Genomic DNA, 144,179 nt, shown 5'->3' on the forward strand with positions numbered 1-144,179 from the left:
GATTGGCTAGTCACTTTTGTAGACACATATGACATTTTTGGTTTTTTGTACTTATCATTTTTGCCGATCATAAGGTGTTTTTCAACCTATGATCGAAGACGATGTATATTTTTGACACACTCCTATCTATCTATATATATATATATATATATACATTATTACCGGCTCATCTTGTTTAACATATGTGATGAAATGTTTTTAAATTTACTTGCATGATTATCGTAAATGTCTGTCCAACATTTGAGAAGCAATTGCATCTGCTAATGTATTTAAAGACCTTGGAATATGCTGATATTCAATGTAATCAAATTCACGTTCCAAGAGGCGCACTCTCAAAAACAACCTTAATAACACAGGATTTCTAATGGCATATACTCTATTAAGCTGTAATACAACGAGTTCAGAATCTAACCTCACTATCAAACGTCGAATTCCAAATGAAATAGATTCAGACAATAATTCAACCACTGCACTGTATTCTGCAATGTTGTTCGTCGTTTGACTGAGGCTCACCCCATGCATAGAAACTAACTCGTCAGAGGGCGAATAGATAACCCAAGCTGCGGAAGAGATATTCCGTGTACTACGACAAGCACCATCGGCAAATCCAATGTACGTTTGGAGAGGCGTCGACATCTGCAATATCAAGAGTAAAACCAAGATAAGCCAGAATAACGACGAAAAACACACTTTCTAAGCTAAGCACACTATCTAAACTAACAAACATACTAGCTAGAAAGAAAACCTAACCTAACTAAAATTCTCCATACCCACCATTTAAGCATAATACCTCTTTAGGTAAAGACCATTTCTGGGTTTACCCAAAGAGTCCCCATCAAAATCTACCAGCTCATAGGCCCCTTTTGCTAGCTTTCACTTTACAATGTAGGGTCCATGCCACATAGGAACAAATTTTCCAGCACCTAGCTTATCGTTAGCTTGATCATATAATAGCACTAGGTCTCCCTCCGAAAAACTCCGAGGGGTCACATTTCTATCATACTGAGCTTTCATTCGCTTCGCGTGAGTCTCGATTGCCAATGCAGCGTCACGTCGAGTCTCATCTAATTGAGCTAAGTATAATAAATGTTTCTCCTCTTCAGAAGTAGCTGGGAGTAATTCGACAGCCATTTGAAGTGATGGGATTTCGCATTCAATGGGTAACACAGCTTCCAAGCCATAAACTAGCTGGAAAGGAGTGAACCCTGTTGAAGTTTTCACTGAAGTTCGGTATGCCCATAGCGCTGAAAATAACATGTTGTGCCAATTCGACCGATGAATACCAATGATTCGTCAGATCATGATAACCAGAACTTTGTTGATAGACTCAACCAAACCGTTAGCTTGCGGATAATAAGGAGTAGAGCTATCGTGGCGCAAACCAAGCTGGCTTGTAAGCTCAGTCATCATGATGTTTCGAAAATGGCTCCCATGGTCAGTGATGATTGCTTGCGGGACACCAAACCTAGTTATAGTGTGATTGAATACGAAAACTGCAGCTGTTTTGCCGCTTGCGTCGAATGTAGGCATCGCCTCGGCCCATTTAGTAAAATAATCAACCGCGAGGATGATATACGCATGCCCCCCGACCGAGTGAGGGTTACAAGTAATAAAATCGATACCCCATTTGGCGAAAGGACCAACGGCGATTATAGGATGGAGAGGATCAGGTGGTGCGCGCATCTTGCGATCAAACACTTGACAGTTGTGGCACTTTCGGACCGCAACGATACAATCTTTAAACATGGACGGCTAGAAATAGCCAGCGCGCAACACCTTCTAAGCTGTGGCATACCCAGACATATGACCGCCACATGCTCCAGAGTGACAATCATTCAAAACCCTCTCAGCCTCTTTGTGAGTTAAACAACGTCGAAAAACTAAGTCTGCCCCCCGGCGATAAAGTGTATCTCCAATAATTCTGTATTGCTGGGATTGAAACCGAATTTTTCGACGTTCCGACTTTGAAGCTTCAGGCCGAAAGGTTTGGGTTTGGAGATAGATGATTATATCCCCGTACCACGGATCTAAAGTACTGATAAGAAACAAAGATTCGTCCGCAATGGACTCCTCTGCCACAGTTTTTGTGTCAGCATGCGGGAAATCACACATCAATTCCGCAAAAACTAAGGATTTTTTAGACTTGGACTTCTCGAAGTCCAAGTCGAACTCTTGCAGGATAACGATCCATTTAGAGTACTTGCCCCCTAGCAGTTGTTTTGTCAAAATATAAATCATAGGGTTGCAATCCAAAATAATTGTAGTTTTACGGAGAAGAATGTAGTGACGAAAACGCTGGACAGCTTGAACGGCTGCCAGGGCCAATTTCTCCACATGCGAATATTTTAGCTCAGTGGGGTTTAATGTCCTACTAAGATAATATATCACATGTTCCGCTCTGAATTCATCTTCTTGGACTAGCACCATTCCAATAGTGGAATGCGAAGCTGCGAGGTATAAGAAGTAGTCCTGGTTGTAGTTGGGAGGATGCAACAACTGTGCATGAGTCAACGCGTGCTTAAGTGCATCAAAAGATTGTTGGGCAATCTCGTCCCAAAAGAATTGAGCGTTCTGTTTCAACAACCGTGTAAAACCTTTAGTGACCTCGACGTAGTTTGGAATGAATCGGCGTAAAAAGTTTGCTTTCCCTTGCAAACTTTGGAGTTGGCGCAAACTCGAAGGAGGAGGCAATTTGATGATAGCTTCGACCTTCGAGGGATCGACGCGAATGCCGACCTTTGAAACAACAAATCCCAGCAATCGACCCGTTTCTATACAGAAGACACACTTGTGGGGATTCAACCGAATACGATAATGCCTACACCTCATAAAGATTGCTCGTAAGTGGACAAGGTGATCAGCTCGATGTAAAGAATGAGCAGGCAAATCATCGAGGTACGGTTGCACAATGTGCTTGATGTCATGAAATGCGTAAGACATCGCCCGTTGAAAAGTGGCTCTGGCATTCTTAAGCCCAAAAGGTAATTTGCAGTAAGCAAATGTCCCCCATGGACAAATGAATGCCGTTTTTGGTTGATCGGCAGGTAGAATATTGATTTGATTATAGCCCGAAAAACCATCCATAAAGGAAAACATTTCACTTCCGGCACAATCATCAATGATTTGATCGATATAAGGCGTTGGATAGTTGTCTTTTGGACAAGCTCGATTTATATCCCTATAGTCGATACAGATTCTTATTGTTCCTTGTTTCTTGTTAACCGGAACAATATTCGATACCCAATCTGTTAACGGGATTGGATAAATGAAACCTGCTTTCAACAGCTTCTCGACTTCTGCTTTAATCGCAGCCGCTTTTCTAGGGTGAATCTGACGCAACCGTTGCCGGACGGGTTTAGCGTCCGGGTAGGTCTTTATTTCATGAACAACAATGGCAGGATCGATTCCTGGCATTTCCTCGTAAGACCAGGCAAACACATCGCGGAATTCTTGGAATAGGGCCTTGTAAGTTTGAATTTCATCTTTTGTACATGAGGCACCTATATGAATGTTTTCCTCAATTCCGGGCTTCACTGAAATGTCAATGGGAATAGTGCGAGAAATATTCCCTAAATTCAACTCTGAATCAGAATGTTTCGTTGGATTCTGAGCGTCTTTGACATATTCAGCGGTAAAAATAGATGAAAAATCGTTTTCAAAAGCATCATCCTTAGGTAAAAACGAAGATCTATGATGGAGATCTTCCCATGGTAGATCGTCTACACTTAGGATTTCGCGAAGTTTCTCGTCAGATGACACGACTTCGGGAAACGCTATCCGTTCTGAGGTTGATGTGAAAAGTGATTCCTCACTGACCACATTCATTTGGTCGATTTGGGTTGAACGCGAGTCGGTAAAAGACATGACGGCTTCATAAGCAATTTCATATGGACTCAAAGGCATAGCATCACCGAATGAGTCTATCTCAGATTCAGATGGGACAATCCAAGGATCGTCATAAATAATGGTGTCTGATGTAATCATATGAATTGACGCAAATGAAGGGTCTGCGTTGATTGGAGGGAAAGGAAAAGTTCCCAATAAACCAGAATCTTTAACTAAACCTACGCCAACGTCCCTGTAAGGGATTGTCGTCTTACCGACATGCTGGATACTCTCTGAAGAGGCTGGGTCGGATGAAAAGTATGTCAGCTGATCAATTGTCACGATCTTGCCGTTATGTGGAAACTTTATTACTCTGAAGACCGATGAAACGACCGCTGTCATAGCATATGACCAACTTCGACCCAAAAGAAGGTTGTAGTCTAGAGGGGCGTCAACCACCTCCACATCCAGACTAACGGTTTTCCCTTCTACCCCTATAGGCAATTCCTGTAGAATACCAAACGGACGGAATCCACGACCATCAAAGGCCTTAAGGATGGTCGGGGATTGGTTCAGCGAAGGAGAACCAAGCGATCTCCAACACTGAATCGACATAATACACGTGGAAGCTCCCTCATCAATTACATTCCGATGAATAGGCCTGTTTTTTACTATCACTGGAATCTGGAAAGCCATTCGATGGGGAAGGCGCGGTGTACTATTTTCTAGATCGAAGATTATCAGATTCGGGTCCTGAACATCAACAGCTCCGATAGCCGACAAAAGTAATTTTCGTTGTGCTGGGCATGATTGCAACACTTCTAAAGCCGACATTGCTGAGGGTGAAACAGCTAAGTCCTCAACAATGTTGTAATTCTGGGCCGCTCTCGCATGTGGATTAAAAGCAGACCTTCGAAGTACACCCTTAGCGGGCGGTTTGATTACTAAGTCCGGGTTAGATTTTTCGATCTGTAGTGGATCGGAACCAGGAGCTGAGGTTGATGGATTAGAATGAGAAGATTCTGCTTCCTTACCATCAACAGGATTCTTACTACCATAATCTTGCGATCGAGTCGCAATCCTCACATGAGACATCATCAAAATGGGTTCTTCACTGGCAGTCGAGGAAGAACCTATCATCTTACTCTCCTGCTTTGGAAATGGATCTTTCAACACAGCAGGAGTGGGAGAACCTTTGACGATTTTCACAACCTCGGCCCGATGAGGGCAATCTCTTGTAAAATGATCCTCTTCACAAATAAGACAAGGATATCGAGGTTTGCGCTTTTCGTCATTGGTTTCCGACTTTTCTGTTTTCTCCTTCGGAGCCTTGTCTGCTTTAGCCTTCTTCTTTCCTTTCTTCTTTCCACCGTTTTTTGATTTGGCTGTAGATGACTCTACAGCGTGAATATCGGCGGAAAGTTCAGGAGAAGACTCTCCTGTCGGGGAATCAGGCAAGGTGATTATAGGAGTAGTAGAATTCTTGGAAGACTTCTTCTTGCTCTTTGTGTTCACCGTACCAATCATACCATCAGCGGCATGAGATCCCGAAGGAGCAGCAGCGATTTGTTTCGATTTTGGAAGATCTGGGATCTTCTCGTGTAACGTACCTGACTGAGTATAAACTAAGTCAAGGTATTGCGCCTGAGCAATGACTTGCTCCTCAGTAACTACTCCGGCCTTAGCTACATCTTCAGTAATCTTCGGTAATAATGATTTAACAAACCATTCAGCTAAGATTTGGTCCGGAATAAAAACTTTCACTAACCTTCTTCGACGTCTCCACTCATGAATGTGATCAGAAATATACGTGGACGTCGATTGTTTTAGTGAAGTTAATAACTCCGTGCCGTTATCGTATCTGACCGGCAACTGAAAGTGAGTTAAGAATGAGGTAGCTAACTGGCTAAAATTGTAAAAAGAGGCCCGTGGTAACTCAATGTACCACTTGGCCGCGAGACCAATGAGTGTCCGCTGGAAAAGACGTAAGCGGATCGAATCATCCGAGATAGAATTTGAAGCACACCAGAGGTGGTAAGTCATCACATGATTGGACGGATCCTCTCCAGACTTACCTTCGAACTTGGGTATATCACTGGGCAACTTATTTGGCATTGGCGGCCAGAACGGAAGATGTTGAATTGGATCATTCGTTAGGCACGTCAAGTCTGGTAAATCCAAAGTTGCGATAAACGGTAATTGCCGGTTAGGATCTCTAAAACTCTGGGTCACAAGACCAGTCCCAGGAGGAGGATATCCAGGATAACTAGGAACATGAATCGCATTAGGGATATTATATCCTCCTGGAAAACCAGGATTAACCGGACCGTACTGGGGTTGTTGAGGTTGTTGATAAGTGTACCCAGGATACGGTTGATACTGGTAAACTGGCTGCTGGACAGCTTGCCCATATTGGTACTGTCCCTGGTACGGTTGATGAACAAATTGAGGTTGAGTAGTGACAACCGTACTTATACCAGGATGACCTATAGGCATCTGGACCGTGGTTTGAATCGTAGATCCAGACAACGGTAAAGATGTCTGAGGAGTGGTTGCAGAGACAGTAGAAACTGGAGCTGTCGATACTCCAGAAGTAAATGTGGCAGATGTTGCGGTAGTTGCAGCAGCCGTTTGAGATGGAGTACTAGGAGCAATTGGCGGCTGAGTAACTACCGAAGTTACAGAAGTTTGAACATTTGACTGGACAAGTTGCGGTTGCTGGGGTGGACCAGAAACTATGGGTTGTCAAGTTTGAGGTACTAACTGTATACTTGGTTGCAACACCTGTTGACCCTGTGACGGATCCCACACTATCATTCCAGGGTATTGACCCGTAACAGGTTGAGGATACTGGGATCCATAACCGGATTGAGGATAGGATTGATAACTGAAAGGCACAGTTCCCATACCTTGAACATATGACTGACCTTGAGGTGGTTGATAACCTTGACTCGAGTATTGACCTTGAGGTTGATAACCTTGGGGTAAATACGGATACTGGGGTTGACCTTGACCTTGGGGTTGATACCCTTGAGGTTGATACCCTTGAGGTAAATATTGATACTGAGGTTGACCCTGGGGTATATATTGAGGCTGGGGTTGACCTTGAGGCATGTATTGCACCATAGGTACATACTGACTTTGAGGCTGCCCCCCAGACACAATTTGTGTACCTTGAGGTCGCCCCCCAGGCGTTAACTGAGGCTGCCCCCCAGGCGGTAATTGACCACCTTGAGGTTGAGAAACGGGAACTGAACCTGACATCATGTAAATGTCCCCTACACCCAACGGTTTATTACCATTGTTTCCAGCTAATAACCCATGATCGACGGGTTGAGAAGATGCCCCCGCAAAGATACCAGAAAGTGACTGATACCCGGTGGGAACAGAAGGACCGCCGTGTAAGAAAGATTCAGGAGATTGAGTGAACACGGACAACTGACCAGACATATTTACAGGAGTATAAATACCTCCAGGTGGAAAAGGAGTACGAGGTGTAGAAAAACCTATCCCTTAGTTGTCTAAATAATTGGTTAACGAAAGGTACCAAGTAGTACTTCTAGGAGGACTGTAAAAGATAGATTCACGCTCCCTGAGCTCAATAGTTAGTTGATCTTCAAGGTTAGAGACGCCTATTTCTTCCTCTGGAGCAAGTTCTTCAATAGCAATCAAACCAGTAGGAAGATTTTCGGTGATAACTCGTTCTACTCTTGGTGAATCTGGAACACTAGAAGTTGGAGTAACAGGTTCAGATATTTCAGGTTCTTCGCCTATATCACTAGTAGATGAAAAACTACCAGCAAGCTCGGAAACTGTAATAGCTTCGGGATTATAACCTGTCTCTAGACTTTGGTAATCTGGATGGACTACCAAGGAAGATTCTCCTTCTTCAGGTGAACCTAATCTACTGCCACTAGGAGGAGTTACAAGGACCTTCAATCCTTCGTACTGACCCGGGACGTCTTCAGGAGATCCACCCCGCGATCTACGGAGTTTCCTCAACAAATCTGTTCCGGTAACAATCTCAGGTGACTTGCCCCGAAGTCTACGGGACTGTCTCGGTAATTCCGCCACAGCTAAAAACTTTTAACTACTACACACGAAAACAAAGTAAAATCTCAAATCAAACCACCTAAAGTCACTAAAGAACCAAACAAATTTGAATCACACGCCTAAAGAATCTAGGGCGTCAAACCAAGCACAAACAGTAGCCTTCCAGACCAAAAACGCTAGTTGGAGATGAAACCCAACATCGCCGGATTCAGTACAGAAGTGGCGGGTGGAACAATTACCCCGGCAACCTGCTTAATGAATAGACCGGCACAAGTTCCTCCACTTTAACCGTCTCGAGTGAAGTGAACCCCCCGGAAAATCCAAGTGAGTCTAGCCGACGTCTGCTCCAGGTACAGTGGGATCTTCCCTCCACCGTCACCTCGGTAGAATCCTAAAGATACTGGTCACTAAGGTTACCAACCGTAACAAATGCATCTGGGGGAACAGTCTACACTCCGACAGCACGCAAGGGCAGAGTATCAAGCTCAATCCCCTTGCCGGTTCCTTGACAATAATCCAAGGTTTACCGACAAGTGACCCCTGGCTCCTCGACAATGGTTAATCCGAGGTTTACCGTTTGTAATACGTGCGTGTCTGGCGTCGTTCCCAACGAGGGAGGATTGATCCCCTCACTGGTTCGGACACGAGCTCGTGCTTCTCCTTTAAGAGGAGCTTTCCCAGAGTACAAATGAGACAATTGGATTTATTCTATCACAAGATAAGCTACTTGTTTGGTTTTGTTGTCTTGGAGAGTTAATTACTCTCCTACTCCAAGACACTAGCCTGATCTAAATTGGTGTTTCAGAGCCCTAGTAAATAAAAGTTACTACGTTGATTTTACTTTAAGCGTTAATTTTATGGTTTTTCTTAAAGACAAAAGGTAGCGGAAATGAAACCAATGGTGTGTAGAATCGACTCAAACCACTACAAAGATGCACCTAAGATGATTTATGCTACTTTTCTCTTTCAATGAAACTCCTAACTAAGAGAGTTGGAAAATGCAAATTTTATAGAAAACAACTTTCTTAGTAAAGACAATCAAAGAAACAATTCTCTTTATCTTTCCAAGCATACAAACATGACCACCCCTTACGTGCACGAAAAATTCTTTTTCTTTCAAAATACCCCAAAGCTACTCGAAACAAAACTTTTCAAAGGAGATGTTTTTGTATTTTTCTTATTTAATAAAGCATAAAAATCTATTTTAACGAAAATCAATCTCGAAATCTATAAAAGCTATGAAAAAATTGACTCACAAGCAAATCAAAAAGAAATTTACTCTAAAGCAAACCTAACGAGGCAAAAGCCTACAAGGATGATTCTAGGTTGTTTTACTTGACTGCAATCAAACCAAGGACCAGCTAATGCAGAATCAAAAGACCAGTCAAAACAAAACTCAAATCTTTTTGTTCTTTTTGTAAAATGGAATTCAATACTCAATCAACAAGCACTTCGAAATTCGCCAAAGAGACAACTCAAAGGTAAGTTGCTCTCACAGGTAGACTTTATGACAGGTCCGACTCCTAAGAAGGCTGACAAAACCAGAGAGATCTAAGGCTTGACAACTTCTACCGCCAAAGTCACTACAGGACCTACTCAAAAATCAAACCCTAGGGCTTAAACTTCTATGAAATCCACTAAAACACTCAATGCTATCGAAACAAGTTCAGGTGAAGATCTTTGACAAGAGACTACTGGATCTGGGCAGTAAAAAACTAAGAAAAAGCAAAATCTAAGAGGAAAAATGTAAAAAATGGAAATTTCTTAATTTTTAGCAAGGTACGCAGGCAACCTGTTAAGACAGGTGCGGGCCCGCTCTGTGCACACAGCAAAAGTGCGTACAGGTACGCACTGTGCAATACTCAGAGGGTGCGTACTACTGAAAAAACCAAGAAAAACTAAATTCAATCTAACCCTAAGCTAACCCACCCAAATACAAAGTCACAGAGCCAAAAACCAGAAAATAAATGACTTTTCTCAGATCAAAGTTGCATACAAAGGAAAAAACTTTCTCATCAATGGAATCCCCAGTGGAGTCGCCATTTTGTCAGGCGGAAAGAGTCGATAGTGCGGACACAACCAACCTCCCTAGGAGCCTAAGACTCTCTAGTGACAAACAAGACAAACAAGAGCAATCCTTCTCTAAACATGCATTTACTGTACGAGAAATCAAGTGTTTAGATCCTACCTGTAGTCCAACGCTGTTGTAGCAATCCAGCCTCACTGATCCGGATGAGCTCCTCCTTCACTTCGAAACCTGCATTCACTAACAATCAAACGATTAAATAGCACTTGATAATCTCATAAAATAAAACATATTTAACACATAGACCAAGGAGTACATGAAACAACTCATAAATAACAAGTTATTGAGAAGAATGGACTCATTTGCATTAATAGGAAACAAAAGGAACAATTACAACCTGAGCCTTGGTGTTGTGCAAGTCCCTCCCAGGGTCCATCAAGAGTTCTCCTTTACTTTGACAAAGCTCACCCACTTCCAAATAGAACAAGCAAAGATGGCAATCTCTCCTCACAAGCTTCTAAATGGGAGTCCTAATTCCAGCAGCATCTACCCTTAGAAATGTTTAGCTTTCAACCTCTTCTCCTTCTGGCCCAATGCCTGTATTTATAGTGCTCAAGAGGAAGTTAATCAGGTCCACCATTAATGGGATAATCCCCTCTTTGGATGGGATAGCTCCCTTATTGATGGGATAAGTTCCTCTTTGGTAGGGATACATGAACCATCTGGAGGCGCTTCATACATGTCAAACATACTTCTAGAAGCCTCTAGAAATGACCACAAGTAACTTTTTTGGAGTGAAACTTGCGCTTTTTGACCTTTACAGGGGTACGCACCTGCCCCTTTACATACAGAGCGTACAAGTACACAATTTTTGTGAACAACAGGTGCGTATACGCAGGTAAGGCCGAGAGAATCTGCGTACCCAGAGATAAACACATTTACAAAGACTTTCTCTCTTTTTGGAGTTTGACATGGAGAGCAGAGGCATAAGACTTGCCCAGGAGGATAGCATGACCATTGATAGAGCCATACTAACTGTAAATAGCCATGGTGACATTTTTTAGTGTAACACTCTCCATTGATCTTCTTTATTAGAAATAACTTGGGATTAATGAATATTTTAAATGTAGTCCTTCACAAAATGTCTATATTCATGATAGGTATTGCATTTGAATGACAATCATTCATAATCCAATTTTTGGACATGTTTCTATTGATCTAAGGTAGGGAGAATCACTTCTAGTAGTTCTTTATCTAGATCTACCTCAACACGGATCTTAATGCAACCAAACATACCATCCCAAGGTTTATATTTGTTTATGTATCTGCCAGAGCATTGCTATTACTCCTGAGTCATTGTTCCAACACTAAAAATGCAAGTGAGGTAGATGAACCTAAATCATAACAACAAAAGGGGCATCTAGCTTTGGATTTAAATTGAGAGCCCATATATTCATGTACATTCCTATGATACCAAAGAAATATGGGCCATTTCTAAAGATTAGATCCCCATCCTCCTCAAATTCAAACAAAAGAACATAAAACCCTCTACCAAAGAAGTGATGGATGAGCTTGCCTTTGATTAGGGCTTACAATTCTTATGAGCTTGATGGCCATAAATACGAGTGAGGGCCAAATCCTAATGAATTGACCAATTGAGCCTCTTTCATCTAATGCAAGAGCCATATGCCAAGAGGAAGACATAGGAACAGGAATCTCTGAGACTGTATCTATTTCCTCGACGAAGCACACTGATTGACACTTCATGGTTTTGCTAAGAGCGAAATGAGGGTAAGGTCAAGGCCATTGTATCTATAGGGGAAGGGAAACCCCCTCCAGGGTTTGGATCCATTGCTTGTGTCGACTACATAAAGCGAACAAGAAATCACATAAATCCTAGTAACTCTTTTGAGTCTAGTGAGAGCAACAATTTAGTAAATTCTAATCATAGCTATAGGTATTGATATGCAAAGACATCCAACATATTATTGGTGTTTGCAAATACTCTCAACCTCAAATGTTAAGAGAGACCACTCTTTTAATAATTTTCAAAAAGCCTTTGAATAAGTTTAATCTTGTATGTTTATATATGCTATCTCCTTGTGTCCTTATAACTTTGTCTTGAGCAAAGACTTAATGTATTCTCTTCCCTATTTTTTGGTCTCTTTATTCACCCCTTTTGCTTTTTTTATGCCTTCTTCTACTAGCTTCATTAATTGAGTTTAGTTATATGTTGATATTAGTATAGAATTTACTAAAGTAATAAAATGTTCCATTCATAAAGGCCTTTTCGACCTCGCAAAAACACATTTAATTATTTAGATTAAACCATACAACATTGTTTTTAAGACATTTTGTTTTTAAATATAATAATATATAATTAAGAGTTAATATCCTCTACTATGTTTATTATCAATTTTGTTTTTAAATATAATAATATATAATTAAGAGTTAATATTCTCTACTCAGATTATTATCAATTTTAGTGTGAGTCCATTACCAAAAATGATTCACTAATTATTATTGTTATTATAATCCATATTAGTTTAGTCTAAACCATTTAAATTAAAAATATAGTTATGATACATCTAAAGATTTTATAAACATTAACACTATCCTCATAAGTTTGAAACTTTGTTAATTTTGTAAAACATTCTAAAATCTTTATAATATTTGTGATTTGATGATGTTTTATTATATTGAAAATTTTAATAGTTTTATAAATAATATTTTATTTATAGATTTTATATATTTTATTTATTCATAATTAGGTTAAAGAATGATGGATAAATTCTAATTAAATGAATTTGAAAATATTTATATTTAATATTAAATTATTATAAACTGAATGAATTTAAAAACATTTATAAAACTAGTACAACTACATTAAAAATAATATCGCTAAAGGTTTTATTTGTATTTACCATTAATAAATATATAACAAAAAAATATTGTAACACAATTATTATTATTAACTATTGCAACACAAATATTATTATTAATTTTGATTTTACTTAACCTTTAAGAATTTCGGGTCTTGATAAAAAACAAAGTGTTAAAGAGTTTCTATCCTTTACAACTAAGATACAAGATATTTTTAAAAAAATTAGATATGCTTTGAAAATCCCTAAAAAATTGGTGGGCATTCGACCAGCATATACTGAGCATATTCCCTTGAAAATTAATTAGGCCATTAAAAAAAAATTTCAATAGATCCTCATCTACCTTAAATTGGAATAAAAAACCTTCACCTAAACATTTAATTACTTAAATAATATATTATAAAATAAAAATAAATAAATCTAACATTAATTTACTACCAAGAAATCGAAATGGAAGTTGAAAGTCTATATCGCATTAATTTAATATACTATAAATTTGAAAGGTCAAGCTCATTGTAGATAAAATAAAATTTTATTGCATTGTATATTTTATATATGTTTATACCTGTAATATTTCCCAAGACCAGACCAACTCTTATGCATGAAAATAATCAGAATTTCCTTTCACATGGGAAAATAAAAAACACCTTAATTTAATTGAAGGTTTAGATAGCTAAACGCTATTTATGATTGTTGGGAACCTAAACACTATTTATGATTGTTTGGAACCTAAACACATGCTTACAAAAAAGGAGAATCTTTTTAGGAGAGTATAACGACAAAATGGAGAATCATCACCACAAAATTCAAAAAGAGGGAGAAGCCATTGCCAAATTGAAAATGCCTGTGATTATAGTCGAAGGTTGGATGGTGGTAGTTGACATCATACTTACTACAATTGTGTATACATACCATCATACAAAACAAATATGTATTTTAATACAATTGAAATACGAGAATATAATCCAAACCAATATGATTGTCATACAATTCAACCAATCCGATAAAATGTGCTCAACCATATGTTGATTATATATATATATATCCAACTACAATTACATATATTCAGTGTATATATAAATAGAACTTATAAGGGCCAAATACTTGCTCAAAGGTTTCACAGTTGGTCTCCGGGGATGGAAATGCTAAAGGACATTTGATTCCTGCAAGTGGAGCACATCTCTTGGTAAGCATGGCGTCACGGATAGACACCCACACAAAAATCATGAAAGAGAGAAGACTTAAATAACTAAGTATACACGTATATGAGAGGAAAGCCCAATTTTAGTTGAGGGAAAAACCTGACTCCTCCATCTGTATTTGCACTATCCTTGCCTTTGAGGAATCGAAAGGCCAAAGCCCCAGCCAAGTAACCTCTTGACTTTAACCAAATCAACAATCCCACGCCAACACCTATATTGCAGGCTTTCGTGTCATCTATATAGTTAATAAATATCACATGGAAGACAGGACTTTGAGATTTAAAGAGCGATATTTACAATGGTGTGATAGCCCTTTTTCCCCACGCCATATATAAAGTGCTCATTCGTTCTTTCCTACCTGCTCTTCTTTTCTGTGCTTGTCTGTCTCCGGAGTTGAATTTTTGTTGTGGGCTCATGGAGACAACCATAGCGAGATGCTGGGCAAATCCTCCATGCCCACAAACATCACTATACAGCTATTCCCATGCCCATGGATTGACATATAGCAATAACAGAGGTGTGTCCAAATATTTTTCTACCAGATTTCTGAGGTCCTTGGATGCAAATAAGCTCAGCTGTGCAAATTCCGCCTCAAATGGGTGGCGCCTCAGAGCTGTGTTGACGCAGCAGGATGGTAATTTCTATTGTTTGAACTTCAATAATGCCCCTTCTGTTTGGGCCTCTGCTCTTTTTTCCAGGATGTCACACATACGACCACGCCATAGGTTGTTTGAATGATTTAGAGACTGTGATATGGTGCAGGTGTGGTTTCTGCTGCAGCCCCCCAAACGACAGAGAAAGCGAAGGAATCTGGGTTTCCCCTTAGACTTACAGAGGGTGTTGTTGACGGGTCTGCCACCTCCCCCAGGGAAGGGATAGAGTCCACTGTTAGCATCACGGTTGTTGGAGCCTCGGGTGACCTTGCCAAAAAGAAAATCTTCCCTGCACTCTTTGCTCTCTATTATGAAGACTGCCTGCCCAAGGTATGGAAACTTGTCATGATTTTAATTAATTCATTTATCGTTTTTTTGGGTTGGGATGTGCGTCCTTTAGACTCAAGTGCAGCATTGCAACTGCCCCGAAGAGGTCAACCACCACAACTAACCATACTTGCACCTGGGGCTAACTGCTTCTTCGTGTCTCCTGGGGAATTGAACCTTGGTGGGTTGCCTGACATGCCACCATCTTCATGAAAAAACCATGATCTCATTGGCTGTTTTATACATTTAATAAAAGCACTTCGAATATTGCACACTGTTGTAAAATAGATTCATCTTCTGTGAAATTTCAGTAGTCTAGTCAACACCACTTCAATAATAAGGATAATGCTTTTGATTACCAGAAAAGTTAGGACGAGAACCATTGGATTAGGAAGAGTAGCCTTCTCCTTCAATAGTTGCTTGCACTTGCTAATCACATGCCCTGTATTTGTGCTGTGGCAGCATTTTACCATATTTGGTTATGCCCGGAGTAAGATGACTGATGCAGAATTACGCAAGATGATCAGTGGTAAACTGACTTGCAGGATTGATAAGAGGTAAATAGATAAAGATAACACAGAATTTCTAGAATTCTTCATTTAATTCTGAGCTTATGGTGGTTTCCTCCTCGAGTAGAAGTAAAATCCAATTGTGCAGGTTTGAACTAGACATTTATTTTACAGGCAATTAACTGTTGAGGAAATTACTGGTTTATTGAATTGTAAATGCTAGTGACATGTTGCCCTGCTGACCAGGGCAAATTGTGAAGACAAAATGGATCAGTTTTTACAGCGCTGCTTTTACCATTCAGGTCAATACAACTCGGAGGACAACTTCAAAGAGCTAGACAAAAAATTGAAGGAACATGAGGTAGCAAATCATGCCAAATATGTTTTGAGAAGTTCTTAATCTTAATTTCCTAATTGTCTCCTTACTTTGACTTGCTTTTCTCTTTGGAGAGCAATATCCCAAATTACATGTTTTGCTTTCTGAGGTCAGAGTCTCGGGCTCTTTGATGTGATTGTTAATCTTGATAGACTCATTAATATATCATATATTCTTTATTCTTCACCTTTTCTCTCCCATGAATATGTGAGTTTAGGTTGCAAGTTGGTTGCTTTCTTCAGGGAAAACATAACTTGGATACAAGTGTGGATACAACTTGGATATAAATCAGTAAAAAAAGAACTCTGCCCATTGGAAAATAATTGCGCATAAATATTCATAAACACCGCTAGATCAAAAAGTGATTATTGAAATGAGAACCCTGTGTCAAGGCTGTCAAAAGGGGATGAAAGAGAACCAATAGCTTCAATAGACAGAACTATGACTATAGGGTAAGATCTATTGTTGGGATAGTTTTGCTCAAACACAATGGAAGACATATCCAAATGTGGAGGCAGATCCATATAGTCAGGCCCAGGAAGGAGGCTTACAGGAAACAACATGAATGAATTGTAGAGACTAAAGAGAGATTTGGGACTCTGAAGGAAACAAGTAAAACAGAAACATGAGCAATTTGATATGCTTTTCTTCTATAAAACAACTAGAGCTGGATTGATGTACATTGTGCACAAGAATTTTTCTATCTGTGCTTAAGAAGGGGGATTGGAAAGTGTTTACAAGGAGCAGGAACCTAATAGGAACACACTGGGAGATTAGTTAATGAGAACAATCAATTGTTAAGGGTGCAGACCAACAGTGGGGGGGAACATGTTGATGTATCATATATGTGGCACATGGATGGGAAGAGAGATCAAGCACCACTTCCATATAATTAATAGAGGAGAAATCAATTTAATGTTCAAAAACCTGGGATAATAATGCACACAGAATTGCATTGGTCAGTCTACAGTCAACACAAGGAGGTGTAGACCTTGTAGAAATAGAAAACATCAAAGAATTAATAGTATCCGGCTTCTTACTTCGCAGATAAAAAGGAGGCAATCAGTATTCCAGGGTTGCAACACCCAAAGGAGTTGATTGGCACTCTAATGCACCAAAGGTAGTCAGGTTACTTGAAGGGCATAAATTTAGTCGCTCAATATGACATTCTTGATTATGTTTACTTAAGCTAGCAGAGGACAGCGTGGTTACTTATTTTGCTAACAATAACGGATGGTTAACTGTTCAAATTTTGTCATCTATTGGATGACAGTATGGAGGGGATTTTTGTGGATTGATTGGATTGCTTGCAAACAATTAGTTTCTTCCAAGGATTATTGTCTAAGAATTGAATTCTTAATGATTAAAACATAGAAAGCTATTGGATTGCTTGCAAACAGTTAGTTTCTTCCATGGATTCTTCTCCAAGAATTGAATTCTTAATGATTAAAACTTAGAAAGTTGATTTGCTTGCATACATAGCTACATCATATTGTCAAATTTCAGTGAAGAGGGAAGTTCACGTATCTATACCTTAACCCTAAGATAACCAAATTATCTTAGCAATCAGCTGAACTTCAGCAAACATGTTCAGCAAAATTGTTAGCTTACGGAATGATCTTGACAAGTGTTTTTTAGTTTTTAAGTAACTATGCTGAGCCTAGGCTGGGGCCAGCCCATCTATTGGATGGAAGAATGATCTACCCACAATGGGATGCTATCACCAGAATTGTGCAAAGCTCGGTTGAGCTTGGACGCCCCTTAGCATTGTTTAATTCCCTTGAAAGTGGCTTTCATCCTCAACCCCTCCCCATGAAGTTTGAACCTGAGAGCTGGTGGGGACTAAACCCCACTCAAACCAACTGGTCTACACCTCATGGGTATGACTTTGACAAGTGTTAACTCTCTATTTAGGGCGATGGAGGGAATCATCAGTGAACACAACAATTTAGCCAAGGGTTATGGAACTTGGTATGGAAGCACAGGGAGGCTTGTGTTATGATTCAAATTTGAATTGTGCTCTTAGAATTGAAATCTGAAATCTCGAGCTATATCAGAAAATTGAAATCTTAACAAATGGAAAATCTGGAACTACTAGGGAACTAACAGCAGTGAAATCCTCGTCTGATTAAGAGTCTAATGACACAGAGTTGAACAATAGGAACAACAGTACCACAAATTTCTGACAAAATGCTTTGAACTGAACAAGATTGAAGAACAGAAGTAAATTCTAGCAGAAAAACGTTTCTATCTGAATATCATATAAACCAGAAAATAAGTATAGTGGATAAATTTTTTCCTGAGAAAGTATGGATGCCAACTCAGGCCAAATCCAAGGTGGTATTGATGCTAGTCTTAGCCCCAAATAGTCCCTTCCAGACTACTGCCAATAACACATTTCATTAAAAGACCCATAATCTAATGCGCCAAAACCATTTTATATCTAGTGATTCCACTAAAACTTCTTTGCCTTTTTGTGTGGGATAACTAGATTTTACATAAAGCTCTGTTGTTAAATTTGGACAACTAGGTCCAAACTCCATGTTCTGATGCTCAGATTAAGAGGCTAATATTTTTGTTGGATTCCTCTTTCTGAGAGGTGTAAAATCCATATAAAAATAATCTTAATCCGATGAGCAGAACTTATATTTTGAATTTATTATTCTTAATAAATTATATGTGCAAAGGTCAGCCAGTTTTGTAATGTAGGCTCACATGCCCAACAAATGTGTCACACACCCTCATTGATGGATATATATATACAGGAAAAGTTGGAGAGAATTTGAACACAAAAACAACTCACATCTTCCTCTCTCATCCTAAAAGTACGAGCTACCTGGAGGACGAATTTCAGCCACACGTGGGAAGGACGAAGAGGATTTTTCTGCTGCTAGGGTTTCGCAGAAGTTTGACCAGCGTTGACTTTGGTCAACGCTTGGTCCAAACAAGCTGAAAACTTGTGGGAGGTTCGATTTTTTAAGGCCATACTACCTGGCACAAAAATCGAGGTCAAAGGGTTGACCGTTTTGCTGCTGCGTTGACTTTTAGCTTGCTGCCCCTGCGTTGACTTTTCAGGACAGCGTTGACTTTTGTAGAACTGACTTGGGTTGACTCATCTACTGGTTGGAGGGTTGTTGTGACACATGCTGGGCTGGCTGACCAAAGGAGACTTTGCTGGTTGAAGCATCCTGTTGACCGCCGAAACAAACACATACATTTTTCTTGTTTCTGATTTGTCTTCTGTAAGATCTGCTTATATGTTCTATCTGCATTTTGCTTATCTACTTGTATGATTGCTGTGAGAAAAGTGAAATTGCTCTTAGCATAGAACATCTACAAAACTTTACATGGTATCAGAGCTGAGGTGAAGACAAACTCTATCTATAGCAATCATCATCGAAGGAAATGGATTCCTCTAAGCTTGAATTCAGGGAGAATGACAAGCTGACTGGAAGTGATGACTTCCATGCCTGGAAGATGTTATTAGATCTCAAATTAGAAGATCATGATCTCCTAGATCATGTGACAGGGAAGATTCAAGAACCTCCATCAAATGCCTCTGCTGTTGTTAAACACAAGTATAAGAAGGGAGAAATCAGAGCAAAACTGCTGATCAGGGAATCCATAAATAAGAGTCTGGTTGCCTACATATCTGAACTAGGCACATCCAAGGAGATGTATGACAAACTGATACTTATGTTCCGAGTAAACAATGTGAACCAAGTGCTATTCCTCAAGAACAAGTTGAAGAATATGAAGAAGGGCCGAGACGAGTCTATTCAAACTTTCTTTATGAAGTTGACCGAAACTAGGAACAATCTGCTAGCTATTGGGGAGACAATAACTGATCGTGAGATGGTTCTCACCGCACTTGGAGGACTTCCATATGAATGGCAAGTATTCACAACTACCATTCTCAACAATAATACCATCCCTAACTTTGATGAGCTTCTGTCTAGATGTATGCAAGAAGAAACAAGGATGAAGGAATTTGATAATGAAAGAAATGCTGCCTATGTTGCTCATTCCCGAAAGAAGAACTCTGGTGGTTCCAAGGACAAAGGAAGGACTTAGACTCAAAAGAAGAAGGGTAAATGTTTCACCTGCCATAGGACTGGACACTATGCTAGAGAATGCCCCTTCCAGAAGAATTCTCCCGATAGTGACGACAACAACAATAACCGAAGGAATGGGAATCAAAGAAATGACAAATCCAAAGGAAAGAGGAAGGCTCACTTTGAAGGAAACCATCCACCTTCTAAAAGGACCAGAAATACCAGGTATGAGGAGTCTAATGTTGTTGATAAAAGAAATGAGTATATTCTAATATCTGCTCTCTCAGCTGCATCTCCGCCCGACACTATGGATGTCTGGCTAATCGATAGTGGTGCCTCAAGACACATCACCGGATTCAAGGAAGCACTTTCTGACATGGTTGAAAGGGATACTAATCTAGAAATTACCCTTGGGGATAATGCCACTTATCCTGTGAAAGGAACCGGGACTGTGACCCTCCACTTGTCTCAAGGACAAGTCCTCCATCTACAAGATGTACTCTATGTACCCAAATTGAAGAAGAACCTTGTGTCTGTATCTGCCATGGAAGACAAAGGATTCAATGTAACTTTCTCTGATGGAAAGGTACTCATGTGGAAGAAGAGCTTCAAGGAAGCTATCTCAATTGGTTTTAGAGTTGGTACACTCTACCAGGTTGGAGGGAGTCCGTTGGGAGCTATGACTTGTGATACTATCCGTCAAACCGAACTATGGCACCGAAGATTTGGACACCTTCATTACAAGGCTCTTCCCGAAGCAAGGAAGGTGGTGACAGGGATGCCTGATTTTGGAAATAATCATAAAGGTGTATGTAAGGGCTGTGCTGAAGGAAAACATACAAGGGGACCTTTCCCCTCAAGTGTCACAAAGACATCTGAGATATTGCAACTGGTCCATTCTGATCTTTCCGGTATGTTGCCTGTAACATCCCTGGGGGGATGTTCTTACTATATGACATTTACTGATGACTTCTCTCGCAAAACTTGGATATACTTCTTGAAGAAGAAGGATGAGGCTTTCATGTGGTTCCGTACCTTCAAAGCCTTGGTGGAAAATATGACCGGAAAGAAGATCAAGATTTTGAGGACTGACAATGGCACTGAATATGAGTCAAATGAGTTCAAAGACTTTTGCAGAGAAGCTGGCATTAAGAGGGAGACTACCACTGCATATACTCCTGAGCAGAATGGTGTTGCTGAACGCAAGAATAGGACTATTGTGGAAGCTGCCCGTGCCATGCTATGTGACCAGGGTCTTCCAAAGTTTCTGTGGGGAGAAGCTGCAAATACTGCTGTGTACATTCAAAATCGATGCCCTCATTCCGCTTTGGACTCCAAAACTCCTGAAGAGGTTTTCTCTGGTAAGAAACCTGATGTCTCACATTTTAGAATTTTTGGATGTCCTGTCTATTTTCATGTGCCGAAAGAAAAGAGAAGTAAGCTGGACGCTACTGGGAAGAAAGGAATGTTTGTGGGCTACAGTGAGACTTCTAAGGCATATAGAGTCTATGTACCTGGTCAAAGGGAAGTAGAGATAAGCCATGATGTCACTTTTGACGAAGATGCTTCCCTGAAGAAAGTAGTAGATCTTCCTAGATCTAAAGAAAACCATGAAGAAAGACCTGGAAATCTGGAAGAACCCCAGGATGAGACTATGCCTGATGTTGAAGAACCAATGGACCCTATTGATCCTTCCCCTTCTCTAGGAAAGAGGCCATCATGGCTCAGGGTCACCCTCGAAGACGCTGAGGGTCATGCTGCCCCAAGGGGAACATTCCGAGAAAGCAAGAAGCCGTGTAGATACCAAGGGTATCTAGCTGCCATGAGTACTATTATACAATCTGAACCTAGATCTTTTGAAGAAGCCATCAAGCATCAAGTCTGGAAGGATGCTATGCATGAAGAATATGAGGCTATTATGAAGAATGATGTCTGGGATGTGGTCCCGAGACCGAAGGACAAATCTGTTGTCACCGCTAAATGGCTCTACAAGATTAAACATGGATCTGATGGGAGTGCTGAAAAGTTTAAGGCAAGATTTGTTGCCCGTGGCTTCTCTCAAAAGGAAGGAATTGACTATGACGATATATTTGCACCTGTGGCTCGATATACCACCATCCGATCCATCATAGCCCTTGCTGCTACGCAAGGATGGAGTCTTCATCAGATGGATGTCAAGACTGCTTTTCTGCATGGTGCAATAAAGGAAGAGGTGTATGTAGAACAACCTCTGGGATTTGAAGTTCAAGATCGAGACACTTATGTTTGCAGGTTGAAGAAAGCCCTCTATGGGTTAAAGCAAGCACCCAGAGCTTGGTATGAGAGGATGGATAGTTACTTGATGAAGCTGGGCTTCACTCGAAGCAATGCTGATCCAAACCTTTACTTTAATTTTGAGGAAGGAAAGCCTCTCATTCTAGTGCTGTATGTGGACGACCTCTTCCTGACAGGTGATGACCCTCTCATTCATCAATGTAAGAGGGAGCTTGCTGCTGAGTTCGAGATGAAAGACCTAGGACTGATGCACTATTTCCTAGGCCTGGAGGTCTGGCAGAGACCTGGAGAGATTTTCCTTTCTCAAGGAAAGTATATTGTGAAGCTTCTGGAAAGATTTGGGATGGTGGACTGTAAGTCCGTGTCGACACCAATGGAACTCAACTTTAAGAAGTTGAGTGGCAGCGCTGCAGGGCCTATCTTGGCCAATCCTACTGAGTATCGTCAACTCATAGGAGCTTTGATGTTCTTAGTGAACACCCGTCCGGACATATGTTTTGCAGTGAATACTTTGAGTCAACAGATGGTTGAGCCTCATCATTTTCACTGGGTTGGTGCCAAGAATCTTTTGAGATATCTTCGGGGCACGATAAACCATGGGCTGAGATACACTGCCGGGAGTGTGATACTCCGGGGATATACTGATGCCGATTGGGCTGGCAGTGTGGTGGATCGTAAGAGCACATCTGGATGCTGTTACAATCTTGGCTCTGCTTCGATCTCATGGATGAGCAGGAAGCAGAAGTCGGTGGCTTTGAGCACCGCGGAGGCCGAATACATTGCTGCTAGTATGGCCTGTTGTGAAGCAGTTTGGTTGAGGAAGCTCTTTAGTGAGCTGTTCCAACATGTGCTAGATACCACTGTAATACTCTGTGATAATCAGAGTGGGATTCGTATGACTGAGAATCTTGTGTTCCACGACCGATCCAAGCATATTGATATCAGGTACCACTTTATCCGGGATATGGTACAGCGAGGCGCCGTAAGGCTCAATCATATAGGAACTGATGAGTAGGTCGCGGATATTCTCACTAAGCCCCTGGGGAAGGTCAAGTTCCTAACCTTCCGTGAGTCTTGGTGTCGTGGAAAGACCCTATGATGTGGGTCCTGTTGGACAATGAGCTCTGGGAGCTCTGGGGGGCTTTGGGGATAGCTTCTCGGAGCTATAAGCACTCATAATGCTTCTGCCCCACCCTTGTGATTATTGAGCTGGTTCGCCACTCATTTAATCTGTGCCCCGTATGCATCCTACCCATTGAGTTCAGGGCTCATGGGAAGTACCTCTCATTTGGCCAATGAGGTGTGGAAAAGCTAGAGACTATTAGCAAAGACTGATGGACGCATCAGAGATTGCCGTACTCTCTATCTAGGATGGCATGGTCCAACCACTTGATCTGGGATCAAGATTTGTGAGGTCTGGGACCTCTGGACTGATTATGTTAGTCGGGGAATGATGTCTTTGTGACTGACCCACTTCTGTTCTGAAATAAAGAAGTCAGCAAAGCAAGTTTCGACGGGATGACTCACGATGTTAATTGCACTAATAGATGGAGTTCTCCCTAGTTGAGAGGGAGTGTTAAATTTGGACAACTAGGTCCAAACTCCATGTTCTGATGCTCAGATTAAGAGGCTAATATTTTTGTTGGATTCCTCTTTCTGAGAGGTGTAAAATCCATATAAAAATAGTCTTAATCCGATGAGCAGAACTTATATTTTGAATTTATTATTCTTAATAAATTATATGTGCAAAGGTCAGCCAGTTTTGTAATGTAGGCTCACATGCCCAACAGATGTGTCACACACCCTCATTGATGGATATATATATACAGGAAAAGTTGGAGAGAATTTGAACACAAAAACAACTCACATCTTCCTCTTTCATCCTAAAAGTACGAGCTCCCTGGAGGACGAATTTCAGCCACACGTGGGAAGGACGAAGAGGATTTTTCTGCTGCTAGGGTTTCGCAGAGAAGTTTGACCAGCGTTGACTTTGGTCAACGCTTGGTCCAAACAAGCTGAAAACTTGTGGGAGGTTCGATTTTTTAAGGCCATACTACCTGGCACAAAAATCGAGGTCAAAGGGTTGACCGTTTTGCTGCTGCGTTGACTTTTAGCTTGCTGCCCCTGCGTTGACTTTTCAGGACAGCGTTGACTTTTGTAGAACTGACTTGGGTTGACTCATCTACTGGTTGGAGGGTTGTTGTGACACATGCTGGGCTGGCTGACCAAAGGAGACTTTGCTGGTTGAAGCATCCTGTTGACCGCCGAAACAAACACATACATTTTTCTTGTTTCTGATTTGTCTTCTGTAAGATCTGCTTATATGTTCTATCTGCATTTTGCTTATCTACTTGTATGATTGCTGTGAGAAAAGTGAAATTGCTCTTAGCATAGAACATCTACAAAACTTTACATCTGTTAACTAACAGAAAAGTACAATTAACTGACATAAATTTTATCTTTAATATGAAGTGTGTTAACTAACAAAAATAAATAAATGAACCCCATAAAATTCAAATGACCTACACAAAGTAACAATTGCTAATGACTTAAGCAGTCATCTCTAAACATTGTAGCAACACCCTGCCACACATTTGAATTGCTTTTCCCCAAAGCAATTATGGTGTTGGACATTGCAATATTTCAGGTCCTTCCCATATAACATTCTTGTTGAGAAGTATAGCTTGGATAGGGACTTCCGTATAGGTTTAAACTTTAGTGTGAATGTATTGGGAGTAGTATGAGATATTTTGAAAAGTAACTCTATTTTGTAATTTACTCTAGGAAAAGTGAAAAGTCTTATATTTAGCTGTTCGGTTTAATCAAGTGTACATCTCATCAAGAGATTAGGGTTTTGGTGGAGTAGGGTTTCAGCTAAAAGTATAAATACATATCAATATAGAGAGTTCAGACACAGTTTTTTCAGGATAGGGATAGCAATTAGTTGAGCAGAGCTGAAGAACAGGAGAGGAGCCAGAGCGGCCATCTGTACAGCTGTATGTAGCCGTAGAGCAAAAATGTACATACAGAGCTGCATAACAGGCTGTACAGTCATCTACTTGTAGGCTGTTCTGTTTGAGTCTTCGTGCAGATCTGTTTTTGAGGTAATTTTGATAATTACGCAACTGCTGTTTCAGTAGCTTGTAAAGGTTTCCTTATAAGCTTTGAATAAGGAATGGAAAGTTGATTTTGAAGGAAAAGTTAGTCGTGTATGTGTGAAACTGTTTTACGCTTCCACTATTTACATTTTCAGCTATTGTGTGATTAATACCATGATCTGAAACTAATTTCTGCATTAAATTGAATTCATTATTTTATCTATTTAATTGAGATCATAAGGACAACAGTCACCCAGGGTTGGATTTTTACATGGTATTAGAGCTTTTCCAGGGTTTGCAGTGGTAAATCAACTATTGGAAACAAGGACCAGTAGTTATAGGGTTTCACTATTTTTGAAGGACTAATTTTCAGATTTGGGAGTTTGTTTCCGAGATCTTAAAGATGGCATTGCCGAGACTCAGATTTGAGGACAGATTGGATGTGCTTTAAATTTATTGTCTTGGAAAGTTAGGGTCACTCTTATTGGAAAAGATGATCTCTAGGACAACAGTCAACCAGGGTTGGATTTTTTACATGGTATTAGAGCTTCTCAAGGGTTTGCAGTGGTAAATCAACTATTGGAAATAAGGACCAGTAGTTATAGGGTTTCACTATTTTTTAAGGACTAATTTTCAGATTTGGGAGTTTGTTTCCGAGATCTTAAAGATGGCATCAGCGAGCCTTGGATTTGAGGACAGATTGGATGGTGCTTTAAATTTATTGTCTTGGAAAGTTAGGGTCACTATTGGAAGAGATGATCTCTAGGATATTGTCAATGATGTTGTGCCTTTGCCTACAGAGTTGTTGTAGTTGGCAACTCACAAGAAGAAGGAAGTGAAGGTCAAGTGGATGATTATGGAGTCTGGATGCGGTTAAGGATCACTTGATTCCTCACCTATTAGACAGCAAAGGAAATGTTTGATACCCTAGTTAGCCTCTACAAGAGTGAGAACATAAACATGAAGATGATATGGTGTAACAAACTTAGAGTCATGGAGATGACCAAAGCAAATTCAATTATCAATTACGTTATGAAGGTCACATAGGTTTGTGATTAGATTGCAGATGTAGAGTTAGTGGACATAGCACTAAATAGATTCCTAGGTTCATTGGAAACCATTTGTCAAAGGTATTTGTGCTCGTGAGAACCTTCCTAACTGTAAAAGGTTGTGGGATGATTGTATCCAAGAGGAGACTCAAATGGAGTCAAAAGCCAACAAGAAGGGTGAAGATTAGAACCTAGCCGTATTTGGATAGACAAATAAGGGTAGAGGTAAAGGACCCAATAAGGGTAAGGGAAAGAACGAGGAGTCAAATTCATAGTTAGAGAAGAGGGACTCGAGTAAAATCAAGTGTTCCATTTATCATAAGCACATGCATTATGCATCAAAGTGTCCAGATAAGAAAAAGGGAAAAAGTTAAGTATAAATGGAAGCAGGTAGCAGCCTCTAGATAAAATTAGATGAACGAGTTTGCTACGAAGTTCGAGAAATATTTTTGAATGGTATCTTGCCTTTCTACCAGTATGGTTTCAAGGAATGTGTGGTATGTGGATAGTGGGGCATCTCATCATATGGTATCGAAATAGTAGTTGTTTTCTAGTCCTAAGACTCAAGGGTTTAGGTTGAGCTTGGTGATGATGCCAAGTACCTAGTAGCAAGATTTGGTACCATTCCCTTTCGGCTCCAGTTAGGTAACTCTTTAGACTTTGATGATGTTTTGTTTGTTTCAAGTCTTGGGAAGAATTTGCTTCCAATTTCGGTTATGGAGGATGAGGACTATGCCATGGAGTCCAAGAGCTAGCAAGTAGCAAGTCCTCACAAGTTGAAGGAATTAGTCTAGATACAACTTAAGTAATAAGGGTTAGAGAAGGTAATCTTTATAGGGTGCAGGGTGAACCTGTTTGAGCCCTGGTTCATAACAATGACAACTTGTGCGAGTTGTGGCACAAGAGGACGGGGCACTTGCACCACAATGTGTTCCCTGTTCTGAGGGAGCTAGTCATAGGTCTTCTAGAGTTTAATATTAAGTAGTGGGGATTATGCAAAGGGTGTACACTTGGAAAACATGCTAAGGTTGTTTTCCCAAGCAACGAACATGGTTTTAAGGAGATTCTAGACCTAGTGCATTCATACGTTTGTGGATCAATGTTAGTAGCATCAATCCTAGGAAGTATGTGTTATTTTTCCTTTATTGATGACTTCTCTCACATGACTTCTGTCTACTTCCTAAAGACCAAGGATTAGGTCTTTAGTAGGTTTTAGGAGTTTGCATTAATTGCGAATCAGATAGGGAGAAAAAATTAAAGTATGAGATTGGATAATGGGGGTGAGTATACCTCTTAGGAGTTAGAGGGTTGCTTAAAGAGGTAGGAATCAAGAGGGAGCTAATTATTTCATACAACACACAACAAAATAGGGTTGTAGAGCGGATGGGGTTGTAGAGGGGATGAATTGATGCATCATAAGGGCTGGTAAGGCCATGATTTATGACTAAGACTTCTCGATGTTTCTTTGGGTGGAAGATGCTGTTAGCACTCAAATTTGCCTCAGGCTGAGGAAGGCAAAACTCAAGGCCACATCAAACCAAGCTCAACCTCGTAGCTAGCCCTACAAGGACAGGAGAGGGCTCTCTCCAGTCAATCTCGATAAAATGAGCAATAGGGTGCGAGATGACTTAAAATAGGACCTGATTTTAGGCTAGTAAAGAGATAGGAAAGTTTGATTTAGATTTTTGAGTTTTTTGTTGGAGAAACGGAAAAACCAATTTTGGGTCTGCGGATAAGGCCAGATCTTTGCAGAATTCGAGTTGGGGCGAGGTAGGCAGTAGTCTTGATGCCTTTGATCAGGTGTATGGATGGATCAGAACGACAAGGCGCTGAAGAGGGCAAGGGAGAACATGGATCCTCTCCAAACTGGCGAAAACATGTAAAACTAAACAAATTTCAAGGTAGAGCACCGTAAACAATGGATTCAACCTCATTTACTCATTCATTTAGTTTCAGAAGCATAAGAAGGGAATGACATACATTAAACATGAATAAACTTACAATAAACTGAGAAATAACACCATCAAGAACTGAAAGCCACAAGAATCCCAACAAGTGCTGCAAAACCTCTGATCTTTCCTTAGCCAAAATATGAAAAATATGTACAATAGTGTGCCAAAATCTTCCCAAGAGTCCAACCCTTTCTATTGACTGAAAATTTACATCATATAGACCAAGCTAACCCATTCCCTAATCTCTAGGGGTCGAGCTCCTCCTTCTAGGAGCAGTTTGAACCAATTCTAAACAAGGAACTGAAATCTAGGTAGTCAAACAACTAACACCTATATGCTATGAAACTGATTCATTACATTAAATTTTTGCTATTTTGTGAATGAATCATCTAGAATAAGGTAAATAAGTGCCAAGTTACCTCATACACATCAAATTACATCAAGCTGGGTCAAAAATCACATCAAGAAGTGAAACTGGTGAAAACTGGCCGAATTCCTGAGCTGGAGAATGAAAATTTGACCAAAAACCTCTATGCGTAGCGCACCTTTCAGCGTGTTTTTGGGGCACTTCTCGACATTGAAATCAAGCTTAATAGCTGGTTGGAAAGCCCTGGATGTCTACTTTCCAACCCAAGTGGAATTTTTCAATTTGGAGCTCATTTGCCCCTCCAAAACTTCATTCTCCCAGAAGTACTTCCTGCTGGTGCAAAAGGTGGCAGAAAGGTGGTTTTCATGGTGTTTTTGGCCCTTTTGATCATCCAGAACTTGATGAAATGCTTCGGCAATGACTGAGCATGCATAACTTACCATGAAAAACCTAAAAATACAAAGTTTCCCTTCAGCAAGTGTCCCAATCAAAAGCGAGCGCGTCTACGCGCTACTCGTATAGCTGAAAAATCTGTTTTTGGGACCAAAAATTTCAAAATGACAAGAATTCCTTCGAATTTGCTCAAATTCGGAGGGAAGACCCTCCATCATGTATCATGCCCAGCCAGCGAAGCCTCGGCCAAAACTCGAAGTGGATCGAGCCTCTTTCGCCGTTTTAGTGCTCTGCTCAACCTCCTTTTCAAAATCTTCATTTTTGCTTTGCCGACATGCATGCGAGCCCAATAATGATGTTTCATGTGACGGAGCATGTCTTTGTCTCTATTGGCCTTCGCCAACAACTCCTCCAGATGTCGATTGACTTTCTCAAGCCAAAATTGCTGCTCAAAAGGTGTCAAATCACCATGTTTTTTCCGGGCCAACTCTCCATGAAAAAACAGTCACCGCTTTGATTATGAGGGGATTTGACAAGTGAGTAGAAAAGAGAATAATGCGGGGGACATAACTATTAGGAACAAAAGTGACAATAGCCCTGGCATTATTTGACAAATGTCAGTGGAGGATGTGGACAAGTGAAAATGGGACTATGTCATAACATGAATGATAAACAGTGTGAAAATGACAATGGCAGCAGTGATGTAATGGCAAAGAGAGGGCGTGAGGCTAAGGTTAATAATGAGCATGGACACCACTGAAAATAGATGACATAGGCATATATTAACCCACACAGTCCCTAAGAAATTTTTGGCTTGATTTGCTTCAAACGCTAAGAAATGAATGTGGAAATCAACATAGGGTTTTACATTTCACACTTTTTCTCCACATTCAACACACCATAACCATGTCTAAAATTCACTGAACAATCATAAAGGACCTACTTGCAAGCAGTTGGGGGCAATTTGGCATGAATCTGGACGAAGGAGCAAAAAATTTTTGGCTCTGAATTTGTATGTGTAGCGCGCTTACCCAATGCGTAGCGCGCATGTATTTTTACACAGGCTGCTGAAGCTCTATGCGTAGCGCGCACTCTCTGTGCGTAGTGCCTTTTGCAGGAGGCTTTTGGAGGCCTTCCCGGTGTCCAAATCGGGCGCAGGATAGCTCGTTGGAAAGGTATTTGAGTCTACTTTCCAAACCAATTGGAATTTTTCAATTTGGAGTTCATTTGCCTTGTCAAAAATCAAATCTCCCGAGACTGGTCAAAATGTGCCAAATGAGGCTGTCTCAAGGCAGAGTGCTGTTGCAGTCAACTTTTAAATGCCTTCCTCAACTCCAAATTGAGCTCATGATAGCTCATTGGAAAGATCTTTTTGTCTAGTTATCCTTTGACTCATCAAGAAAGTTATTTGGCCAACCAAGCTAGGAGAAAACTTGATTTTCCCAAGGTCACTTAAGAGGTGCATCAATTCTCCCGAGGCGATTGTATTTTTGACATTTCTCTAAAACCATGACACCTGTGTAAAAAGTGAAAGAGGTTTTTCTTCCTTGGCCTGTTGTGGACAAAAACCTCTCTCAGTTTTCCCAAATTCATCTTTTATTGCTCAGAAACATCATTTGAGTAAAACTTACCCCGATGTGTGGAACAAGAGATTTGTCGAAATGAAGCGAAATGAAGGGGATAAGGGGCTTCTAAATTCTTGAGGAAATTTTGGGAAGTAGGGAGGGATGTTAAGAAGTAGGGGAAAGTAGAATCTCAGAGATCGAGTGAGGGGAAGGGGTCCAAAAGGGCAAAACACAGGCCTATCCTAGAAAATTGCCAAGTTGTAGCAAGAAACTAGGGTTTGCGGGAAAATGAGGAATTTGGGGAATCTCAGTGATGGGAAGTGTTTAATAAGGTACATTAATGATAGGGGAAGGTGTATGAACATCAGGATACAAATTTTGCCGATGATTTGACCATCCAAGAGAAATTACCTCCAAAACCCTAGGAGAGGGAAATGGACCTTACCAAGGCACAACTGAAGGATGAACAAGCTGTAAAATGACCCAATGGAACTTGACATGATGATGACAACCCTCTGAATGATGATACACTCAGCTGAATGATGACATGGACCGCCGTTTGGACAACTTTGAAAAGAGTGAAAACAAACCCTAGACCTAATGCCTAGTGACCAAATTTTGCTTGAAGACTCTTTGAAATGACAAAATTTGACCTTGACACCTTAAAATCACTTTGTAAGAGCATTTTTGATCACTGGAGGAAGGCTGCAAAGACTGACACTAACATTGGCTCCAATGGGGATGGTAGCTCCTTGGAGGTGCCAAGGACGGCAGATTTTTGGGAGAGCAGACCAGTGCCTTATCCATTGGGCAATGGAGGCAAAAACTCAAGCTAAAATGCATGACTGAAAACTGATACAAACTAACTTAACAACAAGACTAAAAACTGACTCACAAATGACTCATGACTCAACTAAAAACTGACACGATACTTAAACACAACCGACAAACTGAAAATGATGCTCAAAGGTGAGCTTATTCATCACAACCTACTCTAACAGTTTCATTCATCACCTGATCAAGTGAAATGAAACAACCAGTGCAACCAAGTAAGTATTCCATCTGCTGTTCGAATTTTCCACAAGTGCTCACTTATGAACAACAAGAGAGAACTACTGAAAGGCAACTCCCATGACAACTTAGAGACAGATCCGTTGAATGATATGAATTCTCTATCCGCCTCCAAAAACACTGCATAAGGATCTTGAAATTCATGCACACTGGAACTTAGCTCATCCAATGGATTACTTCTCTTTTCCTCATACCATGAATGCAAACTTTGATCTGAGCCTTGTGACGAGACTTCTGCTGAAAATGACAAAGAAACCGGCTGCCAGATCGAGTTTGTATCAATACACATTTCAAGCTCACATATAGTCAATGGAGAAAGACTTTGACTGCAAACCTCATCCAAAACATCAGCTATTGGATCATGAAAAACTTGAAAAGACTGCTGCAACCCATTTTCTATTGGTTCCAATGTGATTACATGATTGCCTACATGCTGCTCATTCTTCACTGAAGATGTACTATGCAAATTTCCCTTCAAAAGCTGAAATGATTCAAAACAGAAAGGTAGGGAACCTTCTTGTATCATTTGATCATATGTGTCAGTTTCCATGCCTTCATGTGCAACTTGACAATCAAAGGCATTCGGGGGCTGCAATTCTGGATATGACAAGTCTTGAACAAGGTTTTCATTGCTCTCAAGATGGTCCAAATCAAAACTTGTTGACAGCTGATTTCTGATTGCATGGAAGTTGTCTCTGATGAACTGACATGAATCAAAACAAAAAGGCAAAGATCCTTCACTTCAAAATTTGCTGCACTTTCCTCGTCACTGTCATAGCTGCTATGTGATGGCTGAACATTGTATTCGAGCTGCTGAAAATGAACTTCCTCCTCCCACAAACTAGCTGTTGATTTGTCTGGAAGATTAGCTTCTATTTGGAGAACATAATCATCATCATACTGATCAAACTGAGGCAAATCATCGGTATAAAACATATCATCAAGCATGCAGGTCATATCAACAGATTTCTCTTCGCCAAGGTGATCTACAAAACTATCATTATCAGATCTATGACAACTAGGATAAGAAACAAAATGTTTTGGATCAACAACTTGTTCTTCTTCAATCAGCGAGCCATGAACTTGAACATCATAATCATTCCTTGCGTTGATCTTGTCCATCATCTTTTCCACTGCACTTACCAAAATGTCAAGTTTCACCTCTAGAGATGTTGATTCCTCCGGATCTATGTTTTTCATCTCTTCTTCTTTCAACCTTACCCGTCGGATCAGCAGATGCGTCTCTACATTTACTGCATTGTTTTGCATCTCGTGAAGTGTTGCAATATCCCTTTCTCTCAGCTGAAACTGCATCTCCGGATCAAAGGCACCTGGATAGTGTAACAGAGCAGATCTAGGAGGAGGCCTTATATCAACTGGCATTGAATAATAAACTTGATTAAATTTGGCCGAAAACTGTTGTACTGTCTCCCCTGGTAGTCTTTTCAGCTGGTTATACTCTTCTACAATCAAGAAAAGGTTCTGTCCGATCATCCACCTGTCAAGAAAAACTTTGACGAACTGCCGGAGATCTGAGATGCCCGCATCAGGCAGGGCTTTGAACCAACTCTTCACTTTAGCTTGCAAAGAAAGAGCAAAAAGTCTAATACTGACATCTTCTTCATCAATTTCAAAAAGGTCTAGAAAAGACTCAAAATTCTGCACATGTTGCTCAACGTTGACATTCTTACTTTCACCATCAAACCTCGGCAAGTATAGATCATAGTTTTTGGGGAAAGCATGGAGAACAAAAGGTAAAACAAGAGGTTTATACTGATCTGGAATTTTACAAGGTGTAGGGGTATGTACAACAGGTATAGAATCCGTCTTGGTCTCTTGGGGCTCATCAATTTGAAGATGGTCATCACAAAATTTGGAAAAAGGATCCTGATCAAGCTCAAAGGCATGCAAATCTTTGGTATTCACAATCTTCAAAGGGAAAGAATCAACTGCAGGCCGAGGATCTCTTCTCAAATACAATATACTTTGCAAAGCCTTCTTGACATTCTTGGGAAAAGAGAAGAAATAATTTATGACAAAGAACAAAATGTCTTGGATGAACTTCCAACTTGAATACCTGATCTGTCCATGTTGTCCTTTCATGTTTTTGCTGGTCGGGATCATCCTCCAGTGGAGTCTTTGGATCTGATCTCGAAAATGATTTAGAGTCGCCAGGTGAATGATTTCAGCCTTACTAGTGTCTGATCGTTGTCCACCATCAACAATCAGATCTGAACTTGATACATGTACTGGGGTAATTAACAAGTTAGATGTCACGTTTACAAGCTAGACCGGAGATTGACTGAAGCAGCGTTTATCTAATTTCGCTAATGCAAAGCAAAAGCGTTTCGAAGGCTACTTGGCATAACTTCAGGCTCCGTCTGTAACTTATAAAACAAATGACATCAACAAGCAAACCGTTTGTTCTTCCCCAGTATGGTCGCCACTATGTTAGCACTCTAATCTGCCTCAGGCTGAGGAAGGCAAAACTCAAGGCCACATCAAACCAAGCTTAGCCTCGTAGCTAGCCCTACAAGGACAGGAGAGTGCTCTCTCTAGTCAATCTCGATAAAATGAGCAATAGGGTGCGAGATGACTTAAAATAGGACCTGATTTTAGGCTAGTAAAGAGATAGGAAATTTTGATTTAGATTTTTGAGTTTTTTGTTGGAGAAATGGGAAAACCAATTTTGGGTCCGGGGATAAGGCCAGATCTTTGCAGAATTCGAGTTGGGGCGAGGTAGGCAGTAGTCTTGATGCCTTTGATCAGGTGTATGGATGGATCAGAATGACAAGGAGCTAAAGAGGGCAAGGGAGAACATGGATCCTCTCCAAACTGGCGAAAACATGTAAAACTAAACAAATTTAAAGGCAGAGCACTGTAAAAAATGGATTCAACTTCATTTACTCATTCATTTAGTTTCAGAAGCATAAGAAGGGAATGACATACATTAAACATGAATAAACTTACAATAAACTGAGAGATAACACCATCAAGAACTGAAAGCCACAAGAATCCCAACAGGTGCTGCAAAACCTCTGATCTTTCCTTAGCCAAAATATGAAAAATATGTACAGTAGTGTGCCAAAATCTTCCCAAGAGTCCAACCCTTGCTACTGACTGAAAATTTACATCATATAGACCAAGCTAACCCATTCCCTAACCTCTAGGGGTCGATCTCCTCCTTCTGGGAGCAGTTTGAACCAATTCTAAACAAGGAATTGAAATCTAGGTAGTCAAACAACTGACCCCTATATGCTAGGAAACTGATTCATTACATTAAATTTTTGCTATTTTGTGAATGAATCATCTAGAATAAGGTAAATAAGTGCCAAGTTACCTCATACACATCAAATTATATCAAGCTGGGTCAAAAATCACATCAAGAAGTGAAACTGGTGAAAACTGGCCGAATTCCTGAGCTGGAGGATGAAAATTTGACCAAAAACCTCTATGTGTAGCGCCCTGATCTCTATGCGTAGCGCACCTTTCAGCCTGTTTTTGGGGCACTTCCCGACATCGAAATCAAGCTCACAATAGCTGGTTGGAAAGCCCTGGATGTCTACTTTCCAACCCAAGTGGAATTTTTCAATTTGGAGCTCATTTGCCCCTCCAAAACTTCATTCTCCCAGAAGTACTTCCTGCTGGTGCAAAAGGTGGCAGAAAGGTGGTTTTCATGGTGTTTTTGGCCCTTTTGATCATCCAGAACTTGATGAAATGCTTCGGCAATAACTGAGCATGCATAAATTACCATGACAAACCCAAAAATACAAAGTTTCCCTCCAGCAAGTGTCCCAATCAAAAGCGAGCGCGTCGACGCGCTACTTGTATAGTTGAAAAATCTGTTTTTGAGACCAAAAATTTCAAAATGACAAAAATTTCTCCGAATTTGCTCAAATTCGGAGCGAATACCCTCCATCATGTATCATGCCCAGCCAGCGAAGCCTCGGCCAAAACTCGAAGTGGATCCAACCTCTTTCGCCGTTTTAGTGCTCTGCTCAACCTCCTTTTCAAAATCTTCATTTTTGCTTTGCCGACATGCATGCGAGCCCAATAATGATGTTTCATGTGACGGAGCATGTCTTTGTCTATATTGGCCTTCGCCAACAACTCCTCCAGATGTCGATTGACTTTCTCAAGCCAAAATTGCCGCTCAAAAGGTGTCAAATCACCATGTTTTTTCCGGGCCAACTCTCCATGAAAAAACAGTCACCGCTTTGATTATGAGGGGATTTGACAAGTGAGTAGAAAAGAGAATAATGCGGGGGACATAACTATTAGGAACAAAAGTGACAATAGCCCTGGCATTGTTTGACAAATTTCAGTGGAGGATGTGGACAAGTGAAAATGGGACTATGTCATAACATGAATGATAAATAGTGTGAAAATGACAATGGCAGCAGTGATGTAATGGCAAAGAGAGGGCGTGAGGCTAAGGTTAATAATGAGCATGGACACCACTGAAAATAGATGACATAGGCATATATTAACCCACACAGTCCCTAAGAAGTTTTTGGCTTCAAACCCTAAGAAATGAATGTGGAAATCAACATAGGGTTTTACATTTCACACTTTTTCTCCACATTCAACACACCATAACCATGTCTAAAATTCACTGAACAATCATAAAGGACCTACTTGCAAGCAGTTGGGGGCGATTTGGCATGAATCTGGACGAAGGAGCAAAAAATTTTTGGCTCTGAATTTGTATGCGTAGTGCGCTTACCCAATGCGTAGCGCGCTCCCAATGCGTAGCGCGCATGTATTTTTACACAGGCTGCTGAAGCTCTATGCGTAGCGCGCTCCCAATGCGTAGCGCGCACTCTCTGTGCGTAGCGCCTTTTGCAGGAGGCTTTTGGAGGCCTTCCCGGTGTCCAAATCGGGCGCAGGATAGCTCGTTGGAAAGGTATTTGAGTCTACTTTCCAAACCAATTGGAATTTTTCAATTTGGAGTTCATTTGCCTTGTCAAAAATCAAATCTCCCAAGACTGGTCAAAATGTGCCAAATGAGGCTGCCTCAAGGCAGAGTGCTGTTGCAGTCAACTTTTGAATGCCTTCCTCAACTCCAAATTGAGCTCATGATAGCTCATTGGAAAGATCTTTTTGTCTAGTTATCCTTTGACTCATCAAGAAAGTTATTTGGCCAACCAAGCTAGGAGAAAAATTGATTTTCCCAAGGTCACTTCAGAGGTGCATCAATTCTCCCGAGGCGATTGTATTTTTGACATTTCTCTAAAACCATGACACCTGTGTAAAAAGTGAAAGAGGTTTTCTTCCTTGGCCTGTTGTGAACAAAAACCTTTCTTAGTTTTCTCAAATTCATCTTTTATTGCTCAGAAACATCATTTGAGTAAAACTTACCCCGATGTGTGGAACAAGAGATTTGTCGAAATGAAGCGAAATGAAGGGGATAAGGGGCTTCTAAATTCTTGAGGAAATTTTGGGAAGTAGGGAGGGATGTTAAGAAGTAGGGGAAAGTGGAATCTCAGAGATCGAGTGAGGGGAAGGGGTCCAAAAGGGCAAAACACAGGCCTAGCCTAGAAAATTGCCAAGTTGTAGCAAGAAACTAGGGTTTGCGGGCAAATGAGGAATTTGGGGAATCTCAGTGATGGGAAGTGTTTAATAAAGTACATTAATGATAGGGGAAGTTGTATGAACATCAGGATACAAATTTTGCCGATGATTTGACCATCCAAGAGAAATTACCTCCAAAACCCTAGGAGAGGGAAATGGACCTTACCAAGGCACAAATGAAGCATGAACAAGCTGTAAAATGACCCAATGGAACTTGACATGATGATGACAACCCTCTGAATGATGATACACTCAGCTGAATGATGACATGGACCGCCGTTTGGACAACTTTGAAAAGAGTGAAAACAAACCCTAGACGTAATGCCTAGTGACCAAATTTTGCTTGAAGACTCTTTGAAATGACAAAATTTGACCTTGACACCTTAAAATCACTTTGTAAGAGCATGTTTGATCACTGGAGGAAGGGTGCAAAGACTGACACTAACAGATGCAACATGACAGTCTACATCCAAAACATGTGTCCTCATAGGATCTTGGAGGACAAGACACTAGAGGAAGAATTTACTAGTGTGAAGCTAGAGGTAGTCATTTCCACTTCTTTGGATGTCTAGTTTATATCCATCTACTGGTGGAGAAGAGGACCAAGTTGTAGCCCTCTAGTAGAAAGGGTTTATTTGTTAGGTTACAATGAGACTTCAAAGGCCTATGGGGTCTATACTCCAGCATAGAGGAAGATAGTAGTGAAGAAGGATGTAAAGTTTGAGGAAAACCTTGCATCTAGGAAATCTCATGAACCTATTCCAATGAGGAAGGGTGAGGAGCAGAAAGCTTCGAAGGTTGAGCCAGGGTGATAAGTGACTTCCAACATAAGACAATAGCCTTCAGGTGAAGAGGAGGAGACATCCGCTCCTTTTAGTTTTGTTAGGGGATCTTGATGGTTCACTCAAACATTGAAGGATGCTTTGAATTATTTTAAAACTTCTAGGAGCACATTTAGAGAGAGTAGACCTCCAAAGAAGTTTCCAAACAACATGGCACTGATGAGTAGCATCATAGATTCTAAGCCTTCCATATTTCGAGAGGGAACAAATTGACATGTATGGTGGGATGCCATGGTGGGGGAGTACACCTCCATCATAAAGAATTATGTTTATGATAGTGTCAATATCGAAGGGGAAGTTAGTAGTGAGTTCTAGGTGGTTGTACAAAATTAAGCATGCAACATGTGGCATCACTGAGAAGTTCAAGGCGAGGTTCATGGCAAGAGGGTTCTCCTAGAAAGATGTACTGGACTATGAGGAGACATTTTCTCTAGTGGCTAGGTACACTTCCATTAGAGTAGTTATGTCCTTAGTTTCATTAATGGGATGTAGGATACGTTAGATGGATATGAAGACAACTTTCCTTAATGGAATCATCGAGGAAGAAGTGTCCATAAAGCAACCTTAGGATTTTGAGCCAAATGGGAAGGAATCCCATGTTTTCAGGCTTAAGAAAGCCTTGGATGGACTCAAGTAGACATCAAAAGCATGATATTTTGGGAGAGGTGGTTATTTGCAGAGTATAGATTTCACCAAAAGTGAAGCAAATATATTTGTTGGGATTGATGTACTTATTTTTGTTGTTGTATGTAGATGAATTGTTTCTTATAGTTGCAGAGAAACTCATGGTAGGGTGTAAAGTAGATATGGATGCCGAGTTTGAGATGAAAAAAATTGGCATGATGCACTATTTCCTGGGTTTGGGGCTTTGGTGGAGATTAGGGGAGATATTCCTTTGGTAGAATGTTGTGGCATTTAGCTTAGTACAGGCCGAATACATGATAACTAGTATTGCTAGTTGTGGGGCCATTCGACTTCACAGGTTACTTACAGGATTGTTTGATAAAGAGTTGGATCCCTTGTTTGGATTACGAACATAGTTGAGGCTAGAAATGCAATATTGTATAACCATATCTTAAAGAGTCAAAAAACTTTGGGAAAAGCTAAATATTCCTTTCCATGCCTTAGTATATGTCCTTACGCCAATATTTATTTATTTATTTATTTTCCCGAGGAAAGAAATTAGCCTCCCTCTCAGCCGAGGGCATGAGTGAGATTGCTTAAGAGTTCACAAGACTCAAAGCCAGTCACAACAATATTTATCAAGGCATTATAGCTTATCATGTCACTAGTGGGGATTTGAACCTCGGTGGAGAAGATAATAGACATTTCTCCCAACCACCCGAGATAACGCCAATTGACTCCTTACACCAATATATTATTTTACATTGTGGCTGAATTATAGATAAAACATATAAAATGTGTGACAAGTTTCTATAGGAGGCTAGCCGCTAGATTGGAGGATGGAACATTTGAAGGTTGATCTTTTTATAGATGATCTTGAGGTTGATCGTGCTGAGATGCGAATCCCATCTACTACCATTGTCATAGGGCTCTAGCAGTGCTTGCTTTAGGTTCTGCTTCTCAACCTCCACATTTGTGTCGGGGTTGTGTAGCACATGGTGTTGCTCAGGTTGAGCATATTCTTAGACCAGGGGAATGAGAACAAAAGTTTTTTGTGGCAAGAGGAAGGAAAAATAAATAGTATAATAATTGTCTCTCTTTTCATTTTTTTTACTCGATAGATTTCAACACAATTTAGTGTTTAAGTCTTGACACTTCAATTTTTAATACCCATTTTGTAAATTAGGCACACGACGTAGTTTGTGAACACAACTGTTTGGCATGTTCCCCACCAAAATGGGTAACCCTATAGGAGAAAACTTTTCTTCTATTCTTCACATCCAGTTGACCAGCCATGCAACCCCTGACAACCACCACTAGCTAATGACGTGCCATTTTATCTCCACCACCTGCATCAGTCATATGCTTCTCACCCATCTGGCAAGAGCACATGGACGAAGGTGGGCTTCTGATCAAAAGGTACTTTATTCATTTTGCAATCAGGTGCTTATGCTTGTTTGTATTTGGGCATTTGATATGGATTATGGGGTGACTTGGAAGAAAGAGGGGTTTTGACTGTGATCTTGTTCCCTCACCTTAAATGGGGGGTTAATCTTTGATCCTAGTCTAGTGGGACCTCCCCTAATGGCCCAATGGGTATAGGAGGGGCACTACTCAGGAAGCCCTAATTGAGATAGCATAGTTCCATCTATCCCTATTCCATACTTACCAATTTCTATCTTACATTTTAAGCCCATATTCCACCTTCATTTTTTGGGTTCAACTGACCATTGGTTCTCTGGGATTTGGTACCCATACATCCTCATACCTGGGTAAGTAAACGTGACATTCTCCTTAATTTTCATTTTCATCCTTTTACTTAAATTTTTAACATTACCATGAAATGACTCAGGATGTTTGAGAGTGGTTCCGACCTCATTAGATTTCACATGGAGAAAGTAGAATTTTAGATCTCATTCAAAATCCAATAGACTTATCAGTTTTTCAGGATTTCAGGATTGGGGGGATTGCAGTGTTTCCATTGGATTTTGTCATGTATTAGGGTATGGAACTCATATTCAATCAAGAGCACCAATCACTCTATGTTCCTTGATGTTAGTGACATTGGTTGTCGAACTCCTCTATCATGACCCTACTAAAAATGTACCCATCACTCAAACAAAATCTTGACTTGACATGCTACCTTTTTTCTATCTTATGTTAATGCTTAGAGAGTGATATTAATAACAAAGATCCCTATATAGATCTAGAGGTAATGACAAAGATACCTTTGGATATTAATGCTTAGAGGGTGATATTAATGACAAAGATCCTGATTTTCCAACAAGACTAAAAAATTAGATATTTCTCGTGGCGGCAAGAGGCCCAAGCATTAGCAATAGATAATAAATTTCAGTGTTGTGAAAATCGCGATTTTTTCGATAAAACGATTTTATTGCGAGTGATTTTTTTTGCACGATTTTTATGAAATTATCGCGATAAAATCGAATTTATCGCAATAACAATCGAAATTATCGTGGGGGTCTTCGGCAACGAGGTTTTATAATGTTTTTTTTGGTTTTTTTATGAAATCATTTGCACAGTCGGGGCAACGAGGTTTTATAAGGGATGCTAAATGTTCGAAATGCAATTTTTTTTGAAAGAAACAAATAATTTTTGAGTGGGGCAGCTTAATGATCAAGTCTAGGCCCAAGTATTGATATGCTATTCATGGTAATGTTAAATTCTTAAAGTAAAAGTGACATTCTCCTTAATCTTCATTTTCATCCTTTTACTTAAATTTTTAACATTACCATGAAATGACTCGGGATGTTTGAGAGTGGTTCCAGCCTCATTGGATTTCATATGGAGAAAGGAGAATTTTAGATTTCATTCAAAATGCAGCAGATTTATCAGTTTTTTAGGATTTTAGGATTGGGAGATTGTAATGTTTCCTGGTGACACCCCCTGCCCGGGCTACCCCTGCCACCAGTAGAGGATGTGGTCTACCTCCTATAGCTCCTACTTCTAGTTCTTCAGCTTCTAGAGCATAGCAGACTCCACTGCCAACTCCACCAGCACCAACATCTACATCTAGAGGGAAAGGGAAAGCTGTGGCATTTTCTCGCAAGAGGGGCAGAGGAAATCAATAGGATTAGACTTTAGTTATTTTCTTCATTTTATTGTATATGACATTATGACATGATGAGATACATTATTATATTTTTTGTTGATATTTTGAGGCTGAGTTGGGACTCAGGAGTCAGGACTTACTATTCAGGACATGATTCAATGTTATGTGTGATTTTAGCACTAGAAATGATATTAAACATCTTATATATTAGTTCTTTTATCATATTTATGTGTCAATGTATTTATTTTATGTTGTAGATGGTTTAGATATTAAAAAAATTGAAAAAAAATGAATATTTTTGTACCAAACGATTTTTTCCCGATTATTTCCCGATAATTACGATTTTTTCTGATTTTTTCCTCGTGCCGATATTATCCCGATAACGATTAATGCAACATCGATAAATTTACTTGTTTTTTCTAGTTTCTAGTAGTTTTTATAACTGTTAACTCTTTCATATCTATTATGATATTTTTTGTAAACAATATATGACAATTTAAGTTCGAAGTTTGAAGTTGGCAATTATAACTCATTGGTAATGAATTATGAATATGATGCTTCGTGAAAGTTGTTTAATTTCATTTCATTTCATGTTAGATATTATTTGTTGTAATGGTTACACTTAGCTTTTTCCCGATTATTTCCCGATAATTACGATTTTTTCCTCGTGCCGATATTATCCCGATAACGATTAATGCAACATCGATAAATTTACTTGTCTTTTCTAGTTTCTAGTAGTTTTTATAACTGTTAACTCTTTCATATCTATTATGATATTTTTTGTAAACAATATATGACAATTTAAGTTTGAAGTTTGAAGTTGGCAATTATAACTCATTGGTAATGAATTATGAATATGATGCTTCGTGAAAGTTGTTTCATTTCATGTTAGATATTTTTTGTTGTAATGGTTACACTTAGCTTACAAGTACAACTTTGGTGATCAATGATGATAAATGTTATATATTGAATTTTGAAAGCTTGAAACTTTAAGATTGATGAATCATGAGACTCAATATGTTGTATGTTACTATGTTACTAACTTGTGGACGTGGTTGATGAAGATTATAACTTCTAGATGATTGTTGTTATATGGTTCAATCTATGTTTTTTATGCTTTTTATATCTAATTCATCATTCTACATGCTTTTGTTGACATATATGCATCAAAATATAAAAAATATATATATTGTATAAAAAATCGTTCCCTGAATTGCCCCCAAATCGGGAGCTTTTGAAAATTTCGCTCTCACTCCCGCTTTCGCTCCCAAGTAACCTTGGACACAACTAAAATAAAAGAAAATAGCATATCATGGCCACACAAGAAAATAAAAAGAATATCAAAATGCAAAATATAGCGAGGACATACACATTAGCACGTGGGCTAAAGCCCTAGCATGAGCCCTAACTCACTCCTTATGGCCATCACCTGGTTCTTGAGCACATGTCGCTCCCTCACATCATAAAAAGGAACCCTTGCATGCCCCAACCTCGATGAGCAATGAAATGACTCATCCTTAAGGGGTAATACAACTGCAATATCATTCAAAGCAAGCTCTAACCCTTTGAGCTATGAGCAGTAATACAAGGAAAAATCAAGCAAAAGTAAAAGGCGCACAAGAGGGGTGGAAAAACAAAGGCCGAGTTGGTAACTCATGCATCCACGATTGCTCCCTCCTCACATCTATACACTCAGGATGTGGATCCCCATCATGTTGGTCCCTTTGACCATGGCACTTGGCCATGAAGTCTTCTCCCCTCCGTACCATCATTATTATTCACTAACACCTATCAATTGAAGGGTGGACTGAGGAAATGTTACTTCCCCTTAGGGGTTGGAAACACCTAATAGGGTTGTCTTTTAGCCACTCCTACCTAGGGAGGAAACACCATTGTGAGTTCAAGGCCCTAGTTTTGGAATGGAAGCCTTACGTGAAGTATAAAATAACCCTTCACATTCAAGCTTGGTTCACTTAGACGCAATAATGATTATTGTCCCTGATGACTGGTTGGTTTCACTAGACTTTATGTTGTGATTGTCAGGTATTTTAGTAGCCCATGACCTGGGCACCTTATCCATAGATTCCAAGGCCTCAGAGAGGTATATTGGCACCCATAGGTGAAGCATTGAGAGCCTTGGGTCTCTGAGTAGTAGCTACACATCACACCTACCCTTGGGCAACTCTTGCACCCAGGACGTTCTGCCCCTTTCCACTACATTTGATGATTCTTCAGGATGACACACCTGGACCCAGCATGCCCCTAGGCTGACCTAATTCAGGGGCCAAATGAGGGATGGCAGCGAATTTAGGGGCCAAATGAGGATGGTCTCACCTCCAGAGACTTGGGAGGGCTAGTAGCACCCGAAGAGCCCTCAATGTTGGAGTAGAGATGGACACTTTGTCCTAGTTGGAGACCCAAGAGACCCCTTTGTGGTGTCCCAAGTGGATTTTGGGGACTGTAGAGAGCTATTGACAGAGATTTGAGGGCCAATCCTCAAAGGATGATTTTTAGATGCTTCTACACCACACTTGGCACTTAAAAGCCTCAATGCTTGACTTATGGAGCACCTATCATGCATGACATCAGCTTAGAAGGCCTCACGACTCACACGTGTGGGCTCTTTTTAGCATTTATGTTGAAAGCTAGTGGGTTGGCTTGTAACCCAATGCATTGTTGTGATTTAATTTGTTGTCTAGGGGCTTTTAGGATAAATTATGTCTTGTTCTCATATACATAGAGGAGAGGATCATTTTGTAACTCTATCTCTTAGACTATTTTGGCCCTCCTTAGGAGAATTTCAATTTTCAGCCTCTTGTATCATGGCAAGATGTGATCTATGGAATACTTTGTCAATTGGAGCTACTTCCTTGGCTTTGGAGAAGTTGTCTTGAATCAATAATGGAATGTTCATGTTCTTTCATCATGTAAGTGTACCTTGTTTTTGATAAATCTTTTAATTTTATGTCTAATGTATGAAATGCATTGATAATCTAGGTTTTTAGTTTGTTTGTTGTTTCGTTTTGCCCTAATTTGTTGAATATCAATTGTATAGAATCTAGATATCATCATTGTATGCATTACTCATATTGGAAATGTGAACGACATTCCCCTTGGTGAATCCTTATTATAGCTCTCCCAAGGAACTTTGATCCCTCACAAAGGCAATAGTTAGGGTTTTGTTGCTAGGGCATCAAAATATCCTTACTTCTTTGCAAGATATAGCTAATCTTAAGCATCCATAGGCTCCATCAACCCAAGGACTAGGCACTGGCCTTGTCTAGTTGATGATCAAGTCATCTTTTATCTATAAATTTGAATTTTCTTTCTCCTTCTCTAAGTCGGCCCTCTTACGGCCAAGCGACCTGACTAGGGTTTAGTGCGAATTGGCTAGGAAGAGGAATTTTTGGTCTTGGAAGGTCTCAACATCAAGGGTTGTAGTGGTTGGCTCAAATCATTCCCTTTGGTGGCCATTTTTCATCCATAAATTCTCTTGCCCTAGTTGTTTGCCCTAGATAAAACCCTAGTTTGGTTATAGTTTCAACTTGAGGGCTTATTGAAGGTTTCATGTGCCTTCCCCTTGCTAACACTCACTATTGGAAACCTCTTCTTGGCTCCTTGACCTTAGGGCATACGAACTCTCAACCTATCAATCAAACCCTTGCTCTTGCGTTGCCTCAATTTGGCCTCTCTAAGAAAAGTGAAATGCTTCTTCTTTTTAGATGGTGTGAAGACTGCAAATCTGCTATGTATGATACTACACTTTTCAAAGCTACCAATATCTGCTGCTTTTTTGCAACCAAGTCAACACCATCCTCTACTCTGCCAGTTCATGTCCAGCAACCTGAAGTAGCAGAGACTTCTATCCACATTCTTCCTGATAAAGGCTTGCAGGTTGATTGTCAGTCATAATGTACAGTTAATCCACCAGAGGGCCACCGTGTAACAGATTATGGAACATCTGTATCCTCTTCTGGGGCATTTGACCATGAGCTCCAATATAAACATACTACAGCTAGGACATTCCTAGACTTTCCCATTAATCAACTTCATGATGTCTCGCTACAAAGTCACCCAGATTCAATGTACTGAGGTGATAAGCAACTTAATGACACCAATTTACCAAGATTAGACTCTCATGGAAAGCCTAGCAGACTGCAAGACCAATTTGAGACTGCACAACCAATATTGGATCTTAGGTCAGATGGGCTACATCCTATGGGTTTGGAGCAGGTTGCTCAGATTTCACCTCCAATGCATCAACCCATGTGGCAGTATCGTCTGGACGCAGATCATAAATATGTTGATCTAGCACAACTATCTCAAGTCGATGGATTTGAAGCTTCTCATATTGAAAATTCTATTTTCACTAATCAATCTAATCACAATTCTCTAACGCAAGGGGATTCATCTCCATCTTTATGTCAATCTGGGGAAGGTCAGCTGCATGCACAGGTGCAACAAGCTCACAATGCTTCAGATCTTGATCAAGAGCACAGTGACCCAAATGTGCAAAATTACAATGATCTAGCTAGCAGAGCTTTTCTCTCTTCAACATCTCATCATTATAATGAACAATTGCCTCAAGATGTTGTTTATCAACAGACTTTGCCTTATGAGAAGGTGTCTCATCTCGAGGAGCAATTTGCTCGTCAGCAGACCATTCCCAAAGGAAAAATTCCAGATTTGGATGAACAGTCAATTCATCAACAGGCATTGCCTCATGTGCTTTCAGATCCTTTGCTACAAACATGTGTCATGAATTCAAGCCATCCTATGTCTGAAGGGATTCCATACTTGCTATATGGTCCTGGCAAGGGGAATTTACATGAATTCAGAGTTAATATAAACAACGGACAATTTTCTGATATTCACCTGATCTGGCTGGGTACAAAAGCAATTAGCCTTACCACCTTTTGCCCGAACAACAAGATGCATGCTTTTACATCATTGGACCAGCCGACACTAATTTACAGTCACAGCTACATATTTGCATATGTGCATGTCCATTTCACAGGTGATAATCACATACGTTCTTTCAATACAGTTTCTTTTTCTGACACTGTTGCAATCGTAAAGGAAGACAAGCTTAATGTTGGATCAATGGATGAAATTCAGAAGCTTCATCCTGAAGAACAGGGTTGTCGCAATTGCTATCAAGAACAGTCTCACTCATTCGCTGTTTGCACTGAGAAATGTAATTATTATCAGAAAATAAGAACAAACAATTTGGTGTGTCTCTTTGATGATAAAATATTTGAAAATGCTGCACCATATACGCTGCTTGATGATAATAAACAAACATGCTGCTTCCTGAGATGTTCATTCACAAATGACAATAACTTGTATTATTGTGTGGGGACCATGTGTAAGTACGATGAAGACAATGAGCCAATGAGGCCAAATTGTAGTATTCTCAGTTGAAAACGTGCAACTGCAATGTGGTACAGAAGAGAAGGCAGAGAAACAAGAATCTGATGCAAGTTCTTCACTGGAATAAAAAACTCTACAGCTTGAGCACTCAAAAATGGGTATCAAGAAGGTAACAGGAGGAGGATTTTCTATGGTTTGTTTAAAGGCAGAGTTGCATACAGCCAGATCAAAATTGGCAGTTGCCATTTCTGCTGAAGGAAAGGCAAAAGTTGTTGCTACACAGCTCTTTCAAGCTCTGCAACAGATTAATCCAGAAACTGAGCAGGCTAAGAAGGAAGCTGAATTTATGAATAAGGAAGCATGTAAGGCAAAATTAGAAGCTGAGCAGCCAAAGGCTGAAATAAATACCATAGATAACAGACTGCAATCTGCCTATAAGGACCTTGAGGAAGCTAAAGCTGTGGAAGCCCTAGCCATGGAGCAAACAAAAGCTGTATCTGAAAAAACGAGTGCTGCACGAGCTTCTACTTCAGAATCTAGTGGTGGGATTACACTTTCACATCCTAAGTTTGATTCCCTAAACAGGAGAGTAGAGGATATCAACAAGCTTACAGATAAGAAAAATGCTGCTGTTGATGCAATAAAAGCAGGTGAACAAGAAATATTGATGAAGCTAGAAGTGGCATATCGAGAAATCAAAGAAATGAAGTTGGTAGAAGAGCGAGAATTATGTAAGGCAGATATGGCAGAGGCCAATGAACTAGTAAAGAAAACAATATTGCCCCTGCTCGAAGAAAATATAGAGTTTGCTGATAAAGAAATAGAGGGAACAAAGAAAGCCTTGGAACCTGCTCTAAAGGAAGAAATTGCAGAAGCCACAACGAACTGGTCATTGCTTGAGGACAAGCAATTTCGGGCAGGGGGGACTGTAATGTCCTCTACGAATTGAGGACAAATGGGACTCATTAGCCTATCCATCCCTGTAGGCTATAGTCCACCTAAAAAGGGGAGAAACCGCAAAATACCCATTGTTGGGCAAGTTTTGGGGCAGCTGAGCGAAGAAACCCAGAATTGGGGTTTTGAGTAAGATTCACTCAACCAATTGTTGGGCAAGTTTTGGGGCAGTTGGGCAAAGAAACCCAGAATTGGGGTTTTGAGTAAGATTCACTCAACCAATTAAGAAGATGAAACCCCTCAAGGAAACCTATATATATAAGAGGGTTGAATTAATTTTGGATCATCATTGTGGATCATCTCATTTGTTTCTTGAGCATTAGCTCTGAGGGTTTAAGACACCATTCACTCTTGTCAATTTTGGTGGTGAAAAATTCCACCCTAGTTGACCTCTCTTTTCTCTCTTTTGGAACAAGGGTTTCTGGTTGGGCAATGAATTTTGGGGTATTGGATTTTTCTGAACAGGAACAATCGGAAAGCAGTTTGGATCCTCTGTGCTCCTGGAGAAGCGGAATTCTGGAAAGGCAACAAAATTCCTCTGTGATCATTTTGGGTAGACAACGTAAGCCTTTTTCTCTCTATGGGGTCACAGTTATGTTCAAATACAGGCAGTGAAGCCCTATTTTTGATCTGCGAGCAATTCTGAGACAACTTGAAGGGCATGGTCACCTTGTTCCTGCCTAAGGAAAACAAAAAGGGGTTGCAAAGGAAAAATAGTTGCGAAGGAAAAATAACTGGACGGGAATAAGACTAGCTATCCTTCTCTAGCCGAATCGATTGGGACCTCACACAACAAATAATTCTGTCAGCGAAGTTGATTCTTTATTCGTGGCCATCGGTTCAGCGAATTGACAAGGGAAAGCAAAGTTCTGAATCGACCAACGACATTATTCTCTCTTACAGGAGATGAACGTCCACTCATCTTGTTTGGCATAGAACGAAATGCTCCGGAGGATACTTGAAGAATTAACCCTCGAGGAAGTGAGCAAGTTCATGGCAACCAAGTACGAAGCCGTGAGGATTTTATGTTACGGAACAATTGGCATCGAAAGGCCAAGGACGTAAATTTAGAATGACTTGTGTCATGAGTTCTGGTTGGACGTTAAAATATATTTGCATTTGAATTATTTGTGATACGTTTCATTATTGTGGGGACAGTATGTTGTTTTTGAAGTAGTTTTGCTACATTATTGTGGGTCCTGGGATTATTGCATTGTGGATGAAAGAACTATATTTATTATTTGCCATATTGCTTGTTCATTCTGTCGCTTATTTAAGAGTTTGTTCAGATTGACTCATCAATAAGAGGATTGATTGTTGATTCTATTCATGACATAGAATTATTGTGTATTGGGAAAATTTGGTAAAAACCCTAGCATCTTCGTGAGATTTATTTTTTCCCTAGTATATTACAGGGTGCCACCTCCCTCTTACACCTTAAGAGAGCAATAATACCCTTCTAAAAAAATTAACTTCATTTTGGAACAGATTTGCAGTGTTGCATAAAAGGAAAGCATATATGCTAGAAAATATGCCACAATACAACCATCCGACACTTATACCACAAAGCAACTTCAAAGCTGAATAATGCTGTAAAAATACAATTTTTTATTGCAGAATGGTCCCCATACATAACATGATTCACTTCTAAAATTGGTGAGACTTAAAAGGATAAAACGTCACACTTTTAAGCTTCTTTTCTTGCTGGAATAAAGTTATAAACACTAGAACAGCAATAAAATTAGAGCAGAAAATCGTAGATTCAAATGTCAAATAGTTGCCTTACAATACAGCATAGCAGCTCTGCATATCTCCACAACAAACTCTGATTTTTGCCCAAGAATGTTCTCAGTTTCCAGCACCTATTGTAGAGCCTTTTTCCCATGAAATCACAACTTGGAAGTGAAGGAGAGGCCTTCTTTTATAGCCTTTATCCATAACCCAACAAAATAATAATAAAGTAATGAGGTAGAAGCTTTCTCCATATGGGTTGTTAGCTTGCTTTTGATTGGTGTAGGCAAGTTAGGTGGTCCTCATTGCTACCTGTCCTCCTCATAATTAGAGGGCTCCTCCTTTTGATCTCTTCAACAATTAGAATATTGATAATTTTTTTTGAGAGATAGTATATCCCGGGTGTAACGAACCTCCTTAGCCTACCCGGGAATTTCACCCTTAGGCTCCATTAAATTAAGGATTTCTTCATTTACAGTTGAGTTTTAGTGGCCATCACAAGTGTATTAAATCAATCATTACAGATACAATGATTACAGTACTCTTTAGATCAGCCCTTAGTCATTAAGACGCAACTAGGACAAAGGGTTAAATTATAGCATACAGTTATTAAAACTCTTTGATATCTGTATCCCAGCATAATTGGAATAAATGTTGAGTTTTGCTATAACTAATAAGGCTAGGAACAATGATTAAAATCCTAATACCCATATGCGACATGGCACCATCAATTCTTTATGCAACATGCAAGAGTACCAAGCTTCATTATGCATGACATAGATAGTGGTGAATCATCGACAATTCTATGGGAGACATTCCTGCATAACTGTTCCACATGCATGAACCTTTGCATAATACCAAGCATACTGTCCCTCCTTATCAAATGTAAATATGATCATAATCACCTTGACATGCATATGCAATCACATGTGAGACACATGCATTATTCCATCTATCATTTCCATAAGAGAGGTAATTAAGCAATCCATATAACTGAGTTGTATGATTTATCATCCTATCAAGTAAGGATTAAACATGAAACACATACCATGCAAGTAAATCTCATCCAAATAGAGGGAAACACCATTAAATCTATTAATATCCAAGCACATGTAATTCATTCAAATATTCTAAGAACTAAGAAAACTCCTCATAAGAAAATTGGAACAGTAACAGAAAGAGAGAGAGAGAGTAAGAGTCAACATACAAACATTCCATAAAAATGACACCAACTAAATCTCACTTGGAGGGAGGAGCACCACCTAGCCATGAATCACCTTTGATTCCCCCCAAGCTGAAGATCTTGCCAAGGATCAACTGTCCTCAATTGATCAATGCATTGGGTATTTAATACCCTCTTTCATGATTTAGTTACCATTAGCAACGTCCCGCTTTTATGGATTTTTCCATTTTGCACAGGTCTTTTCCGGAAAAGCTCGTCTTTATCTCCCACGAGGCTTTTCCACATAAAAGCTTGCCTTTATCTCCTGCAAAGCTTTTATGTCTGATGGATCTTTATCTCTCATCCATCCGATGGATCTGTAATCCATCCAAGCTTATCTAGAATCACATCTAGAAGCTTTATCATGAAAGATTCATCTCTATCCCATTCCTCATGGGATTTGGAAAACATCTCCTTTCTCTTGGTGCTCCACCCTCCAAGTGATTTATTTTATTAATTTATTTAATAACACATTTGCTCTTCATATTACATATCACCTAGCTTTCCTCAACTTAGGTTTAGAATAGTTTAACCCACAAAGGAGGGTATCAAACCTAGCTTTCCTCAGCTTAGGTTTACAAACATTTAACAAACAAGGGAGGATATCATACCTAGCTTTAACTTAGCTTAGGTTTACACTAATTTAGTACACAAGGGCGGGGTGTTACATCTCCCCCCCTTAAATTTTACACCGTCGTCGGTGTATCACTGCATCATGTCCTCGTTCACAGGTAGCCGGTTTCTGAATCAACAGCTCTCATGGCTTTGCCATATGATGTAATTTTTCCGATGTACATTGGTCACAAGGAGTGCTCCTAGTGCCTCTCCTTCCATAGCTACATCGGTCTCAAGGAGTGCTCTCCTTTCATAGCTATCTGTAACATTTTTTCAAACCATTTGTGAGAATTTATAGATGCAAAAGTTAACTATGATAAATATCATGATCTGTTACTTAATATTATTAAAGCAACTATTGCTTATCAGTTATTTTATCTGAAGAATGCATGTTCTCTGCTTGCATTCTTTCAAGCCTTTGTGTTCTTGTCGAACACCTACTTCTTGCAGTGTCTTTGCATACAATACATCAGTTAGCATATTTTCCACATTAATATGCCTGCAAGGTCATAACAGATTAGTTCACATAACAATATATATTCATCGTAATTGTATGTATGCCAAACTGCGATTAACCATAGTTACTTATACCAAACTTACTTTCCTTCTTCTGGGTAACCTCCAGGTTTGTTTACCTGGCCAGACATCTATCCAATGACTCTATGCATACCTGTACACAAGGTATGTTATACACACTAATACACATTTCATTTTTCAACCTTGTAGCATATGTAGTCATATGGTCCCATATGTACTATTGTACATAGTCCATCTGTGGTACAGCCTATAATACCATCCTCATGGTATCACTTGCATGACATAAACTTTATCCACATATTTTTCCACCATGTTAGTATCATACCAACATTCCTTTATCTTTAACTATGTTCAGTTTTCAAGGAATTTTTATGATCATGGTTCATCTATGTAATTAAGAAAGTTTTATGTCAAGTGTAAATCAATTCCAGATTTCATGTGGTTACAATATCAGTCGCATAGTATTGTATTCATGCATATTTTCATCTTAATCATACCTTCTGCTTAATGTTCTAAAGCAGACTATTAACTCATAGCTTTTGAAGTTTAATATTCATCAGATCATTAATTCATCTTGTATGTTTTACTATTGCCCTTTTTATGCCTCAACAACCTGTTGGCCATGCATAATTCAGTGTAGTTATACATGAAAGTTTTTACTACTTTCAATCCTACACTCCTTTTAGTTGTAAGTGTTTATGATCTCAGGGTATTTACATGTTAGCTCATCTTTACATTAAATCACCATTTACCAAAATATGAGTTATCTACTTTATGAATTTTGGTTTGAATTACACAACATTTCCTTATGTTGTCCAGACACCTTATTAATGCAATCCAATAAGAGGACCTCTCAAAATTGCTTGATAAAAATTATGCATTTTTATTTATATGATATCAATTTGTTTTAAATAGATTGTTGGATACCATTTAATTGACCCAGTGGTCTATACCATTTGTGCTACTTCATCAATTACTATGGTTTGTACTCAAGGATACTTATAGGTTCCATTATGCATATCCATCGAAAGATGCATATGTCTTGGAAACCCCTTAATCATACTTTCTTCCAACCGAAGAACAATTTACATTGGAAGCAGATGCATTAATCAAGGGATAAATTTGAACAAAAATTTATACAGGTTATATAGTCTTGTATTATATCATGTTCTCACCATCCTTTACCTTGGTATAATACTTTCATAGCAATTATACCATTTATAAGTTGTTTTTATAGCATGATGACCATAGTTTAATCTCTGTCGAGAATCATAGTCTAGTTTTATGAGAACTGTGATTCTTGCATTCATGGAGGCAACATATGTAAGTGGGTCACTCAAGTAATGATATCTTCCTCCCATGTGCATTACTTACTTTTAAGGCATTTGCTCCATATTGCATGCTATAACAACTTTAGTTATAAGATTTTTCTTGTAAGACTAATAACCTTCAATTCCCTTATCCAACCTGACTCTTAAACATAGTTATGCATACTTTGCCTATTTATTGTTGGCGCATAACAGCCCATGCATGTATGTTAACAAAATATAATTTCAATATAGTTCAAGCAACTCAAATCCCCTGCATGGAGGAAAAAAACCAAATATATACATGCTATGCATGTTTGTAAGCATTGATAGCAGTCTAACATTGATTTTACAAGTCACAACTATGCCCAACATCTAAGCAACAAAACATACAGACTATCACAACACAACAACAACTCCACACTACTTTACCAATATAATCATTAGGTCAATCACGCTCTTTTCTTCTACAGAACATACTCCCCCTTAATAGGCATTGGTGTAACCAACATCTTTATGATTGTTGAGCAATGACTTTTACTTTCTTTCAACATGTAAGAGACCATCAATACCATAATTCATCAGGAAGTGCTTACATGGAAGATTCATAAGACTCATTACTATGCATGGATATTAAGTATGATCCTTTTTAAAACGTTTTTACCTGAATGACCACTCAACCAGACTATGGTAACACGTACAATTCATGACAATGCATGGGTATATGTATCATTACACAACAATACAACAATGATACAACCATGGTTTTCTTCATTATCCTATCTTCTTTTCCAGAGTTAGGTGATTTTATTTAGCCATGCATCTATACCGCAATTGTACCATTCACCATTTAAATTTCTTACCTATTGGAATAATCAATTCCAATATAGTTTTCCACACAGCTTATCAACCGGTTCATGTCATGGTTTGGGATGTTGATCCAATGGTAGAAATTGTGTTAGAGGTTTTAAGCAAAACTTTCTAATTTCTCTTCGTCATTCATAATACCAATTTGGCCCAAGTTCCCTTTTATGTACATCTAATTGCTATCATGCATATAGATGGATTTTACCTTCACTTCCAATACCACAATCTCCACAATGCTCAAGCATGACTATTTTGGAGATTTACATGAAAATCAACCCACTAAAATAAACTAGAATTGCAGGTAGAAAATTTGCTTTTACGGAAATCCTTATACATAAGGATTTAATTCTTCTATGCAATTCTAAATAAGCAATTATTTTTCTCATGCATAAATATTTATATAGTTATCCGTTAGAAGCATACTATGTTCCATATTAAACATAGTGACGATTAATTTACAATCATTATATGATCAGGTTTTCCTATTATTGAACCTTGTAGAGGCAACTAGTCTTCTATTCATCAATAAGTTTTTTTGTTTATGAGAAGCTTCACAATGACAGATACTTGTAACATGATATCGATTTGTATTCATGATTCAACAATGAATTGTTTCTCTCCTAGTTCATATACTGACTGTATTATGAAACCTACTTAAACATGGACGACCACATTAAGTCTATGAGTGAAATGCCAATTCAGCCTATTTGACTGTTAGCCTGAAAATTTACTTTTTCACTTAATAGTAAAAAAACAAACTTAGTTTTGTTTCCAAAAATAGCAACTTGCAATGTTTCACTTATCAACCATGGAAATTGCCTAAAATTCATTTTGTTGCATATTTAGTTGTTTATTTGCTTTTATGTTTAAATACAAACAAACAAATTTTGGTTGGTTACAGGCTGCAGTTCTTTGCATGCCCACACTCTTGTTCTCTGGTGATTTGTGATGATATTTTTCAGTGCAAAAAAAACAAACTTCAAAATCATTATCATCATAAATCATTCGACGGAAATATACCTTTTTTTTGTTTTTAATGTTGACTTTTGCACTGGATATATGAATTTTTTTTTATAAAGGACACAAGGTATATTTGCATAATACCAAGCATACTATCCCTCCTTATCAAATGTAAATATGATCATAATCATGAACCTTTGCATAATACCAAGCATACTATCCCTCCTTATCAAATGTAAATATGATCATAATCACCTTGACATGCATATGCAATCACACGTGAGTCACATGCATTATTCCATCCATCATTTCCATAAGAGAGGTAATTAAGCAATCCATATAATTGAGTTGTATGATTTATCATCCTATCAAGTAAGGATTAAACATGAAACACATACCGTGCAAGTAAATTTCATCCAAATAGAGGGAAACACCGTTAAATCTATTAATATCCAAGCACATGTAATCCATTCAAATATTCTGAGAACTAAGAAAACTCCTCATAAGAAAATTGGAACAGTAACAGAGAGAGGGAGAGAGAGTAAGAGTCAACATACAAACATTCCATGCAAATGACACCAACTAAATCTCACTTGGAGGGAGGAGCACCACCACCCAGCCATGAATCACCTCTGATTCCCCCCGAGCCGAAGATCTTGCCAAGGATCAACTGTTCTCAATTGATCAATGCACTGGGTATTTAATACCCTTTTTCATGATTTAGTTACCAGTAGCGGCGTCTTGTTTTTATGGATTTTTCCATTTGCCTAATTCTTTTATGGAAAAGCTCGTCTTTATCTCCCACAAGGCTTTTCCACATAAAAGCTTGCCTTTATCTCCCGCAAAGCTTTTATGTCCGATGGATCTTTATCTCCCATCCATCCGATGGATCTGTAATCCATCCAAGCTTATCTAGAATCACATCTAGAAGCTTTATCATGAAAGATTCATCTCTATCCCATTCCTCATGGGATTTGGCAAGCATCTCCTCTCTCTTGGTGCTCCACCCTCCAAGTGATTTATTTTATTAATTTATTTAATAACACATTTGCTTTTCATATTACATATCACCTAGCTTTCCTCAGCTTAGGTTTAGAATAGTTTAACCCACAAAGGAGGGTATCAAACCTAGCTTTCCTCAGCTTAGGTTTACAAACATTTAACACACAAGGGAGGATATCATACCTAGCTTTAACTTAGCTTAGGTTTACAATAATTTAGTACACAAGGGAGGGGTGTTACACCGGGATATCATATAACAATCTCCCTTAATCTAGGGTGCTCCCCAAAATGTGTGCAGAATGCCATGAACCTTCCTAGCAACATGTGCTTTGAACAAGAGATGGAGATCATTTTGAGCATATCTCCATAAAACCTTTAGCTACCCAAATAAGTGGAGCACTCAGCTACCTTTCTTAGCACTTGTGCAAGAAGCGGGCTGGAATATTCATTATCCCTCATAAAGCTAGAGGGCTTTCCATCATATTTTCAAGAATATAGCATAAATCCTTATCTTAAGGCTAGAGTCTCTCCAAGAAAGTGGTCATATTGCCAAGTGTCTTTACATGATGCATGGTGCTCCCCTAGAAACTCCAATGGCATGAGATTCCTCCAAATATGCAACATTTTCCCAGGATGTGTGAAAGGCACTCCTCAATGAACAAATATGTAGATAAGGGCTTCGAAAGGTGAATCTTCGCCACATGTGCAAACCTACATCCAAATCTGGGAACTCAATCATCCAACCAAGTCACCAATATACAGATCTCCTAGTGTAATCCTGCCAAAAGAATGTATATGAAAATGCAAATTGGATTTTGCATTTTCTGGTGGTAAAACTTCCCTTGGATTGCCCAATGGTTGTGATAATAGGGGAACTACAACTTTAACTTTTTTGATTCCCTTAGGGTCACCTGTTGCCATTTTGGGGATTTTTGAAGAAGCTCCTATTGTAAAGTGGCTTCTAGCAATCTCTGAATAAGCCTCTGCCTGTTGGATGGCCTCCTCAAGAGTAGTAGGTTTCAAGGCTTTGACATAGCTCTAATTGGTCTTTTTTGGGCCGTTGATGTACATGGCCACTGCACACTGAGGAGAAATATTTTTTGTAAGTAGGGTAACTTGGTGGAACTCTTTGAAATAGTTGGTTAAAGTGTCTTATTGTTTCAGGTTTTTGAGAGCTAAGACTGCAAGCCTCAAAGTTGGGATAAAAAGCAATCACAAATTCATCCCATGTAGTTACTTTGTGCTGATTAACTTCATCAGAAGTAATTAATTTGTGCTGATTAGCTTCATCTATTCATGTTCAATTGCCACCAATCAAATGTAGGTAGTTTGTTATGAATAAAATATATTAAATATAAATAAAGATGATAATTGTAATAATGATTAGTTAATTAGTAATTAGTAGGGAAGAGGCATGTCTCCATTCGTGAAAGGGTACTTACCTGGGTATATATACATGACTGTCACTCTCAATTGTATCATCATTCTCATTCATACACTTTAATATATATTCTTGTATCTCAATGGATATCTTTATATTCCAAGTCTTCTGGAGTATTTAATCTGAAGAACGAACTTTGTTCGTTCCATTTGGTATCGGAGCCACGTCTGATCTGGCCTTTGGCCATTAACTCTTTGTCAAGCTTGTTGTCGTGTTATTGAAGCTTTTCGCTACACAAATATTTGGAGGTTCTCCAAATTTACCCATTAGGCCTTTGGCCACTATTTTATATATATATATATATGAAAAAAAGGTTAAAAAAAAGAGAAAATAAATTAAAAAAAATGTTAAATTATGGTATGTTCTATGCTTAGAGCAGTGTACTTATTTTTCTTCTTATTAGCCATAGATTAGCAATCACATATACATTAAGTAAAGTGCAGATAGAACATTAAATGATCAACAGAAAACAAGCCAAGACAAGAGACACAAGATGTGGCAGCTAGCTAGGGACAAACCCAAATGCAGGGAAGCCCTTTGATCAAATCTTCCTTTATCTTCAATAGTTCAGCATAGAGAAATAGTACAAAATCTGAATTCTGTAATTTTATATCAGCAGCAGCAAACCCTAGATCAGCAAAGTCAAACTTGGTCAAACTAGCTGAACTTGACCTCTAAAATACTTGGTCAATTTCCGGTCAACTTGTCCTCGAATAGCCTGAAGAAACAGTCCTTGAACAGCCCCAAAAGTTCAGTCAATTTGCAGATTTCTGAAGTCAACTTGTAGCCCTAAACTAGAGCAGTCAACACTGGTCAAACCAGAGGTTAGATCACCTCGATTTTCATGCCAAAAATTGTGGCCTGCCTAGGAGAGGCAACCACACCCAATACGCACTTCTGGAAGGTCAACGCTGGTCAAAGAGATGACCCGCTGCCTTAGCGTCCTTCTTTCTGCGTCTTCCTTGCCCTAGGACGTCTTCCTTTCAGCCACATGTGTGAGAGAGAGAGAGGCTCCTTTTATGCGTAGGAGAGAGAGAGAGAAGATGAGTGAATTGAATTGTCCAAATGAGGAGAATGCTCCTTGTATTTATATGCAAACGTTGAAGTTGAATAGACATGATTGTTGGGCTTCTGAGCCTACATAAGTTTGCTGGCCGACCTTAACAATTTGTCCATAATCAAAATAAATTCATATCTCCATTAATACTTATCGGAATCAGATGATCTAGATCAATCTTACACCTCTCGATGAGAGGAATCTAGGAAAAATATCAAAAGCCATAAATAAGGTGATCCACATGGAGTTTGGCCCTAGTTGCCAATTTTAACACTTCTCGACTAGGGAGAACTTCATCTACAATTTGTCAGACCGTCATTGCTATCCATCCATCAAATGCATTGTCCTGTACAGCTTGACCCCACTCTGCTTTGCTCTGCTCGAACTATGGAGAAGAAGAAATGATCGAGGATGTATCATAACATCCTCCACTGACCCGAAGTCAGTCTCAGAGTGTGAACCACTCTCACTGATCCCAGATCAGTGTCATTGATCCCAGATCAATGGAGGTCATCCTAGCATAGGGAGTACGGTAGATACAACGATGCGTCCATCGATAGTACTACTATGGTCCCTATCCTCATTTCCCTGCTCATTGATTAGATGAGAGGTACTTCGCATGAGTCCTAAAGTGCATGGGTAGGATGTCTCGACAGGAGAACTAATCATCCTTTCCACAGGAAAACGAATCATCCTGTCCAGTGGATGCCACGGAGAACTAATCATCCTGGCCCACAGGAGAACTAATCATCCTGTTCCACAGTCGCCACGGAGAACGAATCATGCTGGCCCACAGGGGAACTAATCATCCTGTTCCATAGTTGCCACGGGGTGTCACAGGGGAAGGTTGAACCTTTACCCTGTACATAGTGCACCACCAGGGGATGGTGAGTCGCCCTGTGGTCACATGTCGCTCCAAGAAGTACTCTGCGCCCCCCTGGAGCTCCCAGAGCTCAATACATCATACTTGACCCTCATAAGAGGGTCTCTGAATGATACCAAGTCGTTCTTGGAAAGTCAGGAATTTGACCTTTCCTAGGGGCTTTGTCAAAATGTCGGCGACCTGTTCATCTGTATCGATATGTTGGAGCCTTATTACTCCTCGCTGCATCATATCTCGAATATAGTGGTACTTGATATTGATATGCTTAGAGCGATCATGAAATACAGGATTCTCTGATAAACGGATCCCGCTTTGGTTGTCACAGAATCACGGTGGTATCCAATGTAAATCCAAACAGCTCACTGAAGATCTTTCACAACCAGACTGCCTCACAGGAGGCCATGCTAGCAGCAATGTACTCTGCCTCGCTAGCAGCAATGTACTCTGCCTCGACGGTGCTCAAAACCACCGACTTCTGCTCCCTGCTCATCCAAGATATCGAGGCAGATCCCAAAGAGAAACAGCGCCCGAAAGTGCTCTTTCGGTCCACCACACTGCCTGCCCAATCAACATCAGTATACCCAAGTAGTCTCACATCTCCGGCAGTGTATCTCAACCCATGAGTGATTGTGCCACGAAGATATCTCAATAGATTCTGCCCTCTGCGTTAGCTTTCCTGGCAGTTCCGGTAGTTCCGACTGTTCTTGTCAGTTCTGGCTTCTGCCCTCTGCGTAAGCTTTCTCGACAATTTCGGTAGGTCCGGCTGTTCCCAGCAGTTTCGGCTTCTGACCTCTGCGTCAGCTTTCCCGGCAGTTCCGACAGTGCTCGGCAGTTTTGGCTGTTCCCGACAGTTCCGGCTTCTGCTCTCTGCGTCAGATTTCCTGGCTGTTCCAACAGTTCCTGGTAGTTCCGGCTGTTCCCGGTAGTTCCAACTCCTGCCCTCTGCGTCAGCTGTTCCGGCAGTTCCCGACAGTTCCGACAGTTCTGGCTTCTGCCTTCTGCGTCAGCTTTCCCAGCTGTTTCGGCAATTCCACAGTATCTTTGCCTCTTTGCTTCTGTATTCACTGCTCTCAGCTGCAACTCCAGATCACTCTCTTAACTTTCTCAGCAAACCCAGCCTCAGAAAGTCGAAATCTTGATCTCTTCGTGTGTTCTCCAAGTGACTCTCAAGCCTCCTCTTATACTTTTCTCGTTGACAAATCAACGGCCGAGATTAAGTCCCTAATCAACGGTTAAGATTAGATCTGGCTTGATCCATGACTTTTGGACCATTCTAACACAATTTTATATTAATTCACATTGATATTTTAATTTCCCTAAGTTTAGACTTAGGGACTCCATTAAAAATATTAATTATTTTAATATCTCCCAAACTGTTTAGAATCTGCCCAAACCCTTTCTGGGTATTGGAGATCTCATGTGCCTTAGCCTTTCCACCAAATTTTGTGGCTAGAGCACATCCGATGCTACCCCAAATCAACACAAAAGACCCGTTGAAACCTAGACAACTGTACAACATCGTCCCTGCCAATGCCTAGCGTGCGGATGTATGAGTCATTCTCCAAAACCTGACGACCATGCACTAGCTCGAAAACAGAAAGGAGAATACCCATTGCTTTGGAGGTTCGAGCCTTTATGCTTGCAATCTTGTAGCTGCTGTGCACAGTGATATAGAGAGGGGCCCCATCTAGATATTTGACAAAAAGGGAGAAAACCTCTAGTTCGCTGTTAAAATTTAGGCTCAAGAGCAGAGCATCAAGAGTCGGGGAAGGGTTCTTCAGGTATGCCAAGAACCAAGAAGCACCCGTAGTCGGCAGCCCAAGCCCATCCTGAGGGCCTCTCACAGGGCAAAGGGAGGAATGGCAGTTTCCTTGGTCTTCAGGCAACTGTTGAGGAGCCGATGTAAATGTTTAAAAAGAAATTAATGGGCTGGCGGCTACGTTTTTTGTATTCTGCGCCATCGTTTCCCCCAGCCCCAATTTGGGCTTTCTCCCCAATTACCCCAAAATTTACTCAATGTTGCCCCAAAACATTGGATAATGGGTTTCCCCCTTTATCAATGACTATAGCCTACGGGGTTGGATAAGCTACTCTGTTTCCCCTTGGGTAATTAATCCATAGGGAACATTACAGTCCCCCCTTCCTGACATTGCTTGTCCTCGAGCAATTTCACATTTGGGTGCTGCATGAATTGTCCCTCTGCTTTCAAGAATGAAGACTGCTCACTTGTCTTGCATCCTTCCTTCTCCATCCTTGTCATTATCATGAATATTGGCCACTGCAAAAACTTCCCATGAATGCTTTGAGTTGGTCAAGTGATCAGCATTGAAGTTTGGGCCCTGGGGTGATGCTGATGTTAAAATCTCCATAGCCATCTTTTTCCCTGTGCTTATCAATACATCCTTCTTTAGGTGTCCTGTAGTACATTTCCTTTAGATCTTTGCATAAGCATACTTCATCTCTACCCCTACTACAACAATAGAAAGAGTCCCTGACATTTAAAGACATCTCATCCTTGTCGGCTTCAACTTCATTGCTTAGATGAATCTTTCCATTAAAGTTTTAAACGATGGCCCCTTTCTTTCTGCCCAGTCATGTAGCCTTTGTTGCTGCCTGTCAATAAACCCTTCTTGAGGGGTCACTGCTGCATCCAGATTCAGATGATCATTCCATTGATCCTGCAATTGCCTTAAACCAAAATTCATGTACCAAATTCTACCTTAATGACCTGCACATTCCTTTTTGTTTGAAATATTTGCCTTTTCAGGGAATCCAACCCTTGATCCAGAGATTTACTACGCTCTTGAATATTATCAATGTGGCCAAACATCTCTTTCATATCCCACAGCAACTGTCTTTCTTCCTGTAAAAGCATACTCTTGTGCTTGATTTTATTTTGTATCTGGTACATCCTCTTATCAATTTCCTTTTACCTGCATCCCTGTTCAGTATGATTTACTAGAGTAGCAGTATTGTTCTTGGGCCGTATGGATTTTTCTTGTCTCCCCATCCAATCTCTCTGTACTGTAATCTTTAGAGAATTCTCTTGCACCATTTCGGTTTTCATCTGAGGATTTGCCTGGATCCAAGGATGTGAGTTGTGTATTCGATGATTCACTAGATTTTCTATCCTTCTGAGGGAAGCCAGAACTTCCTTAAAATTTCCTCTTACAGGACTTGTGTTCCAAACAATGTCCTTCACTTGATCTCATGCTTCCATCTAATTGACCAAGATCAGAATTTGGTGCTGCAGTCATTTCTAAATTGGGCACTCCATTAGAGCTAGGTCTGATATTCTCATAATTTTTCAGGGTGTCCTTGGTATTATAATGCTCATATTTGTCAGAAATATCCTCTGAAAGGTTCACATGTTGTTGAATCAATCTACCTGCTGGTCTCCTTATGTCTTCCTCATTTTGTGTTTGTTTACAAGCATATTCCATTGAAGCTTTATCTGTGTCATGCTTAATGTTTCTTCCCGACCCATATCTCTCCGAGAAATGATTTCCTTTGTCTGCTATCGCCAACTGGTCACAAAATGCTTCAATGTCCTGTGTTGAGATAGTTGGTTCATGTGAATTAAGTTACTCATCTGATGACAACCATCCATGTTATGGTTTCCTCCCCAGTGGCACAACTACCAATAAGACTTTTTGTTGGACGAGAAAAGGGGCACTTCTTGCCTTCAACCTTTGTTAACTGGGGCTGTCGTATTTTGGAAACAATAGCATTGATTCAAGATGTGGCTGGAATTTCACCTGGTTCCAAATCCGCTGTTCATGCATGAGAATAGGGAGTGACACTTGCCAGCACCATAGGACTGAGAAAGCTTCTCTGCCCATCCAGCATCTTTCCGCGATAAGAAACAGGTTCATCACCTTCTTCATAAACATCATAATCATAGTCAACATCACTGGCAACTTCCAAGACTATCTCTACAGAACATTCCTCCAATGCATCCTCCTGACCTTTAGACCTCCCAACGTTGGTGCGTGCATTGACAGCTGCAATAGCATCCAGTTTGCAGATACTCTGATCAACAATCACATGGCAATCAACCATACTCTGACTAATAAACATCACAATCATAGTCAATATCACTGGCAATTTCCGAGACCAGTGTTACTTGGGAGCGGGAGCGGGAGCGGGAGTGACCATTTTCAGAAGCTCCCGGTTTGGGAGCGAATCCCGGAGCGATTTTTTAAAAATATATATATTTTTTATATTTTTTAATTTTTGATACATATATGTCAACAAAAACATGTAGAATGATGAAATAGACATAAAAAACATAAAAAAACATAAATTGATCATTGAACCATATCACATCAATCATCTAGAAATTATAATCGTCATCAACCTTAGTAAAATAATAAATTAAAATAACATTCAATTCAATAACATTTATCATCATTGATCACCAAAGTAACAAGTTGTACTTGTAAGCCAAGTTTAACCATTACAAGAAGTAATATCAAAGATATTTCTAAGTCCTAACTTCTAACTGTTAACATGATATGAAATGTTAAAAATTTATAAAATGAAACATGAATAATGAGATGAAATGAAACAACTTTAGTCTTTCACAAAGCATCATATTCATAATTCACAATCATTACCAATGAGTTATAATTGCCAAGGCCCAACTTCAAACTTCAAATTTTCATTGTCACAGTGATATAATGTTTACAAAAAATATCATAATGTCATAATGATATGAAAGAGTCAAGAGTCAAGAGTCAAGGACTCAAAACTCAACACTGAACAGTTATGAAAACTAAAGTGACAAGTCTAATAGAAACTAAAAAAGACAAGTAAACTGTAAATCTACAAGTGGCCCTTGCCACGAGAGTCTCCAGGAGTATAAGTAGGTCTTGGCGGTCTTCTAGGAGTCTCCCGCCCAGACCGACGACCAGAACTAGAGCCTCCACGCGAGGGTGTCGATGGAGGTGGCGACAGCAATGGAACAAGACTCGGGCCCCGAGAACTGCTACTGGATGGTGGAGGTGGAGGTGGCATGGCTGCTGCAGCTGCTTCAGCTTCATCCCGTACAAGCTCATCTTCTAGTTCTTCCATATGTACAATGCCATCCTCCAAATTGTCGTCCTCAGGGTGATTGTCCCAAATTTTATATGTGGGATCTTCATTAGCCCGATCACAGTAATGGCTCAACAACCTCAAATTGTAGTGCACATAAACCAAGCTTTTGCTCGGTTTTCGTTGAGCCTGTTTCTTTTCACATTATGTATATAACTGTAGGTGCTCCAACACCTCTCTGCAGAAGAAGAATTTACAACCTGTGCAAGAACTTTCAATGCCAATTTTCGCAAAAGTCCGTCGCCGCCATATGTTTCCCACCATGTGAGAGAATCAAATTTATCTTTGTCGTCCATTGCATGGAAGTTACCATACAAACCACTGCCAGTGAAGTATCTGCCTATTTCAAGGCGCACAGCTGCACATTCCTCCCTGTCAGGCACCAACTTTTCTAATGCATCCAGATATCCTTTAGTTACCTCTCGATCTAAATGGGGTTTGGTCCTAACACCACCCCCTGCTGCAGGTTTGCCCAACCAAGAATCTGAGTAGTATTTTGGCGTAAGGATATACGCCAAGCAATGTAGTGGAAGGTTAAGCCTTTTCCACCGTTCACACACACAATCGTGAATCAGATTGTACAAGTCGGGATCTCTGTTATTAACAATGTCTTTTATTTCCCCCAACATGGTATCCATTTGCTCATACACCTCGCCAATCACTGGTTTGTCTGTATCTGCAAACCGAATCATGTTATAAATTGGCTTGGTGAAATCCAATACCTGTCTCACAGCTGTCCAAAACTGCCCATCAAGAGCGGCCTCCTCCACCGTTTCAAAACCTGCAATGTCAGCTACATTTGTAGCCCTTTCCTTTAACACCTGCCAATTTGGACTTGATACCATGCTAGCTAAACCCTCTCTTACCTTCAAAAGGCGCCTGAAGGTGAGGTAATAGCTACCAAATCTAGTCCTCGCAATCTTCAGCAACTCCAATCTCGAGTGACTGCGGAAAAGGCCATGGGTATTGCTATGATTTGTAATAAATTTTATCATTTTTTTTCCTCTCTTGTACAAATCACCAATCCATTGGTATTGTTCATTTTTGTTTTTGACAATATCATGCAACAGAAGGTTCAATGTGTGAACCAAACATCCAGACCAAAATATGTTCGGGTATCTATCCTCAATAATTGCTCCCGCTGCCTTACAATTAGGAGCATTATCAGTGATGACTTGGATGACATTGTATGGGCCAATACGCTCAATTGTTTCAAGCAATGCTTCTGCAATGTTGATAGCGGTCTTGAACTTGTCTGAGTAATCATGTGCAGCTAGAAAAATGGGACCACTTCGGGACACAGCAAGAACACTTATCAATGGCTTGCCTTTTACATTTGTCCATCCATCAGATACAATGGACACCCCATTGTCAGTCCAAGAACTTGTCATTTTATTCAAAGAATGTGATATTTTTGCTTTTTCATGATCAAGGCCAACTGTTCTTGCCTTGTCATACCCAGGGCTCTTGTATCCTTTAGGGGCATCATTTATGGCAGAAACCATTTCGTGCCAATAAGGTGAGCGTAGAACATTGAATGGTATCCCATTTGCATAGAGGAACCTGTAAATTTTTGAATCCACATCATTCCTACACCCCTCATCAAGGAAATCTGATATGGTTCTACGGCGTAAAGATGATGACCCTGAGCCTCCATGTCCATATCCACTACCTTGGGAGGATGCTGAAGGAGTTCTTTGTGAGCTTTCAAAGAAACCCCTTGATCTTTTTGCTTTGTATTGGGCGTCCTCCTCTTCCTTTATGTATTTGGCTCTATCTGCTGTTGACACCGCGTCGCAAGTTCTGATTCCTATTTGTTTCTCTCCATCCCATGCCCTTTTCCCGCAAAGGTGTCTTCTCAAACGGGTGTATGAGCCTGTGAAATCATTGTTGCAATGGGGGCAATGAAATTTAGTGGTTCCACCCCCTCTCCTTGTTTCAGGCCTGTGAACATATTTCCACAATGGAGTTTGGTCTTGTTTAGTTTTTTGACCCTCATGTTCACCCTCCACATCCTCCTCACTGGGGTTTTCACCTATTTGACTTCCTCCGGCTTCTTCATCCACCTCTTCAGTTTCAGGCCCCCTCCGTTTCCTACTCTCCACCACCATAATAACCAGAAAAGGGACCAGGAAGAGGAAAATGCCAATAAAAATCCCCAGGTCCATCGTGTTTGATGTTTGTAGGGTTTGAGTCTTGAATCTGCAAATTAATTTAGTTTATTGGGATTAATTCATTTAATTTATTAATTTAATTTAAATTAATGATCTTTAAACTCAAACAGGTAAATTAAACTAAACAAACTAACTACCTAACCAACTAAACTAACTAAATGATTAAGTTACTTACCTCTGCAAGCTTGCTCCTCGCTCCTTGGCACTTGCTCCTCGCTTCTCAGCTCTGGCTCCTTGCTCCTCAGCTCTTGCTCCTTGCTCCTTTGCTCTCAAACTCAAGCTCAATCTCATTGAAATGATTTTGTTTTGGCCCATTGGGCTTATAAACCCAAAAAAATTAGTTAATTTTTTTGTTTTTTTCGGGTCCGCGGAATTTTTTTCCGCCGAACCGCTCCCGGAATTTTAAAATTCGCTCCCGGAGCGTTTTTTAATGCCCGGGAGCGATCAGGGAGCGATCGCTCCCCGATCGCTCCCGGGCATTAAAAAGCGCTCCGGGAGCGCGGGAGCGATCGCTCCCTGAAGCGCTCCCTCACAGACCAGGGAGCGCAAATTTTTTTACGGGAGCGCGCTCCCGAAAATCCGGGAGCGATTTGGGGAGCGCGCTCCCGACCCGCTCCCGCCCGGAGCGCGCTTCGGGAGCGGGTTCGAAGGGGGGGGGGGGGCGCTCCCCCGCATCACTGTCCGAGACTATCTCTACAGAACATTCGTCCAATGCATCCTCCTGAGCCCTGACCTTTAGACCTCCCAACGTTGGTGCGTGCATTGACAGCTGCAATAGCCTCCAGTTTGCAGATACTCTGATCAACAATCACATGGCAATCAACCATACTCTGACTAATTGCTACAATGGTTTTTACATTGCAAGCTCTCTCATCAACTGCCACTGGAAACCCAACATTGATCTCCCTTACAAACACCACAAGCACCGATCTGAAAGTCCTCATCATTTTGATTTCTTTATTCTTCTTACTTTCATCATGTCCACGTGTTTGAGCTGTGGCAATGTCACCATCACTTTTTGTTGCTGCTTCTGTGGCAATGTCTCCAACATTTGCTGCTGCTGCTTCTAACAAGGGCCCTGGACTGCTGCTTTTACCTTCTCATCTAGGACTTCTATTCACTACTACAACTATACCAGCTTGCACATCTGCATGTGCTGCTTCTTGAGATTCAGACCTTTTCAAAGAAAGCTCGACACTATTTTTATGTTCGTTGTTTCCAACTATGTTCTGAGGTATGGAGGGAGTACTAGGTTTGGTCTTGTCATCCTTATTATGGGGACTAACATTCTGCAGTAATGAAGTTTTCTCTGGTTCCACCAACACTGTCTTCTCATCCTGAGATGCAGCAGTATTATCATCCTTTTTCAAGGAATTTTGAGCCCCAGCAGAATGGTCAATATCATCACATAAGGGATCATATTGGTTTTCTTCAGCTGATATATCAAGATGAGGTTGATCAATAACAGACAGGCCTGGCACATCTTCACTAGGTTGATTAACAGTAGAGAGGCTTGGTGTAAAAGGTACCCCAGCCTGAGAAGTGAGAACAGACAAAAACATTTTGTTCTGCAAGTAAGGAAAGCAACACTGGCCCAATCTATCCTCCTGACTGGTTTTGAGGCAGAAAAAGTGGTATTGTAATTAATCTTGGCATAAGACTCTCTTGTTCATGCTTGATGCATGTTGAAAATTGACCAGTTCCAAGGAAGGCTGAGCACATACAGTCCTCTGCTCTGTGGTAGCAGTAGCAACATGAGTGATGACATCATTAACACCATAATTGACTTACTGAGCTGCTGAATTATGAACATATCCAGGCTGAGGAGCTGGGTTGAGGGTAGGTGTGATAGAATTCTGATGCTATGGCATTTAACACCCTCCAATCCTAGAATCCTCGACAGGTGGATTGATTATAGAGGAATTTGTTGAGAATCCATCAGTGGTCCGACTTGGAGATACTTGATGGCTTCCCATAGTATGCTCGCCCCCTGTTTCATCCTCCTCTGGCTCACCCTCTGTTCTTGAGTCGCCCTTATTGTTTTCATTTCCAGATGAATCGCTGCCTCCACTCTTCTCAGGCTGGTTATTGTTTTCAGCCTCTTTCTTCTTCTCCATTGAGATACCTGGGATTCAAACTCACGGTTCATATCAACTAAACACAGAAACACAGTATTACTGGCTAGATTATGTCCATTAGATAAACCTTGCTCATACATTTCATCATTCCCAGACTTATTTTGAGCCCCAACACTATTGTAAGGCGAAGATTTTGAGTTGCCCATACCACCAGATTCAAGAGATTGAGGTCCTTTATTCTTTTTAGGAGGGTATAGCCATGATCAATCATTTGGGTGTGCTGTTATCCATGCTTCAATCCGTTCTCCCCTTTCTATACTGTCCTTCACACGATCTTCGAGTCTTTGGAAAAACTCGGCGTTCTCCTTCCCCAAGGGGAAAACTAATGCTTGCTGCCACATTTTCTCATAACCCTCCAGGTTGGCAAGAGAGCCAGCTCTGATACCATTGTAATGTCCCAAGGGGATTTTTGCCATTAGGGTTTCAAAACATGGAATATATTGCACTAATAAGTTAATAACACATTACTATCCACAACTTTCCCAATGTCAATTAAAATGCAACAATGGATAGATGAGCAATATCAACAAAACACATAGGAAGTATGAAAACTTCAGTAACTAGTTCCACTTAACAACCATTTACTAGGGCTGTTACACCCTTATAGTATCAACCCCTTCAATGCTGGTAATATAGTTGCAACCACAAATTAACCCTAGTCACTAAAATGTTTCTACTCATCAATGGTGCAAAAATACTCGACATTAGATAACATTTATCAGCAAATTATATATATTTCATTAATGAATGATGAATGATTTACAGTGAGAGAGGTCCTGGCTTAAATACATCCCAAGGTGCCTTTTGGTGAATGGGCATGATCAAAGCCTAATTAACCAATAATTATAGATTATTTTTTACATAACATTGCCTCCCTCTTGAAAAGGTGCTTTATCCTCAAAGCATATGTAACGATGGGTGTTGTTGACGAAATGATTCTATCTCCCAAGAAGCTTCTTCTTTTGGTAAGTCCTTCCACTTGATCAGCTATTCTTTGATTATTCGTGATTGCAACTTCTTTTCCCTGTTGGAGATGATACCTTCTGTCTCTAGAATAATCTTTCCTTCGTCATCTAAGGTCAGAAGTGTTATCTACGCTGATTGATGTTCACCAAGTGCCCTTTTAAGGCAAGATACATGGAAAACGTTGTGAACACGACTTTTATCGGGAAGGCTTAAACTGTATGCTACTTGGTTGATCTTTTTGTTGATCTGGTAGGGTCCATAAAACCTTGGTGCCAATTTGTTTTTTCCCCTTTGTTTTAAGGACAACTGCTTGTAAGGTTGGAGTTTAACAAATACCCAATCTCCAACTTCAAATTCTCTCTCGGTTCTATTTCGGTCAGCTTGCTGCTTCATACGATTCCTTGCATTATTTAGATTTTCTTTTAGAGTTTGGACAACTTTTTGGGTTTCTTCTAACTGGTTTTTAACAGCTGGAAGCTTCGTCTCGATGATAGCAAAGTCCTTCCATTTCGAAGGTTCATAACCATATAGAGCTTGAAATGGAGTCATTTTCGCTGACGTGTGGTAAGTGGAATTGTACCACCATTCAACGAGATGTAACCACTGAACCCACTTATTTTGTTTGTCTGTGGCGTAACAACGTAAGTAGGCTTCTAAACATTTATTGACAACCTTTGTTTGGCCATTTGTTTAAGGATGGTAAGCTGAACTCATGTTGAGGTAGGTTCCTATATGTTTGAAGAATTCCTTCCAAAAATTACCCTTAAATTTGGCATCTCTATTGCTCATAATGACCTTGGGAAATCAATGTAATTTGTAAACATTTTTGCAAAATATCTCAGCGGTTTGTTTTGCTGAGTCTGATTTCCTCATTGCAATAAAGTGAGCATACTTGGTGAGTCTGTCAACTACTACAAGAATTTTATCCTTACCATCATTAGACACGTGTTAACCTTCAATAAAGTCCATTGATATTTCCTCCCATTTCTGATTCGGGTTTGTTGATTCGTGGTAGCATCGAATGTGCTCTAGCCATGAAAATTGGTAAGATCTCCAAGACCCAGAAATGGTTTGGGAAAATTCCACCCGGTTGGGGAGATATTAAAATAAATAATATTTTTAATGGGGTTCTTAAGTCTAAACTTAGGAAAATTAAAATATTAATGGGTATTGATATAAAACTGGGTGAGAATGTTCTAAATGACATGGATCAAGCTAAATCTAATCTTAGTTGTTGATTAAGGACTTAATCTCGGCCGTTGAAGACTCAACAGGAAAGTATAAGAGGAGGCTTGAGGGTTAGTTGGAGACACACCAAATTGATCAGTCAGTTCGATTTTTTGGAGCGGGGTTTTATTGAGAGAATCGAGCTAGTGATCTGTTGCAGCGAGGGGTAGTTCGACATGAGGCCGAGAATACATAGCAGAGAGGCAGAGATAGTGCTAGAGAGACAGCGCAAAGCTAGAGAGGCTGATGCAAAGGCAACTGGGAGCTACGCAGAGGCAGCTGGGAGGTATGCAAAGGCTGAAGAGGCCAGCGTGGGTGACGCAGAGGGTCTGAGAGCTGACGCAGAGGCTTCAGTAGCTACAAAGAGGCTAGCAGAGCTGACGCATGGCCAGAAGAATTCTCGTGGGGCAGATTGAGTGCTGGTGAGCCGGGAAGGGTGACGTAGCCCCTGCAGAGTGATATAGAGCAGCAGAGAAGCTTGGAGAAGCTTGCGCTGTCCAGCTAAGGAGCTGCCATTGTTGCTGTGGGATCGTTCATCCGTGTTTGATTAGCCGAAATATCTGTCTCTAAGGAGAGGTACTACTGTCGCGGACATTCTCTGTTGGGCGAGCCATTTTTGGTACCCTATATGTATTTAGAAACTGCATAATAATAAAACCCTCATATCTGCTGCACCGGTTTTGTCGCATTGGGTTTTTCCGGGGAAGATTGTCCAAAAATAACGGTGTCCTTTGTGTGTTTGTCTTAGTTATTTTAGTGGCTGATCTGTATATGAGTTAAGGCTGCATTTGTGTTTATTTCAGTATTTATATTTATAAATAACTTGTTAATGGAATGAACAAGTAGGAGAAATTAAACCAGATAATGCAGTAGGGATTTCTGACGTGTCAGACTTGGAAATTTCAACATGGTATCAGAGCATTGCAGATCACAGGAGAACTGAAGGCACCAACAGTGATCTGGAGAATTTGCAGCAGTAGCAGCTGCCCCGAGAGACAACGTTGTTCCAGAATTAGAAGCAGCAAAGAAGAAGTAACGCAGAGGGCCTGCTTCATCATTTCGAGCCCGGAGGAGGGCCAGCGCAGAAGAAGAGAGAGGCAGATCGGACCTACGTAGTGCCTGGTCATCTTTCTCAGCCATGAAGGATCGACGTTATGGCCAGGAGGAGCAGATTCCATCGTTGTAGGGATTGCGCAGAGCCTGAAAGACTTAGTTTCTTCAGTTGTCGGGGCTTGGGGAGCTGTGGGCAGATTGTGATTGAGAAGCTGGTGGGGTGTTGTTTCTGTCGGTGCATAACAGTACCTAAGGGGACAAAACCAAGGTAGAGGGAGTCGCTACCTTGACGGATTTCTAGCCAAGAAATCCAAATCCGAGTTGCAGTTGCAAGGAGGATTGGAGAGGAGCGGTCGACATTTGGCGGGAGGATTTCCAGTAGGGAAATCAGGACTTAGAGGGAGATTTCCAGGAGGGAAGTCGAAACTCAGAGGGAGTCCAAAAGAGGAGCGGAAATGGCAGTGAACGGACTGAGGGATCAGGACAGGTTGGACGAGGCTTCCAACTTTGTCATCTGGAAGGCTAGGATCTTGGCAACCCTAGATCGACATCGCATCAAGGACTTTGCCTTGAGAACCATGGCTATCTCGGTCGACCTAGCTGAGAATGAAAAGTATGAGGATGCAATGGCGAGGGCGAAGTGCATGATCCTTGACGGGGTCAAAGATCATGTTGTTCCACATATTGCTGAAAAGAACATGACAAAGGAGATGTGGGATACTTTGAAGACCTTGTATCAAGGCTCTTTCATGCAGCAGAAGATGCTATTGGAGAATCAACTGCGATCGTATCAGATGTAAAAGGGAGAGTAGATAGATCCGTTCCTCCTCAGATTACAGGAGATTCGTGACCAACTTACTTCTGTGGGGTCTACACCGGATCCAAAGTTTATGGTGAGAACCGCCCTAAATGCAGTCTCCGAGGAGTGGAAGACATTTGTCCAAAGTATTTTGTGCAGGGATACTTTTCTAGGATGGGAAAAGATGTGGGCAGCTCTTCGTCAAGAAGAGATTAGGAGGTTGACCAAGGCGGGGAGTAGTGGCAAGGGAAGTCAAATCAAGAAAGAGGAGGAGGAGAATGCGGCTCCAGCATCTGTGGGACAAGAAGGGAAGAGGAAAGAAGAAGGACATCTCTATTGGAGAATCAACTGCGATCGTATCAGATGCAGAAAGGAAGAGTAGATAGATCCGTTCCTCCTCAGATTGCAGGAGATTCGTGACCAACTTACTTTTGTGGGGTCTACACTGGATCCAAAGTTTATGGTGAGAACTGCCCTAAATGCAGTCTTCGAGGAGTGGAAGACATTTGTCCAAAGTATTTTGTGCAGGGATACTTTTCTAGGATGGGAAGAGATGTGGGCAACTCTTCGTCAAGAAGAGATCAGGAGGTTGACCAAGGCGGGGAGTAGTGGCAAGGGAAGTCGAATCAAGAAAGAGGAGGAGGAGAATGCGGCTCTAGCATCTGTGGGACAACAAGGGAAGAGGAAGAAGAAGGACATCTCCAAGGTGAAGTGCTTCCATTGTGGGGAGCTGGGACATTATGCATCCCAGTGTCCAAGGAAGAAAAACAAGGGAGAGGCTTCCGACTCCAAGGCAGCTCCAGCTAAGGCGGAGAAAGAGGTCGAGACTGATGACGATTGTGCCATGAGTGCTCATGCACCTCTAGAGAAGAGGCGGGGAGACATCGAGTTGTAGTCAGGAAGACTACATATTAAGGGCAGGATCCTTGAGGTGCCCAAACTCTTGGATCATATTCGGCTACGGGAGCCCTTAACGACAGTAGAAGGATGACAGAGGTTGGGTGGAGAAAAGTGTAGTGGAGCAGTAAGGTAGTGCTTGGGTGCGAAAATTTGAGGCAACGCAGTGGAGGGTGCAGCAGTGCGAGAGACACAGAGCTGTATGCAGCAACACAGTGGCAGCAGAGGGAGCACAAGATAGCAACAGAGGCAGCTTCAGTTTCACGTGGCTTCCAGACTGACTGGGATGTTAGTATTTGGGAGAAGTCAGTTACCTACTTCTCGGTAACTGAGTTGCAGTGCAGTAGTTAGCAGTGGCAATGCTAGGGGCAGCATGGATAGCATATTAAGAGGGAGCTGCAATACAAATGTAGCAGTGGCAGTGGCAGTGTCATGGGCAGCAGCAGTGCAGATGATGTGAGGCAGCAGGCCAAGCATCAGCACAGGTATCGGTGCGGAGGATCAGTGTGATGTTTCCATGGTGAAACATTACTAGAGCACATTCCTCGCTAAGAGGGAGTGTTGATTTGTGGTAGCATCGAATGTGCTCTAGCCATGAAATTGGTGTAGAGGCTAAGGCACATAAGATCTCCAAGATCCAGAAATGGTTTGGGGAAATTCCACCCGGTTGGAGAGATATTAAAATAATTAATATTTTTAATGGGGTTCCTAAGTCCAAACTTAAGAAAATTAAAATATTAATGGGTATTAATATAAAGCTGGGCGAGAATGTTCTAAGTGACATGGATCAAGCCAAATCTAATCTTAGCTATTGATTAGAGACTTAATCTCGGTCGTTGAAGACTCAACAAGAAAAGTATAAGAGGAGGCTTAAGGGTCAGTTGGAGACACACCAAATTGATCAGTTAGTTCGATTTTCTGGAGCGGGGTTTTGCTGAGAGAATCGAGCTAGTGATCTGTTGCAACAAGGGGCAGTTCAACACGAGGCTGAGAATACATAGCAAAGAGGCAGAGATAGTGCCAGAGAGATAATGCAGAGCTTGGAGAGGCTGAGGCAAAGGCAGCTAGGAGCTACGTAGAGGCTGAAGAGGCCAACGTGGGTGATGCAGAGGGTCTGAGAGCTGACGCAGAGGCTTCAGTAGCTACAAAGAGGCTAGCAGAGCTGATGCAGGGCCAAAAGAATTTTCGTGGGGCAGACTACGTGCTGGTGAGCTGGGAAGGGTGATGCAGTCCTTGCAGAATGATGCAGAGCAGAAGAGAAGCTTGGAGCAGCTTTTGCTGTCTAGCTAAGGAGTTGCCATTGTTGCTGTGGGATCGTTCATCCGGTGTTTGATCAACCAGAATATCTGTCTCCGAGGAGAGGTACTACTGCCGAGGACATTCTCTGTTGGGTGAGCCATTTCTGGCACCCTAGATGTATTCAGAAACTACATAATAATAAAACCCTCATATCTGCTGCACCGGTTTTCCCACATTGGGTTTTTCTGGGGACGATTGTCCAAAAATAACAGTGTCCCTTGTGTGTTTGTCTAAGTTATTTCAGTTGCTGATCTGTATATGAGTTAAGGCTGCATTTGTGTTTATTTCAGTATTTATATTTATAAATAACTTGGTAATGGAATGAACAAGTAGGAAAAATTAAACCAGATAATGCATTTGGGATTTCTGACGTGTCAGACTTAGAAATTTCAACAGGGATTTTTAAGGGATGAAGTAGTTTGGTGTCATAATATTTTCATTTTTATTCCTCTGGCATTTATCGCATTCAACTACATATTTTTGAATATCATTACTCATTCCCTTCCAAAAGAATGACTGGCGTGTGTTATAGTAGGTTTTAAAGAATCCTACATGTTCGAATAACAGTGAATCATGCGACTCTTTGAGAACCTTGGCTTTAAATTTGGAATCTGCATTTAGATAAATTCTTCCCTTGTACCATAGAATATCGTTCTTCCATTCAAATTTTGAATTATGAGGAAGATTATTGATTATAGCACTTGTTTTTGGATTTTTTGCATATTCACTTCGAATCTCATTAAGCCATTCGGGCACAACCATTGAAACTGCAAGTAATGATGGTTCTTCGTCTTTCCTCGACAAAGCATCAACTACTATGTTATCTTTCCCTTTCTTATGTAATATATCCATGTCAAAGGTAGCGATTTTTTCTATCCGTTTTTGTTGTTTTGTAGATAGTGTTTTTTGTTGGAGGAGATGCTGAAGACTATTATGATCTGTTCATATTAAGAACTTACTTCCCAAGAGGTATTGTCTCCATTTGGATAATGCGTGCATAATAGCAAGCATTTCCTTGTTGTATGTAGACTTGAGACGTTCTTGCTTATTGAGCTTCTCGCTTTCAAACACGATTGGGTGACAATCCTACATTAGTACTGCTCCTATGCCAAATCCTGAAGCATCACATTCAATTACAAATGTTTTTGAGAATTCTGGAGTTGCCAATATAGGGGCATTAGACATAACTTCCTTCAAGTCTTCATAACACTTTTCTGCTTCATCATCCATCGAAATGAGTTCTTCTTTAGAAGGTTCGATAGGGGTGTGGTTATATGGGTGTAGTTTTTAATAAATCTTCGATAATACCCGGTCAACCCTAGGAATCCTCTTAGCTTGGAGATATTAATTGGTTTGGGCGATTCCCTTATAGCCTTGTTCTTATTAGGATCTACTTTTACTCCTTCCTTGGATATTACATGTCCGAGATATTCTGCTTCTTCCTTCCCAAAAGTGCATTTGGACTTCTTGGCATAGAATTGATGCTCTTCCAACAGAGTAAGGACTTCCTTCAAATGTTGTAGGTGCTCCTTCCAAGTTTTGCTGTAAATTAAAATGTCATCAAAGAACACTAACACAAACTTCCTTAGATATGGACAAAATAGCTCGTTCATAGTAGCTTGGAATGTTGCCGGTGCATTGGTTAAACCGAAAGGCATTACTTTAAACTCGTAATGACCTTCATGTGTTCGGAATGCAGTTTTTGCTACGTCTTCCAATCTTATTCTGATTTGGTAATATCCTGACCTTAGGTCCAATTTTGAGAAGTATTTAGCGCCATGTAGTTCATCCAACATTTCATCGATAAAAGGAATTGGAAACTTGTTTTTAATTGTTATTTTGTTTAGTCCTTGATAATCGATGCATAATCTGAACGATCCATCTTTCTTTCGAACTAATACAACTGGAGCAACATACAGACTTTTACTTTTTGTGATGATGCTACATTTTAAAAGATCTTGGACTAATCTCTCAATTTCAGTTTTTTGATGATGCAGATATCGATACAGTTTGATGTTAACGGGATTTGATCTTGCTTTGACTTCTATTGTATGCTCGATTTCACTTTTAGGAGGCATCTTCATCGGAAGGTCTTGGAATACTTTTTCGTGCTTTGAAATTAGCTCTTGGACTTCTGGTGCTTCTTTGTTGACCATACTCGAAGTTAACATTTCTAATTGATGACACTGTACTACATAAGTTGGTGCTCCCTTCTGAATCATTTTCATCATCTGGGATGATGATACAATTTGGTTCTCAAGTGGCTGGAACCCATATAACTTGTATTTCTGCCCTTCCCATTTAAATTTTATAAATTGCTTTTGATGGTTGGCAAAGTAAGTACCGAGGGTTTGTAGCCATTGGATACCTAAGACCACATCCACTCCTCCTAATGGTACAGTGTAGAACGAAGATTCTAAATTAAAGTCTTGAATTTGCAGTTTGACTTTATGGCATTTCCCTACTTTTTCAATTTTGTTATTGTCAGCTACCATGACCTTCATGTTGGGCATGGAAAATGTGAAAATGTTGAGTCTCTTTGCCATGGTTGAGTCCAAAAAATTGTGGGTGCTACCGGTATCGATCAGAACCATTACATTGTTCTTCTTGATATGTCCTTTTAATTTTAATGTTTGGGGCTGTGATATACCTGTCATAGCTGATAATGATACTTGTAGAATGCTCTTGTCATCTAGTTCTGGAGAGAATTATGGGGAATCTTCAAGTTCTATGTTTGATTCATCAGTGTCTGAATCATTAGTTGCTTCACATTTATACAGGTTCTTGGTCTCTTTTCCTTTAGCACACCTATGTTTAGGGTCCCATTTTTCGCCACAATGTTTGCACTTGCCCTCTTTCATTCTTTGCATTTCCATGTTAGTTTTTTCTCCTTCACGAAGATGTGGTGGAACATATTTTATTTTATTCGTGTTCGCGGCTTGGGAAATCTTCGTCTCGAATATGCTCTTTCAACCTTTGGCCACTGCATTTTTTTGTGCTTCTTTTCAGCAACTTTGGCCTTCTGTTTGGCTAGCTCTATAGAAGTGATGTCATGAAGCTCAAGCTTAGCCTGGATATAGGGTTTAAGTCCCATAATGTATGACTGAATCAAATGAGTTTATGATAATCCATGTGTTGATTTGGGGTAGCATCGGATGTGCTCTAGCCACGGAATTTGGTGGAGAGGTTGGGGCACATGAGATCTCCAATACCCAGAAAGGGTTTGGGCATATTCTAAACAGATCAGGAGATATTAAAATAATTAATATTTTTAATGGAGTCCCTAAGTCTAAAATTAGGGAAAATAAAATATTAATGTGTATTAATATGAATCTGTGTTAGAGTGGTCCAAAAGACATGGACAAAGCTAGATCTAATCTTAGCCGTTGATTAGGGACTTAATCTCGGCCGTTGAGATGTCAATAGGAAAAGTATAAGAGGAGGCTTGAGGGTCACTTGGAGAGCACACCAGAGTGATCAGTCATTCTATTCTCTAGAGCGGGGTTTGCTAAGAGAGAGAATCAATGATCAGGAGAGCAATTGAGAGGCATTGAGTACAGAGAAACAGAGAAGGCATTGTGCTGGGAGAGCAGCGCAGCAGCCAAGGAGAGTGACGCAGAGCCAACAAGGGCTCAAGTAAGGCCATGCAGAGCACCAGAGGGGCCAGCGTAGCTAACGCAGAGGCTCCCAGAGCTGACGCAGGGCCTCTTGGGGTTGATGCAGGGCTAACGCTGGGCTAGGAGAGGCTGACGCAGTCCAGATTGGGTAGACGCTGGGGTTGCAGAGCAGTTTTGTGCTGAGGAACTGCCGGAAGGATTTTCCGGGGTTTCAGCGAGGAGATTTCTCTCAAACTGAGGTATAGTTGCTAAGGAAATTCTCTGTTGGGTAGGCCAGTTTCGGCACCCAGATTGTACTCTGATATTGCTTAATAAGAAAACCCTTAGATAACTGCACCGATTTTCCCACATTAGGTTTTTCCGGGGACATTGGTCCAAAAATAATGTTGTCATGTGGTGTGTCAGTATTTACTTTGTAAATAACTTGTTAAAGAAAAATAACAAGTAGGTAGGAATAAATCAGAAAAAGTGCATGAAGGGTTTCTAAACTAAGTAAACATAGAAACTTCAACACCACGTACTCATGTGGCCAAAGTTTCCCATTCTCAAGTGTATTTGTCCACATCTCCTTTTTGTTGCAACCTTGTGAGTGCGGAGAAGAACTCTTCTTCCTTGACACCTTGGAACCTTTTAAAAAACACATTTTTGAATTTTCTCCAATTGATTGCAAGTGTCGTCTTTTTCCACCACATATACCAATTATATGTTTCACCTTCCATTTGCATGGAAGCATGCCTAATCTTTTCATCATCATTGTCAATACTGTAAATCATGAAATATTTTTCTGCTTTATTGAACCAAGCAACGTTGCATTTTTTGTTACCGTCAAATTTGGATAGCTCAAGTTTTGCTCTTCGTTGATATGTAGCTATCGATGGGGCGAAGAAAGGGTGTTGATTTGAAAACGACATATTGGTGTATGGATTCCAAAGCTGCCTATTTTGAACATTCATGTTACTATTTTCTTGATTAAGCGTGGAAGATGTCTTTGGAGACTCGGGTTTCTCATGTGAGTCTGACGATTTTGATGAATCTGGAGAATTGAGATGTTGAGTGGCCTCATTATTCTGGGGTATTTGATCGGGCGTAATCTTCATATTGTTACAAATACAGGTCAACATCACCATCGCTTGATCCACCTTAACTGAAAGGTCTGCTTGATCCTTTTTAAATTCATTCTTGTTCTGCTTGAGCTGACTTTCTATTCTCTTTGTTGTGTCCTGGAGCGCTTCGATTTTTTAGCCCTGTTCGGTCACCTTAGTCTCAAGGTCTAACAATCTTTTGTTAGAATCGACGATCGACATTGATGAAGCCATTGATCTGGTATGTGGTGGAGTATACTTATCCAGTTTAACTTTTTTTCTTAATTTAACCCTAATTTTTTTAAATATACAATATATATTTTAATTTAATAATTGAATATCACTGAATATATAATTAAATGATATAATATTTATATAAATATTAATTAAAATTTAATTAAGATTTATATCATGACTATACAATAAAATTATATATTATGATTGAATTAAAAAAAAGTCGGTTTGTGTGAAGACACAACCGTGGGTCAACAGACACGAGGCAAACGAACGATAGGTGGAAACAACACGGTTTTGGAACGGAGATAGTGGATGTTAACAATGGCAACGATGGAAGGGTCGGTGAAAGTCGAAGGCAGGGAAGCATGACAATAGGAGTCGAGGCGATGGGTTCAGTGTGTGGGCAGCGGAAGGGGCGTTGACGCTGTGGGATTGGGCTCCAGTGACTGTGCCATGGGGTCAACGTCCTCGTCATTTGAAGCGTCTATCTTCTTCCAGTTGGTGATCATGGGCGTAGACATGGGTCTACAATCTTGCATTTTGAATCTCTTCAGAATATCTATAGCATATCTCCCTTGACCAAGGAAGATCTCCCCGTTCTTCTGCCATGCTTCCAATCCTAGGAAATAGTGCATCAACTCCAAGACCTCCATAGCAAACTCTGCTGCCAGGTTCCTCTTGCAATCCTCTATGAGGCTTGATGGTCTTGTCACGGAGAGATCATCCACATAGAATACTAGGATGAGTGGGTCATCCTCTACCATCAAATAGTAAAGGTTGGGATCTGTGCCACTCTTGACAAATCCCATCTGCTGCAAGTCGCTGTCAATCTGACCATACCATGTCCTGGGAGTCCACTTGAGTCCGTATAGAGCTTTCTGCAGCCTGCATACATGTGTGCGCCTCTTATGAGTCTCGAAGCCCTCTGGCTGTTCTATGTACACCTCCTCCTCTATCACCTCATTCAAGAATGTTGTCTTTATGTCCATTTGGTGAATCTGCCACCCCATCTAAGCTGCTAGGGATATAACTGACTCATAATCTATTCCTTCTTTCTGTGCATACCCCTTTGCCACGAATCTAGCGTTGTACTTCTCCACGTTGCTGTCTGCATTGTACTTGATCTTGTAGATCCAACAAGAACCTACAACTGACCTATCCTTAGGCCTTAGTACTACCTACCAAACATCATTTGTCATGATAAAGTTGTACTCCTCTACCATGGCATCTACCCACACCTGATGCTGTGCGACTTCTTGAAAGCTAGAAGGTTCTGTAGCCTGAGCCACCAATGCTTGGTACCTGTCAAGGTGTTTGTGCTCTCTCGTGTTCGTCCTAGGAGCTCCAATGAACTCTTTTGCATCTCTCAATGTATGACGAACTTCATTGCTAGTTCGACCTCTAGTGGTGGGAGGTTCAACCGATTACTCCTCATCCTGTCTATACTACTCCATCTGTTGTGAACTCACTGGATCCCCTGCACCTGAGGAAATGCTAGTATTGGTCATAATACTGGATCCCAGTGACTGTCCTACTGGCTGCCCCCGCTGCTGGGCCAATGGAGCTTTTACAGGCTCACTCTCATCTCCTGCTGGCATCTCGCGAGACCTCTTGAAGGCTCTATCCTCATGAAATTTACGTGTTGACTCATTACGATCTCCTTGTTGCTAGAAACATAGATCCTGTATGCCTTTGTGGTTTTGCTATACCCAACGAGAAACCGATTCTCTGCAGTCTATAATCCAATTTGGCGCGCTTCTCATCTAGCACATGGCAATAAGCTATGCTGCCAAAGATCCCGAAGTGACTTACCTTGGGCTTCTTTCCATAGAAGACCTCTTCTGTTTTATTTTCCCAATATACCTTATGAGGAACCCTGTTCTGGATATACACTGTTGTGTTACATGCCTCTGTCCATAGAAACGTGGGCAAATCCTAGTCATATAGCACTACTTTTGCAACCCCAACTATAGATTTGTTCTTCTGCTCTGCTACCCCATTCTGCTGTGGATTGTATGGAGTTGTCCACTCTCTTCTGATGCCTTCCTTCACACAGAAATCTGTGAAGTCTTTATCTGTGTATTCTCCACCATTATTTGAGCGAAGCACCTTGATCTTCTTCCCTGTCACATTCTCTACTAGAGCCTTAAACTCCTTGAAGCGATCAAAGACCTCATCCTTGGTCTTCAAGAAGTAGATCCAAGTTTTCTTGGAATGGTCATCAATAAAGGTGACGAAATACTTGGCCCCACTGAGAGCTCTAGTGGACATAGGGCCACAAATGTTTGAATGTATAAGTCCCAACATGCCATCTTCTCTATTGTCACTTCTTGGGAATGCTGCCTTAGCATATTTCCCAAGCACGCACCCTTTGCACACATCATTGTGTTCTGTGCCAAGTTCTGGAACACCTATCACAGTCTCCCTGAGCATTTTAAGTGCTCCATGGTGTAAATGTCCCATTCTCCTATGCCATAGCTCATTCGAGTCTTTCTTATCGCTACTGTCGCCGCTTACTAGTGCCATTGGAGAATCAAGTTGTAACCTGCACAATTTGTTGCTTCGAACTCCAATCTGTCTCACCCTCTTCCAGTTCGGTTGTTTGACAAACACCTTCCCTATAAAGTGAACACCATATCCCTTATCCTGTAGCTGAGATATTGAAATCAAGTTCACGCCTAATCTTGACACATGCAGTACATTTGTAGCATTGGTACTTGCTCCTGACTTCCTTTGAAAATTGATGGTACCTCTCCCCAATGGAGTGCACTTCGTCCTGTTTCCCATCATAATCTGGAAGTCCATCTGCTCTTCATTGTGTGAAAATTCTATCACTGCAACAACTGCTTTATTTTTCCTACTTATTCCACAATAAGCTATTTATGAAATTATTTCAATAAACATTAAAATAAATACTGCTACAAATATCACACTGTAATACAGAAACAAACATATGCACAAGAATCAACACATTGACACAGTTATTTTGGACAACAGTCCCCGAAAAAACCAAATGTGGGAAAACCAGTGCAGCAAGGAAGGTTTTTATTATTATTCAACAATTCTTTAGTACAATAAGGTGCCAAACTGGCTTACCCATAGAGAGAAAAAATTCTCCAGAACTTCTCCCAATCCCAGCGTCAGCCCTGGGCCTCTTTGTGTCACCCACACAGGCCTAGTTAATGACTGCGCAGTCTCCTGCTGCCTCTGCGTCTGCTTGAAATGCCCTGCGTCTGCCTCTCCTGCCTCAGCGCTGATCTCTAGTGGCTGATCCCGTCTCTCTGTTCCGTACTTGCTACCTCCTGACTGCTCACCAGACCACTAGTTCAATTTCTCAGCTAACCCCGCTCCAGAAATTGAACTGACTGGTCTCCCTTAGTGTGTTCTCCAAGTGACCCTCAAGCCTCCTCTTATACTTTTCTCGTTGACAAATCAATGGCCGAGATTAAGTCCCTAATCAATGGCTAAGATTAACTCTGGCTTGATCCATGACTTTTGGACCCTTCTATCACAATTTTATATTAATTCACATTAATATATTATTTTCCCTAAGTTTAGACTTAGGGACTTCATTAAAAATATTAATTATTTTAATATCTCCCAAACTGTTTAGAATCTGCCCAAACCATTTATGGGTATTGGAGATCTTATGTGCTTTAGCCTCTCCACCAATTTTCGTGGCTAGAGCACATCCGATGCTATCCCAAATCAACACTCCCTCTTAGCGAGGACTGTGCTTATCACCCTGATCATCTGGCATCGGTCCCTGTGCTGATACTAAGCCTCCTTGCCCAACATCCTCTGCACTGCTGCATCCTGTACTGCAACTCCCTCTGCATTCGTGTTGCTGTTGGTCCTTCCCAACATTGCATCCGCACTACAAATCCCTTTGCATCCGTGCTATTATCACTCGCATTTCTGCTGCTGAAATAGGGTCTTTACCATCCCCATCTTTTCCCTGAAGTAGTCAAACTTTGTCCTTCCAAGGGCCTTGGTGAGGATGTCCGCCACCTGTTTCCCTGTAGGAGTGTAGCTCAACTGTACAACTCCTCGTTGGACACAGTCCCTAACAAAGTGACACCGGATATCAATATGCTTCGACCTATCATGAAACACTGGATTCTCAGAGAGCTTGATGCAACACTGATTATTGCACATGATCCTGGTCGCCTCCATATTCCTTTTGAATAGGTTCACAAGCAGTTTTCTAAGCCATATGGCCTCACACAAAGTTGTGCTTGCCGCCATATATTCTGCCTCAAACGAGCTCAGAGCCACAAACTTCTGTTTCCTACTGCACCAGGAGGTCATTCCTGATCCAATGTTAAAACTGTACCCAGAGGTACTTTTCCAATCCACTAAACTTCCTGCCCAATCTGCATTAGTAAATCCACTCAATCTGATATCCTTACTCCTGGTGTACAAGAGTCCATAAATGACTATTCCCTGTAAATACCTGAGAACGTGTTTGGCTACTGCCCAGTGTGCCCTCTTTGGTTCCACCATGAACTGACTGAGGGTGTTTACAGCGTAGCAAATGTCTGGCCTAGTATTGACCAGATACATCAGGGACCCTATGAGCTGCCTGTATAGGGTGGGATCGACATCCTTGTCTTCTGATGCATCAATCTTCTTCCAGTTGGTGATCATTGGCGTAGCCATAGGTCTACAGTCCTCCATCCCGAATCTTTTCAGGATTTCTGTAGCATACCTCCCTTGCCCAAGGAAGATTTCTCCCTTCTGTTGCCAAACTTCCAACCCTAGGAAGTAGTGCATTCGTCCCAAATCCTTCATATCGAATTCTGTGGCTAGATTCTTCTTGCAGTCCCTAATGAGTCTGGATGATCCTGTCAAAAAGAGATCATCCACATACAATACTAAGATTAGCGGCTCGTTCTCTACAACTATATAGTAGAGTTTCGGATCCGCGTCACTCTTGACAAATCCCATCTTTGCAAGTAGCCATCTATTCGACCATACCATGCTCTCAGTCCCCGTTTCAGCCCATACAAGGCTTTCTTCAATCTGCATACATGAGACTTCTTCTCATGAGTTTCAAAGCCCTCTAGTTGTTCAATGTATACCTCCTCTTCTATTACCCCATTTAGAAATTCCGTTTTGACATCCATCTGATGGATCTCCCATCCCATCTGGGCTGCAAGAGATATCACGGTCCTAATAGATGTATACTTGGCTACTGGGGCGAAGGTCTCCTCATAGTCAATCCCTTCTTTTTGAGCATACCCCTTAGCCACAAACCTGGCCTTGTATTTCTCAACACTGCCGTCTGCAGCGTATTTGATCTTGTAGATCCATCTTGAACCTACCACTGATCTATCTTGAGGCCTTGGCACCACCTCCCAGACATCATTTACCATTATGGAGTTGTATTTCTCTACCATCGCATCTAGCCAAACCTGATGTTGAGCTGCCTCCTTGAAACTGGCAAGCTCTCCATCCTAAGCTACTAATGCCTGATATCTATCTGGCATTTTTCGCTCCCTCTTATTGTTTCTTGGCGCACCGATGAAGTCCTCTGCATCTCGTAGAATATGACGAAGTTCCCTACTAGTTCTTCCTCTGCCAGCAGGTGCTTCTGTTCGCTCTTCCTCCTCATCCTGAGAATCTTCCTGTTCTGAGGAAGAATTCTTTACTTTTGTTGGTTGAAGAGGCTTAACCAACGGATCCTCTTTCGACTACTCCTCGGAAGGCATCTCGCGAGATCTTCTGAAAGACCTGTCCCCCATGAACTTTACATCTCGTCGTACTACCACCTCCCTGCTCCTTGGAAGATAAATTTTGTATGCCTTAGCGTTCTCGCTATATCCCACTAGATATCCCTTTTCTGCAGTCTGATCTAGCTTCTTCCTCTTTTCTTCGGGTATGCGGCAATATGCTAAACTCCCATATACCCTGAAATGATTGACTTCAGGTGTCTTCCCTGTGAAGACTTTCTCTGGAGTAATCTTGCCCAACGCCCGATGAGGAGTCCTGTTTGAACATAGACTGCTGTGTTGCATGCTTCCACCCACAGGAATTTTGGCATATCCTGATCATACATCATGCCCTAGCTGCTTCTACAATAGTCCCGTTCTTTCTTTCTGCTACCCCATTCTGCTCCGGATTGTAAGGCGCTGTCCACTTCAGTGTTGCACTAATCGCGATTAAATCGGAAAATCGCGATTTTTTCAAATCAGAGATATTATTGGTCAATTAAATCGCAATTTTTTTTTTTTGGCGATTTTTATGAAAAAATCGTGATTTAATCACGATTCTTTCAAATTGGAGATATTATCGGACGATTAAATTGCAATTTTTTTTTTTCGGCGATTTTTACGAAAAAATTGCTGAAAAAAAGAAAAAATAATATATATATATATATATATATATATATTTTTTTTAATGAGGAGGAGGTGACCCAAGCTACCCTTGTCACCAATAGAGGACGTGGTCTACCTCTTGTAGCTCCTAGTTCTTCAGCTTCTAGAGCACAACAGAGTCTACTGCCAACTCCACCTATCTCTACATCTAGAGGGGCAAGGGAAATCAGTAGTATTAGACTTTAGTTATTTGGTTCATTTCATTGTATATGACATTATGACTCATGATATGAGATACATTATTATATTTTTTGTTGATATTTTGAGGCTGAGTTGGGAGTCATGAGTCAGGACTTACTACTCAGGACGTGATTCACTGTTATGTGTGATGTGGCACTAGAAATGATATTAAACATCTTATATATTAGTTCTTTTATCATATTTATGTGTCAATGTATTTATTTTATGTTGTAGATGCTTTAGATATTAAAAAAATTGAAAAAAAATGAATATTTTTTTATGTTACGATTTGTTCCCGATTTTTACCGATTTTTTCCTGATTTTTAAGACTTTTTCCAATTTTTTCCCTGCGCCGAATTAATCCCGATAACGATTAGTGCAACATTGGTCCACTCTCTTCTGATGCCCTCCTTAGCGCAAAAATCAGTGAAGTCCTTATCGACATATTCTCCACCATTATCTGAGTGCAAAACTTTTATTTTCTTCCCAGTCAGATTCTCCCCCAGAGCCTTGAACTCCTTGAATCGACAGAAAGCCTCATCCTTGGTTTTCAGAAAATAAATCCAAGTTTTCCTTAGTGGTCATCAATGAAGGTAAGGAAGTACTCGACACCACTGAGAGCTTTGACGGACATAGGTCCACAGATATCTGAGTGTATCAATCCTAGTACACTCTTGGCCCTGTGTTTGCTCCTAGAAAATGCTGCCTTGGCATACTTTCCTAGAGCACATCCCCTGCATACATCATCTAGTTTCGTACTTAGATCCGGAACTCCTGTTACAATGCTCCTGAGAATTCTCAGAGCTCCATGGTGCAAATGACCCATTCTTTTGTGCCATAGTTTGTTCAAGTCCTTGTCTCCATGACTGCCTATTAGTACCATTGGTGATTCTAGTTGTAATCTATACAACTGATTACTTTTGATCCTGATCTGCCCTTTCTTTTTCCAGCTCAGGTGTTTGACGTATACCTTTTCCTTGATGAAGTAGACGTCATAGCCCTTGCCTTGTAGTTGTGACACGAAAAGTAAGTTCATCCCCAATCCTGGTACATGTAGCACATTTGTAGCACGGAACCATTCTCCTGATTCTGTTTGAAAGACTATGGTACCCTTCCCTACTGGAGTGCACTTTGCCTTGTTCCCCATGGTGATTTGAAAGTTTATCTTCTCTTCTCGATATTTTGAGAAACACTCCTTGATTCCCATCATATGCCACGAGGCTCCACTGTGTATATACCATACTTCCGATGATGCAGCACTAGTCATACACGCCACTTCTTCTTCCAGCTTGGAAGCTAACATAGAGAAATCAAAATCTCTTTCTCTTGTGCAATCTTCTGAAAATCTGTGAGTCCCCTGATGTGGATGCCTCTGCATTGTGGTATTGACCCATAACTGATTTTCCCTTCCTGTCTTTGATTACTCGCTCTGATACCAGGTGAAAATTCTATCACTACAGCAACTGCTTTATTTTTCCTACTTATTCCACTAAGTTATTTATGAAATTACTTCAATAAACATTAAAATAAATATTGCTGCAGATATCACACCGTAATACAGAAACAAACATATGCACAAGAATCAACACATTGACACAGTTATTTTGGACAACAGTCCCCGGAAAAACTCAATGTGGGAAAACCAGTGCAGCAAGGGAGGTTTTTATTATTCAACAATTCTTTAGTACAACAGGGTGCCAACCTGGCTTACCCACAGAGAGAAAAAATTCTCCAGCACTTCTCCCAATCCCAACGTCACCCCGACTGACCTCTGCGTGGCTCTCATACCCTTTGCGTTAGCCCCTGCTTGACTGCGTCAGCCTTGGCCCTCTCTGCGTCACCCACGCAGGCCCAGTTAATAATTGCATAGTCTCTTGCTGCCTCTGCATCTGCCTGAAATGCCCTGCGTCTGCCTCTCTTGCCTCAACGCTGATCTCTAGTGGCTGATCCCGTCTCTCTGTTCCATATTTGCTACCTCCTGACTGCTCACCAGACCACTGGTTCAATTTCTTAGCTAACCCCGCTCCAGAAATAGAACTGATTGGTCTCCCTCAGTGTGTTCTCCAAGTGACCCTCAAGCCTCCTCTTATATTTTTCTCGTTGACAAATCAATGACCGAGATTAAGTCCCTAATCAATGGCTAAGATTAACTCTGGCTTGATCCATGACTTTTGGACCCTTCTATCACAATTTTATATTAATTCACATTAATATTTTATTTTCCTTAAGGTTAGACTTAGGGACTTCATTAAAAATATTAATTATTTTAATATCTCCCAAACTGTTTAGAATCTGCCCAAACCATTTCTAGGTATTGGAGATCTCATGTTCTTTAGCCTTTCCACCAATTTTCGTGGCTAGAGCACATCTGATGCTACCCCAAATCAACACATTGTAGCTAGGAAAATATTCTCTCACCCTTGTCATGTGAGCTAACGCTCCACTGTCTATATATACCAGACACCCTGGGAAGCTGAGCTAGATTAGCAAACAAACTTTCCCTACAATCTGGAAGACAATTCTGAAGCTCCCTGAATATCACATCTGTCCATGGCCATATTGGAGATATCTAAGGAATTTACTTAAGACATTATGAGTATAATTTTGTGCTCTATTTCTTCGGTATTGAATTTGCTATAGCGAACTGTTGCAAACCCTTTATGCCCAGACAAGAATCCACTCTGCAAAAGTCTGAGTTGCTACTTTGCCTATGTTGCACTTGCAGCTTTTTCTGTACTCACGCGGATGTTCAGTTTGAACTCGAGCGATCTGCGCATTTGTATAGAAAAATCTTGCGAAATTCCTCGCGACTGTTTTGAGCTAACCCGCGCGGCCCTCCGAAAAATTAATACTGCAGCTCTCTCTGAGCCGCGAATTTTTCCCTTTGCCTTTGAGCTTCCTGTGTGTCAAATAAACTCTAATACCATGTGAAAATTCCTTGAAATGCAACAACTAGAAATATTTCTTCTAACTGATAAATTAATTATGCAGTTTATTTTGTTTATAGCAAAATAACGAAATATTCACACTGCAATTCTTTCACTATAAAAATTAATTGCGGAAGCAAAAATAGGAACTGAGAAATGTTAGCGCACACAAAAATATTGACACCATTATTTTTGGACAAATGTCTCCAGAAAAACCCAGTGTGGAAAAACTGGTGCAGCAACTGAGGGTTTATTTTATTATGCAGCAATGAATTTTGAGTACAATTTCTGGAAGCCCAGCTCACTATCCAATTGGCAAGAATCTGACAAAAATATTTCGAGAGAAATTCTCTCCCTCCACAAACAAACACCGATCTCTGTCTCCCTTTGAAAACTGGCCGTCCAACCCTTGTGCAAGTCATTTCTGCTTCTGGTGATCCGCTCGGCTATGCCAGGAAAACTCGTGCGATTCTCGCCGCTGTACTAGGAAAACCCACATGACCCTAATTGCTACCTGTCAGAAAAATCCGCACGACCCTTGCGGTTGTTCTGGCTAGCTTCACCGTGGAATATTTCTGTCACTTGCTACTGCCTCTCTGGAACTGGAAATCTTCTTTCGGATCACTGTCTCTGCCTGTTGTGACACTTGCTACTCGATCCTGACTCAATCTCTCCTGCTAATCACCTACACTGGAGTATCGAACTGTCTGTATCACTGAGTATCTGCAATGTGTGTTCTCCATCTACCCATCAACCTCTTCTTATAATTTTCAGTTGGGACTCCAACGGCCAAGATTAAATCTTAATCAATGGTTGAGATTATGTCTAAGTCGATCCGTGTGAGTTTCTAGATAATTCACACCTTTCTCAATTAATTCCTATTAATTTACCACTTTTCTTAAGTTAGATTTAGGAAATTTTAATGTAATTGAACTATCTCTTGGTGGAATTTCCAGAAACAATTTCTGGGCTTTGGAGAACTGCTGAGATTTAGCCTCTCCACAAGGTTTCGAGACCAAAGCACCATCTGATGCTACAAAAACTAACATATTTGATATCCATCATCTTTTGGGAGAGGATCAATTCTATTTATTAGCTTTCCCCTTTCCTCTTTTGCATTAGCCTTGTTGTCATTCCACTGTTTTTTTGTAATCTATTCCCAGACATTATTCTGGTGAAGGATTCTTCACGCTTGGCTTAGAAGGATATTTGATACAGTCATGAGCATTTTCGATGGGCTCTGGATCTCTTCTCCAAAGGTCTGCACCATGTTGACATGGCAATTCACCTTGCATTATGATTCAAGATATGTCATAACATTACTGGGTCATTGCTGTTACTACCATGTAAAGTGGATGCCAAATTATATATGTTACTGTTTGTGCATAAGTTGTGTGGAAATGGTTGTGGATCCAGGCACAGGTCTGCCATATTTTTTGAAAAGTTAGGATCAGGATACAAGTCAACGGTGCATGCACACATGCACATGCAAAAATAACCATGAAACAAAAGCACAGAAACTTCAGATTTCAAGAATCAAAGTTATTCATAACTTTGAAAATATAACCAAAAGGAACCTGCTTGTAAAGCCTACAGACCAATTGCATGATAAACATTAGAACTCTTAGTAAACATATTATAAGCAAAACACATAAGGTCCTCGTGCTATTTGTTTATTAAAATCATAAAGACAATGAATCCAATGTAATTCCAAGAACCCCAAAGGCTTCGTATAGTTATCAGAAGCAAATGTTATCCTTTGAAACTCTGGAGAAGAGTTCTGAACACAAACTAATTGTGCCTTATGTATATTTAATGTGGTGAATCTATACTCGTATGAAATAACTATGCCAGCCATAAAACAGCGAAAACTCTGTAATATACTAGGGAAATTTTGCCCTAGGGTTCTTAAACAACTAGCAATTTTTTTTTTTTTTCCTTTTGAAATCAATACAGGCTGTTTCAGTATTAGCACAAATTTCAGTAATTGTTACTGCTCTTTTAATAACACAGTAAAACATATAGTTTAATCGTCCAGCCATTCGACTATATTTAATGTAGTTCAATTCCAAGAGTCCAGCATAAAACATCCAGTTCCAGTAGAATACCAAACAATGCTAATTCTAATTTCAGAGCTTGATTACTGATTAACTAAGCTGATCCGGACTACATTCTATTTGTATGGCTGATTATGACTCTAGTATGAAACTCTGGTCCTTCTGTAGGGCTGTCCGGAGGTGCTTTTAAAGCTCAGGAATAGACTCCAAGTTGCTTCAGAGAGGGAGCAAGGTATCTAGAGGGGTAACCGAACTCTGAAATGATCTTAAATAGCTCTGAACCTTTTGCGTTAGCCTCAGGGATTTCGGCCTTGACCTTAAGCAACTCTGAACTTTCTGCATTAGCCTCGGGGACTTCGGCCTTGACTTTAAGCACCTCTGAACCTTCTGCATTAGCCTCAGGAACTTCGGCTTGCTTGACTTAGATGGCTCTGAACCCTTCTGCGTTAGCCTCAGGAATCTCTGGCCTATTCCAGCTCTCTGTTTAATCTCAGTGAGGATTTGGGCTGACTTGGGAAGACCTTCTTTCAACTCAGACTTAATTCGGATGGGCACAAACTTCCGGTCCTTGAATCCATTCCACAAATTTGGCCTCAAGATTTGTTTAGAGATGATGTTCAACCCAGAATATCTCGGCCTATTTCAGAATATGTTTCTTCTGTTGCAGAATGGTCTTGCAAGGCTTTGGGCCTCAGGGAACTTCGATGATAATCTCAGAGAAACTCGTCCACTTCCAAGTTCCAAGTGACCCAATTTGCCCTGTCACAGATTCTTTCCACTAAGAATTCCTTCACTGCTCCTTGTGTAGAGAAATCCCTGTTGCCAGAACAAAATAGAAAAGGAAAAACAAATAGGACTAACTAGGCTGGAATCTTTCACCACCGAAATTAATTAATAGAAGAGAAGGGGTCTTAAAACCCTCAGAGCTATAGCTCAAGAAAGCAGATGATTTGATCCACATTTGATGATGATTCATTTGATCTCAACCCTCCTCTATTTATAGATTCTCCATCGGCTCCAAAATGAGAGGGGTTGTGGGTGCAACCCTTAATTTTGGGTTTTTTAGCCCCAACTGACCCAACTTTTGCCCAATGTTGTCCCAACATAGGAAGAATTGGGTTTTTACTCCTTTATCAAGACTATGGGGTCGGATAGGCTATTTCGTCCTCCATCAGCTATTAATTTGGAGAGGACATTACAAACTCTACTTTTTGGGGAAAAATAATGAATTACAAATCTGTGTCTGTTACCAAACCATTTCGTTTCTTCAAGACACATTTATGTGTTACACTTTTTTGGGGATAAAAGTTCTTTAGTGAAATATGGAATTTTTATAATAAATTCATAGATAGTGTCCTTGAACCTTTGGTGAGGGTTGTATGGGCAGGTCGATAGTGGAAAGTGATGTTTATTTTTTCCCACTTATTATACTGTTATTTGTTTTCATGTTTACATATATTTCAAAAATTCATTACAGAAATTGCAGATCTTCCCTTGTTTCAGGTAGCATAGAAAACACCACTATAAGGTGCTTTTACTTATCTCAGGATATGCTTAGATGTGTGCATAGAATGCAATGGAATATTGTTAAACTTAGGCATGTATTTTTCTGAAGACTCATTAGTGTGAAAAGTGATAAGCTCTGTCCAGCATTGTCATGATAAAAATGTGCCACTGCTAACAATATTCTGTATTCAAGTGTACTCATTTGCTATCCAGGAGATTATTGTGAAGTTTTTGCTCCACAGATTTCTGATATTTACGTATCATTTTGCTCTAGGAACATGGTAATTGTATTATCTTGTAAAAATCACACTTAGATAAATTGACCTCTTTTTGAAAACTTGCATAAGTACTTGCTTTGTTACTGATCTGGCAAGATTCAACATGTTTTAAATATCACAGGCAGGGAGAGTGGCGAATCGGTTGTTTTACTTGTCCGTTCCTCCAGACATTTTTGTGAATGTAGTGAGATGTGCTAGCCGCTCTTCATCTTCAGCTATTGGCTGGACTCGAGTTATTGTTGAAAAGCCTTTTGGTCGGGATTCCGAGTCATCTGCTGAGCTCACAAGAGGTCTGAAGGAGTACCTAACTGAAGAGCAGATTTACCGGTAAGTACCTTTCCTCTCTCTAAGTGAAAAAATGGAAGACTGTTTGAACTCTAGAATGCATTAGGTTAGAAACTTGTATCTCCTGTCTTGTCAAAACTTTTCATTTTAACATCCGATTTATCGCCAAGCTATTTTTTGCGTAACTACTTTTTTTCAAACAGGATCGATCATTATTTGGGAAAGGAACTCGTTGAAAATCTCTCTGTCCTTCGGTTTTCCAATCTTGTTTTCGAGCCCTTGTGGTCAAGGCAATATATAAGGAACGTGCAACTGATTTTCTCTGAGGATTTTGGAACTGAAGGCCGAGGAGGGTAAGGATTCAGTCTGACATGTCCAATCTTTACTGTTCTTATTAAGTTATTACTAGGTTAAGTGATGCTGAACTACCATGGACTTTATAACCAGACCCCATTACTGTGATTAAGTGCAGGTACTTCGACAACTATGGGATCATAAGGGACATAATGCAGAATCACCTGCTTCAAATATTAGCTCTTTTTGCGATGGAAACACCTGTTAGTTTGGATGCGGAAGACATTAGAAATGAAAAGGTTGGGTGAAAAGTTGACATTCTACACTGAGCTTGAAGCAGAATTAGATGTGCACTAGAAATGGAGCATGTTTGAAGCCTGCTTTCCTGTTTTTCCATTTATTTCTGTTGGTATTATATACTTATTTCTATGCGGATTTCCATGTTCCTTTTGTAAATTTTTAATCTCCTAATCCGTAGACTTGGCATGCTATTTTTTGATGTTAGATTATATTTTCAGGTCAAAGTGCTACGTTCAATGAGGCCCTTGCAACTTGAAGACGTGGTAACTGGACAATACAAGAGCCATGTTAAGGGAGATACAAGATACCCTGGATATACTGATGATAATACAGTGCCAAAAAATAGCCTTACTCCAACATTTGCAGCAGCGGCCCTTTTCATTGATAATGCCAGATGGGATGGTGTACCTTTCCTTATGAAAGCTGGGAAAGCTTTGCATAATAGACGGTATCACTTGTTCTGCAATTGTTTTGCTTTATTAATTTTTTCAAGATTAATTCTAATTTTCAACCAGACGAACATATAGATAGGGAATGAACTTCTGTTCGGTTAGCATAACAATCTGTGGCTGTGACATTTTTGACTGTTTTTTGCAATTTTAAGGGCAGAAATCAGGGTACAATTTAGACATGTTCCGGGGAATCTATACAAAAGAAACTTTGGAACCGATTTGGATCAAGCTACCAATGAGCTTGTTATCCGGGTACAACCTGATGAAGCTATCTACCTTAAAATTAACAATAAGATTCCAGGCCTGGGCATGAGACTAGATCGGAGTAATTTGAATCTTCACTATGCGGCAAGGTGAGGACTTTAAAAGGAATGGTTTGTGAATTACTATAATGGCACTTGCTACTGTTATCAGAAGCTTTAACAAGGATATTTATCGCACCTCATCTGGTTTTTGGTTAATGGCTGTGTCAGGTATTCAAGTGAAATTCCTGATGCTTATGAGCGACTGCTTTTAGATGCAATTGAAGGGGAACGGCGCCTGTTCATTAGAAGTGACGAGCTTGATGCAGCATGGTCTCTATTTACACCATTGCTAAAAGAATTAGAATCAAGGAAGGTTGCACCTGAGCTTTATCCATATGGCAGTCGAGGCCCTGTGGGAGCTCATTACCTGGCAGCCAAATACAATGTTCGATGGGGCGATATCAGTGGAGAGCTGCGGCAGCAATGATTATTATCCTGTGATCTGTACTTGAGGCATTTTCGTTGATACCTTGTATGGATCATGGTGAAAGCTTTGATTAGCATGTCTCATAGAATGCTGTTACGATTACACCTCGGAGTAGAAGGAGATTTTCTGAGTTTATTTTTTATTGTATTCTCACTATTTACAGGGCTTGTTTGGAAGTAAAATAACTAATTCATATCTTCACGAGAGCATGAAGAACTTATGCAAAAGCATGTTATTTGGATTGAATAGTAATTGTCTACAAGTGGTTGAGTGGTTGAGGAGGGTTGGGAGTTTGAGATGGCCCCTTAAGGAAGATTTAGGTTCTAGGATATCATTCTCTATACCCGGGTGCTGCATATAGTAAAATTGAACTTAATTCCTGGAAATATATTACTAGCTCTTGTGCATAGCAAATCCCAATAAACCTTGCCTTTTCAAGGATCAAGTTCTGTAATATATCCAGATGCTCCACTTCTCCTTTTGAAGAACTTAACTAGAGACATTGAGCTTGGATATCTGGCTTTGAGTCTTGACATTCGCATGGTCATTCTTTTGAAATTTTCCTTTAAATATATATCTCATTGATTTTCTACTTGATCCCTGACATTTTAAAATCGGTATGATTGTACAAGAGTAGGTAACTATTGGATTTATGCCTTCCTAAACTGCTATATTTTTTTGGGGACAAGATTTTCTTAGGTGGTTTATGTTTTCTACTTACATGTTAGCTGTACATGATAGCAAGAGTGATGCAGGAGCATTAGCTTGGGAAAATACCTTGTATTTTTATTAAACCTAGGGGTCTCATGTTTTTGAGAAATTGTTAATTTTGTGTAAATATTTATGAGATTTTGTGAGGATTTGTAATGTTTCCAAATAATTGGACAACAAGAGAGAAATTAGCCTTGAAATATTTCAGAATTAATTATAAGCCTAAGATTAGATTTAGTTTCAAGAGTTTTAGGGATGAGAATCTATCCTTTAGGGATGTTGAGAGATTTAGGGATTTGTTGAGATACTAAGGGGATTTAGCATTTAATTTAATGATATTTTTAAATTGTATAAAGAGAAGAAGTTTTAGAGGAAAAAAGAAAGGAAGGAGTGAGAGAGAGTGAGAAAGTTTTCTGAGTGGAAGCCTTCGGGCAGTTGTAAAGGGCCATGAATTGGCATATCTGGCCATGAAGAAAACTGTGTAAATATTTGTTTTATTTGAATATGAGCATGTTGAACTCGTATATGTGCTGATGGATCCTAATTTTAATGCGCAACTGTGATTTATATGCTCATATGTCCATCGATTGTGGAACGCATGAACTGTTAGATGCTGACGGGTCTCACTAGTTAAATTAGGTGAATGTACACAGCCATTTCTCCTTGAAAGATCTGCGCCTTACCAGAATAAAGACTAACTGTCGAAGGCAGATGTAATTTGTATCTGGTCGGTCTTATGTGTCAAATTTACAGCTGTGAGCCGGCGCTTAATTCCCGTTTAAAGCCGATGCATGTGGCCATACCATTGGCGTAAATGTTAATTGCTGTATGCGGTATAGCGACACATTAATCCGAAGTGGATCTGCAATAAATATATATGGAGCCATCGAGAGTGAGATAGCCGTCGATTGGAGGACCGGATATACAGTCGTCGACATTATAGTTGAACCTTCGATTGTGGCAAGACATTGCTGCGTGGAGGATTAACGAAGGGCGGCATAATCGAAGGTTTGAACGCCTGTAGTGTGACAGAGGCGAGGTTCAGAACTTGGGAGCGAACCAACAGACATTGCAACCTGTATGTGCAGTCCATCCGAGCCTTTACCCTGGTAAATTCCGCTACTATATATATATACATTGACGTGAACAACACGGCGGGATAGCGTAGGTAATATCTCTGTTGTCTGCGCTTTGTATGCATTTGTTAATAATTGCTGAAGGATCGAGAGATGTATGCTTGCTGTAGAACGAGGATTATAACGTGACTGGTATAGGCTTGTAAATGCGACAGCCTCCGGATGGTATATAATGAACAGAGGTTGATACGTATATGCCTTGCCTATACAGCATACATACGAGCCTTGTCTTTGGATATACGATAGTTCTAGCGTTTTATGGAGCACTGCGCACGGGTATATTCAGTTTGGTATTGATTTAATGTGCGTGATGCAAATTGACTGTAAGGTTTAATGGGCCGTGGTGCAAAATTAGCTTATTATATGTAAGGATCATTGTAACATGAGAAGAGCGCTATTGAAGAAGCCAAATAAGAAAGGGAGTATTTGACTTGGAGAAAATGTGCATTGTTCGTTGATCAACGTGGCTAACAAAGTTTTGAAGACCTGGTCGCCTGTTATTACTTTTGTAAGTAAGGTTCTGTTTGACCATGCGTGGAACAATTTGATTGAAGAATCCATTTCGTGATCTTATTTGCTTTGAAAAGATTTACGTGTAGATTTAAGTAGTCAGCATCTGTTTAGAGGAGGGTGCAACCTGCATGAAGAAAGTCATGGGGAATTGGAGCAATTGGGCATTAAATTCATTTTCACGCAATGAAACAAGCACGCGGCGAACCAGTGGCGGCATCTAAAGGGAGAACTTATGTGCGTAAGTGGATTTTTCCATTATCTGGGTATTGTCTGCGTAGTTAATAACCATTCGTTAATTATACGCCTGCAATGTGAGGTAGCGGTATTGTTGGGAAAAAGGTTTATTAATCCTGTTATACATGTGGCCAAACGTAACTGCTATAGATATGCAACAGAGGTTTGGAGGAGCCAGTGCACTATATGACCTTGTCCATAATAAAATTACACTTATAATATTGTGTTATTTAACATTTCAACTCTGGCAAATTAGAACAGTAAGGGCGCACTTCTTGATTGAATCCAACGAATTGTTTATGGAACTAATGAGTGAGTTATGAATTGGGTAATGGTTTTTATAAATTATCTTTAGATGTACACTGGCGTGTGTTGAATGCATGATTTGTATGCATGGATGTGGTCAGCGGTCCTGGTAGTTGTGGCCTGGGCGTGGCCTGGGTCATCAAAGAGGCACACTGACATATTTTTGTTCACTGTTCTTTTGCACAAGCCTTTGGCGAAACACTTGAATGTTGCAGTCTATATGTAGGGGCATTCAACTTGAAAATAAACAAGATAACATCCACAACTACCTACTTGGCTTGCAAGTTATTCTATCATGCAGTGTCTTATGCCCATCTGAGCATAATTACCAATTCTTGCGATGAAACAGGGGAAAAGCCGTAGTCGGGACTAGTTGAATTACTTGTCATAGGTGACGTTTTGTTGGAAATAATACTGAGAGGGGGAGGAGAGCGAGGGGTGAATCAATATTATCAAATCAATCAATTTTCATTTTCATTCTCAGATACATATACGCTATTTTAGTTATGGGAAACTGCGTATATACGCAACTGTGTCTAAAGCAACCAGCGTATATCAGTAAACTTATGATTCATTAAATGTTGATCTTTAATCAGTGCATCAAAACTTTATTAACCATAAGAACAGTAAACAGGTGCAGTGAAACAGAATAGATCATTACACACATGAATACAAGATATAAGGTGGAAACCCAATGTGGGTGCAAACCACCTGCTGCAATTTGTCTCTATCTTCTTTTAATAAGAAACTTCTTTTTACGATGGCCTTGTACTGTTGCAGTCTTATACCAGTACGTAGGCTTCTACCTGCAGAAGGCTACAACCTTCTCTCGTTTTCCAGCTTCTCCTGGAAAGGAGCTACAACCCCCTTAGCTATTGTACTAGCTGAAGTACTAGTACCTAGGTGCTGACCTACAGAAGGCTAAACCTTCTCTTTTCTTCCAGGGACCACGTTTCATAAATTTTCACACTGGATCCATTAATAACAATAATCAAACATCAAATACATCGACATCAACCAATCTCCTTTGCTTTAATCAAAACTGAATCAAACAATTACTTCTCTGAATGTTGTAACCAGAATACATTAACAGTAACCAGAAACCAATCCTGAACCCAGAACACTGCAGCAATAAACAGAAGTAGCTAAAACATATTTCATGAGACGTACGCTACTTCAATATGCAAAACCTGCGTGCGTATGTTGCTGTATTAAGGCCAACCAGCGTATACGCTGTTTTGAATTACTGAACCAGCGTGTATACGCGCCTCTGCTGTGCCGAACCTGCGTACAGACCTATAAAAGTTAATTTACCCTTTTCACTTATTCAGACATCAGTGATACCCAGATTATTAGATTTATAGATCAGGTCATGCACCAAATATAACAGATCAAAATCACACAAAGATACTACTATTCAAGCCTTAGGATCTTGACTCATCGATAGAAGTTATCTTTCTCCTTGCGCTCAGGTTCCTCCTTGATTCAGATCCAGCTATGCACCATAACCCAATGACCAGTATTCTAGATCTTGCTCCTCATAAGATATTCAATTCTTGAGTGAATGCTTTTGCCTAATGATCTCCTTCCCCTTTTATAGTCTTAGGCCTTACTCAATACCATGGTCCAAAACCATAGAGAATCAATACCATGGACCCAATACCTGGGTTCAACACTTCGGACGAGATACCATGGTCCAAAACCATAGGTCCAAATACCAAGGACTAAATACCATGGACCAAAAAATAAGTTTTCCCACATGTACGTGCTTTTCCTTGCATGAAAGTGCGTGCATACGTATACGCGCCTTTTGATCGTTGATCCCGCGTGTATACACGACTTGGTTAAGAGGAACCTGCGTATATCTCTTTTTCCTTCATTCTGAGAGTCTGAACTGTGATCTGTCATTTGAGTGAGTTGCTAAGAAGGACAACACCTGTCATAGTGCCAAACCTGTGTCATAATGCCAACAATCTCCCCCTTTGGACTTGATGGCAACCCCAAGTCACTCAAAGTCATTCTCCCCCTTTGTCATCAAGGGCAAAGGGTTATGCTCCCCTTGAGTACATGCTGAAATCTCTGCTCTGCTGTGTTGTCCATGCTCCCCCTGACTGTAGGCAAGGTCTGCAAAAAGATGTTCTACAAGAAGAAACATGACTTTATACATCATAAATGACCTTCCTATCACCAAAGACTCTATACATACATCCATCTCCCAACCAAGTGGGGATACACCAATATTGAGTCATCCACCCAACCAAGTGGGGATACACCAAAAGTTTACACATGATAAAACAAGAGTATTACATCATCCATCCCAGGCATAGTGGGGAAACCAACATAGGCCGTTACATGATCTTGATAATAGAAGAAATACATGACATAGAGACTAAATATTTAAGACAAGACTATGATAGTCATCAACAACTAGCAGCATCTATCAATCATTATTCAGACCGGCAACCATGATCTCCCTCTGCACCTGTTCCTTATGAAACAAAAACAGCTGTAAAATTGAATCAAGATCTTCTAAAATAATGCCAACAATGCATTATTAGAAGTATATGCTCCCCCTGGACCTGTGCCAAATGGTCTCTGTCATACCCATATCAGACTCTTTTCATCATGAGTTTGGCCCCACTGTTTGTCGTCAAACCAACATATACGCGACTGTACCCACAGAAACTGGCGTATGTACATGGATATGCATCATGAAACTCACGTACAACCACTATTTTCTGAAACAGATAATTTCAACAGCAAGATGACGCATCAACTACTCCCAGCTTCTGTCTGAGGTATTCAAATGTCTCCTTGGGCAGTGGTTTGGTGAATATATCAGCGACCTGTTCCTTGGAGGGGACATACTCCAATTTGACCTTTTGTTCAAGCACTTGTTCCCGGAGAAAATGATATTTAATAGGTATGTGCTTGGTCTTCGAATGCATGACTGGATTCTTTGAAATACTGATTGCACTTGTATTATCACATAGAATGGAGATGGGTGGAGTACAAGTGATTTGAATGTACTGCAAAATTTGCATCATCCAAAGGAGTTGTGTGCAGCAAGATGCAGCAGTCACATATTCTGCTTTAGCTGTAGATAATGCTATTGAGCTTTGTTTCTTGCTGAACCAAGATACTAATCTGGAACCCATAAAGAATGCACCACCACTAGTGCTTTTCCTGTCATCCACGCTTCCTGCCCAATCCGCATTTGTATATGCATGAAGTGTGAGATTTGTCTCTAGGATAACATAAACCATAGTTTTGTGTTCCTTGAAGATATTTGAAAATCTTCTTAACTGCCTGAAGGTGTGTTTCCTTTGGATTTGCCTAGAATCTTCCAACTATTCCCACTGCATGCATGATCTCTGGTCGGGTACCTGTCAGATAGAGCAGACTTCCAATCATGGATCTATAGGTTGGTTGATGCACTGCTGCTGATTCATCATTTGCGCTGAGGCTGCATCCTGTTACCATAGGGGTACATACTGGTTTCGAATCCTCCATCCCATATTTCTTCAAGATCTGCTTGAGGTACTTGGTTTGTGATAGATACCGTCTTTGTTTTGTTGGACTTGTAAACCAAGAAAATATGTGAGCTCACCAAGTAAAGACATTTCAAATTCTTTCTGCATCATCAATGCAAAGTTTTGACTCATGGTTTCTTCATTGCTACCAAAGATGATACCATCAACATACACAACAAGTATTAGCAATTTATCATTGTCAATTTTTATATATAGATTGCTATCTGTTGATCCTTTTGAAAAACCTTGTTGATGGAGGTATTTGTCCAAACGAAAATACCAAGCCCTTGGAGCCTGTTTAAGACCATAGAGTGCCTTCTTAAGTCTGCATACAAGTTTTGGATCATTTCCAAGGATGAATCCATTTGGCTGCTCAATATACACTTCTTCTTCTAAGTCTCCATTTAAAAAGGCAGATTTCACATCCATTTGATATACTTTGAACTTTTGAATGCTAGAAAGAGCAAGGAACATTCTTATGGCATCAAGTCTAGCAATTGGTGCAAAAGTTTTTTCAAAGTCTATGCCTTCTTGTTGAGCACACCCTTTACAAACAAGTCTGGCCTTGTTTCTAATAACATTTCCATTTTCATTCAACTTGTTTTTGAATATCCATTTTGTCCTTATGACATTCTTATCATTTGGTCTAGGAACCAACTCCGAAGTGTTATTCTTTTCAATCTGCTCAAGTTTTTCATTCATGGCCTTGACCCAGCATTCATCTTTGCATGCTTCACTTACATTTCGTGGTTCAATGGAGGAGAGCAATGCTAGATAGCTTGAAGCTTCTGAAATAGTTCTTCTTATTTGAACACCTGCCTCTTTCTGCCCCAAAATTTGAGTTTCTGGATGATTCTTCTGGACGTACCTGGATGGAGTCTTTTCTTCTACCCTTATCTGTTCTTCTGGTGCCTCATAGGTTTCTTCATCATCATTAGTCTGATTTGATGTTGAAGGATAGTCTTCATCATCTTTGAAATCTTCGGATTTTACTTGCCTTGGATTGTTTCTTGCTTCATCAACCACTACATCAATACTTCCAACAATTTTTCCAAGTCTTTTATTGTAACTTATATCCTTTGCTTCGGGAAGAGTAACCAAGGAGAATGTCTTCATCTGCTTTAGGTTCAAACTTGCGAAGGTTTTCATCAGTCCTTTTGATGTAACATTTGCTTCCAAAATTTTTGAAGTATTTTACCATAGGAGTCTTACCATACCAAAGTTCATGAGGAGTTTGAGTGCTGTTCACCCGGACGTTTGTTTTGTTGAGAATAGTAATGGCAGCAAATGCAGCTTCACCCCAGAAGGTTGCAGGAGTTCCAGACTCATCAAGCATAGCACGAGCCATTTGTTGAACCGTTCTGTTCATCCTTTCCACTACTCCATTTTGCTGAGGAGTCCTTGTAATAGAGAATTCCCTTCTTATTCCATGTTCTTCACAAAAGTCGAAAAATTCATTCGAGGTAAATTCCCTTCTTCGATCAGACCTGAGGCATTTGATTTTGCGATCTAATTCATTTTCAACCAAGGCTTTGAAAGATTTGAACTTTTCGAAGGCTTCGTCTTTATGCTTCAGAAGTCCTATCCAACACATCTTGGAAAAGTCATCAATGAACAATATAAAGTATTCTTCTCCACGAGGTGACTTTTTCCTTGATGGACCACATAAATTAGTATGGATAAGTTCAAGTGGCTTACTAGCTGATCCTTCTTTCTCAAGGAAATGAGTTCTGGTTTGCTTACCACACTGACATGATTTGCATATTGTATTGTCTGGAATTTTGATGTCAGGGAGATCGCGAACAGTCTGTTATTTGCATGCTTTCCTTATCTGAGGGAAGCTTAGATGCCCCAATCTTCTGTGCCATAGCCAATGTTCATCATTCTTGCTTAGATAGCATTGTTGTTGTCCTCCCTTGAGTATGTATAAATTATTTGGAGTTCTTATGCCTTTGATCATTGTTTCTCCTGTATCAAGCTCACGAACAATACATCCATTTGATCGAAATATTACCTCATTTCCTTGATCACACATTTGGCTAACACTCAATAGATTATGCTTTAAGCCATCAACATACATAACATTTCTAGCTTTGACTTTTTCTTTTAAAATAACAGAACCTTTACCTTTTATGAGTGCAGGGGTGTCATTTTCAAATGAGACCTTCCTTTCCTTTTCTAAGGCACTATATGACTGAAGTTTTTCTTTGTCACCTGTCATATGTTTCGAGCACCCACTGTCGATGTACCACTGATTTTCCTGTCCTTCTGCATATAAGGCTATACCACATCTTTCTGGTTGCGGTTCTTTCTTTCTCCATGTTTTGGGACTCAATGAAGCTTGCTCCTTTTGAGTTGTTTACTGAAACCTACTCCTGCATTTAGAATCTTCATGACCGAAGTTGTTACAAATAGAACATTCTATTTCATTTTCAAGAGCAGAAAAGTTATTGTAGGTCCTTTTCATGATCCCAGTCATACTCTGTTTTTGTGCTTCTCTAGTCATGATGGTCTTGTAGGCAACACATTGAGCAGCTTTGTGTCCAAAGTTATGACAAGAGAAACATTGGCCATTGAAGAAATTCCTGCGATTATCAAACCTACCGACCAAATGATTGTAGTTTCCATTGACATCCATTCTTGAGGCAAATTGAGAATGATTTACCTGCGGTTGGTTGTAGCTTCTGTTCATCCTTGAAGTAGATTTCCCTCGATTTACTTGGTGATCTCTGTTCATCCTTGAAGTAAATTGTCCCTGATTTACCTGGTGATCTGCTTTATGCCTTTGCTGTCGATTATCAACCTGTTCACTTCTCCTTGCTGCATCAAGATAACTTTTGGAGGTGGATGGCTTCTGTGCTTGAGATGCGTCTTCAATATATCCAAGACCTATCTTGATTAGAGGAGAGCACTGCGCTTTGATAATCTCATTTAAAGTTTCAGATCTTTTAGCAAATCTAAGATTAAGAGCTTTTGTTTTCTCACTATCTTTTCTAAGTCCCACAATTTCACATTCTAACTTTTCATTGTGTTTTTCCCTTTCAGCAAGTTGGAATGTTAGAGTATCTATAATCATATTCTTTTCTTCTAAACAAATTTTAAGTTTAGAAATTTATTCATAAAGACCTTCTTCATCTATATCATCCAAGAAATCATTATCTTCAAAAGCCATCAAAAGTCTATAATCATTACATTGTTCATCTTCATCACTATTTGAAAATCCATCACTGTCTTCATGTGTATAATAGCTCTTCTTACTTACATTCTGTTTTCCGTTCCATTTAACTCGTTCCTTACCTTTGTCAAGCTTATCTTTATGAGGACACTTGGCTGCATAGTGACCGACTCTTCCACAAGCAAAGCATTTAAAAGGTAGCTTACCTCTGAATCTTCTAGAACCTCGTTGAAGGTTCTTGACAAAGTTTGATTCTTCCTCTCCTTTTGACATATGTCCTGACTCAATGTATTCTCCTTTTCCTGAGGCTTTGAATGCAGCTTCTCTCATCTATGATGGACCCCCTTTTCTCATTTCGAAAGCAGTTAGGATTCCGTGCAGCTGTGACATGGTAATACTCTGAAGATTCTGCTTTTCTTCTATGGCAGAAACCTTTGATTCAAACTTAGAGGACAAAGATCTTAGAACCTTTTCAACTAAAGTGACTTTTTTTTTTTTTTAAATTTCTTCACCCAAGTTTTTCATGCGATTAACAATCTCATCTATACGTAAGAAATAATAAGCCACACTTTCATCATTTTGCATTCTGAGAGTTTCATATTGAATTCTGAGAGATTGTACTTTTGCACGTTTTACCTGGTCGTCTCCTTCATAGCTTAGAACGATCTTGTCCCATATTTCTTTGGCGGTTTTGCGCTGCATAACTTTGATGAATTCTGATTGAGATAGACTCCCCAATAGAGTATTGACAACCTTTGCATTTGTTTCATATTGCTTTTTACCAGCCGTATCTGTAGGAGTTGCTGATGGAAATGTGTATTCTCCTTCCACGATATCCCAAACTTCTGTACCAAGAGATTGAAGATAGGCTGTGATTCTTACCTTCCAATAGACGAAGTTGCTCCCATCAAAGATTGGTGGCCTGATAGATGCCTCATTTTCGTAGTTGCTTATGATGATAGATCTTCCTTCAAGCGATCAAACTTCTTCTGAAGGACCTGCTCTGATACCAATTGATGGAAATAACACTGAGAGGGGGGGGGGGTGAATCAGTATTATCAAATCAATCAATTTTCATTTTCATTTTCAGATACATATACACTACTTCAGTTATGGGAAACTGCGTATATACGCAACTGTGTCTAAAGCAACCAGCGTATATCAGTAAACTTATGATTAATTAAATGTTGATCTTTAATCAGTGCATCCGAACTTTATTAACCATAAGAACAGTAAACAGGTGCAGTAAAACAAAATTGATCATCACACACATGAACACAAGATATGAGGTGGAAACCCAATGTGGGTGAAAACCACCTGCTGCAATTCGTCTTTATGTTCCTTTAATAAGAAACTTCTTTTTACAATGGTCTTGTACTGTTGCAGTCTTATACCAGTATGCAGGCTTTTATCTGCAGAAAGCTACAACCTTCTCTCGTTTTCTAGCTTTTCCTGGAAGGGAGCTACAACCCCCTTAGCTCTTGTACTCGCTGAAGTAGTAGTACGTAGGTGCTGATCTACAGAAGGCTACAACCTTCTCTTTTCTTATAGGGACCACGTTTCATAAATTTTCAGACTGAATCCATTAATAACAATAATCAAACATCAAATACATTGGCATCAACCAATCTCCTTTGCTTCAATCAAAACTGAATCAAACGATTATTTCTCTGAACGCTGTAACCAGAATACATTAACAGTAACCAGAAACCAATCCTGAACCCAGAACACTGCAACAATAAACAGAAGTAGCTAAAACATATTTCATGAGACGTACGCTACTTCAATATGCAAAACCTGTGTGTGTACGCTGCTGTATTAAGGCCAACCAGCGTATACGCTGTTTTGAATTACTGAACCAGTGTGTATACGCGCCTCTGCTGTGCCGAACCTGCGTACAGATCTATAAAAGATAATTTACCCTTTTCACTTATTCAGACATCAGTGATACCCAAATTATCAGATTTATAGATCAGGTCATGCACCAAATATAACAGATCAAAATCACACAAAGACACTACTATTCAAGCCTTAAGATCTTGACTCATCAATAGAACTTATCCTTCTCCTTGCGCTCAGGTTCTTCCTTGATTCAGATCCAGCGATGCACCATAACCCAATGACCAGTGTTTTAAATCTTTCTCCTCATAAGATATTCAATTCTTGAGTGAATGCTTTTGCCTAATGATCTCCTTCCCCTTTTATAGTCTTAGGCCTTACTCAATACCATGGTCCAAAACCATAGAGAATCAATACCATGGATCCAATACCTGGGTTCAACACTTCGGACGAGATACCATGGTCCAAAACCATAGGTCCAAATACCAAGGACTAAATACCATGGACCAAAAATAAGTTTTTCCACATATACGTGCTTTTCCTTGCATGAAAGTGCGTGCATACGTATATGCGCCTTTTGATCGTCGATCCCGCGTGTATACGTGACTTGGTTAAGAGGAACCTACATATATCTCTTTTTCCTTCATTATGAGAGCCAGAACTGTGATCTGTTATTTGAATGAGTTGCCATCAAGGACAACACCTATGTCATAGCGCCAAACCTGTGTCATAATGCCAACACGTTTAAGGGGGTACCTCCTTAGCTTTTCTACATGAATACATCATCAATAATCTTGGCCTCGTGTTTATCTGCATTGTCCTCCCCCACACTGTTCCATTTGCCTGTATTATTACCCTGCATTTTCGTGTCCCTTCAATTTCCAAGTCTAGTTGTGTAGTCGGGACTAGTTGAATTACTTGTCATAGGTGACGTTTGAGGGGGTACTTCCTTGGCTTTTCTACATGAATACATCATCAATAAGCTTGACCTTGTGTTTATCTGCATTGTCCTTCCCCAAATTGTTTCATTTGCCTGTATTATTACCCTGCATTTTCATGTCCCTTCAGTGTCCAAGTCTAGCTGTGTATCGCATTAATTAATAATCAACTATCATTATGAGCATAGTTGTAATATTATCTTGCCTAAGACCATACACATGGTGATTCGACTTATAATCAGTTTCTGTAGAAATGTCATATTTCATATTTATTAGCATCGCTTTCGTTGAAATTTTCCTTTTGAGGTCGCAACATCATCTCATTGATTTATCATACCAAATATGTATTATCCTTTGGGATAGCGCTGGTTTCAATCTTTTATGTGTTTGCTTGTCAAATATTGTTGGTAATTTTTACAGGGACAAAGGTTCTCTGGAATCTGATTGTGCATAATGCGGAGTGGTGGGTTGGTATTTGATTTGATTATCCATTATAATGGTATGATAAAATTAGATAATAATAATACAACGAAAGTAAACAAGGTTAGGCATATTCAAAAGTTTGAAATAAAAAATCTTGAAACTACATTCTGCTCAACACATCTGATTCAGGAGGAGGATTGAATTGCATTATCTCAAGGCAGATGGTAGCGATATTATTTTTGCACCGACTGCTGAAGTGTGTGTAGTTTAAAAGATTTTTACTTTACTTTTGATTACTTCAAGTAAATTTTAGAACCTATACTTAAACCTATACTTTTTGATTACTTCCAAGTAAATTTTAGAACCTAATAGAAATTTAAGGTGGCACTCCCTTGTATACATACGATGGAAAAGTAATAGACAATGAACCCTGTTAGCTCTCAAAACCTTAACTTCTTGAAATAAAGTTCCAACACTCAACTGAGACCTCTAAAGAACTAAGAACTAAGAGAAATGTAGTCCCACCCGTATTCAAATCTTTGGAGGCGTCACCCATATGCTCGTACTGTAGGAGGATACAAACAATATGAAAGCAAGTCCCATCACCAACTCTGGCCTCTGGAGTTTTGGTGTTTGGAATCGATTTGCAAGTAGTACTACTCATGCTCACAAACCCTCGTCATGCTTTAGGCCGCTTGTTCCAGTTCAACTGTGTTGGGTCCCTATAATACTAGTGATTACCCTATTACTATTGTAGTTATACCCCTTATTTATATTGTTGTGCCCCTATTACCCCATATTATTATTTCTGTGCCCCATAGAATCCCTCTATTGTTATTTTTGTGGCTTTATATTATTATTGTTAGGTCGGCTGGATTATATTGTGACTCCTTAGACTCCTATATATAGAAAGGAGGTTTTGTCATTTGTATCATCCAATAATTGTTCATTTATGAAATGTAAAGGAGGTTTCCCCTCGAAGAGGCTGAATTCTAAGGCGTTGATCTATCTTTTCTATCTTTTTTGAGCTGGTTTCATAACATTTGGTATGAGAGCTTTGGATTCTAGGGTTTCGCTGCTCCAAACAGGTCATCGTGGCATTTTCGCTATAACTTTTTTTCTGTGACGTTTCAGAAGTCGCAAAAAAAACCCATTTGAGAAGAATTGGCGCTGAACCTTGGGTCTGAATTTCAGATCTTTTAGCGCGATATTTTCGGAGATATGATCTGAGGAAGTTGGTCTTTTTGCAGACTCCTGAATTACATTCAAAACAGGTGACCTGGGGAAAATTGTCATAACTTTATCTCTGAGGATCGGATTGAAATTTCGTAAAAAGGTACAGAAAGAGGACGAACTGTAGTTTCTTGTGGGTGTTTTTTAGATCCAAAGGTCGAAACAGTGACTCGCGGCACGTCGTACAAGTTAGCTCTACTGAACTAGTCTATAATCAAGTCATTGTGGGAGATTTCACATAACTCTTCCTTGGAGAATCCAATTTGGGTCAGACTTGTGGCATTGGAAAGAGGACACAGAGAGCTACTCCAGGTCACAAGTTCAGAACTAGATGACTGGAAAGTACAGAGATACATCAGAGACAATATCGAGCTCCTACAAAGTGAAAAAATGTGTGTAGATTTTTTAAATTTTTGCTTAAGCTTGGTTTGAAAATTTATTTTGAAGGAATTCAAAGGGCATAGTAGAGCATTATTATCGGTAACTGATGCCCCGAGGAAAGAAAATGCAAACACCTAGTAAGGAACCTGAAAGCTCTAGCATGACTCATGAAGAAGAGGAAGAAATGCTACATGATATATCAAAATTACAAGAACAAATGCAACAAATGTCACGCTCACAAAAGTTAACAGATGCTAAGATAAATGGCGTGGAAGCTAAGATGAATGACATGGAAGCTAAGATGGACAATTTGAAGATAGATTTGAACACAAATTTGAAGACAGACATGGCAGATTTGACTAATTTTCTACAAGAAATACTTACTAATGGTGAAAAGGTAGTAAATGAAACTCATGATGAGAACAAAAGAAATGTTAATCATGATTCCATAGACGCTAATGTTGGATCGAAGAATCACCACATTCCAAAAATCGATATGAGGAAGTTTGATGGCAAGGATCACGCCACATGGATATTACAGATGGAGCAATTCTTCGATCTCAATAATGTGCAAAACACACAAAAGGTACGTATGGCAACTTTATATTTGGAACCAAATCAGTTTGTATGGTATCAATGGCTTTGTTCTCGTAAACAATTTATCACTTGGGCAATTTTTACGGAAGAATTGATAGCACATTATGATGATACAAAAAGCAACACTTTTTTTAGCCAATTGATAAGTCTCAAACAAAAGGGTTCAATAATGGAGCACATTGAGGAGTTCCAAAAATTGAACATAAGGGTAAAAGATATTCCAGAGGAGAATAAGATTGATGTGTTCATAGGGTCTTTAAAGGATAATATCCAACATGATGTGCGCCTTTGGGAACCTGATTCATTAGAGAAGGCATTCAGGTTAGCAAGAAAAATGGAAAGCAAAATTATGGCAACTAGGAAGCATACCATTCACAACTATAAAGACGGAAGTGTTGTTGCCCATAGTCTTCCACAACCTACAAGGTTGACACCACAACAATTGGAAGAAAAAAGAGCAAAAGGGCTTTGTTACAATTGTGATAGAAAATACACAAAAGGTCATAAGTGTGCTGAGAAGAAATTATTCTACATAGATTGTGAAGAGGAAGAAGAAAAGGAGCAAGAAAGGTCAAAAGAAGAGAATATATTCCAGGAACAAAGCCTAGATGAAGAACAAATAAATCCGACCATATCTTGTAATGCATTGGCGGGAATTACCACTCCTCAAACCATCAAGATAGAAGGAAAAATCAAGAAGAAAAAGGTAACAGTGTTGATTGATTCAGGAAGCACCCACAATTTTATTCATTGTAGGGTAGCAAAAAAATTGAATTGCTTCCTATATCCAGCACGAGAGTGTCAAGTGATGATTGCAAATGGAGGAACAATAAATTGTTCTGGAAAGTGCCATAATATCAAGCTATCCATGGGAGAATATGTATTGACTAGCCCAATGCTTTCTATTCCAATGGGAGGTGCTGATGTTGTACTAGGAGTCCAATGGCTACAATCCTTGGGTACAATAGCTTTTAATTTTCAAGAACTTTTCATGAAATTTTCTGTGGAAGGAAAGGAAGTTGAATTAAGGGGTATTGCAGGGAAACCAGGAAAGATAATCAGTTCTAATGGCATGACAAAGCTTCTAAAAAAGGAGCAAAGAGGTGTAATTGCACAATTATGTTCGCTAGATGTTTCCACATTGGAATCATCTATTTCTCCAGATCTCCAAAAAGTCCTAGACAATCATTCCAAGGTATTTGAGACTCCCAAAGGTCTCCCACCTATGCGTGATCATGATCATGCTATTCATCTGATTCCAGGAAGTGTTCCTCCAAACATCAGGCCGTACAGATATCCATATGTCCAAAAAAGTGAAATTGAACGTATGGTTGCAGAAATGCTAGAGGCTGGTATAATTCAACCGAGTCAAAGTTCTTTTTCAGCTCCAGTAGTATTGGTGCACAAGAAGGATGGATCATGGCGCATGTGTCCAGATTATAGGGAGCTCAACAAGCTCACTATTAAAGATAAGTTCCCCATTCCTGTCATTGATGAATTACTGGATGAATTGCATGGATCAATTTACTTCACCAAGCTGGATCTTCGTTCGGGATATCATCAAATCAGAATGAAGATTGAAGACATTCCGAAAACGGCATTTAGAACTCATGAGGGTCATTATGAATTTTTGGTCATGCCTTTTGGCCTTACCAATGCACCTTCAACATTTCAAGGTTTGATGAATTCAATTTTCAAACCATTCCTTAGAAAATTTGTGTTGGTATTTTTTGATGATATACTAATCTACAGCAAGTCTTGGAAGGATCATGTTGAACATGTTGACAAGGTGCTACAACTATTGGAGGAGAAACAATTATATGCAAAAAGATCCAAATGTTTCTTTGGAGTCCAGGAGGTGGAATATTTGGGTCATATTGTATCTCATGAAGGAGTTAAGGTAGACCCTAGCAAAATTAAAGCCATTAAGGAATGGAAAATCCCCACATCCATAAAGCATCTGCGAGGATTTCTTGGGTTGACAGGGTATTATCGCAAGTTCGTTAAGAATTATGGGAGAATAGCAGCACCTCTAACAACATTATTGAAGAAAGATTCATTTTCATGGACTCCGGAAGCAACAAAGGCTTTTAAACATCTTAAAGAGGCAATGTGCCAAGCACCGGTCTTAGCTACACCGGAGTTCACAAAAACCTTTATTGTGGAATGTGATGCTTCAAGAAATGGAATTGGCGCTGTTCTAATGCAAGATGAAAGACCCATTGCTTTTGAAAGTCGTCCCTAGATTAAGATTACTAGAGCCTATGCAAAAAAGTCGAAGGTGAAATGTTGAGAAAGTTTTAGAAAAGGCAATTTGATATGTTTTAAGAAATAAGATGGATGAGTAGAACGAGACTTATAAATTGGGAAAATGGAGCTAAATAAATGTTCAATGAAAGACTATCCTAACGAGGAATAATAACTATTGAGGCCCAATGACGTTGAAACATACAAGTTACAATGCCAATTTCTTTTCTATACCAAACTGCAAAAATACAATTAAAGAGATTATAGAGCAAATAAACTCCAACACTGAAGATTATAGTTAGCAATAATAACATATATGCATCCCTCATAGAATAGAGAATATGGAAATATAAACTATGCTCCATGCATCCATCATAGAATGGAGAATATGGAATTATAAACTATGCTCCATTGATTACATAAACGGACAATGTTGTTACCCAATTCATGACTTCTTGAACATATGCCAAGAATATAATTGATGTTAGAAGATGTTCTCACCCTCAAATAAACCAACCTAATAGCATGCTTGTCATTGTGTAACAACCTTCTAAATGCGTGCAAAAAAACTAGAATGCTTCCTTAACCAACCCAATAGCATGCTTGTCATTGTCTAACAACCTTCTAAATGCGTGCAAAGGAGTCAACCAATAATAAAATAATCTTTGAACGATCTTTTAACAATGTTCATGAATAACCACTTTAACAAGCCAAATATTTCTTGAGAAGGGGCATGCCTTGTAGAAATGTGCCAAGGTGGTTACATCCATATGTTCACTTTCGTACCATGATATTTCTTAAGTAGGGGTGTGCCTTAGAGAAATGTGCCAAGGTGGTTAGATCCATATGTACACCTTTGTGAATCCTCTACATGCCAAGGTGGTTAGATCTATATGTAAACCTTCATGCATCCTCTACATGCCATAACTAACTTATCTTAGAAGAATGCGCAATGCGGTTAGTTTCATCAATAATCTTCAAACCATGAGCCAAAACCATCATTTAATTTGCAAAAGCATGGTTGATTTTTTAAAACCATGTGCATAAGGGGAGGGTGGCCAAGTGAAACGTGCAAAGTGCCTAATAGATGAAGGGCTTCATGGTAGGCCAAAGGTCTTGGGCCGTTCAAAAACTTCTGAAAAATACGAAAGTGCTTTCTCTAATGTGCAATCTTCCGATTATGCTTGATAGAATAAATCCCTCCAAATAATAATAAGATATGCTCCAAGGTGGTTAAAAATTCCTTAAAACCCATGTAAGTAGATAGATTCAATGAATATAAACCTTCTCCATTTATTCTATTAGGTTTGACCAAATCAACCCAATGAACTCCAAGGCCAAGGGGATGACCTCTCCACTCAAGCAAATAATGTGACTTGCCTTAACATGTGTGCATCAAGGTGAGTGCTCCATCTAGGGGTTAATTTCATGTTTTACATCACATTGCACCCAACCGAGTGTAAACACAACCCATATGAGTTAGGGCTCTCACACGAGGAGCCCCCAGTCGTGTCAAAATAACCACTAAAATGTTTGGAACCATGTAAAAAGGAATAATTATGCCGAGGGATTCACAAGAGAGTAATGTCAACAATTCAAAGGTGCAAACCATAGTTAAAATGACTTCCAAAATGTTGGTGCTTCACCTCAATGAAGATCAACATCTCATTATCATACTCCTATGAACCTTAGAAAACCATGACAAAGCATTCTTTAATTTAATCATCACACAAGAGAAATTATTAACACTTGGAACTTAGGAACACCTTAAGTTCACTAGTTCCCACTCCATAATATATATTAAGGGTTAAACAAATGTATTAATGCTCAGAAAAATCGTTCATGAAACTCCAAACATGTCAACATTGTTAAAGAAGGGGGGCACACTACAACATCAAGATATCAACCATTAGGATCATGGCAACTCATTAATCAAAACACCATGAGGACATCTCACATCAATTGACCCAAAGGGTGGCAACATCCCTAAGCTAAAACACACATTTACCTCTAGATGATCCAAAAATGTCATCGTGCAAGCTCAATCATTGTGATGAAAAGTCACAAGTGCAACCCTTGTCCAATATGAAGGGTAACTAACACTCGTTATCTTTTGATTAAGGAAATATTCATAGTTAAAGGTCACAAGTCCATTGCCAATAAACTTTTTAACCATGTCATCGTCCATGGAATAAGTTACCAATGACATAGATACTTTGCCTAAAACCCTAGTTTAATCTTTTGGATAGGAAAACATATCCATGCACAAATATATATGGTAATGTGTATGTATCCAATGCATTGTTATTGTCTCAATTCAATATCTAAGATGTGCATGTATCCATTACTTTGCATTGAAAAGTGGGATAAGGTTGTCAACATGTTTACGTAAACCGTTGCTTGATTAAATTACAATGGTTTTCTCAACTCTTGTAAAGATAAACTCAACACAACAAGCTGGTATTCACTATAGGACGTGTAACTCAACACAAAAAGTTGACATTCACTATAAGATGAGTTTCAATGCTAAGCTAGTTGAAGCAGTAGAATGTACAAAATCCTTGAGTTTGCCGCTCTATACTATGTATTCTGAGAATGTCTAAGTGATAGTAGGACTACTATAGTTCTTATCAAACTTTCATCTCAAGGTTCACAAATATTTTATTCAGTTTACCCAAAACAAAAAATATTATATTATTATTATTTTTAAATAATTTTTTTTTCTTTAAAATAACCAACGAAATTTCTAGTCGACAACTTCCTCAATTAAATTTATTAGTGTATTTACGAAATCCAGAAAATTGGCGAAAGCATCAAATTTTAGTGGCATATTTCACTAGCGTTCATGTATGGTTTGAGAGGTGATGTGTTAAAAAGAGTGAATTTGATTAGAGAAATTATCAATGGAGTGGGATCAATACGGCTTGTGAACAATGCTTGCAAACTAGTTATAGGAGCTCAGAATGAGATCAATATGGCATGTGGATAATGTGCGCAAACCAATCACAAGGGCTTGCAAGTTAAAAATATTGTAGGGTCTTTCTTGACTTAAGAATACTTTATAAATATAGGAGGCTTAGCTTTAGGAAGCATGAGGGCAAAGTGAGGTTTTGGAATGTAAAGACTTCAACAATAAAAAGGTTTGAAATTGGGGATATAGAGAGAGAGTAATTTTAGAAACCAACCTTCCTTTTGGTGCATTAACATAAGGAAACATCTCCCACTTACGGGGTATTTATTCCACTTGATGTGCCTTAACCACTAACCCTCAAAGTGGGGGTATCTATTTCATCAAAATCAAAAGAAACTTGCATAAGTGTCTTTTGATTATTTGGGGTCATTGGTTGTTGGAATCTAGTCCCTATTAAGCGCTGAACTCTTACCATTTCCTTCACTACTTCACTTGAAATGAAATTGTATTTAATTATATTTAGCTTGCTTTTCTTTCATATCGATTTTAATAAATTTTTAAGGCTTGTTTCATGTTGGAATGTATGAGGAAAATAGTAAATGCTTGAACTTCTTAATGTACTAGTCAATGTAAGTAAATTTCTCTATTTTGAGGTTTATGCAATAATGTAGAGTACAAAATTTAAGTTTAGATAATTTGTTCCCTAAAGGAACAATTTGGCTCCATTATTGACTGATTACCTCTTTTATGATGAGACAAGGTCAATAGCATTGGAATAGGCAAGTAAGAAAAAAATCTTAATTAAGTTAGTGTTAGCTTGAAGAGTAACAATAATTTATACAAAGGTATTTATTGAATGCTATTTGTAGTGAATACTTTTGTAAGGGAAGCTAGAAAAAAATCATGCTCGGTGTGGTTAGTATTAGCTTGAAGGGGAAACATAGTTTGCATGAAGAATTTCATTGGATGCATCTCTAATAGAATTTTTTTCAGTAGTCTGTTTGAGAAAAAAGACAAGTTGTGCATCAATGGCCGCTTCGACTTAATTAGATGAATTGCTTGTTTTTCATATAAGAAGAATTGGATGACATCACTTAAGATAGTGAAGCAATTTGGAATGCATATACAGTTAGAGATACTAGCAAAGTCACTAAGACTTGACTTGGTATATGACTTGGTTTGGATATAGTGTTAATTTTGACTTGGATTTGATAAACACTCAAGATTCAACATGACAACGACTCAACATATTGAAAAATCCAAAATTGTAGTTTTTATTAATACACATTTTCCCAAAGAACACTTCTTGGGATCTCCTTTCTTACTCGAAATATCTAGATGGAGGACAATGTCAACAACCAACTAGAAGAGTGACTATTAATCTTGAGGGCCTCTGGTTGGGTTTGACTTGTGACCTATTCTTTTGGAAACTGGTTCAATCAATTGAGTTGACCCTTGCGGCTATGTATATATGTATGTATGCATGTTAGCCTAGTTTAATGTGTGTTTCTCCTAAAAGGATTAAATGATCTCATTACTCTTACACACATAAGTGGATCAAATCCCACTCTAATGTATTTCATTTTAATATAGCCCAACATGGTAGCTCAATTCAAATAAGTTGTTTCAAGTTGGAGCTTTCCATGAGGTTCCTCGCTCTAGTCTCGTTCAATTTTGAATCCCATCGAGTCTTGTTCGGTTACTGTTAATCTAGGTTGCATTGATGTCAATATGGCACTAGCCAAGATGGAAAATATTCTTGAGATGCCTCGTTCCAAATGATGATGTCATAACTCTTGTTTAAAGAAGATGTCAAGCAACTAATGAAGAAGTCTTGCCCGAACAAGTCCTTGAACTAACTATAATGTTGCTGAGTGCCAATCATGTGCCTTGATTGATGATCTAGACCTTAGGTGCCAATATACAATCCTTTGAAGTGGACTGATAATGTCACACTCTTCAAAGAATGACCACACTTTGACATAATTGGAAGACTACTTTGGTGTCTTTGACAAATTAATGAAAGTTGCACTATAACATATTACTGCACTATCATTGAATACATGATGCTATACCTTCATCATGATGATGGATACTATCATGATGACATTATTGGTGCAAAAAATGGAGGAGCCACGCTATCCCAAAACATTCCTCATACTGTTCCAAATATTTTATGCACAAAAATTTAAGAACAATCACAAAGTAAATTATTTTTCACTACCTTAGAGGCAGAATTTCATTATGAAACCTACACCATATTTTAGAGAACATTTTTGCCTTTCCAACAAGCTATTACTTGGTCCGAAACTCCAAGCGGTTTGGGAGAAATTGAATTTTAAAGTTAAGAAAATCATTGCTTTTGGTGAGCCGACTTGTGTAGGCTCATACTCCATGACGAAGAGACATGTCTTTTCGTTGGAGGACGAAATATTTATAAATATAAGTCAAAACAATTCACTTTGAATCATAAATTTTGATGAAAATACAGAGATAAAAGAGGAGGCCAAGGAGAACAAAGGACATTTATGTTTGGGCATAAAAACTCGCACTGTTTTAAAGAGGACGTTGAGCTTAATGTTTGGGTAAACTTCTGGTATCCTGTTAAGCTCGGACTTCAACCCTTGTAAATAGTGAACAATTTAAAATCAGATTTGTGGAATAGTAGAATTAGAAAAGCTCGGATCTGTGGAAGTTCCGTGTTAAGGTTCCCTTAAAGCTTGGACTAGTGTATAATTAACTAGAAGGTCAGACCTATGAGATTGCAGACTTATGGAAGAAACTCAGAAATGTGGTTAGTCTACTGTGGAGAAGCTCGGGATAGAGGACAGTTGGACTAGTTTTAGGACATACCTATGGAGGAGGCCTAGTTTCAGAGGCTCAGACCTGTAGCTTGCCATTGCAGTACCTTGGATCTGCAAGTTTGGAAGAGACTACTCTTTGAACAGTCATAACGTCAATCCTATGCTCATAGACTTCGGAGCTCCAGCAAACTTGTGACGTGTGACTACATTGGTTGAATAATGAAAAGGCTGGGACTTGACCTTTTTTGAAGCTCGTATTGTCAAGGAGACTTAGAACAGTGACATGTAGCCTACATATGTGAAGCTCAAACCTCATCTTAGACTTGTTGCTACTCAATGCTGTAATATAATTGAAGTACGATAATCACCATCACAGCTCGGTGTGTGTGGATAGTCTTCATGTAGCAACATATCAAAATTCAGAACAGTAAATTGGTGCAACATGGTGCCAGAATATTATCGCTGAAGTTTTGGTTCAGTAAGGACATTGGTGAAGCTGTGGTGCAGAAGTCTTGGTGTAGTGTTGAAGTTTTAGTGCAAGAACATTTGTGCAAAATTGATGAAGAAGTGTGGTGCAAACTAGACGGTGCAGTATGGTGTATAAATCCTTGTGTAGAAGTATTGGAACAATTTGAACGGTGGTCTGGTGCAGTGTGGTGCAAGGACATTTGTAAAGAACAATTGTCACAATCTAGTGTTGAACTCTTGGTGCAACAATGGTACAGTAGTCTTGAGATAATTTGGTATTGAAATATTGGTGCAGTGCAGAAGTCATGGTGCAAACTTTGGTGCCGACCTTTGGAGGTAACTTGAAGTAATATTTGGGACTAACCTTGGACCAGATTTGACGAAGGTGCAAAACTATTATTAGAGCTCATGTAGAACTTGGTGCAGTTCATTGAAGACACATTGAAGTGTTGTATTGAAGATCATAATGCAGTGTTGATGTCATGATGAGGTAACTTGAAGAGATTGATGAGGTATTATGAAGAATAGTGATGACACTATCTATATGACAAGGTTGTCATTGATTACGTGACATGGAGACTAAGTGAAGGGATAATTGAAGATTGACAGGGCTCGATAAAGAAGAATTTGGGAGTTGTGAAACCAAACATATCTTGAAAAAGCGAAGCTACAAGATTGGTGTCCTTGGAGTTGGTGCTCCTAAAATCAAGGTTGGTGCCTTGGATAAGATAGGGTTGAAGCCTTAGAGTTCAGAGCCTCACTAAAGTCCAAGCAGGTGCTTGGCACATCCTAGGTTGGAGCCTGGGTGTCTTCTTCTAGGGTTGGAGCCCTACCTATATTGTACTTGATTCATTGTAAAGATTATATTAATAAAACCATTTATTTCTATTGTTCATTTTGTGTTCTAAATATAAGTAATCTAATTGGTAAAAGTAACAATTGAAAATAAATACTAATTCACCCCCCCCCCCCCCCCCTCTCAGTGTTTCCAACAATTGGAATCAGAGCCAGTTCCTTCACTCAAAGCCTAACAACTAGAAGGTTGATCATTAGAACACAAATGGTGAAGCCAAGGAAGAATGTCTCCAATCCTTCTAAAGATGTGTCTCCCTCAACCATCGAAATTGAAGTCAATCAATTTGTGAAGGTTCCATTGTTTAATGGAAACTTGATATATGGGAAGCAAGAATGAGGAATTTCTTAAAGAATCAAGGCATTGAAGTCTAGAAATCGGTGATTGCTGATAGCATGATGGATGGAGAATCCAAGGAACATAATACAAGAGCAATGAAATCAATCTTGAATGGGCTACCTGTTTCTATGAAGGCCAATTTTGAAAAATGTTCGTGAACAAAATGTATATGGGATAAACTTCATGATCTTCACTCAAAAGGAGTGTTGACTATGATCTCTAGTCAAGAAAATGATGGAAAACAAGAAGGAAATCCAGAGCTCATCAAGGAAGCTGAAGATAAGAGTGATGACATCAAGGCTAAAGAAGACCTAGAAGATGAAGAGAATGAAGAAGGTTTTCAAGAAGATCTCCTCACTAAACTTATGGCTGCCATAGAAGAGATTAACAAGCTGAAAAAAGAAAGTGAGGAACTTAAGAAGAAAAAGCAAGTTGGTGACCAGGACAAGAAAAAGAAGGAAGTTGACCTTGTCAAACTTCAAGTACAAGAAAGAGATGAGGAACTTGCCAAGATTAAGGAATAATTTCATCAAAACAAGAGGAATCATCATGAAGAAGTCATATCCATGAAAAATAAATTGGATAAGGAAAAGAAACGAGAAGATACCTTGTCAAGCCACCTTGAACAAAGGCACAAGAGCTTGAACAAACTTGAAGCAAAAATTTGTCAATACAAGGAAGAGGTCTCCTCCCTTAGATATCAACTAGAAGAAGCGAGGAAACAAGCACAAAGAGCTGAGAAGGTGATGGAAGCTTTGGCATTCATAGAAGGACAAGTTGATGAAGCAGAAAAGGAGAGAAACACCATGATATGCCAACTAGAAGAAAAGGATGATGATATCACCAAGTTAAAATCAAAAATCACTTCTCTTAAGGCCCAATCATGTGAAGCAACCAAGATGATGGAAGAAATGAAGAAGCAACTAGTTATGAAAGATGAAGATTGTAAAAAGTTGAAAGGAGAAATTGTCTTTCTTAAAAAGGAAGTTGACTTGCTGAATAAGAACTTGAAAAGTTCTTAAACCCTAGATGACATCTTAAGTCATCATAGGTCCCCGCTTGATAAATCAGGCCTTGTCTATGCAGGTGAATCCTCAAGCAAGAAGGATAATGCTTCAAACAACAAGGATGTGAGGAAGCCATGAAGAAATGTTGATGCTCCCAACAAAGGCAAGAGTCAAGTTGACATTGGAAGAAATCCTACTCCAAGAAGAATTGCAGATGGTGTCATGGATGCAAGAAGCAATGATTATCATCAAAGGATCCCAAGGCAAAAAGACTTTAGAATTACATCAAGGAAACCTTCTTTTCCAAGGTACCAAAGTATATTTCTTGGTTATTTCTATTCTTGTACAAACTTTGGGCACATGGAAAAAGATTGTAGGGCATATCACAAATATAAATATAATGGTCCCTGTCATTCTCCGTGAAGCAATTTTGCAACAAGAAGTCATGAATTATTATTCATGAAAAACATAGAGTGCTTCAAGTGTCATAACATTGGACATATGTCACGTGATTGTAACTTGACTTGGGCCCCTACACAAGGAAGAACCATGCCATAGAAGAAAGTTATACAAGTATGGAGAAGGACAAAAATTGAATCCGGAAGTCCCTTGAACACTCTAGCCAACAACACATGTTGTTGACTAGATGAAATCATCCTTGATATTCCAAGTATTTGATGGGGAGACTCTACCAAAAGGAAGACCATGCATACAATTAGGGGGAGCTTATGATGATTAAGCATTCTTGTAGAAGCTATCCGAGAATGGGCCCTATGAAATCCTTGATGAGCCACGTGGACAATCATCCTTTGATAGATCATCTCTCGGGAGAATTTCCATTGAAGAACATGATCCGTTATTCATCCATGAAATACTATGTAAGATCTCTTCCACTTGATCACTAAGCATATAATATTTCATGAGCTAGAGGAGGTTGTGTATACAGGGGGAGTTGGTTCATCACATGAAGGAATTTAAGCACATCTATCATGGACCAAATTGCCAGAAAGAAGAGCACCATGATAGGGGGAGTAACATACCTATGGAGAACTACTATTCATAAAGAAAAGAAGCAACTTGAGAGGGGAATTACTTGGGCACCCCATTTTCCATTAATGTTAAAGGGGGAGATAATGTTGAAAGGGAAAGAATATTGCCATCAATGACAAAGGGGGAGATTGTTAATCTAGGTTGTCATTGATGTCAATATGGCACTAGTCGAGATGGAAAATATTCTTGAGATGTCTGGTTCCAAATGATGATGTCATAACTTTTGTTTAAAGAAGATTTCAAGCCACAAAGATGTCAAGCAACTAATGAAGAAGTCTTGCTCGAACAAGCCCTTGAACTAACTATAATGCTTCTAAGTGCCAATCATGTGCCTTGATTGGTGATCTAGACCTTAGGTTCCAATATACAAGCATTTGAAGTGGAGGACTATAATTGATGAAATCATACACGTGATAATGTCATACTCTTTAAAGAATGACCACACTTTGACATAATTGGAAGGCTACTTTGGTGTCTTTGACAAATTAATGAGGGTTGCACTATGACATATTACTGCACTATCATTAAATACATGATGCTATACCTTCATCATGATGTTGGATACTATCATGATGACATTATTGGTGCAAAACAATGGAGAAGTCACGCTGTCCCAAAACATTCTTCATATTGTTCCAAATATTTTATGCACAAAAATTTAAGGACAATCACAAAGAAAATTAAGTTTCACTAACTTAGAGGCAAAATTTCAATATGACACCTACACCATCTTTTAGAGGACATTTTTTCCTTTCCAACAAGCTATTACTTGGCCCGAAACTCCAAGCAGTTTGGGAGAAATTGAATTTTAAAGTTAAGCAAATCATTGCTTTTGGTGAGCCGACTTGTGTAGGCTCATACTCCATGACCAAGAGACATGTCTTTTCATTGGAGGACAAAATCTGTATAAATATAAGTCAAAACAATTCACTTTGACTCATAAATTTCAATGAAAATACAGAGATAAAAGAGGAGGCCGAGGAGAACAAAGGACATTTCTATTTGGGCATAAAAACTCGGATTGTTTTAAAGAGGACATTGAGATTAATGTTTGGGTAAATTTTTGTTATCCTTTTAAGCTCGGACTACAATGCTTGTAAACAGTCAGTAGTTTAAGATCATATCTGTGGAACAATTGAATTAGAAAAGCTCGGATCTGTGGAAGTTTTGTGTTAAGGTTCTCTCAAAGCTCAGACTATTGTACAATTAACTGTGGAAGGCCAGACCTATGAGATTACCGACTTATGGAAGAGTCTCAGAACTGTGGTTAGTCTACTGTGGAGAAGCTTGGGATAGAGAACAATTGGACTACTTTCAAGAAAACATGTGGAGGAGGCCTAGTTTTGGAGGCTTAGACTTGTAGCTTTCCATTGCAGTACCTTGGATTTGCAAGCTTGGAAGAGACTACTCTTTGAACAATCATAACCTCAATCTTGTGCTCATAGAATTCAGAGCTCCAACAAACTTGTGATGTATGACTACATTGGTTGACTAGTGAAGAGGCTGGGACTTCACCTTTGTTGAAGCTCAGATTGTTGAGGAGACTCAGAACAGTGACATGTAGCCTACATCTATGAAGCTCAAACCTCATCTCAGACCTGTTGCTTGTTGTAATATACTTGAATAACATTCATCACCATTACAGCTCGGTGTGCATGGAGAGTGTTCTTGTAGCAACATATCAAAATTCAGATTAGTAAATTGGTGCAACATGGTGCCAAAATATTATTGCTGAAGTTTTGGTGCAGTAAGGACATTGGTGAAGCTGTGGTGCAGAAGTCTTGGTGCAGTACTAAAATCTTGGTGCAATGTTGAAGTATTAGTGCAAGAACATTGGTGCATAATTGATGAAGTGTGTTGCAGAATAGATGGTGCAATATGGTGTATAAATCATTGTGTATAAGTATTGGAACAGTTTGAACAATGGTTTGGTGCAGTGTGGTGCAAGGACATTTGTAAAGAAGAATTGTCACAATCTAGTGCTGAAGTCTTGGTGCAGCAGTGGTCCAGTAGTCTTGAGATAATTTGGTGTTGAAATATTGGTGCAGTGCAGAAGTCATGGTGCAAACTTTAGTGCAGACCTTTGGAGGTAACTTGAAGTAATATTTGGGACTAATCTTGGACCTGTTTTGAAGAAGTTGTGGAACTATTATTAGAGATGGTGCAGAACTTGGTGAAATTCATTGAAGACACATTGAAGTGTTGTATTGAATATCATAATGCAGTGTTGATGTCATGATGAGGTAACTTGAAGAGATTGATTGGGTATTATGAAGAACAGTGGTGACACTTTCTGTATGACAAGGTTGTCATTGATGACGTGACGTGGAGACTAAGTGAAGGGATAACTGAAGATTGATAGGGCTTAGTGAAGAAGACTTTGGGAGCCGTGAAACCAAACATATCTTGAAAAAGCTAAGCTATAGGATTGGCGTCTTTGGATTTGGTGCTCTTAAACTCAAGGTTGGTGCCTTGGATAAGATAGGGTCGAAACCCTAGAGGTCGAAGCCTAACTAAAGTCCAAGCAGGTGCTTGGAACATCCCAGGTTGGAGCTTGGGTGTCTTCTTCTAGGGTTGGAGCCCTACCTATATTGTACTTGATTCATTGTAAAGAATATATTAATAAAAAAATTTCATTAGGGGACTTTTGAGGTCTAAACTAGGCCTCCTAAGGAAATTATAAAATAATAGTAGAAATAATAAAATAAGATTAGATTACATCATCAACTTTTATAGTGAAAAAAGAAAAAAACTATTTTTCAACTCATATTTTCAACTTATCTCCTTATGGGTTTACTCAAATTTTGAGTGGAAACACTCATTGGATGCAGAATTTGATTCCTCATCCAATGAGTACCCATTTTGCATACTTTTGATTGACCCTACTACACGAAAAATGAAAAATACATGAAAAATGTGTTTGCAACCATGTTTTTTCATGTATTTCTCATTTTTCGTGTAGTGGAATCCATTGAAAGTATGCAACATGGGTACTCCTTGGATGATGAATTAAATTTTGCATCCAACGAGTACTCCCACTCAAAATTGAGTAAAACCTTAGGGAGATAAGTTTAAAATACCAGTTGAAAAAGTAGTTTTATTATTTTTTATTTTTTAATATTTTTACTTTTTTACTCCAAAAATGGTGAATCATCCCCCATGGTTGACATCGTCATCTTGAATCTTATTGGTTCTTACAAAGATTATTTTGGTTGTACATTTTTCTTAGGAGGCGCATTTTAGACCTCAAAATTCCCCTAATGATTTCTATTGTTCATTTTGTATTCTAAATATAAGTGATCTAACTGGTCAAAGTAACAATTGAAAATAAATACTAATTCACCCCCCCCGTAAGTATTTCCAACAATTACTAATGGCTATTGTAGCTAGTTATTGAGAAACCCCCCATGTATATATTTTAAGGAAAGGGGGGGGATCCCAACGCATGAGATTAATTGGGGCAAATAATGTATTTCAAGGTGGAGTTTGCCATGAGTTCTCTAGTTCTAGCCCTACTAAGGTTTAAGTCTTGTTGAGGCTTACCATTATTTATTATCATTGATGGTGGAGTTTCCCTCCATTTGGATGTCGTGAGGTTTTCATTGGGAAAATAAGTTAGCCTAGTGGGATAGCTCACCCAACGAAACCTTGTTTGATCAAGGAGGACGTTGCTGAGATGTTGCATGATCAATTTCAAGGGAATCCTACTATGTTGTTGCATTTGTGGTTACAAAGTGTTTCTTTGAAAGACACACACAAACGCACATTGAATTTAGATCATTCTTGAGAGATTACACTAAATATAAGGAAAAAATAACATATCAAGCATATCTAAGTATATCGTAGGATATAATTAATCATCAAGATTTAAATTTTTTATGAACTTTGACTTGAAATTATGATTTGTGAACTAAGTTCAAATTTTCTAATGTCAAGACTTTGTGTAACATCTTATGTTATATAATAGAATTTAATAAAATTGCATAAGATAATGAACTAGGCCCTAGCCTCTTACAAACCCTAGAATAAAATTCAAGCAATGTTTGAAAACCGTTCTTAGAAATGCCAATGAGAAATGAGCAAGAATGAGCTCAAAATGCCATAAAAATCAAATTTATAAATTTTAGAGCATAATCTAAACATTTGTCTTTTTAAGGATTTTTCATAGTCATATTTTTCAACCAATTTTGCCTATAATTTGACTTGAAATTAAGAAAAACATTGAAATTGTGTATATCAGTGCTTGAAATTGCATAATTTGAGTGTATCAAAAGTTTTTTGGGATGCTGAATTTATCTATGCATTGAAAAATGCAATTCGAGTAATGGAAAATTTCATTTTTTTTGTGAATTAAGATTGTATTACCTCAAAATTTCAACATACATCACATAAATATGTTACTATTTATGCAAAACTTGGTCTCAAATTGCCACTAGGGAAATTATATCTATTGATTGTTAATTGAAGTTCAAGTTATGTCAAGTAAAAACCGCTGATACTTAGAAAATACTAAAACTGCCATGAACTATACTACAAAAGAAAATAAAACATTTTCCAAATGGCATGACATGATATCAATAATTTGAAGATGTAACTGGCGTTGGGTCCCTAGCACCGGTACCGACTGGAGCAGGAGGTTTTATGTTGCACTAAAGGTGGTTTTCTAGAAGAGCTAGCTAGGCATCCAAACTAGCAAGATAGGATCACTGATATTCTTGCACCCACTCGATTTCATACAAAGATGATATGATATCATTGCGGTCTTCATGCTTTTCCTTCAAGACCCTACCTAGAAGAGTTTTCATTTGCTAGTGGAGGGAAATGGAGTTTAGGTATTGGCTCTGCCTTCCCTTGGTATGATTAGGGTCGGGAACCAAATTAGCTACTTCCTCCTCGATTTCTGAATCTGAGTAATCTTGATGGTCATTGGTTATGAGGGCTTCAAGTTGACGAATTTCTTCATGAATTTCAGGGGCTGGCGGAATGGAAGATGGTTGCAGCTTCTTGGGCATGAGCTTGAGGTCTACCCTGAGAGCCTTTGCCCCCAACCCACACGGCGACTACACATTCAATTCTGAGGCGTAATGCACCAAAATAAAAATAACTAAGCTAGATATCTTAACCTCAATAGCCAAAGACTTAGAGGAGTAAGGTTGAGAAAACCTGCAAGATGTGAAAACCAAAGAAGTCTATGAAACCATGGTGGACAAGGCCAGTATACAGAGAAAAGAAAATGAAAAGAACTGACAAAGGAAAATCCTTTGGCAGGCCTTGAAACACACCAGGTGAAACTGAAATTTCGGCCATAACCTGACCCTGCTGAACTCGAAACCGAGCCAAAAAACATCCACCAGTGTGAAGCAAAACTTGAGAATAAGATTAATGGACCAAAGGGATATAACAATACCCTGAATTTTCCAGCCCACTGAACCTGGACCGATGAAGTGTTGCACTATGAAGGAAGGTGAACATCACAGGTTCCTATAACTGCCAACTCCAATGCATCCAGTGAAAACCTTGAGTTTGAAATCTCCCTCAGTCCAAAGCTAGATTCCTGGTCATTTCTTGGTTGCCAAAATATACGTTGTGGACCTCTTGGCCCAAAGACTAGTATATCTTGCATGCAAATGCAATTTAATTCTAGTCCATCATAGAAGGCCAACATCCATGCCTGGTTAAAAGCCTGTGAATAATGCCATGGCACTGAGAATTATCCACCACACACATACCTTCCTTTGTCAAACGCCTAATGGAATTTTCCCATCTATTGTGGGGGAAAGGTCCACCCTCTATCCCCTCTTAAATTTTGTGAGAGGTAGCGAAGTGGCAAGCTCACCCCTAACCTCCAATGTCCCATCAACCAACACCCTGATCAAGGGAATAGAAAATTTCATTATCACTGGCAATGAAAATCACATAGTTGTAATTTGAAGAAACTATTAAAAAAATTTCAAATGTTTAAATTTAGCCACATTTAAGCAATGGTGGGTTTTTCAATGCTATGGGGAACCAACAAACTTTCATTGTTTTATTGGGTCCTGTTATCACTCCAGGAAACTCTCTGAGGTTGTAAATCAGAGATGCCTAGTAACATATAAATTTTAATATTGTTCTCTGAAATATTGGAATGAAAGATGGTTTGGATCAAGTCGGATAACCATTTCAGCTCTATTCACACTCAAGGCATGCATGAACACCCCCAATAACACAAGGCTTTAGACTGCTAATGCTCAATAGTTTGTAGATTTAATGGATAGATGGAGAACACTGACTATGCCAGCAGGTTGCATACATGGACCTATACGAATGGCTAGCTACAGGCAGCAGATGAACTTACTGACTATACCGGCAGATGCGTATATAATTACACATATAAATGGCTAGCCATAGGTAGCAAAGAAGCTTGCAAATCTAATATATCAAAGCAGAGATAAGATGACAGTTATCTGGCCTCGAACACACAGAAAACCTGAACAAACTGTTCAGGTGCAAGCATAGAACAGAAGAGAAATGGACATTAAACATGTAGCAGCAAAAGAAGCTTGTATTACTAAAGACTACAGATGAGAAGCTTGAGAAAACAGGGGAGGAATAATCTCCAAAAGTTGAACCCTTGTTACATCTTGTTTTCAGCTATTTATAGCTTGTTTACAATGGTCCTCAGCCTTTTGAGGCTTCAGGTGTCTTAATCTATCCTTCTGTCTTGTTTAACTGATTGATTCCTTCAATAGGTAGGCATGGCTCGACGGTTTTCCTCTTCTGACAGAGAAATAACCATACTCAGATATTTTGGGTGGCCTGTTGTGATGCATAGGAGCTCCCTCGTGCCAAAGATGCCCCATTAAGTTCGTTAGGATGACTGTTGCACTGGCAGGACCGTTAATGCTCCATGATTTTATTTGATTTGGGTTGAGGCGTGTAGTGGCCCTTCCCCTTCCCTTTCTGGGTTCTGTTTGCCGACCGCTGTCCCTCCGCCGAATCCTTCTTCTGGTATATAACATAACTGCACGGTTCCTTCAAGGATGGCTTGCCGCTTGAACCTGCAATGGAGTGGCTGCCGTTCTTATGAAATCCCTGCACCGGTCCCTTTCAGGCAATAACTGTGAATGTTTCTTTTCTGTTATTGTGTCTGTCTGGGTCATAAACAGCGAAAACGCTGCGACACTGCTAAATCCCGCCCATTTCTGTTTCACTTGGACTTCAAACATCCTCAAACATGGCATAACTTTCTATCGGGTCCGCGTTTCGTGTCACAGTCGCATATCGCAGCCGGCCGATCCCTTGTTTTTTTAATATTTGAACAATATACATAAAACAACTGCAAAATCATGAAAAATGGCTCTGGCGGATTTGAAGAATATATATATTTTACTTTCGAATCCCATCGGATCCAAAACCCATCATAATCGACATCTGCCCAGGGCTTCCCTTTATATTTTCTTTATACAAAGAAAATACACCAAATACATTGAAAACGATATGGGCGCGGACTTTAAAAAATATGAAATGGAGTGTTGTGCATATATCGGGTCCGGCCCATCGCCCTGCACCATCATTTGTGTTAAAGCCCCGCCCCTTTGAAAGTGCCGATGCGATATCGACGATCACCGCGGACCTGATATTTTATAAAATGGAGTGTTGAAGGGCCTTCGGGTCCGGCCCATCGCATCGACGCATAACTTATGTGAAGGCCCTGTCCTCTTTGGCAGCCCCAATAGCGAAATGCCAACGTGATGCGAGCCGTTGATCTGTGCACGCGATTAACGGCCCTGATCAAATCGCTAGACCGCAATCGCAATGCCACTGCCGATACCGCTGACCCGCCGATCGCCGATATCGCTGCGGACCCGATATTTTATAAAATGGAGTGTTGAAGGGCCATCGGGTCCGGCCCATTGCATCAGCGCATAACTTATGTTAAAGCCTGCCCCTCGTAATCGCTGATAGCGAAATGCCGACGCAATCTGGACCGTTGACCGGCCAGATCCAACGACTGATATGATTTCGGACCCTTAAGCCTGCAACTTTGGTTTTTATGTGATTTTTTGGGTATTTTCACCTTCCGATAGTGTAATTCTGCCCTCCAAAGGCTTCCCTCTTGCAACCTCTTTGACCGGTGGGTAGCTTTTATCATGTCTTGATGATTTGAACAACAAACATGGATTTTGGGCATGACTATAAGCATATTTGCAGCCTTTGAGAGCTTTTTGAATCTATTTTTAATCCATTTGCATAGCAAAGCTAACACTGGCTCCTTCTGGGGATGAGATCTTCCCTGTGAGGTCTCAAGAACTGCAGATCAATGCCGTTCATGTAGAAAACAAATTAGCCAAAATTTCCTAGTGTTCCATTGGGCATGGAGTCTACTTTGCTTATACTAAAACTGAAAAAATAAAATATTTACAATTTTAAGGCCTAAAGACCTTAAATCACATAGCTTTTCAAAAACTGCCCATTAATTGGGCCATCAAAAACTGGTTCTCCCTCCATACTTTTCAGTATGAAGGTATTGTTCCCTTGAATCTGTGAAATGATGAAAGGGCCCGTCCAGAGAGCATCAAATTTCCCATGATTGCCTTTCTTTTCTTTAAATGCATCCCATTTCATAACCAAATCCCCAACCTGCAAGTTGTCTCTCTTTGCCTTCTTGTCAAAGACTTCCTTGATCCTCTGCTGATGTGCTGTAACTTTTTCAATCAGCTGCTCTCTGATCTGATATAATTCTGTTAAATCAGTGATTCTATTGGCCATAACATCTTCTTCATTCTGCGCTGTTTGGAGCAAATTTGCCACAGGAAGAGTAAGCTGAATTGGAAAAATAGCATCAGTACCATATACCAGCTTGAAAGGAGAGCAGCCTGTAGATCTTTTGATGCTCACTCTGTCTGCCCATAGTGCATATTTGAGCTTTGCATCCCAATTCTTCTTATTATCTTCTAACAGCTTCTTAATAATCCTGATCAGACTTTTTTTAGAGGATTCTGCTAGACCATTCCCTTGGGGGTAATAGGAGGTGGAATGAACAAGCTTAATGCCCATTGAATCACACATTTCCACCAACTCTTTTGCCTTGAAGGCTGCTGCATTATCTGTTATAAGCTTATGTGGGCAACCAAATCTGCTAAAAATGTTTTCTGATAAAAATTTCATTACCACATTATGATCAGCCTTCCTTGTTGGGATTGCTTCAATCCATTTTGTAGAATAATCAATGGCAACTAATATCCACCTGTGCTGGCCACTGGAGTGCGGGTTGATTTCACCAATGAAATCCAAGCCCCACTGCTGAAAAGTTCATTTTGCAATTATTGGCTTTAGGGGCAGGGATTTTAACTGCTGCTTTCCTTCAAATCTCTGGCACCTGTCACAAGATTTAACAAAAGCAAATGCATCAGAAAATAAAGATGGCCAATAGTACCCAGCTCTGAGAATCTTTTGGGCTATAGTTCTCCAATAATGATGTCCTCCACACACGCTGTTATGGAACTGCTGCATAACTTCTATTGACTGTTCTTTGTCTAGACATCTTAAAAGCACTCCAGATGGATCCTTCCAATAAAGCGAGCTATCATTGATGCAATATTTCATTGTCTTGAGCTTTAACGTTCTTGCTTGACTTTGAGAAAATTCTGAAGGAACTTCTAACTCTAAAAGGAATTTAATTATTGCAGCATACCAATTACATGAAGCTAGGTTCTCGGCCACCGACTGCCCTCTCTGCGATTCAGCTGTTTCATGCTCTTTCATTAGACCATTTCCTTCTACATTGAACAAGAAATCGACGTCCAAAGATTTGCAATTTTCTTTAGCCAACAGTTTGGCAAGCCCCTGACCTCTTACCATCTTGGTAGGCTTCAGCTCTATGTTGAATTCTATCATTTTTGCAATCCATTTCGCTCTTTTTCCATCAGCATCAGGTTGCGTTGAGACATCCTTTATTGCAGCAGAAGGCACATATGCAACTATTTTGGAATGCAAGATGTATACTCTGAAAGCTTTCAAAGATTTGATAAGAGCGTATGCTTGTTTCTCAATAATATCATACCTCAGCTCAGCATCCCTTAAGGTTTTACTGAAAAATGCCACCGGATGCTCTGAGCCTTCTTCATCTACTTGCAATAAGACTGCTGCAAGGGTGTCGTCAGAGGCAAAAGAAAATATGTGGAACTCCTTGCTATAATCTGGACTGATTAAAGTGGGGGCCTCCATAATTGCCCTTTTAATGGACTCAAATGACTTTCTCGCTACACCATTCCACTTGATCTCTGACCCCTTCTTCAACATAGAGGTAATATGCTTCACAAGTTCTGCAAAATTTGGGATAAATCTCCTTACAAAATTAATCTTGCCTAGAAAAGACTGGATGTCCTTCTTCGATCTCGGGACAGACAAGGTCTGTATCGCTTTTACTCTTTCTGGTTCAATTCGGACACCTGCAGCAGAAACAATATGTCCCAATAACTTGCCTTCTTCTAACGCAAATTGTGACTTCTTAGGATTTACTGAAATCCCAAACCTTCTGCACTTCAAAAACACTTTCTTCAAATGTTGCACATGGTCTTGATGGCTACTGGAGTATACTGTTATATCATCCAGGTAGATAAGGACAAATTTATCCTTTTCTCCCACAAATGCTATATCCATAGCTCTCTGAAAGGTGGCTCCAGCATTCATCAACCCAAAAGGCATCTTGGAATACATAAAGGTACCCCAAGGAGTGGTGAATGCAGTCTTCTCCTGATCATCCGGATGCACAGCAACCTGATTATAACCTGAAAAACCATCTATAAAAGACATTACTTTGGCACTTGAGACTTGCTGCAACAAATGCTCCATTTTTGGTAGAGGATAATTATCCTTTTTGGAACATTTATTTAGATTCCTGAAATCAACACATAGTCTGATTTCTCCACTCTTCTTCCTCACAACAACTAGATTGGCCACCCATTTAGAATATCTGAGAGGCACTATGATCTTAGCAGCCAACAACTTTTTAATTTCTTTCTCAACCAGAGGAAGGAGCATAGGATTCATTGGTCTCAGCTTCTGTTTGAAAGGAATAGTGTCTTTCTCAAGCGGAATTTTATGCTGAATTATATTTTCATCATATGTCTTCAGATCGCTGTACTCCCAAGCAAACACATCAGCAAATTGCCTCATTAATTTGCAGTATTCAGCACTCTGGTCAGCAGATAGATTGGTGGACAGATTTATGAATTTGGGGTGGCCTGGACCTCCTATATCATGTTTGCAAACTGCAGTTTGATCTTCTTTTTGGGCAGCTTTGTAAGGCACATCATTGTGATCAAACAATCTCTCAAGAGGAATTAGACCCTTAGGAATATGGTTGCTAGGGAGTTGGACTATACTATTCTTGCCAATCTTATTTCTAAGCTTGGACTTGGGATCTTCTAACAAAGCATCATTATTTTGGTCAATTTGCATTTCAGAAAACTCATCAATGACTTGAAGAAACCTATTTAGCTCATCATCATCATCAAAACCCCTCCAATGGTGGACATTATCAGGCACGGAGGGTCTATACTTCATTTGTACCTCATAAACTAGTTTGGGAGGCGATGAAGGTATAAACAAACTAGCCGAGACAGCAAGGGAGTCGACAAGATGATTTTGGGCTCTAGGAATATATGAAATGCAGAAAAATTCAAAGAACTCTTTGGTTCTCCATACCTCATCTCTGTACGCTTTTAGCCTTGGGTGCTTTGCTTGGAATGTTTTGTTCACTTGCTGAATTATCAGATCAACATCTCCGAATACCTTCAGCATCTTTATTCCTCTGCCTTTGACGGCATGAAGGCCCAACAACAGTGCTTCATATTCTGCTATGTTGTTTGTCACCTGAAAAACCAGCTTTAGAGACAATTGAACTGTTTCTTGTTGTGGAGACACTAGCACCACCCCTGCTCCTGCAGTCTCCTTGGTACATGCTCCATCAAAGAACATCTCCCAAATCTGACCTCCTGTATTATGCTCAGCCTGAGCTGTTGGTTTCCTGATCTACAATGCAGCCTTCTGAGATTCTTCTATTTGGAGAATGCAAGCTCCAAAATCAGTGTCCATTGCATATATGGGATGGTTTGTAGGATTCTTCTCATCGCTAATGATATATGCCAGCTGTGCTTCTCTATATAACCTCCTGCTCTCTCCTCCGAACACTAGGACAGTTGCATAAGATAAATCGTTCTGCAATGTTCCACCTAGTCTCTTAATCCACCCTCTGGACAACAACATGCCAAACTTAGGAGGGACATATGCCACCACAATATCCATTATCATGCTCTTCATGGGCAGCTGGGTTAGGGAAATGGCTAAATCTTTAATCAATCCCAGACATTTCACCTTCCTTGAATCAAACGAGAATAGGTCATGATATGGTCTGGTGATGTCAAGGCCTAACTCTTCCATGACGGTTTTAGGCATCAGATTGTGACTAGGACCTGTATCTAGGAGGCAGTTGTGGATAATTTTGTCATGAATGGTCAAGGAGACATAAAAAGATGGGGAATTATCCTTGGCAGGTTCAGTCATTGGGCTTAGCACAACTGCAGGCCTATCGTCTTGCAAATTGACAAAGTCAGTGGAGGTTCGTGTGATCTTCAGCTCGAGAGCCTCAAGGATAGGCTTTCTAAACATCTCACTCTTTACTAGTTCTGTCAGAGGCACGGTTATTTTTAACTTCTGAACTTCTGATTCGAAGCTAAAAGAGAGAGGTAGCTTGTCTCGACTTTTTACCTCTTGAACTGGTGCTTTGAGGGTGACTGGATCAGCTGCTGGTTTTCTTTGTATGCTATTCTGGGTCTCTGTTTGGACGGCAGATTTTTGGGCAGGACTCTCCTTGATATTATTTGCATTTGACCTTAGATTATATCTTTTCTGCTCCCTAGTTTGCAGAACATCCCCTTTGTCCCACCTTTGACTGTCTTGCTCCTGCAGCAAAGACTCTTCGTATGCAGCGAATGTCAAAAAGGCATCACTGCCTTTATCTTCCATACAGAGAATTTCATCCTCATCTTCAATATGTTCCTCCTCCATGACCACATTCTAGAAAGGAGCCTTAACCTTTTGATCTTCGTTAGTTTCTTTACCCCTCTGAATGGTTTGTGATTGTTCGTTGGCTCTTCTGAATGGATTCGGATTTCTTGGTGCAAATGTGCCTGGGAGCCTTGTCTTCCCAGGGTTCTGCTCAATCTCCAGCTTAGAAATTTTAGCAGACAGTGACTCGATCATTCTAGTCATTTTATCAAGTTTGGTATCTGAGGATGAAGCAGAAGAAGCCTTGCCTCTCGGCCTCCTTCTATCAGCGTGACTTTTGAGCTTTTCTGCAGCCATAATGTTAGATTCGACTTCTAGTGCCGCATCCTGCATTTCAGCTAGGGTGGCACATCTTCTTTCTCTCAACAGCAAACAGAACTCAGAGTCAAAGGCACTGGTGTAGGCAAGTTTGGCAGAGGTGGGGGTAGGCTTTACCTCAGCTGGTATCTTACTATACATACGGTTGAATCTTTTATTAAAATCAGACAAGGATTCCCCATTTTCCCTCTTCAGGTTTCCAAACTCCATATGATAGTATAGCAAGTCCTTTCTATCTCCCCAGTGTTTTAGGAACGTATCATCTAAAGCTTCGATATCTGCTATAGATCTTGGGGCTTGTTCTCTAAACCATTTCCTAGCCTCCCCATCTAGACTTTGGACAAAGACTCTCATCCACACATCATCTTCACTAATATCCAGATTATCAGCATAGCTATAAAATGACTCAAGGTGTTCTTCAGCAGTGACACCTTCAGTCCCAGTGACCTTGGGCATATACTTCTGATATTCTCCAGTGGGCATAACATTCAAGGGAGTGGGCAGTATTAAAGGTCCATACCTAGCGGCTATGATTCTTTCCATTTTGGTGGGTGCTTGTGGTCCTGCCATGTTTGGAATTTGTGGAAGGACACTAGCAGATGGGGCAGTAGGAAATAATGTAATGGATGGCAGAGATATTGGGATGTTTTGGACAGTATGGGAAGCTTTCTTTGGACTGAGATTCAAAGGGGAACTAAATGGACAAGGAGCTTTATGAATCTCTGCAGGTACTTCTTCATTAGCAATACTAGGCTTTAAATCTTCAAACTGCGTATCCTCAACTAAGAACTTCTCATGCAGAGACAAATAAGATTTCTGGGGCTTACCTGATTTTGATGCTCCCTTCTGTGATGTTTTCTTCGGGTTAACAATCTTCTCAGGGTCAGGCACTGGGACAGCTGGAGACTTCTGCGGATTTCTTCTAGTATGCCTCACAAACTGAGCCAGAACTTCAAAGTGGAGTCGCCAAAGGATGGCCTTCCTCCAGTGGAGTCGCCAGACAGATGATTACAACCAACATCTATGTTCAAACCTTGTCTGTCATCAAAGCTTGAAGCTGTGTCGTCTCCCAGGGAAGCTGAGCTTCGATTCTCTTCTCCCCGGCAGCGGCACCAATTATGTTATCACTCCAGGAAACTCTCCGAGGTTGTAAATAAGAGATGCCTGGTAACATATAAATTTTAATATTGTTCTCTGAAATATTGGAATGAAAGATGGTTTGGATCAAGTCGGATAACCATTTCAGCTCTATTCACACTCAAGGCATGCATGAACACCCCCAATAACACAAGGCTTTAGACTGCTAATGCTCAATAGTTTGTAGATTTAATGGATAGATGGAGAACACTGACTATGCCAGCAGGTTGCATACATGGACCTATACGAATGGCTAGCTACAGGCAGCAGATGAACTTACTGACTATACCGGCAGATGCGTATATAATTACACATATAAATGGCTAGCCATAGGCAGCAAAGAAGCTTGCAAATCTAATATATCAAAGCAGAGATAAGATGACAGTTATCTGGCCTCGAACACACAGAAAACCTGAACAAACTATTCAGGTGCAAGCATAGAACAGAAGAGAAATGGACATTAAACATGTAGCAGCAAAAGAAGCTTGTATTACTAAAGACTACAGATGAGAAGCTTGAGAAAACAGGGGAGGAATAATCTCCAAAAGTTGAACCCTTTTTACATCTTGTTTTCAACTATTTATAGCTTGTTTACAATGGTCCTCAGCCTTTTGAGGCTTCAGGTGTCTTAATCTATCCTTCTGTCTTGTTTAACTGATTGATTCCCTCAATAGGTAGGCATGGCTCGGCGGTTTTCCTCTTCTGACAGAGAAATAACCATACTCAGATATTTTGGGTGGCCTGCTGTGATGCATAGGAGCTCCCTCGTGCCAAAGATGCCCCATTAAGTTCGTTAGGATGACTGCTGCACTGGCAGGGCCGTTAATGCTCCATGATTTTATTTGATTTGGGTTGAGGCGTGTAGTGGCCCTTCCCCTTCCCTTTCTGGGTTCTGTTTGCCGACCGCTGTCCCTCCGCCGAATCCTTCTTCTAGTATATAACATAACTGCACGGTTCCTTCAAGGATGGCTTGCCGCTTGAACCTGCAATGGAGTGGCTGCCGTTCTTATGAAATCCCTGCACCGGTCCCTTTCAGGCAATAGCTGTGAATGTTTCTTTTCTGTTATTGTGTCTGTCTGGGTCATAAACAACGAAAACGCTGCGACACTGCTAAATCCCGCCCATTTCTGTTTCACTTGGACTTCAAACATCCTCAAACATGGCATAACTTTCTATCGGGTCCGCCTTTCGGGTCACAGTCGCATATCGCAGCCGGCCGATCCCTTGTTTTTTTAATATTTGAACAATATACATAAAACAGCTGCAAAATCATGAAAAATGGCTCTGGCGGATTTGAAGAATATATATATTTTACTTTCGAATCCCATCGGATCCAAAACCCATCATAATCGGCATCTGCCCAGGGCTTCCCTTTATATTTTCTTTATACAAAGAAAATACACCAAATACATTGAAAACGATATGGGCGCGGACTTTAAAAAATATGAAATGGAGTGTTGTGCATATATCGGGTCCAGCCCATCGGCCTGCACCATCATTTGTGTTAAAGCCCCGCCCCTTTGAAAGTGCCGATGCGATATCGGCGATCACCGCGGACCCGATATTTTATAAAATGGAGTGTTGAAGGGCCATCGGGTCCGACCCATCACATCGGCGCATAACTTATGTGAAGGCCCTGTACTCTTTGGCAGCCCCGATAGCGAAATGCCGACGTGATGCGGGCCGTTGATCTGTGCACGCGATTAACGGCCCTGATCAAATCGCTAGACCGCAATCGCAATGCCACTGCCGATACCGCCGATCCGCCGATCGCCGATATTGCCGCGGACCCGATATTTTATAAAATGGAGTGTTGAAGGGCCATCGGGTCCGACCCATCGCATCGGCGCATAACTTATGTTAAAGCCTGCCCCTCGTAATCGCCGATAGCGAAATTCCGACGCAATCTGGACTGTTGACCGGCCAGATCCAACCGCTGATATGATTTCGGACCCTTAAACCTGCAACTTTGGTTTTTATGTGATTTTTTGGGTATTTTCACCTTCCGATAGTGTAATTATGCCCTCCAAAGGGCTTCCCTCTTGCAACCTCTTTGATCGGTGGGTAGCTTTTATCATGTCTTGATGATTTGAACAACAAACATGGATTTTGGGCATGACTATAAGCATATTTGCAGCCTTTGAGAGCTTTTTGAATCTATTTTTAATCCATTTGCATAGCAAAGCTAACAGGTCCAATGGATCAAACTGAGTTTAGGCTATTTGTTTCCTGTTACTTAATTCGATCTCGATCTCGTTCACGGTGCTTGTAATGAGTCTGGATTGAAACAAATTGTTTTAGTTATTCGATTGTGTAGAACCAACATGTTTGGGTTGGGCTGACCAAGTTCAATAACCAAGACTTCAAATTTTCATCCATGTGAAAATTTGTGTTAAATTGATACAATTAAAAAATACTTTGAAACTTTATACTTCTTTTGATGATATCATAAGAGATTTCCGAGTAGGATATGCACTTTGAATCTTTATTCTTGTTTTGATGATATCATAAGACATTTTCAAGGAGGTTACACATTTGGTGTATCTCTATCCATATTTTTCTAAATCACGGATGATTAAAACGAAGTTAAATAAAACAATTTTAATGTTATCGATTACTCACTTAATCATTGGTTTTTGGTTTTTTTCTCTTTAATATTAAGTCTTGTTACAATATCATGCATATTGGTTTATGGAAATTAATATCAAGTTACGGTTTATTTTATTTTGTTTAATATAAAAAATATGTTCAACATAAAATAAGTTTTTTTTGTTGTTGGGTATATTAGATATTAGATTTATATTAAATATGTGTATAATTATATATATTTAATTATTATTATCTTGCTATTTAGAAAACAAGAACAATAGTAACAAATTATACCTTTTGTCCACAAAGTTCAAGAATTTTTTTTTTTTTTTTTTTTTTCATTCAAAAGAAGACAAAAAAGAGGCAAAAAAAAACTAGGAACTTGTACATATCAAGGAGTATGAGAATCATCCTCTTCAAGAGAAGTGTGCTCAGTTGTTGTCTGTCTCCTTAAACATCAAATTTGACATCTTCTTTGCGATATTTTCTACCTGATCAACCACCAATTAAATCTAGATTTGCAGGGAATCCAAACACAGCAATATCTCTTGATATACCTCATTCTTTTCAACTAAAAACCTATCCCATAATGGGTATTCAACTGTTAGTAATTATCTACAATTTGGAAGTATTTTGTGTTTTTTTTACGAGTGTTTCCTGTATTTGGGATCCACTGTTCAAATTTTGCATCCGCCTTCTTGTTAGCTATGCAACTACAATCAAATCGAGATTTGGATTCAACAAATTCTATCTCTGCTCTAACTGCTAATGACACTTAAGTAAGAAAGATGCAAGCTAAGGACTATACATTTAGTTGTGCTCTAGTCATAGGTTAGTTATGATAGTCATGACACCCTTGATGATTGGAACTAACATGATCCATGGTGAATTAGCCTATTCAGATGAAGATAACGAGTGGTTAAGTGGAGAGCCCAAATTTTAGAGGGAGGTTGTAGATGAAAAGGTGGATCAGAAGCGAAGGGCTTGGTGATGGAGGGTAGGAATGGTATAGTGTTGGGCATGGAATCCCCCCACAACATGTTTTGGGGATCAAAGCCCAAGTTTTGAGTGATATTATTGTAAAGATCCACATATTGCGAGCAAGAAATGTATGTTAGAGTCATAGGGCTGTCTGCCCTAAGTTTGAATGTAATGTCGGCATACCCATGGTCCGCGGACCATGGGATTATATAAATAGAGCGAGGCTATAAGTTGTAAAGAGATGATCATAATATCATATCATCTAATGGATAGAATGAGATAGCGAAGCATAGAAGAAGAGTTTAAGTGTGTCTTGGGTCGTAGTAGTAGGAAGAGGCTTTGCAGCTGAGTGCGCAAACCCCTGCAGCTGAGTGCGCAGGGCAGAATAGAGTCTGTAACCGAAGGAAGAGAATAATAAAGAGAAGTTTTATTTGAATTACATGTATCTGTCTTGGGTTATTATCTGTTGAATACGAATTGCAATTATACTGTTTATTTACTGCGCACACTTGTATGAATTGTGAATATTGTTAAGTATAACTGAAAGCATACAAATAAGCTAAGTTAATCAACTAATATCGGGTTACTAGTAAGAACTTGGGTAATAACACTGTTCGACCCCCGAGTAGGGCTGCGCGAAGGTAGTATCTTAGGCTGCGAGGCACTGGGAAGTGCGCGTAGCGATGTGCGTGCAGGGTCTAACCGCAGACCACTTGAAACCATCAGACATCCCCAGTGTACGGAAACTTGGTTCTAGCACCCTCCCATACTACTTTGGGTGAGACCTCAGTTTGCGCTCCACGGACTATTGCCAAAAGGGCTATTAGTACCGGGATTTGTTTGGCTAAATCACCTCTGAACCTGGGTCAGGCCCCAACAATCCAACAAATGGTTCCATTCCCAGGACCGGGATCTACATAAGGGATGTCTGATTTCGTGTCTCTAAGTTATATGAGTGGATCACGAAGCTAGTAGATAGACAGGGAAGGTGTAGGCTCGACAAACTAATTATGTGGACTCCAGAATTGGTGCACAGACTAGAAGCGTCGGAAGATAAGATTGCCCGCGCTGTGGACCATTGTCTCGATCGAATTATAGGAGGGTTTATCGCCAAGTTCGCGGTAGACACGACAATCATCTATAGCGAGGCGAAACAACGCTTCCTCAAAGGACCGCTAGGTAAGTACATTAAATCTTTGAACACTTGCATTAAAATGCTACTATGTGAAAAGCGGGTTACGCGAATAAATTGATGTTTGGGGCTACGCGAAGTGGGAGGATCTATAGAAACGAAGGAAGCGCAGAGATAGAGAATAACCCCTTGATTTCGCCTCGGTGAGAAAGCAAGGAAGAGCTCGCGAAAGTTTCACCAGGAAGTGCGATCAGTCTGATAAGGCAGCGAATTCCGTGCATACCACTTCCACCTACACTGCCACTAGCCTCACCATCTTCACCTCCATCTCCGCCCACACCACCTCCGCCACCACCAAAGTTTAATATGGCGAGCGCGATAAAATTGCCGGTATTCAGAGGAGTAGGGAACGAAGATCCAGACCAATTTTGGTTCATGGTAAAGGCTGTATGGGAAGCACAAGGAGTCATGGATGAAAATATAAAGAAGGCAACGCTGGTAAGCGCGTTGCAGGATCGCGCACTAACATGGTACATTAAGCATTCTAATGACCATCCAAACGCGGGGATCACAGATATCTAGGTTGCGTTGAACATGGAATTTAGCAGACCAAAGTCGGAGACATAATCGATTATCAGGTTTAAGGAAATCACGATGCTTCCAGGCGAGACTCCATGGGATTTGGATCAGAGATTGAAGAGTATGATTTGCGAAGCCAACATGACCTTAACGGATGGAAAGCACCGCGCATGGTTTTTAGCGTCACTAACGCCGCATTTAAGGACGATGCTGTCATGACAGAAGTTATCCACCCAAGCCAAAGCTTTTGAGATTGTAATGAGACTGCATGAGACTCCAATACAAGATCCTAGCCTGGGAGTCCAACAAATCCATGCATAACTACAAAATTTGTGTCTGGAAATGCAGAGTTTGAAACAGGATAGGACAAATCGCCCAAAAGCGTGCGAGGAGGTATGGTGCATAAAATGCAAAGGCCATGGGCATGACAAGGACCATTGTCCAGTCTTCGCGAACTACTTGGCGGGAGGAGGGCTGATGCCATTAAGACCAGAGGCACAAGTAGAACTGAGTGCGGCACCTGCATTATGTTGCGTGATTTGTCAGACAGGAGGAAAACATGCTACGGATAATTGCCATCTATTACAGAAGTATACTCAGACGTCCCAACAATTGTTCTGTAATTTCTGCAGGTCGGTAGGCCATGATGAGTGCACCTGCAAAAGTTACAAACTGATGATGGATCGGGCTCTTGCCTACAGAATGCAGACCAAAACGTGAGCCCTCGATCCAAATGCAGGGATGGTGCGCACTAGATTTCAAGGGCGCGAACGAGGTCGAGGTGGAATGGGACTAGGAAGGGGTCGTGGACAACTGATTTGTTACAATTGCGGAGGGGCAGGGCATTATGCCCGCGATTATACAAATCTGACGAGAGTTGCATGTTTATATTGTACTCAGTTTGATCATGAGATGGAGGGCTGCCCTACACTGATAGCAACGCTACGCGATAAAGGGATACTCCAGCCTCCCTCGACTCAGAATTTGCAAATGATGAGGTCTGAGCCATGCGAAGATGACCCGAATGTAAACATCATGCTCAGAAGTGGTATCACGATAGGAGATGATAAAGGTAAGCAACCTGAAGAAAGTGTGTGGGTTCGCAAGGCTCCCACAAAGGAACCTGAATTTGATTTGGAGTGCATGAAGGAGACATTCATGGAAGCTAAGAAGAGCTTCACGAAGGCCTCCACTTCAGGTAGTAAGGATCAACTAGAGCCGAAGATGGATCCTTTAATGATCGCTACCTTTTTGGAGACATGTATGAAGTTGTTGTGTGACAACAAGGATGTGAAAGGACTGCAGGAGCTTATCACTAGGTGCGTTGGGTCAGGAGAACCTCACGTAGTCAGGAATCTCGGGAAACATACATCCCGAACAGGAAGGGAAATGAGATTGACTACGCAAATCGGGGAGTATGAAATGGATCAAGTGATTCTGGATCTAGGATCGGACGCGAATGTACTGCCAAAGTAGACATGGGAGCGCATGGGCAGGCCCGCGTTGCAGTGGTCTCCCATTCAATTACGAATGGTGAACCAACAGAAGATCTTACCAATGGGAAGATTGTAGGGAATAATGGTAGACATCGAAGGTGCAAGTGCGCTTGCAGATTTCGAGGTGATAGAGATTGTTGATGACAGAAATCCCTATCCCACGCTATTGGGAATAGATTGGGCCACTGATATGAACAGAGTGATAAATCTAAAGAAGCGCAAAATGATCTTTGAGAAAAAGTCACTGCGCATAGTGGTACCTTTAGACCCTGCGGAAGGATCGCGCTACACAGAGCCAGTGCGCGACGACGAGAGCGATGATGAGATAGACTGTATCTACAAGATAACCGCTCGGGAACAGGATTGGGTAAATCCTACAGCCAATGGCAGGATTTCGTGGGAGCGCGAAAGCTCCTGCACATCAGATTTGGATGAGGAAACAGAACAATGGCAGAACCGGTTACACGAGGTAACCACACT

General features: G+C 39.9%; 1 protein-coding gene across 1 annotated transcript; it reads left to right on the forward strand.

The window, feature by feature from the left end:
- The first annotated feature begins 13,929 nt into the window (after positions 1-13,929).
- LOC149141988 (glucose-6-phosphate 1-dehydrogenase, chloroplastic-like) lies at positions 13,930-96,313 on the forward strand. The gene is made up of 10 exons (XM_089446984.1): positions 13,930-14,622; positions 14,751-14,971; positions 15,431-15,525; positions 15,724-15,838; positions 93,775-93,980; positions 94,142-94,291; positions 94,411-94,531; positions 94,751-94,980; positions 95,137-95,337; positions 95,458-96,313. Exons 1-10 carry the CDS (start codon positions 14,403-14,405, stop codon positions 95,714-95,716), a joined length of 1,818 nt encoding a protein of 605 aa, XP_089303110.1. The 5' UTR covers positions 13,930-14,402; the 3' UTR covers positions 95,717-96,313.
- The last annotated feature ends 47,866 nt before the right edge of the window (positions 96,314-144,179 follow it).

Source organism: Pinus tabuliformis, chromosome X (assembly GCF_031772625.1).
Source record: "Pinus tabuliformis cultivar Carrire ecotype Pingquan chromosome X, CPIR1, whole genome shotgun sequence".
NCBI classification, from domain to species: domain Eukaryota; kingdom Viridiplantae; phylum Streptophyta; class Pinopsida; order Pinales; family Pinaceae; genus Pinus; species Pinus tabuliformis.

What these genes read in the sequence shown, in the direction of transcription:
- LOC149141988 (XM_089446984.1), top strand. Translation starts at nt 14,403, where the DNA reads ATGGAGACAACCATAGCGAGATGCTGGGCAAATCCTCCATGCCCACAA. An exon ending in ATGAAGACTGCCTGCCCAAG is followed by an intron (nt 14,972 to 15,430) that starts GTATGGAAACTT and finishes GTGCTGTGGCAG; the next exon opens with CATTTTACCATATTTGGTTA. An exon ending in AATCTTCACTATGCGGCAAG is followed by an intron (nt 95,338 to 95,457) that starts GTGAGGACTTTA and finishes TGGCTGTGTCAG; the next exon opens with GTATTCAAGTGAAATTCCTG.